Raw genomic sequence first — 142,134 nt, 5'->3', positions numbered from 1 at the left:
GCCAAATCTCTGCAGAGTCATCCAGAGCAGGTATCCTGTCAGCATGTGGCTGTGGTGGTATGCTGCCTCTGGAGTGGGAATTTCTGCTCTACTGTTAGGAACGTTGTTACACTCTATCAGAGTAGGAAGGGGAATGCTTAATTCTCCTGTAAGTGGCTCGACCACATAGCCGTTGGCCCTCCTTCCAGTGACATTGGCGGCTCCTGCACGTCGTGAGGATGTATGGCAGTGATGGCCCTTCAATGTGGAAAGCGTCGAAGAACTCAGTCTTTGCCAATGAAACATTGCTTTGATCATCTAAGATCATGTACATCCTCTTCATCTCATCACGATGACCTTCTGGATATACATTGACTAGGCATATCTTTGAACAAGACTTGCCTTTGAAGCCCTGACCACAAACTTGTGTGCACATGGTCATCACAGTTGAGCTTTATACATCATCAGACTGCTCTGACACATCCTTTGACTCCCCGCCATAGTCTTTGGAGGGGCTTTGCAGTTTAGGTCCCTTTGGAGTAGGCCCTGGATGCAGTGCGGCAAGGTGTTTCTTTATAGCAACATCACAGTTCTTAGCCATGTGTGAGACTGATGCACAGCAGCGGAAACATACACCGTTGTCCTTCAGGAACTTCTTCCTGTCGTCGAGCAGCATAGCTCTGAAGCTCTTACATTTTCTCAGTGGATGGGGTTTCTTATGTATCGGACAATGTACGTTTGGGTCCTCTGTTTGCTTTGTTCCGCTTTCTGTTGTTTCCTTGGAAACGTTGGTTTTGTGAACTGTGACTTGGCTTTTATTATTAAGGTTTCCTGTCTTTTCCTTTTTCCAGGTAGGTGCTGCGGAGCTGCAGGTGTTGAAACTCGGGTCATTTCTTGCCTTGGCCTCCCTTCTTATGAAGTCAGAGAACACTACAAATTGCGGAAATACAACTCCCTTCTCTTCCTTATACTTTGATCCAAATGTCATCCATTTCTCTTGCAGATAGAATGGCAACTTTTCCACAATGGGACCAACTCCTCTTGCTGTGTCCAGGTATGCTAACCCCTGGAGATAGCTGTCTTGTTTAGCAGCTTCAAGTTCTAGCACCAAGTCTGCCAGCTCACTAAGCCTGTGGTTGCCCCGGTTGGAAATCTTGGGAAAGTTATCCAATTTAGCAAACAACGCCTTCTCAATGGCCTCTGGAGCTCCATATCGTTCCTCCAGCCTGGTCCAAATCAGTCTAAGAGCAGCAGATGGGTGGCTGATACTAACTGCTTTCATCCTGCATGCTAACTGACTTGACCCCAGGCCTAACCATTTAATGAGAAGGTCAACTTCATCGTTGGCTGAGATATCTAAGCCCTGCAACACACTGGTGAATGTTGCCTTCCAGCTGAGGTAGTTTTCGGGTTGGTCATCAAAGCGACTCAGTCCACTTGTTACCAGCTGACTCCTTATCAGAAACTTAGCTAAATCTGATATGTTGCCGCTTACATCCTGGCTGGGCGGATGGTGTGGTGAATAGGAATTAACCCCTGGTTCTCTTTTGGGGTGAGGCTGGTTGACTCCCTGTGAGTATTGGTAATATAAGGTGTTAGGCTGTGACCCACATTGCTCTCTGTCGATCTGATGTGATACAGGAGGCTGCATGTGTTCATGATGCGATACAGGAGGCTGCATACGTGTGTGATGTGACACTGGAGGTTGCATAAATGGCTGCGATGCAGGAGGCTGAATATGGGCGTGATGCGGTCTGAGGCGTTGCTGAATCCCATCATCTGGAAGGGTGCTCGGTTGTGCTGGAGTGGAAGCATCATGCCCATGAATGTGCATGGGTTGGGCAGTTAGTTGTGGTGATTGAGGGGTTGAATCCAATTCTTCTTCTAAATGGCTTTCTGCAACATGAGTGTGCTTAATAACATTCACTGACTTTCTCTTGTGCATTCTGTTCCTTGGGTAATGACTCAAAATCTGCCAAGCTACCACAAGAGCTTCCTTCAGCAGCAGCAGCTTCCATGACGAGTGCTTTAGCGATAGCTGTGTCTGCGTCTCTCTCTTGACTAAGTGCCTCCAATTCAGCTTCTAGGTGAGCTTTCTCAATTTTTAGCTCCTTTTCTTTCCTGCTGTAGGCTGCCCTAGCCTTAGCTGCTTCAGCATCTGCCCGTGCCTGTGCAGCTGCCATGCTAATTGCTGAAGCCTGTGAGCCTTTGGTTCGGTGAGAGCCGAATACCTGGGATCTAACCTCCAAAGATTGTTCATCATTGTCCTTTTGCACTTCTTGTACAGAAAGCTCTTGCTGAATCTCTCTATCTTCATCCATCTTCTGATGAGAGGCTGCCATTTTACTGTACTGTTCTTAAAGCCAACAGCCAGCTAAACTCATCTCTTCAACAAATCCTTCAAGGAAGAGGCAGGTCTTGTAGTTAGCAAGGTTTATTGAAAAGAAGGTAAAACTGAAATAAATACAGCAAGTAAGTATAAAATAATATCTAAACAGCAGGTAAGTATCAACAAATCGGGTAAGTATTACAAAATATCTACATTAATAGGTAGGACAGGTAGGTAACTAAATGCTATACTTAGCTTAGCTTCCGTGCTAATTAGGTCTATGATAAGTCACACAAAGGAATTGCTAACAATTTAGCTGAGTCATGAACCATTTCCAGTACATTAACTGCCTTACTATTTTCACATGAATTAACTTATTTTCTCATGAAATATTCAATTAAACTATTTATCTATTCATTAACTATTTATTTCCACAGGTAAATCAACATAAATATACTTACTGGCAATACCACACCAAAGGAAAGATAAAGTTTCAGAGGAGCTGAGCTGACATGTGTCCTGCACCTTGAACAACTGAAAAATGGCTACTCCAGAAATAGGAAGTTACATCATACCAAAGTCTTAGAAATTAGAATATCAAAATAAAAGCCCTTATCAAAATATGTTCCCCGTGGCATCACATCCACACTCCAGTCCAGCGGTGGCAGTAATACACCGAAACAGTTGTCAGCCGCCATAAAAATCAGAAGGGGAGAGAGAGAGAGACCATGACACCGGCTCTAATGAAGCAGACGACTCAGATGTAGCGTTGAGTTTTCACTGTAGCAGCCCTTGGATCCCAATGAGTCCTGACAGATGCTTAAGGTTTCTTTTATTTTAGTTCGTAATAGCATCAACTTTAATCCATTTTGTCTTAGCCTTATAGCACCGTGAAAACTGTATCAAGACATACAAACAAACATCTTAGCATCTAGTTTCCACGAGTACAAACTTCTCATTATCGTGTAAGTGTAAACGATGTGTCTAGGGCCACCACCGCTGTTTCCCAAACACAAGAAATTCCAATTTTGGACACCGCTACTCTCAACCAATCAGAAAGAACAAAATCTCTTTTTTCCAGTCAAATCTGGTGGGCGTTTGAACTATTAAAGATATGGGGGGTCGGAGACGCTCGACACACCATTTGAAAGTTGAGAGCACTTCAAAGGTTTTTTTTAGTGTGTGGTGCAAAACAAATGGTCACCTTTTTACTGTGAAGAATTCCAGAACCGTTGAAAAAGCTAATAAGAACATCAGGCCTGGACAGCCACTGTACGATGCCAAGTTTAAGTACTCCTTACCCTAGGGTTAGGTGGCCGCAAGTAAGATATTTATTTTAGGGAAACAGCGGTGGTGTTCTTAGCCTCAGCCTTATGTAAAAGCAATATACACAACCACATTTCAGACATAGATATGACTTACAAACCATGACTGAAGAAACAAACATACCTCGCTCCGCTCACCAAGGAATGCAAAGAAAAATGTATGATACAATAATCTTCTGTTGTTAAAACAGGTGTCAAGATGAGTTTTTCTCGTGTAAATAAAATACAAAAAAACTTGGAGATAAAACTCACACGGCTAAGACCCAAACAAAGCAGCTTCCAATCACTCTTCTTCTTCTTCTTCTGTCGATTTATTGGCGGTTAACAATCGATGTGTATTACCGCCATCTACCGGGCTGAGGTGTGATCTCAAGGGATATTAATCGTTGAGATTAAAATGAGCTATAATCAATTCCCACGATGATAAAAGAGCGCATAACATTTACACTTTGTGTTTTTTTTTTTGTCAAACATTGGAGCTTTGTATTCATTCTGAAGGTTTATTGTTATTAATATTGAATAAAAGTAACTGGGATATATCATTGTTAATTATCATTCAAATTTTAGGTAAATTATTTTAATTTGCATCTTATAAGGATTTTATAAGGGAAATAAGGATTTTGGAAGTTGGTTATACAACCCCGATTCCAAAAAAGTTGGGACAAAGTACAAATTGTAAATAAAAACAGAATACAATAATTTACAAATCTCAAAAACTGATATTGTATTCACAATAGAACATAGACAACATATCAAATGTCGAAAGTGAGACATTTTGAAATTTCATGCCAAATATTGGCTCATTTGAAATTTCATGACAGCAACACATTTCAAAAAAGTTGGGACAGGGGCAATAAGAGGCTGGAAAAGTTAAAGGTACAAAAAAGGAACAGCTGGAGGACCAAATTGCAACTCATTAGGTCAATTGGCAATAGGTCATTAACATGACTGGGTATAAAAAGAGCATCTTGGAGTGGCAGCGGCTCTCAGAAGTAAAGATGGGAAGAGGATCACCAATCCCCCAATTCTACGCTGACAAATAGTGGAGCAATATCAGAAAGGAGTTCGACAGTGTAAAATTGCAAAGAGTTTGAACATATCATCATCTACAGTGCATAATATCATCAAAAGATTCAGAGAATCTGGAAGAATCTCTGTGCATAAGGGTCAAGGCCGGAAAACCATACTGGGTGCCCGTGATCTTTGGGCCTTTAGACGGCACTGTATCACATACAGGCATGCTTCTGTATTGGAAATCACAAAATGGGCTCAGGAATATTTCCAGAGAACATTATCTGTGAACACAATTCACCGTGCCATCCGCTGTTGCCAGCTAAAACTCTATAGTTCAAAGAAGAAGCCGTATCTAAACATGATCCAACAAGTGCAGACGTCTTCTCTGGGCCAAGGCTCATTTAAAATGGACTGTGGCAAAGTGGAAAACTGTTCTGTGGTCAGACGAATCAAAATTTGAAGTACTTTATGGAAATCAGGGAAACCGTGCCATTCGGACTAAAGAGGAGAAGGACGACCCAAGTTGTTATCAGCGCTCAGTTCAGAAGCCTGCATCTCTGAGGGTATGGGGTTGCATTAGTGCATGTGGCATGGGCTGCTTACACATCTGGAAAGACACCATCAATGCTGAAAGGTATATCCAGGTTCTAGAGCAACATATGCTCCCATCCAGACGACGTCTCTTTCAGGGAAGACCTTGCATTTTCCAACATGACAATGCCAAACCACATACTGCATCAATTACAGCATCATGGCTGCGTAGAAGAAGGGTCCAGGTACTGAACTGGCCAGCCTGCAGTCCAGATCTTTCACCCATAGAAAACATTTGGCGCATCATAAAATGGAAGATATGACAAAAAAGACCCAAGACAGTTGAGCAACTAGAATCCTACATTAGACAAGAATGGGTTAACATTCCTATCCCTAAACTTGAGCAACTTGTCTCCTCAGTCCCCAGATGTTTACAGACTGTTGTAAAGAGAAAAGGGGATGTCTCACAGTAGTAAACATGGCCTTGTCCCAACTTTTTTTAGATGTGGTGTTGTCATGAAATTTAAAATCACCTAATTTTTCTCTTTAAATGATACGTTTTCTCAGTTTAAACATTTGATATGTCATCTATGTTCTATTCTGAATAAAATATGGAATTTTGAAACTTCCACATCATTGCATTCCATTTTTATTTACAATTTGTACTTTGTCCCAACTTTTTTGGAATCGGGGTTGTACAGGTTTGATTGACTAAAGGTTATACATTTCATATCAGCAGACATTCTAACAGATATCAACATTTACTCACAACCTTAGGTCAGACATAGCACAGTTCTGATAGAGTGTTCCAAAAGATATCAATATTACGTCTCGAGCAATGTGTCTAGCTTAGACAGGCCACTTCTTGAATGCCAGAGACAGAAGAATACCTTCTTAGTCATTTTAAACAAGACAGAGGGTCACATACTAAATCCTTTACAATTATTAAGAATAAATTCTTACAATTATTTATCCTTACAAAGAAATAAACCTTACAATCCCCTCTTTGATACTAGAGATTACAACTTGTATCACACCCCAATATTTTGATCATACATATAACTCATATGCTGCGCACTAATTCTTCCCGTGGTATTCTCCACGAGGATAAACCAATTCTTCCCGTGATGACCAATCACGAGGATAAACCAATCGTCCCATGAAACCCTTCACAAGGATAAACAAATCTTCCCGTGAAACCCTTCACAAGGATATACAAATCTTCCCGTGAGACCATTCACGAGGATAAACAAATCTTCCCATGAAACACTTCACGAGGATAAATAAATCTTCCCGTGAAACACTTCACGAGGATAAACAAATCTTCCCGTGAAACTATTCATGAGGATAAACAAATCTTCCCGTGAAACCCTTCACGAGGATAAACAAATCTTCCCGTGAGACCATTCACGAGGATAAACAAATCTTCCCGTGAAACCCTTCACGAGGATAAACAAATCTTCCCGTGAAACCCTTCACAAGGATAAACAAATCTTCCCGTGAAACCATTCACGAGGATAAACAAATCTTCCCGTGAAACCCTTCACGAGGATAAACAAATCTTCCCGTGAAACCATTCACGAGGATAAACAAATATTCCCATGGAACCATTCATGAGGATAAAGAAATCTTCCCATGAAACCATTCATGAGGATAAAGAAATCTTCCCGTGAAACCCTTCACAAGGATAAACAAATAAACAAGTCATTGCAGACTGATTATAACAAAAAAAAAAAACCCACAAAATTAAATTCTATTTGCTAGTTGAGTGTCCTTTAAATACTGCGTTAGAGCTGTTACTGCTGATTGTGTGAATGGCTGACTTAATACGTTATCTATAGTTACAGATTTTCTTAATGTTCTCCCCATCTTCTCTCTTTCACTGGAATACTGTGTACAGTGTATAAGAACATGCTCAACCTTTTCTACTTTTCCACAGTATGCACAGGCCCCAGAATGATGTTTCCCTATTGTATACAACCCACTATTTAGACTTGTGTGTCCTATCCTCAGCCTCGTCAACCAAACCTCCTCCTGTCGTTTTAGTTCACCACCCCTTCTAAACACCACCTCCTTTTGTAAATTATATAGATGCCTTCCTTTCTCCTCTGTATTCCATCTCTCCTGCCACATTTTGTTGATGTTGTCTTTAATTGTTACTTTAATTTCTGCCTTGCTTAATGGGACTTCTAACTCAACCTCATTTGCTTTGATGGCCTCTTTGGCCATTTTATCCACTCTCTCATTACCCTCAACCCCCTTATGAGCTGGAACCCATGTGAACTGAATAAAAGTTTTATGTTGATTTATCTTAAATACGAGATGGTTAATTTCATCTAAGAGATCTTGTCGGGGCGGCACGGTGGTGTAGTGGTTAGCGCTGTCGCCTCACAGCAAAAAGGTCCGGGTTCGAGCCCCGTGGCCGGCGAGGGCCTTTCTGTGTGGAGTTTGCATGTTCTCCCCGTGTCCGCGTGGGTTTCCTCCGGGTGCTCCGGTTTCCCCTACAGTCCAAAGACATGCAGGTTAGGTTAACTGGTGACTCTAAATTGACCGTAGGTGTGAATGTGAGTGTGAATGGTTGTCTGTGTCTATGTGTGAGCCCTGTGATGACCTGGCGACTTGTCCAGGGTGTACCCCGCCTTTCGCCCGTAGTCAGCTGGGATAGGCTCCAGCTTGCCTGCGACCCTGTAGAACAGGATAAAGCGGCTAGAGATGATGAGATGAGATGAGATCTTGTCGGCATATAGATTTTCCACTCTGGATACTATTTAAGGAAGACATAGAATCTGAGCAAATAACTGCTTTACTAGGCTTCACCTCCTCCACCCACTGCAGGGCCAGTATAATAGCCATCATTTCTGCTGAAAAAACTGACAAGTGATCTGACGTCTTTTTCCCAATACTTATATTGTAGCTGGGGATGAATACTGCTGCTCCTGTCTTACCAGTTTCATCTTTAGAAGCATCTGTATATATCTGTGTCATGTCATCATACATTACTTCTAAATACTGCTGTACATTCTGGTAAAAACCTCTGGATTTTGCAATCTCCTTAGTTTCCAAATTTACAATAGGGAAATAAAATAACCAAGGGGGAATGATTGACCTTGTAATTGTTTTGCAAAGAGAAATGTCGCTGATCCCCAATTGATCTGCCTGCTGATTACCATCCCACCCAAAACTGCGTACGGGTCAACCATACTCCCACCATTCCCTTAGTACCTGTTTGGTTGGGTGATTATCTTCATGACCCTGTGGGTTTAGCCAGTATGATACTGATAATTTCAGTCGCCTGAGGTCCAGTGGCATCTCCCCTGCTTCCACCTGAAGTGCTGGGACTGGAGAGGTCCTGAAGGCACCACAGCATATACGGAGGGCTTTGGCTTGTATCTTGTTTAGCTCTATCAAGGAAGTCTTGGCTGCTGAATTATATGCTATACATCCATAATCCAATACTGGTCGGATTAGGGCACTATAAATTCTTTTCAAGGATGTGCTTGATGCCCCCCAGTCATTCCCTGCTAAGCATTTCAGAATATTAATTCCCTTTTTACATTTGTCTATAACCTTTTGAATGATTTTTAAAAGAAAGTTTGATATCGAACCATACACCAAGGTATCTTAAATTATCCGTTTGCTTGAGTGGCTGCCCATACAACCTGAGGTCCACTGTAGGGTTAACCCTTTTCTTTGAGAAACATATAACTTGTGTCTTTTCAACAGATAAATGAAACCCCCACTCATGTGACCATCTTTCAACCTCGTTTATAGCTATTTGCATTCTGTTCCTTAGACTATCAGAATTTCGGCCTCTCACCCACAGTGCCCCATCATCTGCATAAAGTGCTCTACTGATTCTGGAGTCAATATTGTTAAAAATATCATTAATCATTATATTAAATAGAATTGGGCTGCAGACACTACCCTGTGGGGTACCATTTTCTATAGCGTAGATATTTGAATGGCTCGCTCCAACTCTTACCTCTATAGTTCTATTCCTTAAAAAATCTCTAATCCAATTGAACATTTTACCTTCTATTCCCATTTTATTCAATTTAAGTAAAAGACCCTCTTTCCAGAGCATATCATATGCTTTTTCAATATCAAAGAATGTTGCCAAGACTGATTCCTTGTTTGCTTGAGCTTTCCTAATTTCATTTTTTAGGCAGATTATTGGATCCATAGTAGTACGGCCATTTCTAAAACCACTTTGATGTGGAGAGAAAAGACTTCTTTTTTCAATCTCGTATATTAACCTCTTAGTTATCATCCTTTCCATCAACTTACAAAGATTAGATGTTAGTGCTATAGGCCTATAGCTTTTGACCTCTGCTTTATCCTTACCTGGTTTAGCTATAGGTACCACTACTGAATGTTTCCAACTAGAGGGCAGCTTACCTTGCTCCCAAATTTTATTATATAACTTTAAAATCACACTTTTAGCCACATCAGATAATTGTTCAATCATTTTGTAACAAATTCTGTCTTTACCTGGAGACGTATTTTTAACACCCACTAATGCTCTTTTCAGTTCAAATAATGTAAAAATCTTATCAAGTGCGCCCTCACTTATATCTTTCTTTCCTAATAAGTTTCCATTATCTTCAATCATTTTTGTTCTGCGGGCGGCACGGTGGTGTAGTGGTTAGCGCTGTCGCCTCACAGCAAGAAGGTCCTGGGTTCGAGCCCCGTGGCCGGCGAGGGCCTTTCTGTGTGGAGTTTGCATGTTCTCCCCGTGTCCGCGTGGGTTTCCTCCGGGTGCTCCGGTTTCCCCCACAGTCCAAAGACATGCAGGTTAGGTTAACTGGTAACTCTAAATTGACCGTAGGTGTGAATGTGAATGGTTGTCTGTGTCTATGTGTCAGCCCTGTGATGACCTGGCGACTTGTCCAGGGTGTACCCTGCCTTTCGCCCGTAGTCAGCTGGGATAGGCTCCAGCTTGCCTGCGACCCTGTAGAACAGGATAAAGCGGCTAGAGATAATGAGATGAGATAATAACTCTTCATTTATTAAGTTTTTAGAGCTATGCACTTTAACAAAGGCCCTAGCAAGCATCTCTGCTTTTTCATCATTATTTACTGCTTCAGCATCACTATCTTTAATTACTGGTAAAGAGAAATCCCTTCTTATTCCTCCCATCTTTCTGATCATTCCCCATATCTCGGAGACCTTAACTTCTGATCCAATATTATTACAGAAACTCCTCCAGTAATTCCTCTTAGTTTCCCTTATTACTCTTTTAGCTTGAGACTGTGCCTTTTTTTTATATAGTATTAAATTATTGAAGGAATGATTTGATTTCACCATTCTAAATGCTTTATTTCTGGCTTTGACCGCTTTTTACATTCACCTGACCACCATGGCACCATTTTCTTTTCCCTTATCCCAGAAGACTCATCCAGAACCTCCTCTGCTGACTCATCTCATCTCATCTCATTATCTCTAGCCGCTTTATCCTTCTACAGGGTCGCAGGCAAGCTGGAGCCTATCCCAGCTGACTACGGGCGAAAGGCGGGGTACACCCTGGACAAGTCGCCAGGTCATCACAGGGCTGACACATAGACACAGACAACCATTCACACTCACATTCACACCTACGGTCAATTTAGTCACCAGTTAACCTAACCTGCATGTCTTTGGACTGTGGGGGAAACCGGAGCACCCGGAGGAAACCCACGCGGACACGGGGAGAACATGCAAACTCCACACAGAAAGGCCCTCGCCGGCCCCGGGGCTCGAACCCAGGACCTTCTTGCTGTGAGGCGACAGCGCTAACCACTACACCACCGTGCCGCCCTCTGCTGACTCATATAATATATTTGTGATTATGGAATTTACTAATTCAACATCATCACTTAAGTTTGACATATTCTCCATAAGTTTGCCACTTGCCTTCATGCTATATAGCCCCAATTAGCCTCTCTCATTTTCCATCTTGGGTACCAGTTTTCTTTCAAATTAACATTCTGCTCTTGTATCTTGGTCCAAATTGGGTAATGATCACTTCCTAATGGGTTATTATTAAGAACTTCCCACTGACTGACTCCTGCTAATCGTTCTGAAAGTAAGGTAAGGTCAAGTGCTGATTCTGTTCCATGTATTAGATCAAACCTAGTGCCTGTTCCATCATTTAAACAGACTAGATTGTGGTCATCCATAAACTCCTCAACAGTACTCCCATTATCATCTGTTCTTTTGCTTCCCCATAATGTGTTATAAGCATTGAAGTCTCCACATAAAATATTTCTACAATTTCCCTTCACACAAAAACTATCTAAAAATCTCTTCTAATCTTTTGGCAAGGTTTATAAAAGTTAATTATTTTAAACTTAGTTCTACCCACCCATACTTCCACTGATATTGCTTCAATTTTTTTTTTTTTTGTGCTTTGTAATTAAGTCCCTGTTGGATAAATGTGGCTACTCCCCCACCTGTTCCTAGGCTTCTATCTTTGCGTACTGCTACATATCCATAGATTATAAAGTCAAGTGATGGCTTTAACCATGTTTCTTGGATACAAATGATATTAGGTTTAACCTGCTGTTTTTCAATAAAATGTTTAAATTCTTGCCCATTTGCAATTAAACTCCTGGCATTCCACTGTAATATGGACAGTACCATTATAAAACAACACCACATGACTGCTGACTTTCAGACACTCTGGTTGCTAATACTGCATTTCCAGACTCAATGGATAATTCCCCTATATCCAGGTATTTTTCTGCTGCTCTTGTGATAATCTTTATTCTCTCTGTTCTGCTATCTGTCTGAGCTGAGCAATTGATAACTTCCACTATGAAGGCAACAAACTTTTTCTTCTCCACAATCAAAGTGTCTTCAGAAATTTTATAATTCAAAGGTTGTGCAACTCTGAGTAGGAGGTTGAGACACAGACACTGCTTTAGCATCAGATCGTACTTTGCTATCTATTTTTTTGATTGCCTCAGCATAGGTAAGTTTCTCCTTCACCCTTATGTTTTGAATCCATACTGCTCTTTTATGGGCCTCACATCCTTTATAAGCAGCGCTGTGCTCCCCTCCACAGTTACAACACTTTATTTTAGTTCCTACAGCACAATTGCCATATTCATGTCCCCCCCACACTTAGCACACCTGGCTTTAGCCCTACAGGCTGCAGCAATATGCCCAAACCTTTGGCATTTAAAACACCTTGTTGGTGGAGGAATGTATGCTCGTACTGCATAACTGACATACCCAATCTTAACTCTTTCCGGTAATCGCTCTTCGTCCAGAGTGATCATAACTGACAAACTAGGACTTGTAACTCCATCTCTTGTAATAGGCAAACGTTTCACCTTGGTTACTCTAACCCCTTTCATGTTAACTCGGATCTGTTCCTCTGTCAACTCAGTAGATACTCCAGATTTCACACCCATACACTTTCCCTTTTCCTCCCACACTTGCGGCTTTATCGCTTTCCCCAATAGTGTTTTACACTTCATTAACCCCTGCTGCTGGTCTCTATCCCTACACACAACCATCAAATTGCCATCTCTTAAAGTTTTAACTGTTTGTACTTCACCTACTAGCTTGTATACTGCCTCACTAACTTTTAAAGGATTTAGAGTACACGTGGATTGGAATCTAAGGATAACTTTTATTTCATTTCTTTTACCTTCCTCCCTCCTCTCTTCATCGGGTTCTAGTTCTTTCCTTACTTCCTCGATTGACCCTCTGCCATTCTCCTGAGTATGTATTTCTCTCATTGTAGTAGCTTGACGCTAGATCACCACCTTCATCTGCCTCCTCAATCTCCTCCATCTCACTCACTTCCTGCAAATCCTGGATCACACTTCCAGCCCCCCAAAGCTTCACCCAGCCGAAATCTCGAAGGTTTAAATGGGAAGAAGTTCCGTTCAATCACTGTTGAAGCAAGAACCTCTCCACACACACACCACCGCCACCCAAGCGGAAGTCTACTATTTCACTCCAGAAGTGTGTGTTTATTTAAAGCCAGCCTCTCCCAGCTGTGTGTGTCTCAGACCCGACACTCTACACCAGGGGTGTCAAACCTGATCCATAAAGGGCATTGTGGCTGCAGGTTTTCATTCCAGCCATGCAGCAGCACACCTGACTTGGCTCATTCAATCAACTGAACTGTCTTCACACAGTCAAATACTTGCAGCCACACCCACCCTTGATTAAAGGGTGGGTGTGTCAGTTGATTGAATAAGCCAAATCAGGGTGCTGCTGCATGGCTGGAATGAAAACCTGCAGCCACACGGCCCTTTATGGATCAGGTTTGACACCCCTGCTCTACACTCTATCCATGTCACAAACGAGTGACAAAACTAAATCTTCCAATCACTCCCACCTGCAGGCTACTTTTACAAAGATCTCCCCCTTGTGCAAACTACGGTGTCACCCACAGGACAAAATTCAATACTATGAGCACACACAATATTCAATCACAAATTCACACACAAATCAAATCAAAGCACGTACAAAAATAGAAATATTTGTGAATAAGTTAGAGAATAAATTAGACATATTTATATGTTGTTTTTCCCAGGCAAAATGACAAAACACATACAAGGACAATGGTGGTCCTTTACAACTGCTAATAAACTTTCATTTCCACGTATATCTAGCCTTCCCTTGTTTCTGACCAAGATTATCCAAGTAATCTGGTAGTAGAGCTTTTTTAGCTGTAGTTTTCTTTGGACAACAGTAACACACATCGGACATCTTCGCTTGGCTTCAGTACGTAAACAAAGTTCCCTTATCTCCCAGGTCTAGGGTAGTGACAGTTGCTAACATAAATGTTTAAGTTAGCAACCGTGCATTTAGTCAACCCAAATTTTGACTGTAGTAACAGCCATGGACCATTTTTGTTTGGATATCCATACTGCCCACTGGGATGCAATTCATGAAGATGAGATAATAATAATAATAATAATAATAATAATAATAATAATAAGCTTTTCACCCAAAAACATAAGATAACTGAACCATTGTACTTATGGTACAAAAAGATTATGCAACATATAAAATAACAGACAGATTATATAATTTATACAACATTACAACAAATTATTTAATTATTTTTTAACAGTCTGGTTTAAATTCTTGGTGATGTACACAGACATAAATGCATACAAGCACAACAAACCAATGCAAATAAAACAAAAATCCCCAATATCTTAAATATGCAAAAGAATTCCCATTTTGTATAATGAAAATTTAGGCAAATCCTGGAATGCTTCATCGTAAGTAAATTCATGGACACTGTCATCAAAACTCCTTTGCTCAATCCCTGAAAAACCTGCATATTGTTGCTAAGCTGTGGTGAATAAATCAATTAATAGTTTTAATTCTTTTTGCTAATAGTCCGAGAAAATTATTACTGTAGTGTTAAGACTTCAGAGAAATCATTTTCAGAGAAATAGATTTCAGTGGGAACCATGTAGTCAAACTAACCTCACAAATGTTATAATATGCCCATGAAAAATACTGTATGTGCAGAATAGTATTTTCTTTGGCTTTCACATCTAGGTGGCTTTCATATCTAATAGGTTGTATTCAGTCACATGACTTTTGCTTGTGGGTTTACTTCTGATGAATGAAGTGGTGGTCAGGCAAACCAATTTAGCCACCGTTATGCAAAGAGCTAGTAAAACCGTCTCCGACTATTTTTTTCAGTTTAAAGGCCAATGCACAGTCAAGATACCTTCAGAAAGTTGCCGCTTTTCAATGGGATAGATCCTTACATATTAACAAAGAAGGACTTTTCCTATGAGTTGGAAAATTATCCAACTGTTGAGTTCCCGGACATCTCAAACTACCTGGTGCTGCAGACATCACTCTACATGGCCAAACAGATGAAAGGTTGGAAGAGCATGGAGGTGTAAATCTTGTGGCTGGGTTAAAGATCTGGGGATCAAGATACTACAAAATAAATCTTGTATCGTTTATACCCAGGTAAGTATGCATGTTTGGGCTTTTTGTATGTGTCTTTGCAATGGTTGCTCGGATGCTACAAGAATTAGTATCAGGTGTAAACAAACCACAGCTGCTTCATTCGCAATCCTCCCTGCTGTTCTCTTCCAGGTACATTCACAAAGATCCACAGAAACACCAAAACATCAAGAAATAACGGAAGATGGCGAGAAAAATTATTTGCAAATCCAAATGAAATAAATCAGAGGAATTTACAAACCTTTCACGAAGTGATCACTGCAAACTTGAGCTTTCTTCGACTTGGCTCCCTTCGATTGCAGTGAAAGGTTCAAGAACCACCTTTCCCATTGTCTTTTGTTCAAATCCTTTGTTCTTTCACCCTTTTTTATTACTTCACGGGAAACCCAGAAGAAATGTTTGAGCAGTTTCATGCTTTGTTCAATTTGAACAGCCCAAAACAATGCAAGCAAAGGGCATTTTAATGACTAGCAAGGCGCCCCAGTGATAGTAATGCTTTGTGAAGAGTGAGCTTGGCAGACCACCACTTCATGTCTTCCATAACTAATTTGGTGGATGTGATGTAACATGCAACACAGCAATTCATACAGTACCTAATTATTTGCACATGGCTGTTCATGTGTGTGTGATTGGTCAGGAATTTAGTGGTGTGTGCTCTCTCTCATTGACATTAATGGAGGGTTGTTTTTCCTCTACATATTGTATTCATTTATTTTAAAAATATATAAATGTATTAGGAACACTATAGTAACACTGGGTAGGGCCCTCTTTACTTTCAAAGCAGCCTCATTTCTTCATGGCATAGATTCCACATGATGTTGGAAACATTCTTTTGAGATTCTGGTCAGTGTTGACATGATGGCATCACACAGTTCCTGCAGATTTTTCATGTGCAGGATTTTTTTTTCATGATTCATACTGCGAATCTCCCATTCTACCACATCCCAAAGGTGTTCTGATGTTTTCAGATCCAATGACTGGGAAGGCCACTGAACTCACTGTCAAGTTCATGAAAGCAGTTTGAGATGAGCTTTGCTTTGTGATATGGTGCATTATCATGGTGGAAGTAGCCAAGAGAAGATGGGTGAATTGTGTCCATGAAGGGACGCACAAGGTCAACAATACTCAAATGGGCTGTGGCATTCAAGCAATGATTGATTGTGATATTACAGAGCCAAAAAAGTTACTAAATTAAAGTGTGCCAAGAAAATATTCCCCCACACCACTTCATCACCTCACCAGCCTGGACTGCTGATCAGACCAGGCTGTTTTTCCAGTCTTCAACTGTCCAGATTTGTTGAGCCTGTGCTCACTGCAGCCTCAGCTTTCTGTTCTTCACAAAAGTGTAAGCCAACACGGTCTTCTGTTTTTGTAGCCCATCTGCCTCAAGCTTCCATTCTGAGATGCTTTTCTGCTCAACACAATTGTACAGAGTGGTTATCTGAGTTATTATAGCCTTTCTGTTACCGTAAACTAGTCTGGCCATTCTCCATTGACCTCTCTCATCAACAAGGTGTTTCTGACCACAGAACTGCCACTCACTGGATGTTTTTTTCTTTATTGCATCATTGTGAGTAAACACTAGAGATGGTTTTGCATGATAATCCCCGGAGGTCAGCAGTTACAGAAATACTCCAACCAACCTGTCTGGCACCAGTGATCATACTACGATCAAAATTACTGAGATCACATTTTTTCCCCATTCTGATGAATGATGTAAACATTACTCAAAACTGCTGGTCCACCTAATTTTATGTGCTGCACTGCTGCCATGCGATTGGCTGATTTAGATAACTGCATAAATAAGTGTACAGGTGTTCCTTGAATAAGTGTTCTGTGAGTATAGAGTTCTTTATTTAATAATGTATCAAAATTACTAACAGTGTTACAGTGTTATTTCCATGAGGCAGATTGGCATGGGTCAGCATAACAAATTAGACTTAGACAACCTTTATTGTCATTCAGTATGCAACAAGTGTACACCGAACGAAATTTTGTTGCAATTTGGCTCAGCACAGAAATAAATATGAAGTGTATTAAATTCAATTATGCAGAAGAAAAAATATTATAAATTATAATCTCGAATATTATAAAATATAAATTACCTGTATTCCTCTACTTGTGTGCTGCTTTTACCACTTTAATTTATTCAATTACCATAACTGCTTTATCCTGGTCAGATGGCTTAACTTACCAATAGTTCAACTTCATTAGAAAATATTGCGGATAGGCAAAATAAAAAATAATAACTGCAGAAGTGGAGGAGACTGATCAAGTATTGAGCAGGAGTGGGATTGATCGGAATTACAGATGTTACATTGTATTGTATTCTTTGGTTACTGTGCTGTCCTGTACTGTGTGACCCTGCACCAAAAGGAATTCCTTGTACACCCTGGACTTTGCAATTGAAAAACACTCTGATTATGATACTGAATTCCTTCAGGTGCAGGTGTGTCTTCTGTCTTACAGCAGCACCACATGCATTTAAACATCCATTGCCTGGTATTATTTCAAAAACTTTTATTTGAATTTTGAGCTGTATTAATGATAGAAAAGACACACGCAACTGGGCAGAATATGGCTGGTCTTGTGTTCCCAAGCCATATGTGCCAAGTCATACAAATCACGGAGAAGCTCTATTCTTTTTTTTTTAACGGCTATTTATATATTGCTAACAGCCGTAATTTAAAACCAATAACAATTTCTGTCATTTCTATATGAAGAGATTAGTTCCAAAACACAATAAATCCACTGTAATAAACTTAAGAAAAAAATGTACTTTCTTTACCAAAAAAGTTGCAGCATGAAAACCACTATTTTCTGTTTGAAACTTTAATATAGCACTATTATTTTTAATAACAAAAAATGCAAATACAGATATTGATTTTTTAAATTTTATTTTAAAAAACTGATTATTTTTTTCAAAAATGCAATATATCCATCACACATTCCCCCCCCCCCCCCCCCCCCCAAAATGCGATAAATCCATGATGTCGATAAAAAAATAATTTTTGTGTGTGAAATATAACTAGAAACAAAAAGTAAAGTTGATCTACAAATATGACGGCCTCTGAACTTGGATCATCTCTGATACTGGACCACAAATTTTCCCAAATTACATTGATCTTGTCATCTACAAGCCCCAATCTATTTTACACACAAAGCTCTTAGTAATGTTAATAGACCCGGCCAGATATTTACATGGAAACTTTTTTTTTTAAAAAAGGACAACATTTTTATTCTGAACAATAAATTTAGATGTTTGGACACTGTATACAGCATGTACAGTTAAATGCATAGTGAAATGCAGCTTCATACTTAAGAGAATTTGGTAAAGCATCAATCAATTTTTTATGGTTTTGCGACCACAGGGAACCGGATCATAAATGCAAGGCAATATATCTCATAAACGCTTGACCACCAGACAATGAAATTTGTATCTTTATTTACATAAGATCGATGTTTTTTTATCCAATGATGATTTTTAATTTAAAAAGTAACGTGGAATTATTTACTAACACATTTTACACTCATTGGGAGCTCCGTTTTTAGGCTGTGTGTGTGTGTGTGTGTGTGTGTGTGTGTGTGTGTGTATAGTGCTCAGCATAAATGAGTACACCCCCTTTGAAAAGTAACATTTTAAACAATATCTCAGTGAACACAAACAATTTCCAAAATGTTGAAAAGACAAAGTTTAATATAACATCTGTTTAACTTATAACGTGAAAGTAAGGTTAATAATATAATAGATTACACATTGTTCAGTTTTACTCAAATTAGGGTGGTGCAAAAATGAGTACACCCCACAACAAAAACTACTACATCTAGTACTTTGTATGGCCTCCATGATTTTTAATGACAGCACCAAGTCTTCTAGACATGGAATGAACAAGTTGGCGACATTTTGCAACATCAATCTTTTTCCATTCTTCAACAATGACTTCTTTTCGTGACTGGATGCTGGATGGACAGTGATGCTCAACTTGTCCCTCCAGAATTCCCCAAAGAAAATAATTTCTTTACACCACAAAGGTGAAGGTTACAAGATCAGCAAAGCTTTACTTATCAGTCAGAATACTGTAGCAAAATTGGGACAAAAATTTAAGAAAGATGGAACTGCAACCATCTCACAGAGACGCCCAGGTCATCCACGGAAGTTAACACCTCAACAGGAGCGTCTTCTGATGAGAAGGGTTGAATAAAATCGGCATGCAAGTTCACTGCAGTTATCTAAAGAAATAGAACACTGCAAAAAATTATATCTTAGCAAGTGAAAATATCTTGAAAATAGTTGAAACGGGGGCGGCACGGTGGTGTAGTGGTTTGCGCTGTCGCCTCACAGCAAGAAGGTCCGGGTTCGAGCCCCGTGGCCGGCGAGGGCCTTTCTGTGTGGAGTTTACATGTTCTCCCCGTGTCCGCGTGGGTTTCCTCCGGGTGCTCCGGTTTCCCCCACAGTCCAAAGACATGCAGGTTAGGTTAACTGGTGACTCTAAATTGACCGTAGGTGTGAATGTGAGCGTGAATGGTTGTCTGTGTCTATGTGTCAGCCCTGTGATGACCTGGCGACTTGTCCAGGGTGTACCCTGCCTTTCGCCCATAGTCAGCTGGGATAGGCTCCAGCTTGCCTGCAACCCTGTAGATCAGGATAAAGCGGCTAGAGATAATGAGATGAGATAGTTGAAACGATCTAGCATTTCCTATTAGAAGAATACAAGACACCAATTCTGAGATTATTAAACCTAGCTCTAGATTGAAACCAACTTACTGCAGATGCTCTGGACTCTTACAGTAATACTTTTATGGCTGAGGACTACAGTTGACTTGCTAACCTTAGGACTGCAGGTGTCATGAACAGTTTTGCACTCAAGTTTCCATCAATGAAGAGTTTATAACATCAACAAAACTGACTTCTTGTTAAAACTGTTAATATTACAGTCATGCTGTCTGTTGTTGCCCAAATGAGGATGGGTTCCCTTTTGAGTCTGGTTCCACTCGAGGTTTCTTCCTCATGTCGTCTGAGGGAGTTTTTCCTTGCCACCATCGCCACAGGCTTGCTCATTGGGGAAAGATTAGGGATAAAATTAGCTCATGTTTAAGTTGTTCAAATTGTGTAAAGCTGCTTTGCGACAATGTTTATTGTTAAAAGCGCTATACAAATAAACTTGACTTGACTTATTCTAAGATGTCTTATCAAGTAAAAACATCTGTCCATGCAGCAAAATAACTTCACTAGTATTAAGTAATTTTCTCCTGAAATTCAGTTTTCAATTTTTTGCAGTGAAAGCCAAACTGGGGTGACTATTTCCCGTGACACAATACAGCGTACACTGCAGAGGAATGGCATGCATGGATGCTGTCCACAAAAGAAGCCTCTCCTAAAGCCCAGGCACAAAAAAGCTCGCCTAGAGTTTGTCAGGGCCCATGCTGACAAAGATGAAGACTACTGGGACTCTATACTCTGGAGTGATGAGACCAAGATAAATGTTTTTGGGACTGATGGCTTCAAAACTGTATGGCATTGCAAAGGTGAGGAATACAAAGAAAAATGCATGGTGCCTACAGTGAAACATGGTGGTGGCAGTGTGCTTATTTGGGGCTGCATGAGTGCTGCTGGTGTTGGGGAGCTGCATTTCATTGATGGCATCATGAATTCACAGACGTATTGCTCTATATTGAAAGAGAAGATGCTACCATCACAATGTGCCCTTGGTCGTCGTGCACTTTTCCAACATAACAATGATCCTAAATACACATCTAAGACCACTGTTGGATTTCTGAAGAAGAACAGGGTGAAAGTGATTCAGTGGCCAAGTATGTCTCCTGATCTGAACCCAATCGAACACCTATGGGGAATTCTGAAGAGACAAGTTGAGCATCACTCTCCATCCAGCATCCAGTCACTAAAAGAGGTCATTGTTGAAGAATGGAAAAAGATTGATGTTGCAAAATGTCACCAACTTGTTCATTCCATGCCTAGAAGACTTGGTGCTGTCATTAAAAATCATGGAGGCCATACAAAGTACTAGATGTAGTAGTTTTTGTTGTGGGGTGTACTCATTTTTGCACCACCCTAATTTGAGTAAAACTGAAAAATGTGTAATCTGTTATATTATTAACCTTACTTTCATGTTATAAGTTAAACAGATGTTATATTAAACTTTGTCTTTTCAACATTTTGGAAATTGTTTGTGTTCATTGAGATATTGTTTAAAATGTTACTTTTCAAAGGGGGTGTACTCATTTACGCTGAGCTCTGCGTGTGTGTGTGTGTGTGTGTATATATATATATATATATATATATATATATATATATATATATGTGTGTATATATATATATATATATATATATATATATATATATATATACACACACACACACACACACATAGTGGATATAAAAAGTGAACACACCTCGTTAAAATGATAGGTTTTTCGGATGTAAAAAAAAAAAAGAGACCAGGATAAATAATTTCAAAATTTTTCCTACCTTGAATGTGACCTATAACCTGTACAATTCAATTGAAAAACAAATCTCTTAGGGGGAGAAACATACAACAATTAAAAACGTACAATAAGCTGGTTGCAAAAGTGTGCACATCCTTAAACTAATACTTTGTTGGAGCACCTTTTGATTTAATTACAGCATTCAGTCTTTTTGGGTACACACCTGCCATCAATTAAAATGACTCTGATTAACCTCACATAAAGTTCAGACATTTACTTAGTTGCATCCTCCAGCCAAAGCCATGGTCCGCAGAGAGCTTACAAAGCATCAAAGGGATCTCATTTTTGCAAGGTATCAGGCAGGAGAAGGGTACAAAAAAATTTCCACGGCATTAGATATACAGTATCATGAAGCACAGTGAAGATAGTCATCAAGAAGTGGAGAAAATATGGGACAACAGTGACATTACCGAGAATTGGACGTCCCTCCAAAATTGATGAAAAGACAAGACGAAAACTGGTCAGGGAGGCTACCAAGAGGCCTACAGCAACACTGAAGGAGCTGCAGGAATTTCTGGCAAGTACTGGTTGTGTACTACATGTGACAACAATCTCCCGTATTCCCATATGTCTGGACTGTGAGGTAGGGTCAAAGAAAAACATCCAGGGCTGGCAAAATTTTGCAAAAAAACATCAACTCTCCCAAAAGCATGTGGGAAAATGTGTTATGGTCTGATGAAAGGAAAGTTGAACTTTTTGGCCACACTTCCAAAAGGTATGTTTGGCACAAAAACAACACTGCGCATCACCAAAATAACACCATACCAAGGTGAAGCATCATGTTTTGGGGTTGTTTTTCTTCAGCTGGAAGAGGGGTTTAGTCAAGGTGGAGGCAATTATGAACAGTTCTAAATACCAGTCAATTTGGCCCAAAACCTTCAGGTGTCTGCTAGAAAGCTGAAAATGAAGAGGAATTTCATCTTTCAGCATGACAATGACCCCAAAAAAGTTTTGGATTGGGCCAGCCAGAAGCCAGACCTAAATCCAATTGAAAATCTGTGGGGTGACCTGAAGAGGGCTGTGCACAAGAGATGCCCTAGCAATCAGACAGATTTGGAGTGCTTTTGCAAGGAAGAGTGGGCAAATATTGCCAAGTCTAGATGAGGCAGGCTGATAGACTCCTTGCCAAAAAGACTGAATGCTGTAATTAAATCAAAAGGTGCTTCAATTATTAGTTTAAGGGTGTGCACACTTATGCAACCAGCTTATCGTACATTTTTTATTTTTTATGTTTCTCCCCCTAAGAGATTTGTTTGTTTTTCAATTGAACTGTACAGGTTATAGGTCACATTAAAGGTGGGAAAAGTTTTGAAATTATTTATCATGGTCTCATTTTTTTACATTAGAAAAACCTACCATTTTAACAGGATGTGTACACTTTTTATACCCACTGTGTGTGTGTGTGTGCTTTGCCACAGTATTCATCCCCCTTGCTGTTTGTCCTGTTTTGTTGCATTACAAGCTGGAATTAAAATGGATTTTTGGGGCGTTAGCACCATTTGATTTACACAACATGGCTACAACTTTAAAGGTGCACATTGTTTTTTTTTTTTTATTTTGACATAAACAATAATTAAGATGAAAAAACAGAAATCTGGAGTGTGCATAAGTATTCAACCCCCCCGGGTCAATACTTTATAGAGCCACCTTTCACTACAATTCCAGCTGCAAGTCTCTTGGGGTATGTCTCTATTAGCTGAGCACATCTAGCCACTGGGATTTTTGTCCATTCCCCAAGGCAAAACTGCTCCAACTCCTTCAAGTTAGATGAGTTATGTTGGTGTACAGTACAGCAATCTTCAAGTTATACCACAGATTCTCAATTGGATTGAGGTCTGGGCTTTGACTAGGCCATTCCAGGACATTTAAATATTTCCCTTTAAACCACTCCAGTGTAGCTTTAGCAGTATATTTAGGGTCATTGTCCTGCTAGACCGTAAACCTTTGTCCCAGTCTCAATCCTCTGGCTGACTCAAACAGGTTTATTATTCCATGTGTTTGGGGAGTCTGCCATATGTTGTTGGGCAAACTCCAAATGTGATTTTTTTTTAAAGCAATGACTTTTCTGGCCACTCTTCCATAAAGCCCCATTCTGTGGAGTGTATGGCTTAAAGTGGTCCTATGGACAGATACTCCCATCTCCACCGTGGCTCTCTGCAGCTCCCTCAGCATTATCGTTGGTGTCTTTGTTGCATCTCTGATTAATGCCCTCCTTGGGGCATTTTTGGTGCATCTGTGAGTTTTGGTGGGCGGCCTTCTCTTGTCAGGTTTGTAGTGGTGCCATATTCTTTCCATTTTGCTATAATGGATTTAATGGTGCTCCCTGGGATATTCAAAGTTTGGGATATTTTTTTATGACCCAACCCTGATCTATACTTCTCCACAACTTTGTCTCTGACCTGTTTGGAGTGCTCCTTGGTTTTTATGTCGCTTGCTTAGTAGTGTAGCAGAGTCAGGGTCCTTCCAGAACAGGCTGATTTATATAGACATCAAGTGACAGATCATGTCACACTTTGATTGCACACAGGTAGATCTTAATCAACTAATTATGTGACTTATGAAGTGAATTGGTTGGACCAGCTCTTATTTAGGGGTTTCATACAAAATGGGTGTGAATACTTATGCACACTCCAGATTTCTGGTTTTTCATCTTAATTATTGTTTGTGTCACAATAAAAAACAATGTGCACCTTTAAAGTTGTGGGTGGTAGAAATGGGCAACTGGACTTGCTTGAAGATTCTTGAAAACGTTTCACCTCTCGTCCAAAAGGCTTCCTCAGTTCTGTCTGACTAATAGGGAGTATCAGATATTTATCCTCTCCTGAATCAGAATCAGAATTCTGATGACCAGCTCATCTAAGGTGTCATTGAGGCATCATGTTGGTGTGGGTCACTGGAGGCTGGGTGTGAACGCCAGGACCCAGCTGTTTTCAGTGACTCACAGGAGGACAGAGAGAGTCAGATTGCCATTGATCACCCTAATGACTCGCCGTTCACACCCAGCCTCCAGTGACCCACACCAACATGATGCCTCAATGACACCTTAGATGAGCTGGTCATCAGAATTCTGATTCTGATCCAGGAGAGGATAAATATCTGATACTCCCTATTAGTCAGACAGAACTGAGGAAGCCTTTTGGACGAGAGGTGAAACGTTTTCAAGAATCTTCAAGCAAGTCCAGTTACCCATTTCTACCACCCACAGTTTACTATGACCTGGATGATTGAGAATCTTCACAGACACCTTTAAAGTTGCAGGCATGTTGTGTAAATCAAATGGTGCTAACCCCCCAAATATATATAAGTGGCAAATAACATTGGACCCCAATCTTTACTGGAATAATAATATAAAATATTAAGATAAAATGTTTGATTCCATCGAAGGTATGCATTTATTTCATTCAAAATCTCACTAAAAGACAGTGTGAGCTGTTATCACTGTTTACATATTTTAATGGTGTGCTGTGATTGGTCAAGCGGAGAAATTGCGTTTTGCAGAAAATCAGTGGTAGCGCTTTTCACATTTTGGAAAGATACAGGCTATATGATGCAGGGAAATGTAGCTATCATGTTTTGCATAAAATTGATTTTGGAACTTTGAAGAGTTCCATGATTCTTTTGGTGGTAACTTGATTTAAAAAAAAAAAAAAACGCTATCGCGTTTTGGAACCAAACTCTTCATCTGTATACACATACATACAGGGTGCTTCAAAATTTTTTAAAATCATTTCACAATCTAGTAACTTGGCCAATTCTCGTTCAATTGACCTCAAATTTTCACAGCATGTGTGGAAACAGGTCAAAATTTTATCTTTAATGTTTTTTTTTTTATTTTTAGGTATAGAAATGCAATTCACTACAAAAGAAAAGGTGTTTTGTGTGTTAGAGTGCCGTGTCTCAGGCGGCGCGCATATTGAAAATTTGTGAAATCGTTCATGGAATCCACATACCTTTGAATTTCTCATCCAAATTTTGAGGAATAAATCTTATATTGTTCAACATTATGCCTATTCAGTTTCATTTGCCTAGACTATGTAGTTTCTGGGATACTTACATTTCAAATAATATCAAATTTTTAAAAATACCCTGTGTGTGTGTGTGTGTCCACCATTGGAAACATGCTTGTTCACAGACGAGGTGGTGAGGATTTGAAAAGTCCTGTTTTCCGAAGATATCGTACTATGAGTGGTACAGACACAAGAGTGATGCTGATCCGAAATGGAGCAAAGAGTTTGTGGACAGCATAAGCTAGCACAAATGTGCTAGTGCCAGCAGCCATCTTCGACTGAACAACAGATTCAGTAAAGCCCATCTTGCAAAGGACAGCTGTCATATTGATCCCACTGAGGAGAACAAACATTAAAGCATATTAATGCATTGTTTTAAAATAATGAATTAAAGCACATTTAATGTAAGAGAATAAAAACACTAAGCAACATCAGCATTCACACATAGTAAAATATTGAATATACCTTTTTTTATTTGAAAAAGAGTTGACAAAAATTGTACATTTTTAAGTTAGGCATTGTTTTCAGACTTTAAGTGGATGTGGCTTTTTATGGCACACTTACTGCTGACAGTTTTGTGACACTGTACAGCCTGTCCTCTGTTTATATGACAGTATTTCTGTTGTCATGATTGAATGATTAGTTTTATTTATCTTAATTTACTGAGTTTGTGTTGGCTCATTTGTTTTGTTTTTTTCATATTCATTAATTAATGGCAATACAATAAAATGACTGTTTAAAAAAAACTGTTGATACTATTCATAGTACCTGAACTAGTGAACTAGCATGAAGATGTGTTTTTGACAGACACTTCAAAGTAATTTTATAAGTCACTCTGTGTCAGGGTGCTTGCAAAATGCGATATACATAATAAAAATAAACTTGCTAGTATATTCCAAATATAAACATGCAATAATCCATATAAAGTATATGATAAGTTGATGAAGTCAAGGTTTACATATTTACACACAAATTTACACACACTCAGGTGTATGTGTAGAAGACAAACATTTTTCTGAATTTACAGGATTTTCATGAATACTAGATTTCTTCTGTAAACAATAACACAATTTATACATAAATCCATTCATATCCAGCTTGATAAATGAGGCCCAATATGAGCAAACCAAGGACACAAACGTTACGTTCACACTGCAAGGCTTAATGCTCAATTCCGATTTTTTTGTGAAATCCGATTTTTTTGTGAGGTCGTTCACATTAACAAATATATGCGACTTGTATGTGATCCTCAGTATGAACGAAAAGCGATCTAAAAGTGTTCCGCATGCGCATTGCAGGATACGACGACATCACACGCAGTGAGCATGGCCAGTGTTTACGGAAGTAAAACCGCCCGGTTGCGGTATGACCCATCCAATCTAGCTTGAATAGCTGTATCCCCCCAAATGGAAATCAGCTCCCTAACCTCTGCGTCCTTCCATTGAGAAGATTCAGAACCTTCACAGCCCGAAGCGTCTCTCGCATTGATGTCATGCGCAGGGGCGCAGATACGTTTTTTGAACTGGGGGGGACAAAGCTGCCAGCAAACCAACCCCAACCCCGATATGCCTGTCAAACTTCTTGTGGGTTACCATAGCAACCAAGCTCGAGCTCGCAACCTGTGCAGTCTGCGCAGCTCAACCAACCGAATATCAGTCTTTGTTTTGTTTTATGTGAGTTGTTGCAACTATGTATACACTGCCGTGCACCTCAATAAACCGAATGGTAATTAGTCTTTTGATTTTTCCATGAGGTTTGCCTTATGCAAAGAAAGACAGCATAGACGTTTTTTCCTCCCTATAAGTGGGGGGGACCGAACGAGGTGAATTTAAATCTGGGTGGGACGAGTCCCACCCTCTATCTGCGCCCATGATTATGCGCCATGTTGTTGTAACTTTTTTTGAGAGACCCGCCGCCTACTTCAGCGCAGAATAGTGACGTTTGTGGCTTGTTGATGACGTGTAAGTCGGATGAATGCGACCTGGCGGTTCAGACTGAAGTCGCATATGAAAAGAGCGGATAGGAATCGGAATTAGGACCACATATCCAAACGGCCTGGGTCGGATTTGAAAAAATCGGATCTGTGTCGTTCATATTGTCAATAAAAGATTGGATACAGGTCACATATGGGCGAAAAGATCGGATTTGAGTCACTTCAGCCTGCAGTGTGAACGTAGCCATAGTGTCCCATTTCTCATTTTAGGCTTGCCCTCTGTGGAACCTTAATTATGCCCTTTGGTAAAACCCACAGTGAAGCAGACTCTGTAGCAGTCTTACCCAAATCCCTTGTGAGTGTTAACAAAGAACAAACACAGGGAATGATTTTGTTGAGAGCAGTGAGCAACAAGGTGCATGTAATGGCATTAACACCAATTGCTTGACTTTTTTTTAGAGAAAAAGTTTTAAATGATCATCTTTCATCATTAACATATCATTAAGCAGCATTAGGGTTAGAACATATGTGAAACAAATCCCATAAAATAATCAATTAAGCAAGAGTATAATTAAGCCTACTTGTATACAGCTAAAGCATGCAATCAGTGCATTTCTCCATGATGTATCATTTGAATTTGTCAGTGTAATTTTGGCAGCGGGGGCATGATCAAGCATCAGCTGTGGGCAGCGAAGAGATGAGTTTCACTTGTGTTTGATTCCTGGCAATTTACTTTGTGTGTTCTTTCAGAAAGAAGCCAGTGAGAGAGAGCTGAACTACCATAAAATTACATGAATATATGAGGGTCGTTCTTCGGTAACGGAATTACATTCACAGCAATGTGGTAACTTTTTTAGTGGTAGTACTCAAGATGATGGTATTAAATAAAAATTTCACACTGTATGGGGTACCTTTTGACCCTAAAAAAATCTTAGAAAATTGGCTATGTTTAACTCTGAACACAAAATCTTTTATGAGGAAAGAAAAAGCAGTAACTGAATTATGTCAGAAAAAACTGAACTTTCATTTCTTAAAATTCAAACCAAGATTTCTCTGAAGCGACATTGCTATAAGTGGGGCAATGATTTTTAAATATGGTTTCAGTACATTTTGCCTTGGAGTCCATACTTTAGCAATATCACTGAACTGACAGTTTAAGGCAATCTTAATAATATCATAATTCTGGCCTCTCCGCTGAAGAATTACCCATATAAGAAACTTAGATGGCATTTTGAGCTAAGAATGACGTCTACAGTGCCACTTTGTTGATGTGGACGGCTTTTCGTATTGTTTGACTTTCCTTATTGTTAGGTTGAATTGTTCACAAGGATATTTATGAAACTCTTGGTGCAACGGACAGGGGGATTTATATAAATTTATTATATATGATTGACATTGCAAAGCAAGCAAACAAATAATCAATTTACTTACGAGAAAACTGACAATATACATTTTTTGTTACATCTTTGTACTCTTACAGTTAACAGAAAGATGTGACCTGAGAAGTCACTCAGGTTAGGAGTCAAAAAAAAAGAATCTACCAGTTTTTGTTTGGTCATTCTCAGGCTGATCACTGTGCAAAGAGAAGCTGTAGCTGCAAATAGGAGGCTCATGGTGGGGAGCAGTGGCTTAAGGAATTGGATGCCTGCATCTTCCAGCTTACCGCAGCTGTTTTGCAGGCCCTACTAGTACCACCTGCGCTCACCATGCATACTCACTCCCTTGTTTCATGACCCCACGATATCTCAGGGATTGTAGCAGACTGCAAGGGGTTCTTGTTGCAATGTTCACTGTACTTTGCTGCCCAGATGTCTATTTTGTTCACGACGAGAAGCCCACAGTTATTTTTTAAAAATGCTATCAGTCTGTCAGTCAAATGCACCTGACAATAGCAAAATTCAAGCCCTCACCACGCACATGTTGACTGACGCAAAGAGGAAATTCTACTGCGCATGATTTTTGTGACCGCAGGCATTTACTTCCGGGCAAGACTTGGAGTTCTGACAGCTAGATTTCATCAAATAAATCAAGGTAAGATTTTCAGTCAGCTATCCTGACGATAGAAATTTTTGACGATAGAAACATTGAGAATATATTTGTGTATTCATATTTAAATTTTTCTGGAGGAAAACTATCGTAAGTTGAGAGAAATCAGAGCCACTTGCGACCCTTTCAGCCGACAGGCCATTTCAATGTGTTATTTCCCTGCGAAAGTGACAGTCGTGTCAATAGACCCTTTTCACGTGACGTCACGACAAACGCGGCCGCCATTTTGGACATGTACTGCCAGTAGTTTACCACAGCCAGCATTGAGGAACGGCAGCAAAGAAAGTTTTTACTTTCAGCAAGACTTCCATCATGCCACTATATTGTTGTGCACCTGGATGTAGTAACCATCAACAAACAAGGCAAGGTTTATCATTTTATCGGATCCCGACAGAGAAGATGGATAGCGGCCATTAACAGGAAAGATTGTCAGCCCTCGGCATACCAACGCTTGTGTAGTGACCACTTTGTTGGAGGTAAGACGAATAAAATTAGCCAGAAAAGGCATTACATTGCTGTTAACATTCTGTGGCGGCGAGTGTGTAACCAAATAGGTTAAAATAACCCATTGTAACCTCTTTGTTCTTCTGTAGTAGCTATTGTTGACTAGCTAATGTCAACAAGTAGCTGGTATGTTACTGTAGCAATGTTTACATTCAGTCATTTGGATGACTGTTAAAACCTTTCAGTCTCAAGTTTTTCCTTTACTGTATTTACTAGTTTACTGTAATTATGATCCGGCAGCTATTTACACCGGATCCAGTATAAATAGCTGCCGGAGCCAACGTCCGAGGTTCCGGAGCGCGCTCCGGCTTGCTCCCCTTCAAATTAAGCAGCGCACGCCGACTTGCTCCCGGAGTGCTCCGGCCGAGGTTCCCCTCAAATTAAGCAGCGCGTGCCGGCTTGCTCCAGGAGTGCTCCGGCCGAGGTTCCCCTCAAATTAAGCCGGAGCGCGCTCCGTAACCTCGGCCGGAGCACTCCTGGAGCAAGCTGGCGCGCGCTGCTTAATTTGAGGGGAACCTCGGCCGGAGCACTCCGGGAGCAAGCCAGCGCGCGCTGCTTAATTTGAGGGGAACCTCGGCCGGAGCACTCCGGGAACAAGCCGGCGCGCGCTGCTTAATTTGAGGGGAACCTCGGCCGGAGCACTCCGGGAGCAAGCCGGCGCGCGCTGCTTAATTTGAGGGGAACCTCGGCCGGAGCACTCCGGGAGCAAGCCGGAGTGTGCGCCGGAACCTCGGACGTTGGCGTGTATGTGTATGGCGATGGGTTTTTAACGACATAGGTATACAGATCATGTGGGCCGAAGTCAGGTAAAGACGAGGGCTTCGTGTACTTCCGTACATCAGTGAACAATCCTGGTGGAAGCAGGTAAACGTCATTCTCTAAGCCTGCTAACCTCAATTTTTGCAAATACCTCTCCCTCTGCTTGCCCTGTAAATGCCCTACGTCGCTGGATAGTGAAGGTGTTTTCTGCATCTCGCTCCTTTTTCTTTTATGTTTTTCATTTGTCGCCTTCCTCGCATTCAAACTGATTCGAGCCGAAGTCCACTACATGTCCAAAATGGCGGTCGCGTTTACGAAGGTCACGTGACTGAAAAGGGTCTATAGCTGGGGTGCCATGGTAACGGCCCGCGGGCCGGATACGGCCCGATTGGTCATCACATCCGGCCCGGTGGTTCATGAGACTTTTTTTTTTTTTAATAATAAATTAATAAAAATCGAATGTTGTGGGGGTTTTTTCGTAATGATTTTAAATCTAATGTTTCAATTTGATTCCATTTTCCATTTTCGTATAATCCATCGGTTCGTTTTTAGCTGCTCTCTGCAGCACGCGCAGGTGCAATGACCCGGATTTAATGTAGAGTAGGCTAGTTGTTGCTCGTTCACAAGCAACAACAGTCTAAAAAGAGAGAAGTTGATTCTGAGGGTCGCATCTTTCACGAAAAATGGAGAGAGAAATACTTTTTCTGGGAAGTAGGGGGAAAACCTGTTTGTCTGATTTGTTCACAACAAGTGGCTGTACCGAAGGAATACAATGTCAAAAGACATTACGAGACCCACGCCGACAAATACAGCCAATTCACCGGGCAACGCAGGACTGAAAAGCTAAATGAGCTTGCCTCAAACCTTCAAAAACAGCAAGCAGCTTTCTCAAAGTCTCGAGAGACACATGAAGGTTCGTTTTAATATCATACATCATCTTCAGTTCTCCTTTAATGTTAAATGCGGCTGTTTTCAAAGAGGGGTGTCTCAATATCTTTGTTGTACATTTTATTTCATGTTAGGGGCAGTGAAGGCGAGCTACATCATCGCGTGGGAGATCGCAAAAGTGTCCAAGCCATTTTCGGAGGGTGCATTCGTCAAGGATAAATACGCATCTGTTGGAATCTTTCTATCAGTCATTGCCACCAGAGTACCCAATTATCACGGCCTTTGCCGGTAAAATACTCTGTATGTTCGGGACAACATATTTATGTGAACAGGCATTTTCAGTAATGAATATTAATAAATCGAAACTGCGTAGTCGTCTGACCCATGGACATCTCAACGATGTCATGAAAATAGCAACTGCCCAGAGTCTGTCCCCCAATGTCGACAAGCTGGTAAAAAGTAAAAGACTTCTGGCTTCCACATGTAAAATGTAGCTGGTATTTCTCCCCCATGTAACCTTGTGCTATGTGCTTGAGGGGGAATAAACAGGATGGGTGTGTGGAAATATATGTGGGACTTGACCAGCAAAGTTAATGTGCCATCTGTAGTTTGTTTTTATTGGTATGTTCAGTCATATTTGGCTCTTTTAAACTAATGCTACTGGATATTTAGTCACTTGACCTATTGGTGGAATTATTTACCCTGGCACTTCTTCTTTCTTTTGACTTGTTTAGGCCTACTTGCCAATCGTTTTAATTGGCCTAATTAGGCCTATGCATTGACATGTTTTTGATGTGCAAGATCAATAAATCTGATCTAAGTCATTTACAGTTTACACTTGTGTTATTTGTGTCTTAGTCCATTTCTGTAGCATTTTTTTTATAAATGTAGGCTACTTGCATGCTTAGACTGTTACATTTTCAGAGGGTAAATTGCTTTTGTCTGCCATGTTATTGTGCGCCTCATTTTGAGGCTATAGCTTTACAATTCCTTTTGGGCATATAGGCCTTCAAAAATCATATAAAATAATGTCCTTTTGTTGAGTTAGTGTCTGGTCTTTTCAGGCCAAAAGTGTAATTCGGCCCCCAAGGTCCCACTTGAAAAAAATCTGGCCCCCTTACCAATTTCACCCTGGCACCCCTGGTCTATAGTCACTGTTCTGACAATTATTGTTGATATTTCAATTTTGAAAATAAATTTTATCTTTTTATTTCAATATTTTATTATTTGGTTCTAGTGATGAGGTATTTAATATTATTACTAAGTTTGTCAGATTAATAATGTAAGAAACAGTTTTGTTGCTATTGTCATCTAGAGTGTCTGTCAGAATATGATGGTAGACGTTAGTTTGTCTGTCAGATTTTGATGATAAACCGATGTGTTTCTATTGCCATTTAGCATGTCTGTCATGTCAGGCTTTTATTAATTAGTTACCAGGACTACTGTCCTAAAATTTACTGTGAATGTCCAAGACCCCAAATGCTACTAGAAAAACTTAATAGAATGATCAAAATAATCAATTCAGCAATTTAAGGAGATGGGACTTAACTGGCCTCTGTTATGGTAGAATCTGCCAGGAGAGAGCAGTGAGAAAAGACTAGTTATGTAAAACATAATGGGGTGTGGTATGGTCCTGATACTAGGCCAGGTCATGAGGGAATGCCCTGCCTCTCTAGTTATTTCCCCATAATTGCTAAGTTAATACATGGGTGGGACCATCTCTCAAAAGGGGAATGATGAGTTATCTGGCTAAATATTGGTTTACAAAGGGGTTTTCATTTTTTTTTTCCCTCACAAATTGAAGTGTCCCATCTGTGCTGTACACAATATGAGGAAAGGTCAGACTATGCCTACAGCTGCGCACCCAATGCCAGACATGCCGTTTGATTATTTGAAAATGGATTTTCATTGCGCTCTCGCCCAATAAGAAAGTATTGTCTAGTGATTGCTGATATATTGTCTAAGTGGGTTTCCAACCTCCAAACAAGATGCAGGTGCAGTAGCAAAGGCCCTGCTGACTGAAATTATTCCATGTTGGGGCATGCCAAAGAATTAGCAGTGATAAATGGTACTTTGTTAATCAGGCATTGAAACAAGTAACTGAGGTGACGGGCTTTGACCTAATACACCACTGTGCCTATCACCCGGCAAGTGCTGGTGCAGTAGAGAGGTACACTGAAGAATAAACTGGCCAACTGTTGTGAAGATATGGGCCTGAATTGGGTGAAGGCCCTCCCTATTGTGCTGTTTCATATGAGAACACGTGTGGGTGTTTATTTATAAAAAAAAAACCCTCAGCCCCTTTGAAATTTGGTTTGACAGACCCTCCAATACTGGCATGAGCTCAGGGCCTAAACCACAAACCCTAACTGTGTGTGAAGATGAAATGTTATCGTATGGATTTCCCCCCCCTTTTTCTTTTTTGTTCTCGCATCACTCAAGTAGGTGAAGGCTGCACATCAGACCGTGGTGATTGGATTGCGGTGAATGACCAGAGAAGGACTGTGGTGGTTAAGACCATCTCAGATGCTGCTGACCACGCAAACAGCTGTCAAAGTGGGGGAAAAGAGCCACCTGGATTCACACCTTGCATTGCAAGTGCATCCCATTGCCAGAGGGAACAGAGGAGGACAAAAGGGAACCATCAGCAACAAAGGAGGAAAAGACAGTCACTACGTTTACATGCACATAGAGAGAATCGAATTTCTGCCGTTGCTCGACTGAAATCGAAGTTCAAAATGCCATGTATACACCTTAATTCGGCTGAAATTGAACCGAACTTGATTTCTCGGAATCGAGCTACACGACCTAGTTTATGCGATTTCTGCCGAGCTACTTTGTGCATGTATACCCTATCGAACTAGTTGTCGAGCTACTTCCGGAAGTGACGAGACCACAAGCGGGAAACACAACAGCCTCGGTCGGCATGACAACAGTAGTAGCGAGCAGCAGAAGAGGTCAGGAGGAACAAACGAAGAAGAGAAAATGTGGATGTAGAGCTCTCTGAAGTGTGGGTGGAGCACAGAGGACGGCAGGACAAAGCTTCTGGTACTAATAGGCTTTTTATTGTCAGACTTTTCAGTTTAACAGCCTACTTTTATTCTTGAGAGAAGCACGCGCACGCGCTGTGCTCTAGTCCCGGGATGAGCTGTCCCCTCTGCTCTCCCTCTGCCTCCTTAAATAGGGTGCGGTTACTGGGAAGACACACAAACACAGGTTAATTACCGTCAGGTGTACCGTCGTTCTGCCACTCACCTTCCCTGGCTCCGCCCTCCTGTCACAGACCGGCGCTTGACCACACCCCCACTGCCACAGGCAAGCAGAAACGTGCACTTCTGGAGCAATGAGGAGACAGAGTTCATGCTCATTCAGCTTAAGGAGTTGAATATATTAAAATTCATGGATGGGAGAAAAACGCGCAATGGAGAACACGGAACTGATAACTTTGTTTACACTCTTGAATAGCTCTTCTTCATGACGACAACCGGAAGTGTACCAACACGATGGGGCGTGTAGCGCCACCTGTGGCTCGGGTGCACAATGCACCTCACACAATAGCCCGATTTCATTGTGTGCATGTAGGATTGGATTTCTCTGGCACCCTGCTGGGACCTTCAGCTCAATTACCGACAGCAGCTCGATTTGGATGTGCATGTAAACGTAGTCAGTGTTTCCCACAGACCAGGTAGCAATTTGTGGTGCTCCACTGTGCGGATGAGGGAATCGTGCACGGTGGTGTCGTGGCGGTCGGTGGAGTTGGTCATTGGGGTGTATGCAAAGTGTTTACAGCGAGTGGTGTTCAAAGACACAGTATTTTTCTTCAGAGTCACCTGCTGGGACTATTTTAAAGCTACAAGAAGCATTTGAGATTATTCAGTTCAATCTAAATTCTTTTAAGTTCTTTAAGAGAAGACAGCTAAAACAATTTTTACCAGAACCCTGCCTGGTTTCATTCCTCGACCCAACTTGGGCTTGATGTTGGTGGAAAACCTGTTTTTTTTTTTTTAATTTATGAAAATTACTCACAAATTGAAGTTAGTTTAGTTTTTACCTTAGGTTTTTTTTGTCTTTTTGGTGGCAATCTTTCAATCATTCTTTAGTTGACATTCAAGGAATAAATTGCAAGAAAACAAGCTGGAGGTTTTTATTTTAAATATTGAACTCAACACTTACCTCAACCAATACTAAAATGAAATAAATAGTATAAATGTAACAACAAAATAAGATAAAATATCATAATTAGATGCAAGAAACCACTTAAGGTAACACCAAGGCAACTAACAATGAAAAAGCATTACCCTAATTGGTCCAAAGCCTGCATGCCCCATCAGAACATTTTAATTCTGCATGGCTTCCTGAAGAAAAAAAAAAAAAACTCAAGTGCCCTATCGTAAGGGAAGTCATTGGGTTCGGGACCATTATGGAGATTCGTAAGCAGGCTGCCAGGTGTTCCCCTTGGAGCCTATTCCTGAGGTCTGTTTTAATCTATGGATTAAAAAAAAGTACATTTTCTTCATCAAAGCACTAAAAATTTCCATTACATCAAAAAATATACAAAGGAGTACTGAATTTCTATGTGCTTACCCTATTCATAGCTGAGAAATCCTGCTCGCAATTCTACTTCACCAATAAAGCTAATAAAGATGTTTCTTAAAATATTCAGACAGGGGTCGAAATTAACTTTTGAATGTACTTGCCCTCAGGACAACCAACCCCAAAAATTTACTTGCCCGCATGCATGTATCAGTTGCCCTACTTTTTTGCAGGCTGACTGGGTAAGTAATTTGCATAAAAAGCAATTTGGATGTATATTATAGAGTATGCAATAAAATATTTCAACTTGTTTTGCCATTGTTTGATTACTGATTTGATAGAAAAAGTTATAACACTCGTATGTGTTTGGTGTTTATTTCATCATGATGAACAATAAAACAACTTGGTATAACTACTAGTATCTTCTATTAAACATGTTAAACAGTCAGAAAACATCATGTCATCATGGTCAAGTGTAACTGATCAAATCAGAATTAAAAATCAGTCCAAAAAAATTGGGTCTTCTGGCCCTGGGACCTTCATGCCACCAGTGTTCTACTGCCCTTTGAATGAGCACTTCTGCGTGCTGCAATGGTGAGCCATTAAGTGCAATTTGCATGAGCATTGCCAGTGTGGGTGGGGTGAGACTTGACCTCCAATCGCTTTTAATTTTTTTTCATAACTGAAAATCCCCTCTCACAGCATGTTGTGTTCAGGGGGATTGTGAAAACAATCTCTGCCAACAAACACAGATTAGGGAATCTGTCAGCATGCTGCTCCACTACAGTTTCCCACAGCTTGAGTGCCTTTCTCTGGTGCTGGTTCAGCCTCCTAGGTCCAAATACTGTACTTTGAAATCTGTCCACTCCCTTCTGGCATTTTCAGCCTCAAATGCTAGTCTCTGAAGGGGTTGTTGAAAGTGCTCAATGAGGGAGTTAAGTTCTGGTACCTCATATCTAGCCAATTCCTGCTGGGTTGCTGGCCACTCTGACATATCAAAGATCTTACTGCTTCTCAAAATGTTGTCATTCTCAATTCTGTTGACTCTGTCTTGGGTGTAATCCATTATTCTGTTAAGTATTCTGGTTTTTGAATTTTGGAACTGCTGTAGGTCAAGGTCATGTTTGATCAAATCCACACCCTGCCACTGATTGCCATCACCAGTCTCATCCAAGATATGCTGCAGATGTGGGCCATTGTCATGCTTCAGTGCTTCCAATGATAGCATGAATGTGGCAAGTGTTTCCCCAACCATACTGACACTGCACTCATCTTTTTAGAACACAAGACTTAGCTGATTACACTCCACCAAGATATCCAACATAAAGGACATATATAATAGTTTCTTGTAATTCCCCATCTCTTGGTAATTTTTCTTGCCCTTCCCACCATTGTTGCACTGGCATCCCGTAGCTCTGCACTGTGTCCAAAGTGAAGACAAATTGTCCCCAGGATGTTGACAGGTTTCAGCATGTTTTCTTCAAGTGCCACAGCAACCTCTTTAAATTCTCTGGTTGCTTTGGGGCTGTCATGATGGTGCCTGTATATGCCTTGCAGCAATTCCTTTATGTCCTGTAAAAACTTCTCAGCTCCAATAGAGATCTTGCAGTCACGTGACCGGAAAGTACACAACCCCCATCTTGTCGGTCAAAAACACAGCTGAATACTGCTGCACTCGTGTACAGGATGGATCAATTTCAACCGACGGACTACACGGCTCATTTTTCTAATGAACAGATAACTAGATATATGTCTAAAATAAACGATCTACAGATTTGTGACCCTTATGGCTTACCGGACGGAGTTTTCACGACCGGATTTTGAACTGCCAGCGGAATACCCGGACGTGTATGATTACCTCATTAACTTTCCCTCGCTGTTCAGTGGTGAAGCACTGCGTGCTTAGAAATATCTGGACAGTTTTCTTTACAGAAATTCAGGATTTGTCAGCGACTCAGATGTGGCATCTTGTAAAGAAGAAAATAATCCTCATTGGATGGGTAAGTCACTTAAGTATTGAGTATAGCACTGACCAGCCGATTATAGAATAGAATAAGGTAATTCCAAATCGTCCGTCTTGTTTACATGGATCTGGCGTTGGAGAGGTAGAGGCTTGGCAGTGGAGGTTTGAGTGGCTGTTTTCTGAGCTTAGTCAACAGGCCGGCTCTGCCTGTAGCCTCGCTTTTGCTTCCACTCCCGGCACCGCCTCCTTCGCTTTGCTTCCAATAACAATCCACGGAGACCCCGCTGGTCTCGCCATCTCGTCCGGAATGTTTTTTTTTTTTTTTTCTCGTCCGGAATGTTGTGCATGCGATGGAAATCGCTACAAACCGTCATTTTCTGCTGGAAACCAATGTCCAGTAAGTCCATACGGTTGTAGTGGATATTGAAGTCCGGTACAGACGAACAACACGCAAAAATACACACAAAAAACACAAAAAATGTGCACAGGTAGGGAGAGCTTGTAGCCGCAGCCGTTGTAGTAGAATTGTATATAGTAGGGTTTTCCAGAAGAAAAGGTAGAAGTAAAAGCAGAAGTAGAACCAGAAGTAGAAGTAGAAGGCGGAATATGGCGTTTGACCGACACGATGGCGTCTGTCACAATCTGGATCGGCTGTGACGTCACATGCAAGTGCTCCATTGCTCCCAATAGACCACGTTCAAACATATGAGCCACACACCTATTAGCCAAGGAATGTCTCGAGTCAACTGTGCAATCAAACCATTAGCTGGCCCAATATTCACTGAGGACCCATCAGTACCTATTGCTGTTACTTTTGTTTTCCAGTCATTCAGACCCATAGATGCAAACCCAGTCTCAATGGCTTCCTTCAAGCCAGCTGCATTACAATAGATAGTTTTCACTGATGTCATGGCATTCCGGGGAACGCCCCCCAGCTGCCATCTTAGAGGGCAAACAAAACGGACCATCGCCACTACCGGCTACGTTATCTCGGACGAATTTATGAAGTTATATAGTCAGTTTTCTAAAATAAAGATCAATATCGGCAAAATCAAGCAAACAGAAGTATATAGATACATTAGACCAGGGATTCTTAACCTTTTTGACACTGAGGCCCAATTTTTTCAGTGCCGAGTGACCTGGGGCCCTAAATAATCACGGTGTAGATTTAATTGATCTCACTCATTTGTATTCAATGATAAATTAAATCCACTCACAGTTTAACAAGCTAACAAGCTAAAACATGAGTAAATTTTAATGAATAATAATGAGATGATGAAATGTGATCACCACAAAGATTTTTATTAAACCTACTGTATGTTAACTTTTGTGAATCATGGAACAAATCAAGCAAGGAAAATCTGAAGGCTTACATCAGGCTTATTAATAATGAAGACCAATATTTAGATTTAAGATTTAACAAAAAGGGACTAAGAAAATCAATCAGTAGATCAATAAAAAGATAGTGGTTAACGCACATTTAGAGCTGCCAGTCAGTGACACGATACTTCTTTTCTGTATTTGTAGTCCATTTTCTTTTCGTTTGAAGTAGTCGGTCGGCTTCCCCACCAGTGTGGGATGCTTTGTTTCGAGATGCTGCTGCAGCTTTGACGGCTTCAGCGCTTCATTGGAGAGCATGAGCCCATACTCCACACATTGGGCTCGTGGCTCCTTCTCGCTGCCCCCATTTACAAACCCGTACTTAATAAACTCTGGGTTGTACTTACGTACAATATTTGTTTTTTTGGGTGGGTTGTCATCTTTCTTTTCATCTTGTTTACGCTTTAAAAACTTATCCATGGCTGTGCTTGTTGCCGTTGTGTTACCAGCATGGATAATAGTTCCGGTTTGCAAACGTGTCATACAACGTCACAGCATAAACATTTTATTATAATGCATTATAGTCACGTTAAAATAATAATAACTAAACTATAAATGTAGTATGTTATTGCCTATGATTGAGTGTGCTGCCAACAAATTTCGATTCTGGAGTAAAAAATAATTTGTGTCTGTAAAGCTAACAAGCTACAGTCCCGCAGCCCATTGGTGCAAAACTGAAAGTTTTTTGCAGCCCTCCAGGTGGCGCTTGCAGCCCAAGTTTGGGCCGCGGCCCTATGGTTCAGAATCCCTGCATTAGACGACATCTCACGACAACGGTATGCAGCCAAACTGGCCTTGATTGGGGGAATTGACCCCTACGAAGTGGACAAAGATGCATTTTCAAGTGACTATGCAGGGCTGCCAAAGCCTGAAACTGCCAAAGCCTGCTCCAAAGCCTGAAACTGACTTCATCAAACTTTAAAGGCTGTCTGATATATACAACTTTATATATTCACAGCGCGCCTTTTGGCGGATGCCGCCTGAATCGCGCAGATCCGTTTTTTTTTTTTAGGGGGGGCGTTGGGAGTGTCTGATTGTAATTTCAAAGTAAATTCTGCATTAAAATTACTAAATAAGCAAATCCGTTACAGTCCATGAAACAGGAAGTATAAGGATGAGAAAAAAACAGTTTAAATCGGGAAGCTGCGCGCATTTGCGCAGTCCTGCACACCACTCAGGCTGCACAAATGTGCGCAGCTTCCCAATTTAAACTGTTTTTTTCTTATCCTTATACTTCCTGTTTCATGGACTGTAACGGATTTGCTTATTTAGTAATTTTAATACAGAATGTACTTTGAAATTATAATCAGACACTCCAACGCCCCCCCCCCAAAAAAAAAAAACGGATCTGAGCGATTCAGGCGGCATCCGCCAAAAGGTGTGGTGTTTGCATCCCAAACACAAATTAAATCATACAGAATAGACCTAAAGTGTTTTTCAAAAATGACCCTTGCGTGAGTGAAGTGACAAGTGTCAAATAGAAACGTGACAAACGAGCGATATTAAGTGTACATTACAATGTAAACGTACACTCAGCGGTTCCAGTTAGGCATTCTCCAGAGATTGTTCACATGATGTTTTGGTTTCCAAAAACAAACTTAAACACAACTGATTGTTTATTTAAACAACTTACCACTTATAAAATGATCGGAGCAGACTTTGCTGTGTTTGGAAGGCTGATAATCCTTGCGGTTGATTCTCGCAAGCCATAGATTTCTCCTTTGTATGCTGAGTTTGTTTGCTTGCCTTCGTGCTCCCGTAAAGTGGGAATTCCATAAAAGCTCCGCTTGACTTCATCATCTGACCTATTACGACAGCCGTGAATACAACAGGTGTGCACCATTGCTAGCTTTAAATAGTAGTAATGTAACTATAAATGTAAATAATATATAAATGAATGTAACTCGCACGCTACAATGTGTGCTCAGTGACCCGTACGGTAAGCTAGCCCTCCAAGATGGCCGCCACCAGGGAATCCCTGACTCTGAGACGTCATGTGAAAACTATCTATTCTTTGGTGGTTCTAATGTTAGAAATTTTGGTAAGTTGTTTCCCCGTTTCAAATACCTCACATAGATGATTTCTTCAATAACTCCTGAATCTGTTGATCCATCGACCATAAACGAAAATGCTGAAGAGTTACTGAGGTCTGCTATTATGTCTCGAGTCATAACCTGTGCAATGGATGAAATAAAGTTCTTGCATGCATGGTCATTCATGTATGTCTCACCAAGGGGTGTGCCATTCATTTCTTGTAATTCACAAAGCCCATTGAAATCTGTGAAAGGTCTTTCATTGAACGCTATATAGTAAGCAATGTTGAAAAGTTTCTTTACCTTGTCAATAACTTGCTGGTTAGCATTACGAAAAGCAAGGCCAAGAGGTTGAGCTCTTGGGTTCTCTCTGGCCCGGCAAGCCTGCATACATGTCTGGTGTTGCTTACTTTTGTCATGTGCTTGTACAAGATCAATACGGTAAACTTTTGTGCCCTTGTAGAATGATCCAGACTGATTGCACAACTTTGGGTTCTCCCTACAATAAGTACAATACATGGAGTCATTTTCAGGTGAATGTTTCAGCCATATGTATTCCTTTTCCCCGCTTGCTTGATAAGTCCTCTTTCGGTTTGTGGCATCATATTTTTTTATTTCTCTCAGAACTTGTCATGACTTTTTCTTTCTGCTCAAATTTGATCCGGCATGACGACAATCATCCAATAGATTGAGATGTTGATCTTGTGTATCCTCATTTGGTGGAGATGCAGTGTCTCCAGCTGAAGATGATTGCTCACCAGTTTCAACTCGCTCAGGTTGGGTGCTACCACCAGTGCAAGCAGATGGCTCATCTGCATGATCTGGAATTCCAGGAAATATGTTTAAGTTTGAATATTTAGCTTATCATGTAGTATTAACTTGTTATTTGTTGGTAATTTATTGTAAATTTGTTGTTGGTGGTAATTTATTCTTGTTATTGTTGAGAATTTATAAGATAAATATTTGTTACTGTTAACCTATCCAGCGTACCTTCACTGGTACTGCTTTTGGGTTGTTTTTTTTTTTTGTGTGATTTCTTGTCTATCAAGTACGTCAACATCCTCGCAGTTGTTTGAAGCAGCCACGTGTTTGAGACGCTTCGTTCGTTCTAGCCTACGTGACAGTGGCGCCTTGTGTGAATAATCATAATATCATGTAGCGCCATTTCGCAAATGGAAGCATCAACTACCGCAAGAAACCAAAGTCAAGGACAAACGAAAGAGATGACGGGAAAAATAAAGTTTTCGTTCTGTTTCTGTTAGGAATCACAACAACTTAATTTTTCTTGGTAAAATAGACATTCAAACACAGTTGTCCAACGGACAACTAGTGATAATTTTATTGTTGCCCGAGTATGAGAATGACTTGCCCATGTCCGTCGGTACATGCTTAATTTCAACCCCTGTCAGATTTTATGCTTCAGATAGCATCAACTAGGCATCCCCGCGAGTATAACAATTTATTTAGGCTAGTGGGAAATCCTTATTTATTGTGAATGTCAAGCCATTATTAATAACTTGCATGAATGCTGAAGCGGGATAAACGGGATAATGCAATAAGGCCAGTTCCTAGCGTCAAGCTGCTACTGTATGCATCAAAATTGGTTTATAGCCTGACTTGGGGATGTCCGTTTCCTGTAAGCCAAGAAGGCTAGGATAAAGCTCATCACGAGCACGATGTAGGCTACCTTTTTAAAATAAGGGGTCGGAAGGCAAATCAGAAAAGCTGCGTTATTTTTAATTAGCCTAACAGGACTACTTGCAGTTCGGGTATATGCGCAACGGCAGGCCTGTGTACACGCCTCTCCATCTCTCTCTCTCTCGCTCTCTCGGTGTGCGCGCTGTGAGGGAATTTTAATGAATGAACATTATTATTCTCTGTGTTTCTGTATGTTGAGCTCAAGTAACTTAATGGATGAATATTATTATTCTCTGTGTTTCTGTATGTTGAACTAAAGTGGCTTAGTTACTGAGAAGAGATGTTTTTCCACATGTTGTAATCGCTTTTCTGTGGCCTTGGTGGTAATGAGCAGGGTGCTTGAGTTCATCCTAGCTTGCATCTTCTCATAATGTAACCACCTTTCCTGACCTTGGTGGTGATAAGCAGGGTGCCTGAGTTCTCATAACTACGCATCCGCCCGCACGCCAGGTGCACGCTCTAACAAAGCTTCATAGAAAATCTTGAGCCAATCACGTGAAGATGCAAGCAGTGAGCGAATGCTTCCAGAGTATAATAGATAACAGCCACTAAAACACAACTCAGAGTGCACGTACTCTCGGCATCATCAGAAGTGATGTCTTCTTCTATTCTTCTCTTTCCTTTCCTATTTTATATATCTTTATATGATCTACTATAATAAATGACTGAAAAGACAACTGTTAAGCGCTCTGAAGTGTTTATTAGAAATTTCCATTACAATTTGGCGTCCCCTGGGTGGGCCCTATGCATCTGATCCTCGGACGACGGAACACTCCCAAGGCTACGGTGCGGAGCTGAGAACTCGGACGAGAGACCAGGCCATCAGGGCTCACCGAACCAGTAAGTGATAACTTTGCATTCTTGTGTAAAGAAATTAGTGGAAACAGTATTTAAAGAATGATACAAGAAATGGACAGGGATTTGTCCTAGTATTTAAAAAATGATATAAGAGACGGACAGAGATTGTCCCAGTCAAGGAAGACTGATATAAGAGACGGACAGAAGTTTGTCCGAGCCCAGGAGGACTGCTAAGCTGTGGTACCATCAATATGTTTGCCGAAATGGATAAACACAATTTTGAGACAATAAACCGCGAGTAGTTTATTGGGTTGTGTAAGAGAATTATCCGCCCAAGTGACGACTGGGTAACGGCTCACCTACTTGAGCGAAGGAAGTACGGGTGTGTGTCTCGACGGACTCACGTTCAGCGATTCGTAACTGGGAAAGAATTGAATCTTGCTCCCTTTGATCTGTGTGAACAACTGGCCCATCGGAGGAACGGGATAGAGAGGTTCGATCACGAAGTCGCAAAGACACACCGGTGTGCACGCAAAATATTGATGAATTAACAGAGTACTGTCCTCCTCCAAATTCTGAAACAGAGAAACAGCTTTTGTACACATGCGCGAGTTGTCTTTGAGGTTGTTGTGTTAAATGATACCTACTTTGGTTTAAGGCAAATGTCAGATAAATTGTTTACTAATAAGAAAACACCTTGTATTATTGTGTCACATTTTTGGACATAGTCCAACTTGTTCTTTTTGTGATCCTGAAAAAACTCAGCCATTGTTGTCATAACCTATTGATATAACAGTGTACAATGAGGAACAGAAACAGTAAGTTAGGGAAAGAAAAGAAAAAGCAAGTAAGCCTGAAGCTACATGTGCTATAATAAGAATTGGCTGTTCCTATGACAGCCCAAACATCCAGTTTATGAAAACCTCGTATGGCAAGGATTATTTGGCACAGTTTGATATATGGGTAATGCACTTAGAATTCCCTGAGAAGGGCAGTTTTAGTCCCAGGCAGATAGGACAGTTAGAAGAAAAGTTGAAACAGAAGGAAAAAGAAGAGTCTGCAGATAATGCTAAGTTCTTAGGGGACTGGAGGGCGTTTTCTGCATGGAAAGAAGAAACACTTAAGAGAGAGTACAAAAGAGAGAAACGACAGGCAGGGCTCTCACCCTCTTCTCAGTGTTTGAAATTTCAGATGGACCCTGACCTGGAGTCTGCCCCACCACCCCAACACACACTGCCTCCTCAGCGAGGCGGAGCATCACTCCCACAAGTGCTTCACCCACAGAAAGGGGGAGAAGTCAAGACAAAGAAAAAAAAGAAAAAAAAAACTGAGCCTCTGGAATCTCTCCCAGCCTACCAGCCGCCTCCAGCATCAGCACCTCTCAGCGCTTCTCCGACACACGAGATCCGGTCTTGCATATGGTGATGGAAAAGACACCCTCCTGGACCTGACCACGTGCTCACCAGTGGGTCCACAAGGCCATAATCTAAAGTCTGAAGTCCTTCATCTTCCAATGATGGAAGTGGCTGGAGCTGACGGCGTGCTTTTAGTCCACAGACCCTGGATGACAGCTGATATCAAGGAAAGCATGGCTTCTCTTCCCAATGTGAGAGAGGTAGGAGGAAAGAGATTTGGTAACGAACTGTTGATATTTTGCAGAGAATTCCGACCGACCACCCATGAACTTCGCTGCCTAGTCATGACCAAGATGGGTATAGATTGGAACAAAGTTTCCAAAGAGTGGCCGGAAGCTGACCAGCGAATGACTACACCAGACTGGAGCATGGCTGGCAATGGTGAGTATAGAGATACCATCACTGCTCTCTGTGCTCGTCTGGACAGTACTTTTCCGAACATAGACATTACTAAGATCATTATGTGTAAGCAAGAAGATGTGAAGTGGTGTCAGCGTTTTTCGCCCGTCTCACCGCCGTGCATGAGAAAAAAAAAAACCCACAGTGCCCTGACCAGACCCGTGAACCTGGCTGCAGTGGAGGGCACTCCTGAGTCTCACCAAGATCTAGCAGTACGCTGTGCATGCAGAAAAGCTGCTGAAAGAGAAGGAGAAGACAAAGTCAACACAAAGAGACCAAGATCTACACGCCGCCACTCTCACTCTTTTCCAGACTGTTCAGCCTGGAGAAAAAGGAACAAGAGGAGGAAGAGGTCGAAGTAGGGGCCGAGAGAGGACAACCTGGAGTGACTCGTCCTGGATAAAGGATGCAACCTGCTACAACTGCAATCAGAAGGGACACATTGCTCGAAATTGTCTCCACAGTAACAGGCAGAAGCCCCGTGAGGAGTACAGCAAAGCAGACTGATGGGCGGACTCTGGGAACGGGCCCCACACAGAGAACAGGGGAGGTAACACACACACCTGATGATGTACATACACATAGACAGGAGCATTCCCATAATGTTAAACACATTAGTAGCAGCACCTGCATGCAACAGCAAGACTACACAGAAACGCCCGATACACCAGTCCAAATAGATACACCTGAAGTTGCATTAAGTTTGTTAAAATACACAACTACTCCCTTTTCTAAACTCCCTTGTATGCCCCTCACTGTGTGTGGGCATGTGTTAGCCTTTTTAGTAGATTCTGGAGCAGCACACTCAGTGATGCAATATGGGGTACTTCCAGTAGACCCACCGCTCAGCTCAAATTCTATTCAGACGATGGGCATCTCAGGACGACCTGTAACCGAAACTTTCTCAGTCAACCTCCCGTGTAAAAGCGAGGGAGGAATAGTTACGTCCCACTCATTCCTCATCTCACATACATGTCCAGTAAATTTGTTAGCACATGATTTAATGTGCAAATTAGAAGTAAATCTCACGTCCACTCCAGATGGGCTAACTATTGAAGTAAGTGAAATGTGCAGTGTGCAGTATGGGTTTGGAAGCCCTCTGTATGTGTATGTCTGGCAGCTCTGCTCAGATCAACTCACACAAACTCCAAAACACCTTGTACAGCTCGCACACTTGAACACCTCATCAGTTGACACAGATTATATGAAAGAGGAAGATTTGCATTGTACAGCACATGTTCACCAAGGGCAAGATGTAGAGTTTGAAAAGACTTGGTTTGCAGACCCCCATGCACGTGAAAGATTGACCCTCAAACTATGTATTGGTCTAAACATTATTGCGCTGTGCAGGTCCATTTTACTCGTTGTCCAAACAGCTGCATCAATGTTCATCGCAGTGTTCTCAAACATGTTATACGCAGCCTCGTATCAGAGGACTCTGAGGTCGGCTGCTGCCAACATGATTTCTTTGACATCATTAATTCTATATCCCATGTCTCATTACCAAGGTCACGAGCCGCCCATTGGAAAGACGTGGGGAAGTGGGTCAGGAAGTGTGCAGTCGATGGCAATGAATGGTCCCAAACAGAGGACCCTAGTGTGTTGTTTTGTCAAAGGCTTGGGGTCTACAAACAAAGTCATGCTATGTGTGTCCATGTTAAGCGCAGCGTAATACTAGCCACTGATGACCAGGGTCCTGGGGACCCCAGCCATAGTGGCCTGTTTGTCTCTGTTTCCACAGGCATAACTCCAGCAGAGGTGCACCCCAAATTGGCGGGAGTTCCAAATTCCGTTTGGGCAAAGGGTAAACATGATGTGGGCCTAATAAATAATGCTGAACCAGTGGTGATCACCCCCAAATCAGATTTCAGTCCTAAACAGACCCAGTACCCACTCAAACCAGAAGCAATCGCAGGTATAAGACCAGTCTTTGATTCGTTGCTGAAGGCAGATGTAATTGTCCCTTGCCAGGACTTTCCAGTGCGCACTCCTATTTTTTCCAGTTAAGAAGGCAAGAAAACCGTCCCAGCCCGATGAATGGAGGTTTATCCAAGATCTGCAAGCAGTCAATGCTGCGGCTGTCCCGCGCGCGCCTGACGTCCCTAAAGAGCGCTCTGCAGACCACACCCACTCTGGGACTGCCTGACCCCAATAAACAATTTGTTCAAACTGTCGATGAAAAGAAGGGTTTTATGACCTCTGTTCTTTTGCAGAAACACGGGGATAGATTGAGACCTGTAGCTTACTTCTCCAGCAGGCTGGATCCAGTGGCGGCTGGACTTCCTGTTTGCCTGCATGCAGTTGCTGCAGCTGAAAAGGCGGTAACTGCTTCCAGAAATATTGTGGGGTACTCTAACCTCACCCTTTTGGTCCCACATGCTGTCTCCCTGCTTCTGTTGGAAAAAAAAAAAAAAAAAGAGACGTCACATTTGTCAGCACAGAGATGGTTGAAGTATAACACTGTCATACTTGATATGCCTAACATCACTGTGAAACATTGTTCTGTTCTGAATTCTGCCTCTCTTCTCCCTACAGAGGATGATGGAGAGCCACATGACTGTGTAGCTCTCACTAACGATTTTTGTTCCCCCAGGGCAGACTTAAAGAGCGACCCTTTGGAAAATCCAGACATGATCCTCTATGTGGATGGTTCAGCCTCCAGAGACCCAGAGACGGGAAAGAACAAAGTAGGTTTTGCCATAGTCTCAGATCACGAGGTCCTCAAGGCGTCGTGTCTGCCCTCAAATCTGTCGGCACAGGCCGCAGAGCTCTGTGCCCTTATCGAGACATGCAAATTGGCTGCAGGGTGATCTGTCAATATTTTTACGGACAGTAGGTACACGTTTGGCGTTGTGCATGATTTTGGCACTATTTGGAAACACAGAAATTTTCAGGAACTCCCATTGCACATCATAAACTGGTCTCTGAGTTGTTGGATGCTGTTCTACTCCCTAGAGCCATTGCTGTGTGTAAGTGTGCTGCCCATACTAACAATACTGATCTTGTGTCTCAAGGGAATGCCAGGGCGGACGCGGCAGCTAAGTGTGCAGCCTCGGCTTCCAGTTCACCCTCTAACCTTGCCTTTCCTCAGGTTTCTACCCCTTGTTTACAGCTAGCGGACCTTCAGAGCACTGCCACCCAGGACGAGAGATGAGTCTGGAAACAGGCAGGCTGTATCCTTGCAAACTTGGTCTGGGTTTGTCCCTCAGGCCGTCCCTGTCTACCAAAATACATGTTCCCTTTCTATGCAAAATTGGCACATGGGCTCACCCATGTGTCAAAAGGGGGGATGGTAGCAGAAGTAACAAAGAGATGGCTCACAAAGGGATTTTCAAATTATGCTGCAAAATTTTGCAAGCAAAGCTTGATATGTGCACAACATAATGCAGGTCAAGGTATCAAACTAACTCAAGCAGCACACCCAATACCAGACAAACCATTTGATCACCTCCAAATGGACTTTATTGAACTGACACCTAGTGAAGGGAAAAGGTGTTGCCTGGTAATAGTTGACATGTTTTCAAAATGGGTTGAAGTATTCCCCACAGCTAAACAAGACTCAGAGGCAGTAGTCAAAGCACTCCTGAGAGATATAATTCCTAGGTGGGGTATACCTAGCAAAATCTCAAGTGACAGTGGAACACCATTTGTTAATGCAGCCCTAAAGAAAATAGGAGCATTCCTAGGGATAGACCTGAAACAACATTGTGCCCATCATCCTGCCAGTGCGGGAGCAGTAGAGAGGGAAAATGGGTCCCTTAAAAATAAACTAAGCAAAGCTTGTGCAGAAACAGGGCTAGGATGGACAAAGGTCCTCCCTGTAGTACTCACACAAATGAGGATGCAAACTAGGCCTAAACATGGGTTAAGCCCATTCGAAATTCTGTTTGGACGAGTACCCAACACGGGGATAGGGCCAGCTCAAGGAACACTGCTGGACACCACACTGTGTGATGATGCAATGTTGAATTACTGTGCAACGTTGTCCTCTGCTTTGAAACCTATCCACAAACAGGTAAAAGAAGCACTTCCCAAACCCACTGAGGGACCTCTGCATGATCTACAACCAGGGGATTGGATCAAAGTGAAGGACTTCCGATGAACCAAGGGGAACAAGTCATGGTGGAATAGCCCATTCCAGGTCCTGCTCACGACCCCAACGGCAGTGAAGGTCACAGGCAGAGTGACGTGGATCCACGCTAGCCACTGCAGGAGGGTTCCTGAACCGGCTGAGCAGGAGGCAAAGGAAGGCCTAAGTGACCCAGACGCTGACTAAAGCTCGTGAGGAAGAAAGGCATCACTGCATGGAACAGTGCGAGTATCACATCAATCACGCACGCACCCTCAATAGGGAAGAGTATTTCAGTGTCTAGCTGATAGATAAGTCTTAGGGTTTCGAGTTTCCTCCAAGTCCCGGTGAGGTGGGACGAGGGCTGATAGGGCGTGCCCGCCCTCTGAGCACCAATACACGTCAAGAAGGGCAAGGGTTAACTCGGTAACATTACTGAGGCACTGAACAAGATGCGCAAGGTTGCTGAACAATCACAAGCAGATGAACATGGAGGAGTTGAAGACAGCTGATTGTGTTAGTTCAGTGGATGGAAGACTCTGATTCTATCCACCATACCGGTCCTGGGCTTAGTGATTGTGATGTTATGTTTGCTTCCTGTTCTCTGTCAATGTTGTATGTCTGTGTTTCAGAGGCAGCTTTGGTTACCAGATGGTGAAAATAGACTCAGACAACTTACCTGACTGGCCTCCAAACCCACACGAAGACTATAACCCACCATTCGATGACATCACACAGTTGACATGAAACTAGCCCTAACTTAAAACACTTTCATTATGATTGTTTCCTGTTCTATTATTCCTGATCTATGTATATGGCTTGCTAGCATTCATTTAAGATGTCTATGTCTTATAAAAAACAGCCTTAGCATTATCCCTGTACACTCAATGACGTGTTAAGTCGAATCTCTCTGAGAACTCTTATCACTGAAACTGTGTACAGTTCTTTTCTTTCCTTTTAGCAATTTATCCTATAGGATAAAAAGGGGGGAATGTGAGGGAATTTTAATGAATGAACATTATTATTCTCTGTGTTTCTGTATGTTGAGCTCAAGTGACTTAATGGATGAATATTATTATTCTCTGTGTTTCTGTATGTTGAACTAAAGTGGCTTAGTTACTGAGAAGAGATGTTTTTCCACATGTTGTAATTGCTTTTCTGTGGCCTTGGTGGTAATGAGCAGGGTGCTTGAGTTCATCCTAGCTTGCATCTTCTCATGATGTAACCACCTTTCCTGACCTTGGTGGTGATGAGCAGGGTGCCTGAGTTCTCATAACTACGCATCCGCCCGCACGCCAGGTGCACGCTCTAACAAAGCTTCATAGAAAATCTTGAGCCAATCACGTGAAGATGCAAGCAGTGAGCGAATGCTTCCAGAGTATAATAGATAACAGCCACTAAAACACAACTCAGAGTGCGCGTACTCTCGGCATCATCAGAAGTGATGTCTTCTTCTATTCTTCTCTTTCCTTTCCTATTTTATATATCTTTATATGATCTACTATAATAAATGACTGAAAAGACAACTGTTAAGCGCTCTGAAGTGTTTATTAGAAATTTCCATTACAGCGCGCACGTGAACAAGAAGAAAGAGCACTATGAATGAACGGAACAATACGCAACAGATTTTTTTTTTTCCCCAAAATCGTGAGTCTGATTGTGTGGTGATAGGAATCCATTGTGTGGCGCTGCACCACACAATGGTCTATGTATGGGAAACCCTGAAAGAACAGTGAGTAGGTGAGGCTAGTGGGGTGTCATGGAGTTCATTGAGGTGGGAAGAGTGCCAAGGGTGTGCCTGCACTCAGCACCAAAATGCATCAAGAATAGTGAAGTGTCACCCCAAACAGCACCCATCAGTGTTTCTTTATCTGATGCCATGATATCAATCACCCGTTACCTAGTTTTGTAAGTTGCTGGGGCATGCACCGAATTGTAGTAGGTGTTTTCCTGAGGGCAAAGCACAACCATTAGTAGGTAAAAGAACTGACATGATGCAGGTAAAGATCTAAAGTCAATTAATTCAGTGGCAATTACTAGTCTAAGTTAACCCTGTTCCTTATGGTAATAAATGGAGTGACGGCAGTAACCGAGTCGTTGACTGTCACAGAAATACAGCGTGTGCTTTGGCTGTAGAGACTGCAAAGAACTTATTAATTAGTGACTCGTGTTGGATATGCCACTCACTGCATTCAAACTGGGCCAATGTGCCACTAGATAATGAGACAGCTGGGGAGCTCAACAAGGATGAGAATAAATGCTGGGTGGGTGAGCGTATGCAATTGGTTCTTTTTATAGGACAACTATGTTGTAATTAGGGGTCGACCGATAATCGGCCTGGCCGATATATCGGGCCGATATTCTGCATTTTTAGGGTTATCAGTATCGGCCATAATTTCCACCGATATGCCGATTACATGCCTTTTTGCAGCCATTTCGTTCCTAACGCGACTGTCACTGCACGTCCTTTCCTGCACTCGCCTCTCTGAGTTCAAGAACACGGTCCCGCCCACCACAACATCTGATTTGTTTGGCACAAGAGATATAGCCAATCAACACGCGTAGCTAACCGCTGTGAACTGTTTCAAGGCGGCCGTATGGGCACTCGGGCAGAAGCAGATCCCACTTCAAGGTAAGGACACGCTGCTTTTGCAGCAATAAGTCACAAACATACAAGTTGCAAAAGCACAACATCATTATATGTTTACATTCTTCATCTACTACTCGTTAAAATTGTCCATTTGCATCTGTGTAGCCAGGCAAACTTAGCTTACGGAAGGAAGCACTTGAATTAGCCTACAACCAACTAGTCTCACTGAAACTACATGTAATGTTGTCCATAGTAAGCAGTCCCCAGCATAACGTAGGCTGCAGTCATTTTTAAATCCCCGTCTGGAAACGTTGTGAATGTGTCAGTAGTTCTACTCGAACAGTAGAATGACAGCCATACAGAGAGGTGGTCAAGGGGAGACGAAATAAAACGTAGTGTTTGTGCTCTGTAGGCTAGCGCAAGCCTACTGGCTATTTGTTATGGTGATGAGTAAACTTCATGACGTGACTCGTGCTCAAAAAGCGCATTGCACTTGTATACGTTAGGTAACTTTATAAAGCGCTATTTGAATATTTAAACACGCCAGGTGTGATATGGTGCTAGCAGGCTATGTAATACTGTAGGGAGTTTGTCAGGACGCTTGTTGTGGGCTCAGTAATTAATTGTGTCGTGGATGCACACTTGCTTGGATAAACGGTAATGAACGAAATATATCAATTAAACTCTTGACTTAAATGTTCTTATGCTACTTTACATTGCGCTGTAATGTACTCCACTAGTATTTATAATTCTTGCGCAAGTGATTCTCCTCGCTAGCGTTTCTGATTCGGAAAGCGATATACTCTTAAAGGAGCAGCCGCTCCTTTTAACCAGAGCTTTTAACATGCAGAGCAACTGTGCTTCCTTCACTACAATATAATCCTCCTAAATTGGGAATATTAGGCTTGGGCATTAAAAGCATTAGAATGTAGACAGTTACTTGTTAAGTTGTTACATAATAGGGAGTGATAGCCTACTTTATGTTTGATTTTACTTTTTAAAAAATGCTGCAGGCAGCTCCCTACACTTGATTTGTTATTTAAAAACTACTTGAAGTTGGTAAGTCTTACTTAGTTCCTAGTGTAAAAGAATCCAGAGTGTATTTTCATTTATTTTCCACTGAAAATGGTGAGCTGTAATATAGTAGGGAGTGATTTATTTTTTTATTGGTGAATATTTATTTTATTATTATTTTATTTCTCATTTTATTCTAACTAATGTTTGACTTTATTGTACAAATGCTGCTGGCATCTCCCTGCACAAAATTTCATGTTCAATTTTACAATTAAACATACATTTCATGGATATGAAGGTCTGTGTCAGTGTGTGCTATGTTTAATTTCATGTGAATTATAATGTTTACATTTATCGGTTGCACATATCGGTTATGGCGGCACGGTGGTGTAGTGGTTAGCGCTGTCGCCTCACAGCAAGAAGGTCCTGGGTTCGAGCCCCGGGGCCGGCGAGGGCCTTTCTGTGCGGAGTTTGCATGTTCTCCCCGTGTCTGCGTGGGTTTCCTCCGGGTGCTCCGGTTTCCCCCACAGTCCAAAGACATGCAGGTTAGGTTAACTGGTGACTCTAAATTGACCGTAGGTGTGAATGTGAGTGTGAATGGTTGTCTGTGTCTATGTGTCAGCCCTGTGATGACCTGGCGACTTGTCCAGGGTGTACCCCGCCTTTCGCCCGTAGTCAGCTGGGATAGGCTCCAGCTTGCCTGCGACCCTGTAGAACAGGATAAAGCGGCTAGAGATAATGAGATGAGATGAGACATATCGGTTATCGGCATCCCAATTCCATAATAATCGGTATCGGCCCTGAAAAAAACATCAGTCGATCCCTAGTCGTAATATAAATAATGTCCAAAGGTATACAGCAGATGGCTTAATCTCCAGTTGTTCTAGACCTCCTGAACCAGTGCAGCATTTTTTTTTTTTGTATCTAGTTTTGTGCCCAAGGAGACACGTGTATGTTCTGACGGTTTAACACCCCTTGGGATGTCTCAATGTAAAAGCATACATGCAATGCTCCCAGAATGACACTAGATGTCACATCAACTCTGTTAATTCTCGCTTCATACCCACTGATTATGTGGGTTTGTGGTTTGCATGCATATTCAAGAACTCCAATAGACTGGAACGGATGTTACCCATCCATGGCGTTCCTTGGCCTAATGATTGCTCAAGATAACCTGTTTCGGAAGAAAGTTCACCATATGATAAAAAGGTTAACCCCCACTAGATATAACGGGTATGTCCTTACTGACCCCTGGACACCACCTGTCGCGAATGTGGGGTGGTCATTGTTCTTGGGAGGAGGAACAACAGCGGCATTAAATAAGATTAACAGGCTGTTGTAATGGCAGCTGCTAAGGTTAGCCAACGAGACAGTCAGCCCTCATCCTCATAAATAATGAACTATAGATAGTTTTCACATGACGTCACAGAGTCGGGGATTCCCTAGTGGCGGCCATCTTGCGGGTCAAGCTTACCGTACGGGTCACTGAGCACACATTGTAACGCGCGAGTACAAAGTCTTCAAAAGAACCCAAGCAGGCTATTTAAAGCTAGCAATGGTGCACACCTGTTGTATTCACGGCTGTCGTAATAGGTCAGATGACGTCAAGCGGAGCTTTTATGGAATTCCCACTGTACGGGAGCACGAAGGCGAGCAAACAAAGAAACTCAGCATACAAAGGAGAAATCTGTGGCTTGTGAGAATCAACCGCAAGGATTATCAGCCTTCCAAACACAGCAAAGTCTGCTCTGATCATTTTATAAGTGGTAAGTTGTTTAAATAAACAATCAATTGTGTTTAAGTTTGTTTTTGGAAACCAAAACATCGTGTAAACAATCTCTTGAGAATGCCTAACTGGAACCGCTGAGTGTACGTTTACATTGTAATGTACACTTAATATCGCTCGTTTGTCACGTTTCTATTTGACACTTGTCACTTCACTCACGCAAGGGTCATTTTTGAAAAACATTTTAGGTCTATTCTGTATGCAGGGATGCAAACAGCGCACCTTTTGGTGGATGCCACCTTTTTTTTACGGCTGAATTGCGCAGATCCGATTTTTTTTTTTAGGGGGGGGCGTTGGAGTGTCTGATTATAAGTTCAAAGTAAATTCTGTATTAAAATTACTAAATAAGCAAATCCATTACAGTCCATGAAATATAGGAAGTATAAGGATGAGAAAAAAACAGTGAATCGGAAAGCTGCGCACATTTGCGCAGCTTTCCGATGCAAAGTAATATTGCACAGTATTCATAATAGTAGTAAGACAGTTTCAGTAAATAAAATACACGAGTGTGCCAAGTGATTGAAAAACTGACTATATAACTTTATAAATTCGTCCGAGATAACGTAGCCGGTAATGGCAATGGTCCTTTGTTTGCCCCACAATATGGCGGCTGGAGGGCATTCCCCGGAATGCCGTGACGTCAGTGAAAACTATCTATATGCCCTTAGGAGTGCTGTAATTCAAAACAGACTTGCACTTGACATGCTGTTGGCAGAAGGTGGTGGAGTGTGTGTGTGTGTGTGGTGGTGGTGGTGGTGGTGGTGTTGTTTTTTTTTTTTAAACTTGTTTCCATATACCAGACAACTATCAGAACATCATTGCTTATATGCAAGAAGCGGTGATGACTCCACTGTCAGTCAACAATGCTTGGTATTCATGGTTTCTCCAATGGGCTAATGGATGGGGACACTGGTTATTGATTATACTTACACCGGTAATGTGTATTGCTTTCGACGTGTCTAATTGTACTGTGCGTTCAATGTATGAGAGAAATGATACATGCTGTCATGAAGAATTACCAGATGGTGAAGATGTATCCAGAGGAGCTCATGGTTTGGCTTCAGAGGCCTTGTGAGCGCCCTTTTTCGAATATGGACGATTATGAACTATAGGTGTTTTTACTTATGCTTGTTATTGGTTAAATAGCAATGTTTGTTATTAAATGTAATGTTTATAATAGTTGTTTGAATTATATAATGTAAATCTGCATATTTTCTTCTGTTAATTTGCCACTTGTGTAGCTCTGTCTGTGTCTCAAGCTGCAGTATAACCATTTCTATTTTCCCTATAAATGACACGCCTTTTGGAAAACCTGCATAGGAGAGACAGGAAACAGCAGATTGTATGAGGGGAAAGTCTTTCTTTTTTTGTTTTCATGGTTATCAAATAATTGATAAAAGGGGGAATGTGTAGAGGATCTCATCTCATCTCATTATCTCTAGCCGCTTTATCTTTCTACAGGGTCGCAGGCAAGCTGGAGCCTATCCCAGCTGACTATGGGCGAAAGGCGGGGTACACCCTGGACAAGTCGCCAGGTCATCACAGGGCTGACACATAGACACAGACAACCATTCACCCTCACATTCACACCTACGGTCAATTTAGAGTCACCAGTTAACCTAACCTGCATGTCTTTGGACTGTGGGGGAAACCGGAACACCCGGAGGAAACCCACGCGGACACGGGGAGAACATGCAAACTCCTGTGTAGAGGATAAATCTAAAAATTAGATTTTTATGCTTTTAGTGATCTTTAGAAAAGTAAGCTTTAAAAGACACCTGTAGGGGAAGAATATAATTTTTAGAGAACTCATGTCTCTTAGATATTTGGAAGGTCAGACGCTGTATCTCAGGTTTATATAAGATGGAGAATGCTGCTTATGTTCTAGTTTCTAGGTTAGTAAAACATGCATATATGCAGAGACAGAGTTTTGTGATGGAGAGGGTGCCGAGGCTGGGCACCCTGACATTAGGCCACCCATTTTTTTATCTTTAGGTTCATGGATTTTTTCAACATATTTTTGATGATGTCGGTCGAAATAAAAATGTGTCCTTGTCCAATTTTTTTTTTTTGCATGGCAAAATTTCAATGTCTGATTAAGATGATAAAATAATTTAAATTCAAGAGACACTTTACATACGCGCGCGCACATTATTTATATATTAGTGTGTGTTCTTGTGTACAAGTTTATAACACGGACTAGCATTCCAGTACTTACTTCTCTGAAGGTATGTGGTCATATGACCGTTGAGCTCTCATGAGCACATTGAAGGCTGATACATTCGTGCTACTTGATTCGATAGGACTCTCTGCGGCACCATCCTCTTCTAATTCCACAGTCAGATACTTGCAGCCAAAATTGCGAACTAACGTTATGGCAGGCATATTCGGCATCGCGCTCGTTACATCACCACCTTCTTTCTGAGAACCAAAGATCGTTTTGATCTTTTCATTGTTTACTTTCAACGCTTGAGAGACGAAATCGCCCACGTTTTGGTTAGTGAGACATTGAAAAGACTTTTTTCTTTACCACATTTTACACTTGCGTACAGTTGAGGCGATAGCTCGGAATCCATGCTGTCAGCGTCAGCCATGGTCAGCACGAGGTTGACACTGTCGTAAAGCGGTCGTAAATACCATAAAAACATTCAAGTGAATACTCAGTCATAAATAGTTTTGTTTTCGGACTCGGCTGAAGTGGATATATACAACACACATTGTCGTTTGTATTTGCGATTCTAATACTGTTTACTTAAAGAAATATGACCTAGTACCAGGGATACAGTGCTGTTACAAGAAAAATGTGACTTTTTTTTTTTTACTTTTTTTGTATGTTTTGGCGGTTAAAATAAAAATACGCACAGACTTATTTTTCTAGCAGTAGTATTTAACTGCCGTCGGCGGATGCGTGATCCGAAAAATCTAAAATGAGTCGCCTTAAGAGATATCTGATGTGCTACTGTTATTTTGACAAGTATATAATGATGGGTGTGGGAAGGCAGGGTGCTCTTCTCCAGGTGAAAATCATTTCATTCAAGAAAGACCCCTTGCAAGAGGTATACACTGAATTCATCTTTTCAATAAATTCATATTTCTGTTTGTTTCTTCCTAACAAGCCTGGAGTTTTTATTACACTTTTTCCACCACACCCTTTACGCATTCATAAGAATATTCACATGATAACGGCATCATCACTTTCACGCTTGTTTTTGATTGGTTTCTCTTTCGCGGAGGGAACAACTCACTGTAAACGGATAAAATGTCAGCCATAGTTTAGGAGGTAAAACTTTTTGCAAGATGGCACAGTGATTTGATGTTCAGGAGGTGCTTCAGATGATTCAGGACAGTGTTTCAATTTCAGGACAGCGATATGAATCAGAACAGCGATTCTGATGAGGAATGGTGTCATTTTGAACTTCAACTCAATCCAGTCAAAGATCAACTCAAGTGCAAGTCTTTCTTCCATTTCTTGTGAGGATATTAGTTGATTTGTGTGTGGTGTAGTGCATAATCTTTGCGTGTTTCTTGAGTAAAGTGCACACCATCACTTGTTTGCTCTCCATTGTTTTCTGGCACTCTAATGATTTTGGCATGCTCTAATGTCAGTTTCAACAAATCTAAGCAGTATTTTCAGTCATATGACTTTTTTTTGTATTCAGCACAAGTTCAGCTACAATAATATATATACCGTATTTTCCAGACTATAAGTCACACTTTTTTTCATAGTTTGGCTGGGGGTGCGACTTGTACTCTGGAGCGACTTATATGTGAAATTATTAACACATTATTTTATAATTTCACATGTTCGTTATTTTCACACTGACAACCGCAAGACGGCATTCTAAGCTTGCGTACCTGCTACTTCTGTCCCACTGAATTTTAAATTTCAACATTACCGGTAACTTATAAAGACAACTGAGAAGGGCTGAAAAAAAAATGCCATCAAAAAGAAAATCATATTCTGCAGATTACAAGCTGCAAGTAGTGAAATATGCAGCCAAAAACGGTAATCGAGCAGCAGAAAGAAAGTTTGGAGTGAGCGAGAAACTTGTGAGGGATTGGAAAAAAGCAGAGGTTACTCTTACTGCAATGAAGAAAACAAAAAAAGCTAATCGCGGGCTAAAAGCTAGGTGGCCACAGCTAGAGGAACGAGTTTGCACATGGGTGCTTGAACAACATGCTGCCGGGAGAGGCTTGTCAACAGTGCAGTTGCGTCTCCACGCCCAGGTAGTTGACAAGGAGATGAATATAAATGATTTTGCGGGAGGACCTTCTTGGTGTTACCGCTTCATGCACCGCAACCGCCTCTCTATCAGAGCAAGGACAACGATGTCCCAAAAACTGCCAGCAGACTTCCAAGCCAAGGTCGACAGTTTCCGTGAGTTCGTTGAAAAGCATGTAACTGAGCACAACGTGACACCGGATCATATTATTAACATAGACGAGGTCCCCCTCACGTTTGACATTCCCATGGGCCGAAGTGTCGCAGAGAAAGGGCTAAAAAGAGTGTGTATATAGTAACAACTGGTCATGAAAAATCACACTTCACAGTGGTGCTGGCATGTTGTGGAGATGGATCAAAATTGCCACCAATGGTCATTTTCAAACGAAAAACCATGCCAAAAATCCAATCCCCCTCAGTTGCCGTCACCGTGAATGAGAAAGGGTGGATGGATCAAGAAATGATGAACTTATGGCTTACGAAGTGCTACACTAATGCCGCTTTTCCACTACCAACGCGGCTGAGTTGGGCTGAGCCGTGCCGTGCTGAGTTGGGCTGAGTCGAGCTGAGTGGGGCTGTTGGAATTGCATTTCGACTACAACCGTGCTGAACCGTGCTGGCTGGAAGTGGGTGGACACATTGGGTGGAGTTAGCGAAAGTGGGTGGACGTCACGTGATGTCATTAGGCGGCGCAAACAGTGACATCAGTGACCTTTTAAGCGGTAGTCTCACGACCCGGATAGTAAACAAACATGGAGGACATGGAGTCGTTAGTGTTGCTGGTCTTGTTGCTGTGGCTTGTTGTCACCGACAACGCCAACAGATACTGGCAAGAGCGTATAGCTGAGGCGAGGCGCATAAGGCTTCAGAAATTCTCGTAATTCGTAATTCTTCTTCTTCCGGGTTTACGGTGTTTTACAGATCCCAGCGTGCTCGCGGGGCATGTGAGGACACTCCTCCTCACCAATCAGTGCACAGGGGAGTGTCTCCTCATGCCCCTATCCCCACTCGGCTCGGTTTGGCTCGCTTCAGCCCTACTCCAAAACCGTGCGAGTTTTGGGTGCTGAGTCGTGCTGTTCTGAGGTAGTCGAAACACGAGCCGTGTCGGGCTGAAGTGAGCTGAAGCGAGCTGAAGTGAGCTGAAAAAGGGTAGCGGAAAAGGGCCATAAGCATCCGGATGGCTTCTTTAGAACGCGCAAAGCCCTGCTTGTGATGGACAGCATGCGAGCACACATCACGCCACAGTTCAAAGATAAATTAAAAGTTTTCAACTCCATACCTATCATCATCCCTGGAGGCTTAACCAAAATACTCCAGCCACTTGACATCTCTGTGAACCGGAGCTTTAAGGCAGTCTTGCGTAACCTGTGGGAGCAGTGGATGATGGATGGAGAACACAGCTTCACGGCAACCGGGAGAATGCGCCACGCAACTTTCCTGGAAGTCATTGGATGGACTGACAAAGCATGGGCTTCAGTGACAACTGAAACCATCCTGTCAGGATTCAGAAAGGCCGGAATAATTGGAACTGCAACTGACGATGAGTCTGACGAAAGCGACGCGGAAGAGGAAGCGGTACTTCGTCTACCTCCGAAGTTGGCGGATTTGTTTAGAATTGACACCGAGGATGAAGAATTCAATGGATTTAGTGATTTGGAGTGAGATTGATGGTTTGGCAAACTTGTTAGCATGTTCTTTATGCTATAGTTATCTGAATAACTGTTAATATGTTACGTTAACATACCAGACACATACTCAGTTAATTGTCTATGCGTCATGTAGCTGAATGTGTTACGTTAGCATACAGTAACCCTATTCGGCCTGTTGTTCTCTAATCCATTATTATTTTAAATTGCCTTTCAAGATGAAATGTCTGCTCTTGGTCTCAAATTTTATCAAATAAATTTCCCCAAAAAATGCGACTTATAGTCCAGTGTGACTTGTATGTTTTTTTCTTCTTTATTATGCATTTTTGGGCTGGTGCGACTTATGGCCCTTTTCCACTACCCTTTTTCAGCTCACTTCAGCTCGCTTCAGCCCGACACGGCTCGCGTTTCGACTATCTAAAAACAGCACGACTCAGCTCGCTTCAGCCCTGCTTAGCCCCCAAAACTCGCACGGTTTTGGAGTGGGGCTGAAGCGAGCCAAACCGAGCTGAGTGAGGCTAGGGGCGTGAGGAGACACTCCCCTGTGCACTGATTGGTAAGGAGGAGTGTCCTCACACGCCCCGCGAGCACGCTGGGATCTGTAAACACTGTAAACCCGGAAGAAGGAGAATTACGAATTACGAGAATTATGAAGCCTTATGCGCCTCGCCTCATCTATACGCTCTTGCCAGTATCTGTTGGCGTTGTCGGTGACAACAAGCCACAGCACCAAGACCAGCAACACTAACGACTCCATGTCCTCCATGTTTATTGTTTACTCTCCGGGTTGTGAGACTACCGCTTAAAAGCTCACTGATGTCACTGTTTGCGCCGCCTAACGACATCACCTGACGTCTACCCACTTTCGCTAACTCCACCCAATGTGTCCACCCACTTCCAGCCAGCATGGTTTAGCGCGGTTGTAGTCGAAATGCAACTCCAACAGCCCCACTCGGCTCGACTCAGCCCGACTCAGCACAGCACGGCTCAGCCGCGTTGGTAGTGGAAAAGCGGCATTATACTCCGGAGCGACTTATCGTCCAAAAAATACGGTACTAGTGCATCTCAAAAAATTAGAATACCATGAAAAAGTTCCTTTTTTTTCATAATTTAATTCAAAAAGGTAAACTTTCATATAGTCTATATTCATTACATATAAAGCGAAATATTTAAAGCCTTTTTTGTTTTAATTTTGATGATTATGGCTTATAGCTCATGAAAATCAGAAATCCAGTATCTCAAATTATTAGAATATTCCCCAAGATCAATCAAAAAAAAGGATTTCCAATACAGAAATGTCCAAATTCTGAAAAGTATATTCATTTATACACTCAATACTTGGTTGGGGCTCCTTTACCATGAATTATTGTATCAATGCGGTGTGGCATGGAGGTGATCAGTCTGTGGCACTGCTGAGGTGTTATTGAAGCCCAGGTTGCTTTGATAGTGTCTTTCAGCGTATCTGTATTTTTGGGTCAGGTGTTTCTCATCTTCCTCTTGACAATACCCCATAGATTCTCTATGGGGTTCAGGTCAGGCAAGTTGGTTGGCCAATCAAACAGTAATATTATGGTCAGCAAACCATTTGGTAGTAGTTTTGGCACTGTGGGTAGGTGCTAAGTCCTGCTGGAAAAGGAAATCAGCATCTCCAAAAAGCTCGTCAGCAGATGGAAGCATGAAGTGCTCTAAAATCTCCTGGTAGATGGCTGTGTTGACTTTGGACTTGATAAAATACAGTGGACCAACACCAGCAAATGACATGGCACCCCAAATCATCACAGACTTGGAAACTTCACACTGGGCTTCAAACACCTTGGATTCTGTGCCTCTCCACTCTTCCTCCAGACTCTAGAACCGTCATTTCCAAATTAAATGCAAAATGTACTTTCATCTGAAAAGAGGACTTTGGACCACTGAGCAACAGTCCATTTCTTTCTCTCCTTAGCCCAGATAAGACACTTCTGACATTGTCTCTGGCTCAGGAGTAGCTTGATATTAGGAATGCAAAAGTTGTATCCCCTTTCTTGAAGATGTCTGTTCGTGATGGGTCTTGATACACTGACACCAGCCTCAGTCCACTCCTTGTGAAGCTCTCCCAAGTTCTTGAATCAACTTTTCTTGACAATCCTCTCAAGACTGCGGCCATCCCTGTTGCTTGTGCACCTTTTCCAGTCACCCTTTTCAGCAATGACCTTTTGTGGCTTACCCTCCTTGTGGAGGGCATCAGTGATCATCTTCTGGACAACAGTCAAGTCAGCAGTCTTCCCCATGATTGTGGTTGTGTGTACTGAACTAGACCGAGACATACAGTGTTCATACTGTTTTACTCAAACTCGAAATGAAATATTCTAATATTTTGAGATGGGTTTTTTTGTTTTTGTACTGTATGCCATACTGATTAAAATTACAAATGCTTGAAACATTTTAGTTTGTGTAATGAGTCTATAATAACATTTTCACTTTCTTAAATAACTGATGGAAAATATTGAACTTTTTCACATTATTCTAATTTTTTGAGATGCACTAGTATATACACACATGTGTAGCATGTATGTATCTCATGATTGTACTTTTAAAAGAAATATCAGATAAATGAAGATGTTATAAAAAGCAGTTTAAGAACTCTATTGGAATGTATGAAAAAACATTGCCTTACCCACTGTGATGAACCGTTTTTATCACTTGACCTGATGGGATTAAGAGCTGGTAGTGGGAAGGGTAATCTCTCCTCACTGAATGGAATGGAATTTTTTTTTTTTTACTCTTCTCACTGAATATCTCTCACTGCCAACCCTTTATCCCAAAACAATAGGACATTTTTTGATGGCCAGTTAATTGTCCATATCAATGGAGCAGATTTAAAGTTTTTGTGCTTGATGCATTCCTAAGACTGATCAGAATCACCTCAAGTGATCAAAACGGTTCACTACAATGGGTAAATGTTTTTCAAACATTCCAACACAGTTCTAAAACTGCTTTTTACATTTGTTGTTTTTGAAAAGTACAATCATGAGACATACTACATAGATCTTATTGGAGCTGAACTTGTGCTGAAGACAAGTCATAGGAGTTTGAAAATATTACTGAGATTGTTGAAATTGAAACCATTAGAGCATACCAAAATCATTAGTGCCAGAAAATACCGTCAGATCCCAGCGTGTTAATCTGAAAGGAGGACTTTTGACCACTGAATAACAGTCCAGTTACTGAAGATGTCTGTGTGGTGGTTCTTGATGCACTGACACAGCCTCAATACACTCCTTGTGAAGCTCTCCCAAGCTCTTGAATCGAATTTTGACAATCCTCTCAAGGCTGCAGTCTTGCCTGTTGCTTGTGCTCCTTTTCCAGCCAATCTTATCAGCAATGACCTCCTGTGGCTCCTTGTGGAGGGTGTTGATCATCTTTTGGACAACTGTCAGGTCAGCAATCTTCCCCATGATTGCAATTGCATGGATGGAACTAGACTGAGAGACATGGTATTTATACGGTTTTACTCAATTACACTTTTTTTTTTAAACATTTGTTTGTGCTGGAGGCCATGATCAAAATTAAAACACAATGCTTGAAACATTTTTAGCTTGCATGTAATGAGTCGAATATATTAAATTTTCCCTTTCTTAAATAACTGATGGAAAATATTTAACTTTCATGATATTCTAATTTTGAGATGCACTAGTGTATCCTGGACCTGGCCAAGAATGTATAATATCAAAATGGTTGAAAATGTAGGCTTCATGACTTCTAAAGATTCAATTTAGTTTATTTATGTAGCACTTTTAACAAAGGACATTTTCACAGAGCATCTGTACAGAAATCCCAATATAGATTTAAACTTGTCCCTAATGGCACTGATGGTAGGCATATTAGATGCTCGCTGGTCGTGCTGTGAAAATGAGCGTCTGCATGCACAATAAGTTTCCAGATCGGTCATTGCTTAACTCTTGAATATTTTTCTATTGTGAATACTATCAATAAGCATCTCTGCTTTCCAAAGAAATTTATCTTGCTAAAAGCTGTTCAATACTTTGGGAGTAATGGCAAGTTGAAGTTGGTAGAAGAGTACACGCTCTGCTCGCGTGACATTGGGAAACTGCCGATGCTTTCGGAGTCATGAGAAAGTGGTCAGTCTCTCTTCTGATCAGTTTCCGACTGGGTTACTCGTGGATATCAATCAGAACTTTTATAGGGATGTTCTCTAGCCCTGACAGTTTCTGATGAAGTATTCAGCAAAATTTTCCATCAGCTACTTTTGATATTCACGGGAGACTTTGAATTGAGTTTTTATAGCTTTACTGACTTATTTTTTCAAATCAAATTGATTCATGTAAATATTTTAGAATATAAGTGTAGTTGTTTTGATGAAAAATATTGAGATCTTAGTGGTCGGAATGATATTTAAAAAACAAACAAACAAAAAAACAGAAGTCAGAAACACGAGAGTCAATTTCAATTCAATTAAATGGAGATGTTTCTTGGATGTGGCTCAGTTTTTTCAAGGTTCGCCTTGAAAGCTGTGAATATTCATTGAAATAATGACTTACATTCTTTCATATAAACACTAGTAGGTCCTACTTAGAAATACAAAGGCTTAGAGTACAAAGAGGGTATTCAAAATATTCTTTTATTACTTTATTTTGATAGAGAATGGTAGATGTGAATGACATTCAATGCTTATTTATGAAAATTTTATAAATGTACTTGTAATTTATTGTAATTGGGGGCCAAGCAGCGAAGCTGGCGAAGGCCCCAATGTGTTTGTAGGTTTCTTATTATTATTATTTTTCACAATTCAACTTTCTCCTTAGGGATGTCTATGGCAGCCCATAGAACCGTACGTAGGAAAATGCTCAAATTTGGCACACACATTCTAGACAGTCTCATGATTCTCCACAACAAATTTTAGGTCCCCACCCCCAACCCTCTAGCGCCACCAACAGGTCAAAATTTGAGGTACATTTCTGCTTGTAACTTTTGAACCGTACGCCCGATTGTCAAAAACTTGGTATCCCTAGAATCCTTGGGCCAAGACGAATCCAGCGCACCCTATGACGTCATGTCCACCAGAATAGAATGTCCGCCATTTTTGATTTTGTGAAAATTAATAAAATGCTTCTCCTTCTGCAAATTTAGTCGGATTTTCCCAAAAAGTGATTTGCACCCACATTCTAGACAGTCTCATGATTGCCTTCAAGAAATTTTAGGTCCCCACCCCCAACCCTCTAGCGCCACCAGCAGGTGAAAGTTTCAAGTACATTTCTGCTTGTAACTTTTAAACCGTACGTCCGATTTTCAAAAACTTGGCCATGACGAATCCAACGTCATTTGCCGCCAGGATAGTTTTCCCGCCATTTTGAATTTTGTGAAAATCAATTAAAATGCTTCTCCTTCCTCAATTTTTGACCAATTTTTTCCAGACTTGGTACATACAGTAGCATAATTGGACCATGCCGCACAAAAGTTATGCTCAGTGTTTTGAATTTCATAAGCGTTTGGCCGTGGCAGTCAATCAAAATTGGCTGCGCAGACACGAAACAGGAAGTGTGCTCATGTCTCGGCCGCCCTTTGGCGTATCTTAACGAAACTTGGTGGCATTATGCCACACCCCTCCAAAAAGGCCCACAAAACATTTGGAACAAATTGGCCGCTAGGGGGCGCTATAACTAGGGAAAATGACTTTTGGCTCATATCTCATGATGCTTTTTGGATAGAAACAAAATTCAACTATCTCTGGAATCCTTGGGTCAAGACAAATCCGTCGCACCTATACTGCTTGGCCCCCACATTGCTGCTTGCAGCTATATTTAACATTGATATTTCTCCTTCTAGGGCGGCACGGTGGTGTAGTGGTTAGCGCTGTCGCCTCACAGCAAGAAGGTCCGGGTTCGAGCTCCGGGGCCGGCGAGGGCCTTTCTGTGTGGAGTTTGCATGTTCTCCCCGCGTCCGCGTGGGTTTCCTCCGGGTGCTCCGGTTTCCCCCACAGTCCAAAGACATGCAGGTTAGGTTAACTGGTGACTCTAAATTGGTGAGGGCCATCCGTAGGTGTGAATGTGAGTGTGAATGGTTGTCTGTGTCTATGTGTCAGCCCTGTGATGACCTGGCGACTTGTCCAGGGTGTACCCCGCCTTTCGCCCGTAGTCAGCTGGGATAGGCTCCAGCTTGCCTGCGACCCTGTAGAAGGATAAAGCGGCTAGAGATAATGAGATGAGATTTCTCCTTCTTTGTGATATATAAATGAGTTAAGATCAGCTTTATATTACTCAGTCATATGGTGAAACTTCGAGTGTACTGATTTAACTTTTTTAACCAATTAGTATAATTAATACTAATGTGCATACCGTAAAATACCAAATAATAGCCGAGTTCCAATTAACCGCCGAGTTCCCTTTAACGGCCGGGTGTACGCCTGTGTTGTGACAAATAAAGGCCGGTTCCGAATACTCGCCAGGGTCTAAAAAAAAAAAAAAAAAAAGCGTCCGAACGTTCTATCTAGAATCTTGAGGCCCAGCACTTTTCTGGTTTTCTGGTGTTTAAACGATTTTGCATTGCATAGTTTTCTACCGAAACAATATGAATGAATGAATGAATGAATGAATGAATGAATGAAAAATGAAATTATTTCTATAATACTGTTTACAACATTTTGTTACGTGATAATAAACATGCCATTTCAATGTTATAATCTTGGTCTACCGTAATATTTCTTGAGGAATGCAACTCCGTAACTTTTGACAGATGTCTTAGCCAATTACGTTTGACATGGGTGTGTGGGATATCACTTACGTCATCGAATGAGGAATACCCCTTTGGGTATACCCAACGAAAGCCAGCGTGTGTGGTGACATTGAGGACTGCGGGTTTCCAAGGTTGGACTGCTGCTTCTGTTAAACGACCTAAATTGCCGAATGCATGCGTCAAAGCACACACTGAGTTTTATTAAAGACCTTATACCATTTCACTTGCCCTTACCCATTCGGATCTGGAAGACGCTTTACAAAAAAGGTGAGAGCGTTCTAACATGCATTTCAGTCTGCTCGCGGCCAATCTAATCCAAGGGGCCTTTTCAACAAGTAATCTGTCGTGCAAGTTGGGCAGAAGCACGCGTCAGGCAGGCAACATATAGGCCTACAAGTCAGTAACCTATTCAACTAACTTTCATCCGAACTTTAAGTTTTCTACGGGGTCGAGCCACCGTACCAACTCACTCGGGGAATAGGCTCATATCCGCCAAATAGGGAGACGTCTTGGAGAGAAACGTGATGCAAGATGACAGTATGTAGCCACTGCAGGTCACTTATTTTTCAGCATAAGAAAAAACCCTTTGGTTTGACACTTCGCACCCTAATTATGTTGCTTCAACGTCGCGCCCTCCGTGCAATTTCAGATTGACAGACATCGCGAAGCGCAAAGGGTGGAGGCTGCATGGGTGAGGGTGATAGCAAGTGACCATAACTTTGCAGAGTAATTAAATCACAGTGCTGCGCACAGACAATGGTGTGGTTTCTTGATTATTTTGTAAAGCATGCACTTAACTAGTCATTAACAGGAAAAGGTGTGTGATTTATCCTTTATCCACCCCGACTGTGCCATGCGAAGATGCATTCTGCGTCTTCAAAATTCCCCGAAGTCGGCACCGTGCTATCTGTAATCTAACTCTAAACAAACTGTAAGTTATACTGGTTAAAAGTAGGCCTATCTGAGAATGATTTTTTCCCCGTTTTGAGGTAGATTTTGGGGAAGGTGTTTGTGAAGAAGGAATTAATCGCCTGTTCCAAATAGCCGCCTAGTCTCTAATACGCGCCGGGTCTCTTACGTGATTGAGACAAATAATAGCCCGGGCTATTATTTGGTATTTTACGGTAATTTGTTTTTACTAATTTTTTAAACATTGTATTCAGTATACAACCATCTATGTGCCTGCCAATTAAAAAAAAAAATTATATGAGTGATTCCACGCTTATGGGTACTGAAATGGGGACATGAACTTATTTTTAAAAATTCACCTAAAACCATTTCTTTTTTTACCATCAGGTCACAAAACATGTAATCTTTAATGAATGATATGTTAAAAGATAACTTTAATTTTCTGAGATGTAATAAAAACAAATTTATATGCCAAAGTCAGAACGTAACAGAAGCGTTGTGGACATATATATTCTCAATTTTAACAATGTAGAATTACTTTTTGAAACATAGGAAAGTGATGTTTTAGCAAATATAATTAATAAACATGTGTAGTAGAATAAACATACACATTCTTTCAATAAGATTAACATGGTATATAGCTAGATTGTAATTAATTTGTAACAGATGCGAGATGGACAATCGTAACAGAAGTAATGTAACAGACATCATTTTGGAACTCATAGGCTTGACTTTGGCATATAAATATGTTTTTATTACATCTCAGAAAATTAAAGTTATCTTTTAACATATCATTCATTAAAGATTACATGTTTTGTGACCTGATGGTAAAAAAAGAAATGGTTTTAGGTGAATTTTTAAAAATAAGTTCATGTCCCCATTTCAGTACCCATAAGCGTGGAATCACTCATATAAAATATAAACAAACATTTTATTGAAAAGTGAACTTTTTTTTTTTAACCAAGTATTTATTAACTGGTTTAAACAGCCACTTTGGCCTAAGTGGTCTCTGTTTATTCTTTTTCTTTGGGGTTATGTTTCCTTGTAGAGATTAGGGAAACTAGGTTGGCTGCTCTCTCAGTTTGGTAACATGAAAAATATTCTTTAAAAAAACCACCACGAAATAATAGGATTGTGGATTAAGATCCATCCTGAAAAAAACAAACATTAAATTATATTTCAGGTCATCCACCTCTAGCTGGATTACCTGTGTCCAGTTCCAGCTTAATTTTAGTCTGTTCTCATTTACAGATGTCAAAGCATTATCTCATTTCATTATCTCTAGCCACTTTATCTTGTTCTACAGGGTCTCAGGCAAGCTGGAGCCTATCCCAGCTGACTACGGGCAAAAGGCGAGGTACACCCTGGCCAAGTCGCCAGGTCATCACAGGGCCGACACACAACCATTCACACGCACACCTACGGTCAATTTAGAGTCAACAGTTAACCTAACCTGCATGTCTTTGGACTGTGGGGGAAACCGGAGCACCCGGAGGAAACCCACACGGACACAGGGAGAACATGCAAACTCCGCACAGAAAGGCCCTCACCAGCCATGGGGCTCGAACCCGGACCTTCTTGCTGTGAGGCAACAGCGCTAACCACTATACCACCGTGCTGCCCAAAGCATTATACACTTAAAATATGTCTGGAGGAAATTTTTGTGTGTGGTTTTTTTTTTCCTTTTTTGTACTAGATTTTATTGTTAAAAATATTTTTATGAACATTTACCCAGCGCTCGAAACTAACGGTGTCCCGATGTCCCGGGGACCATAAAAAATGTCATCGGGACACAAAATTATCATATCTGGGACAATCCCGGGACAATGGAAAAAAATAGATCTAGAAAAAAAGTTCGACATTAATATTATTTACAAAGCCGTAACACATACGTAGACATTCACCTAATTTGTTAATTTTAAAACGTTAACAGCGAAAAATACATTAGTAGCTACACTTTCGATGCACCTGCATCCGTAGGCTACAGAGCAGCGCATTCTGTTCTAGAATCTTCGGCCGCATTATATGGACTTGGAATGGAATTGCTACAGCACACGCTGCGCCGACTCTTGCCAGAACAAAAATGCTGAAGTGGTTGAAGCGGACCGACCGCGGGGAAGAAACTGAAAGCCCAGACATAACGTCTCCGGGACCTTCAGGATCCAAAGTGTCATCGCCTGGTCTGCAGGCAACGCTAGCAACTGAATGAACTGAATGAACACTGTTAGACACGTTATAAAATACAACAGGAATGATGTGGATGATATTGACGGAAGATACCGTTCAACAGAATAAGTGAGTTTTCTTGGTGTCTTTCTAGTTCAGAAAGTTTAGTCAGTCAGCAGCACAACTAGGCTCGGACCTGCTGGCACTATGCTGATGTTGCTAACATTTGCACCCATGTTTCGGCAGCGAAAGTTCATAAAATGGATAACGGAAAGTTCATAAAAATGGATAACGGAAAGTTCATAAAATGGATAACGGAAAGTTCATAAAAATGGATAACGGTAATGGATAACGGAAAGTTCATAAAAATGGATAACGATCTCATCTCATTATCTCTAGCCGCTTTATCCTGTTCTACAGGGTCGCAGGCAAGCTGGAGCCTATCCCAGCTGACTACGGGCGAAAGGCGGGGTACACCCTGGACAAGTCGCCAGGTCATCACAGGGCTATGGATAACGGTAATAGTGAAAATTATAAGTTGGCCTTATAAGTGCCCACAGATATTCAAGGTATAAGTAGATGAAATTAACATAAAAGGGGTCTTATTTTCAACTAAAGTGTACTGCAGATGTAGGGAGTTGAAACATTTTCTGAATGAGCTAGTTGGCCCCTTTAAATAAACGGGTATCTATTATCAGTATCAGTGAGATCGCCAAAGTTTAATAAACTGAAAATGCAATAACTGTAATTTTGAAGTAGATGATGTATAGGACATGTGTCGCTTGTGTCTTGTGACTTATTGTAAAAATGATATAAAGGGTTCAAAATCGCATAGTTACAAATATAATAGTAACTTCATATGATAATATTAACCACTGGTTATTTCAGAGAGGAAAAAAATGGGGACACTATTGCTTCCATTCGGGACAATACAACACAGAATTCGGGACCACTGGGGGACACAAAGAAAAAAAGTTAATTTCGAGCCCTGCATTTACCTAACCTCCAACCATAACTTAAAAAAAAAAAAAGTACCCTCAAGTCCCATTTAAAAGCAGCTTAGTTCAGCTGGAAAACTGTATACCCAGCAATACTTGGTTCAAATATAAATCAATACTCTGGTCTGTATTACCATACACCTCTAACCAATATCCTGTTAGGTTTCAGTTTCTCATTAGTATACTGGAGAAGGAAAATCAATCAATCATTCAATGTAGAACTCACAAAATACACAAATGAATAAACATGCAAATAAATAAAAGCATAAATAAAGAAACCAATTATTATTTCTTCACATTTCTGCCCAACATTTGTTTGTTGTCCTGTATCGCATTGAGCATTAAAACAATTTTTAAAACAAAAACGTTGCCTTACCTAGACACGGCAATGTAGAAAATTCCAAGAGAAATTAGAGATATTCCAATGTGAAATGAAACACCAACAGCACCATATTCCTTAAAAATTTTCTTCAGCTCTTTTGTTTTGTTTTGCTTTTCCCCAGGCTCTGGTTCTTCAACTTCTTCCTGTGGGCTCTTAGAAAGCAGTACCTAATGAGGCAAAGAATAACAATTAGAAAAATAAATAATCACAGCATAGTTTATTCAACACCATGCGTTTTTTTTTTTTTTAAGTCATTGTTACAAACCGTACAGCATGCAACACAATCATTATTTTATCCCCATTAGGCAAGGGGACACTTTCATGTCATCTGAGGTGAAGTGGGGTTTGTATTTCCGTTTTTTTTTTTTTTTTTTTGGGGGGGGGACTCTGCCATGACACTCCTGGATACACTGAACTGATGGACTCTCCATCTGGGAGAGAAGACGTAAAGCCCACCCACACAGAACACTGGTCTACTTAACAGAACAATCAATTAGGATGCACTCTCTCTCAGTCCAGGAGAGAAGACATAAAGCCCGCCCACACAACACCGATTGGTCTACTGAACAAGACAGAGCAAGCATGCGCGTGCTCTCTCCCTCTCAGGGAGCTGATATCAATACACGGGACACTCCTGGAACTTTCGGGAAAGTTGGGAACAATTCAACTTGCCCCATCGGATAAGCAGATGCAGATTTGTCTTGCCCAGACTGACCACTGAGTTGTCCCGTCCAGTCAGACTACCATAAATGTCAAGCCCTGCAGACCCTCATTACAGCACTCTCCAGCCCTTCCACCACCTCCACAGTCCCCAACTCCTATGGAGATCTCCCATAATCGCCTGCAACACCCAGAGAGGGACAGGAGGCACCGTGAGGGGTTATACTTCTACTGTGGTGAACAAGGCCATCTTATAGCTAGATGCCCAGTCCATCAACTTAATCCCAGAAGGGTCTCCCCAGTAAAGAATCCAGTCCTTCCAGCCCAGTGAGTTCTGAACCTGTTCCCACACCATGCTTCCAAAAGATTCAAGTACTGTTAAAGCTTCTATACTCAACCCATGTTTTCTCTGCCTTCACAGACTCAAGGGCAAAGGGCAACTTTGTCAACTCTGAGGTCATCCTGCCCATGGAAGAGCTCCAGCAACTTGTAAACCTCAAAGCCATTGACAGCAGTCCCATTGGTGAAGGGCTCATCACTACTCACACCTTACCTCTCAAAATCCAGGTTGGAACCCTTCATGTACAATGCATCACCTTGTTTGTCACCCACACAGCATGCCATAGTTTTGGGTTCCCCTTGGCTTCAGCTCCAAGAGCCCCAAATCTCCTGACAACACAGGGAAATCCTACAATGCTCATCTTCATATTTTCAGAACTGTTTACAATTCCCACAAGTCACCTTGTCTTCCAAGGCCATGGAGAGTCCCTTGCCTAGAGGCATGGAACATATTCCCGCTTGTTATCACAAACTTAAAGGGATAGTTCGGGATTTTTGACATGAATCTATATGGTATCCCCGTCAGCAGTGTCGTGCATCCACACTGACTTACCCCCGACAGTGTTCTGTGAGCCTAGATATTGTACAGTGTTGGTCAGTGCACAAGTAGTTCCGGCAGGTTTCCTGGGGTCTGCAAAGTAACACGTTTTTCTTCTCAAAACAGCTCGTGTTCGAATGAGTGATTTATTAGCATAACAAAACCCTTGTAGTCCAAAAAGTCACACCTTGTAATTGCTTGGGGCTACTTTCTCTCAATAGCGATCAGTGCGCGCTGTCACTGTTAACAGTTGTGTGCGAGCTAGCCAACAACTTTCATTAGTTGTTTGACAGTGTTTAGCAGCAGCAAATTGCTTTCCTCCTCAGTATACAAGTGCGCTTCCATGGCAGGGAAAAAGAAACTACCACTGCTGCCTATGTAGTGCCCTATTTATACAAATAGGAGTCATTCAGGATTCAGCCATGTTTTTGCTCCGTGTCATGGCTGAATCCTGAATGACTCCTATTTGTATAAATAGGGCACTACATAGGCAGCAGTGGTAGTTTCTTTTTCCCTGCCATGGAAGCGCACTTGTATACTGAGGAGGAAAGCAATTTGCTGCTGCTAAACACTGTCGAACAACTAATGAAAGTTGTTGGCTAGCTCGCACACAACTGTTAACAGTGACAGCGCGCACTGATCGCTATTGAGAGAAAGTAGCCCCAAGCAATTACAAGGTGTGACTTTTTGGACTACAAGGGTTTTGTTATGCTAATAAATCACTCATTCGAACACGAGCTGTTTTGAGAAGAAAAACGTGTTACTTTGCAGACCCCAGGAAACCTGCCGGAACTACTTGTGCACTGACCAACACTGTACAATATCTAGGCTCACAGAACACTGTCGGGGGTAAGTCAGTGTGGATGCACGACACTGCTGACGGGGATACCATATAGATTCATGTCAAAAATCCCGAACTATCCCTTTAAATTATTCAGTAAAGGTCAGTGGCCTTTCCCCTCATCGAACTTATGATTGTGCCATAGAGCTTCCCCCAGGCATGACACCTCCTCGCAATTATATACATCCACTGTCCATCGCCGAACAAACTTCCATGGAAGAATATGTGCAAGAAGCACTGCAACAGGGGTACATCTGACCATCTACATACCCAGCCTCAGCAAGCTTCTTTTTTGTGGAAAGGAAAAGGGGGGTCTTCACCCATGCACCGATTAAAAAAGTCTACACCAGATCACAGTAAAGTATCCTTATCCACTTCCCCTAGTACCCTCAGCATTAGAACAGTTGAGGTCAGCTCAAGTTTTCACCAAATTGGACCGAAGAAGTGCATATACTTTGGTAAAAATTAATGAGGGAGACAAGTGGAAGATGGGCGGCACGGTGGTGTAGTGGTTAGTGCTGTCGCCTCACAGCAAGAAGGTCCAGGTTCGAGCCTCGTGGCCGGCGAGGGCCTTTCTGTGCAGAGTTTGCATGTTCTCCCCGTGTCTGCATGGGTTTCCTCCGGGTGCTCTGGTTTCCCCCACAGTCCAAAAGACATGGGCATGCAGATTAGGTTAACTGGTGACTCTAAATTGACCGTAGGTGTGAGTGCGAATGGTTGTCTGTGTGTGTCAGCCCTGTGATGACCTGGCGACTTGTCCAGGGTGTACCCTGCCTTTCGCCCATAGTCAGCTGGGATAGGCTCCAGCTTGCCTGCGACCCTGTAGAACAGGATAAAGTGGCTAGAGATGATGAGATGAGATGAGTGGAAGACAGCTTTTAGTACAACATCTGGGCACTTTGAACACTGTAATGCCATATGGATTTTCTTACGCTCCCAGTGTCTTCCAATGCCTCATAAACAACGTCCTCAGAGACATGCTAGGACATTATGTGATAGCATACATTGATGACATCCTGATTTACTCCCCAGATAAAAACACCCACCACACAAGCATGTCCCATCAGTGTTCACTCGGCTCCTAAAGAACCACCTATATGTCAAAGCGGAGAAACATGAATTTCACGTCACCTAGATCCTGGCCCTTGATTACATCATAAGCGCAGTGGGTGTAACCATGGACACCAGTAAAGTCTCTGCAGTCACCTCTTGTCCCACACCCACTACACTGAAAGAACTGCAACACTTCTTGGGGTTCACCGATTTCTATCGCTGCTTCATCAGAGGTTTCAGCATGATCACCTCAACTCTCACAGCCCTGCTTAAAAAAGGTCCATGACCTCTCCAATGGAACTGAGCCACCAAACAAGCCTTTAAGCAGTCTAAGGTAACCTTCATGTCAGCCCCCATTCTCAGGCACCCAGATCCAACCAAACCCTTCACAGTGGAGTCGATGCTTCAGAAACAGGAATGGGAGGAGTATTATCTCAGTGTTTTGGGGAGAAACCCAAGTTACACCCCATAGACTTTTCCTCAAGGAAACTCACTCTAACCAAGCAAAACTAGGACATGGGGAATCGAGAACTTCGAGCCATTAAACTAGCTCTAAGTGGAAACATTAGCTTGAAGGCACCACACATTCATTCGCAATCCTCACAGACCACAAAAACCTTGAGTACCTGAAAACAACGAAACGACTGAATCCCCGTCAGGTAAGGTGAGCACTCTTCTTCACCCAGTTCCAGTTCACTGTTTCATATCATCCAGGCTGCAGAAACACTAAGATTGATGCCATCTCCAGAATCCACACTGTCTCGAGCAACAGTCCAGAGCCCACTCCAATCCTGCCACCTGAGTGTTTCGTGCATGCCATTACATGGAAGGTGGACAAGGAGATAGCACAGCACAGGCCCAGCCTCACAGTCCTCCTGAGGCCCGTCTTCCTGGTCTCATGTATGTACCTCCCCAAGTTTGAGGTCAACTCATCACCTGGGCTCACGCATCCCTGGCCACAGGACACCTTAGCAGTCAACGTACCTATCCGCTTGTCTGAAGCAAGTCTCTGTCAGTAATAATGCTGAAAACCTGAATTTGGAGCAGCATCCAAACATGGTCGCTCCGGATTACATTTTCCAAGCGCTACAGCATCCCTTATCTCCCAAATACTAGGAAGTGCACCTGTTTCCCATTACCTCAGTAATCACCCCTCTACATACAGTGATGCTTGAAAGTTTGTGAACCCTTTAGAATTGTCTATATTTCTGCATAAATATGACCTAAAATATGATCAGATTTTCACACAAGCCCTAAAAGTAGATAAAGAGAACCCAGTTAAACAAATGAGACAAATATTATACTTGGTCATTTATTTATTGAGGAAAGTGATGCAAACATATCTGTGAGTGGCAAAAGTATGTGAACCTTTGCTTTCAGTATCTGATGTGACCCCCTTGTGCGGCAATAACTGCAACTAAACATTTCCAGTAATGGTTGATCAGTCCTGCACACCGGCTTGGAGGAATTTTAACCAATTCCTCCATACAGAACAGCTTCAACTCTGGGATGTTGGTGGGTTTCCTCACATGAACTGCTCGCTTCAGGTCCTTTCACAACATTTCAATTGGATTAAGATTAGGACTTTGACTTGGCCATTCCAAAACATTAACTTTTTATTCTTCTTTAACCATTCTTTGGTAGAACGACTTGCATGCTTAGGGTCGTTGTCCTGCTGCATGACCCACCTTCTCTTCAGCTTCAGTTCATGGACAGATGTCCTGATATTTTTGTTTAGAATTCACTGATCCATCAATGATGGTCCAGATGCAGCAAAATGGGCCCCAAACCATGATACTACCACCACCATGTTTCACAGATGGGAAAAGGTTCTTATGCTGGAATGCAGTGTTTGGAAAAAGGAAAAACAATGCTTTTCATTAAAAAAAGTTATATTAAAAAGTTCTATTTTGGTCTCCTCCATCCACAAAACATTTTTCCAATAGCCTTCTGGCTTGTCCATGTGATCTTTAGCAAACTGCAGATGAGCAGCAATGTTCTTTTTGGAGCACAGTGGCTTTCTCCTTGCAACCCTGCCATGCACACCATTGTTGTTCAGTGTTCTCCTGATGGTGGACTCATGAACATGAACATTAGCCAATGTGAGAGAGGCCTTCAGTTGCTTAGAAGTTACCCTGGGGTCCTTTGTGACCTTGCCAACTATTACATGCCTTGCTCTTGGAGTGATCTTTGTTGGTCAACCACTCCTGGGGAGGGTAACAATGGTCTTTAATTTCCTCCATTTGTACACAATCTGTCTAATTGTGGATTAGTGGAGTTCTAACTCTAAAGAGATGATTTTGTAACCTTTTCCAGCCTGATGAGCATCAACAAGGCTTTTTCTGAGGTCCTCAGAAATCTCCTTTGTTGGTGCCATGATACAAGTCAAGTTTATTTGCATAGCGCTTTTAACAATAAACATTGTTGCAAAGCAGCCTTACAGAATTTGAACAACTTAAAATATGAACTAATTTAATGAGCACACCTGTGGCGATGGTGGCAAGGAAAAACTCCCTCAGACGACATGAAGAAACCTTGAGAGGAACCAGACTGAAAAGGGAACCCATCCCCATCCAGGCAACAACAGACATGACTATAACAGTCCTAACATAAAGTCAGCTTCGTTGATACTATAAACCCCCCACCGACGGAAACCCGAGTGCAAAACCATTCACGACAACCGTAGTCCCAAAGTCAGCAAGTCAACTAGTCCCCAGCCACAAAAGCACCACTGCAAGAGTCCAGAGCATCCTCCAGGCGTGACCCCCAACTGTCCACATGGGGCCGCCCTCCACAGGAGCGATGCGATGAGATTCCAATCAGACGCAGGGCACCAGGATGGAACAGGCAGGTCCGAGGAGCAGAAGAGGTCAGCATCTCGATCCCAGGACCGATGTGTAACTCAGAGGGACAGATTGGGGGGAGAAGGGAGAAAAAACACAGGTTGTTAGGCATGCCCAATGTCACCTGAATAAGTAGGAACAGTATACACATTGCACTGAGTACAAGCAAGGACTCCGGCAACTAACTATGACAGCATAACTAAAAGGGGAGAGCCAGAAGGTAACACAGGCATAAGGGAACCCCGGGACATAAAGCAGCCAGCCACTACACAATCAACAAACTCGAGTGAGCAAGCGAGTGGGGACTGACAGCATCCATACATCCCAGTTTACTAAAACACTATGTCTGAGGACCCTCCAGATCTACTCCTTTACCTCATAAACACCATTAACAAAAGGCTTGACTAAACATGTTTTCAACCTAGACTTAAACACAGACTGTGTCCGATTCCCGAACACTACTTGGAAGGCTGTTCCATAACCGTGGGGCTTTGTAAGAAAAGGCTCTGCCCCCTTACTATACAAGCTACCAGCAGATAGCCTGCACTTTTTGATCCAAGTAGGTGTGGTGGGTCATAGAGGAACAGAAGTTCACTCAGGTACTGTGGCGCGAGACCATTCAGTGTTTTAAAGGTCAATAGTAGTATTTTATAATCAATACGAAATTTGATTGGGAACCAATGCAGTATGGATAAGACAGGGGTGATGTGGTCATATTTTCTAGTTCTAGTAAGGACTCTTGCTGCTGCATTTTGAACTAACTGGAGCTTGTTTATGCACTTATTGGAACATCCAGACAGTAAGGCATTACAATAATCCAACCTGGAGGTAACGAAAGCATGAACTAGTTTTTCCACGTCATGTAGGGACATTAAATTTCTTATCTTAACAAGATTTCTGAGATGAAAGAAAGCTATCCGGGTAATGTTATCAATGTGAGTTTCAAATGAAAGACTGGGGTCAATAAATCACTCCGAGGTCTTTTACTGCTGCACATGAAGAAACAGAAAGGCCATCCAGAGTTACTGTGTAATCAGAAAACTTACTTCTAGCTGCATGTGGTCCTAGTATAAGTACTTCAGTCTTGTCAGAGTTAAGCAGAAGGAAATTAGTAAGCATCCAGTGTCTAATGTCCTTTACACATTCCTCAATTTTATTAAGCTGGTGTCTCTCTTCAGGTTTTGCAGAAACATACAACTGTGTGTCATCAGCATAACAGTGGAAACTAATACGTTTACAAATAACATTACCCAGAGGTAACATATACATACATATATATAGAAAAAAATGGTCGACCTAAGACAGAACCTTGTGGAACACCAAACTTTACCTCAGTATGTCTAGAAATCTCACCATTTATATCAACATTACTGATAGCGATCAGTTAAACAGTACCCCCAGGATTTCGCGGGCCTTTTTTGTGATTGTTGCGGGCTAAAATGTCTGATGTTGCGGGGGGGGGGGGGGGGGGGGGGGGGGGGGGGGGGTTCCAAAAAATTACAATGAAAGTTGCGGTGTTTTTTAGGTTTTTGTTGCAATTACATTGCGGGAGGAAGTGAAAGTTGTGAGAAATTGTTGCGATTTTCTCTTTTTGTGATTAAAATTGAGTGATATGTTAAATATTAAGTTATTACTGAAAAAATATTGATTAAAAAAACAAAGACACTGCTGGTCCTATAAACAACTTTAACAATATAAAAGATTACCAGGCCTACAAAAATGAAGAAAAATAGGCTTTACTTATCCAAATGCACCTGTTGGTTCAAAAGTTAAAGTTCATAGAACCTCACAGCACAACATGAAGTTACCTTAAAATATAATATAAATGCCTCAGCTTTCATGTAAGAAAAAAAAATATTAATACTAGTACTGTGTGCAGGCAGTCTCTCCTGAAGACTAAATTAAACAATTATAAACTAATAAAATAAATGGCTCAGGCTTCATAGAAGAAAAAAAAACAATTTGAACAGAATCTCACAGTATGATGCTGAAGCTGCCTAAACAATGGAAAATAAAATACCATTTTGGCAAAAATGTTGGCATCCATTAATTTCTTGTATTAAGTAAAAAAATAAAGTGCACACAGTCCTTCACTGTAAACATAACACACTTTCAGTAACAGAATTTAAGCCTATATAAACACTGACTCGCACATCATGCAATGTTGCCAGATACTGCTGACGTTTTCCAGCCCAAAATATGTTCAAAACCCGCCAAAATGCACTTAAAACCATCCAATTAGGCAGGAAACCGCCCAATCTGGCAACACTGCGCACATGCTGCTTCTCTTGAACGTATATACGGAAGTAAGGCGGAAGGTAGTTTGTTGACGTCACCTCAAGACGACGCCAACGATTGGTCAAATTTGCGGGAAAGTTGCGGTGATTGGATATAATTGCAACACCGCCCTGAATTCGCGTTGAAGTTGCAAATTGCAACATCGCGAAATCCTGGAGGGTCTGGTTAAATAAGACCTGAGCCAGGAGAGGGCCGTTCCCTTAACTCCCACATTTTCTAGTCTATCCAGAAGAATGGAATGATCAATGGTATCAAATGCTGCACTAAGGTCAAGCAACACAAGCAGCGAGACACAGCCGTGATCAGACGCCAACAGTAGGTCATTTACTACTTTAACCAAAGCTGTCTCTGTTCTATGACGAGGTCTAAATCCTGACTGATACATTTCATGGACGTTATTCCTATGTAAATGGGTCAATGACATGACGCCTATATTTTCTGTCCAACTGCAATTTCTTCAGTTAAAAAGTGTTTAAATTTCATAATAATTTACCACATATATGTAGTACATGTGACCTCCATGGAACTAAATCTTTTTTTCAGAAATAATTAGTTAGCATGCAATTTTTTTGTCCTCAAAGTGTTAAAAAGTCATGTGGTGCGACCGTCCGACCTTAACTGCTGATTTTTAAACTTTTTAAAAATTACTCTAAATCTAATCAAATTTATTGTCTTTCTTTTTTGGCATATTTTCTGAAGTGTTTTGTAGTCCCACATGAAATTTCAGCTTTCTTGAATATATATTTCCCCCATAATATACAAACAAATAATGTCCGAGCCTGTCTATTTTCCAAATATCATGTGGTGCGACCGTCAAGAAATGACCATTTTGGGACTTTTATTTTAAATCCAAGTGAAAGACATGAAGTTGCATCATTCATCAATAGGCAAAGGACACATGGAATCAACAGGCAGGTCTGTAACCCTCTTTCATACATTTCTAAAAGTAATGATTTTAAGTGCTGTGATGCTGTTGCCATATTTGGATGTCATGTGGTATGACCCCAAAAAGAAAACTATAATAAAGTTTTATTTACAAATGTATATTCTGATAATATAGTTCAGGGTGACCTTCTGTCAGAAACCAGCTAGTTTCATTACAGTGGCTAATGCTAGGTCTGTAAATTTTCACTGAATCTAGAAAACATCATTTGGTGCGACCAATATCATGTGGTGCGACCATTGCAGGATACTTTCAATTACTTGTATACATTGAAGAGTTACATTTACTGTGCTTCAAAAGTTATTTTCATGATTAATACAAACAAAGAATTGATTGTAAAATATGTTTTTCCCATTTTTGAGTATTTTTTGTGTATTTCAGGAACAATGAGTTATAATTCATATTTCATAGTATAATTAGAAAAAACATAAAAAGTAAGTGAGATCTTGTCACTGTGATAACATATATTTCCTATTTTATATATATATTTATATATTTTAACTGTTTTTAATGTTTTTTTTCAATCAGATGCCACTGTCCAGCAAAATAAAGACTGCCCGCCATAGGGAGCAGGTCAACTCTGACCCAGCAGTATTAGACCTCACCTTTGATCTATGATCTATGCTTTGATCTATGGAGAGCATTCCACCAGCTCTCCTTAATGTAGCTGTAGCTCCCGACCCATCCGGAAATGTGAATCTAGCGGACCCAATATTGAATGACGATTTTAGTCCACCAGTAGTGTCCACACCAGTGAGAGATGAAAGAAGGGATAAGTCAGGCCAGAAACTTTGCAAAAAAATTGCAGCGGGAGAAGATAATGCTTAAAAAGCAATTCTTGCATCTCAGGAAAAAGTTGATGGAAATGCAAAAAATGAAAAAAGTAGAAAGCGTGAGATGAGAATGATGGAAATGCAAAGGAAAGTGAGAAGTGGAAAGGTCAAACAAAAGGGTCAGAAGAGACTGTCAGCTGAGAGAAAGCAAGCTGTTATACAGTTTTTGTTGAGAGATGAAAACAGTTGCCTTCTACCTGGGAAAAAAGACACAATCACGAAAAATAAACAAAGAGTACAAAGAAGAGTCCTGACAAAGCCTCTCAAAGAGCTCCACACACAGTATCAAACAGAGGTAGAACAGCACCTGTCCATGTCTTACAGACAGTTTACCCGACACAGGCCCTTTTACATTACAGAGCCAAAGTTACGGGACCGAGATACATGTGCATGTTCAGAACATGAGAACATCCGACTGTTGGCGAACAAACTAGCGAAGACAGGGCTGCTGAAGACAACCAGTGCCTCGGAGTTAGTGAGAATGATTGTGTGTGACCCCAAAAACAAAGCATGTATGGATCGTGTGTGTCCCGAATGCTGCTTTGATGAAATCGTCTTCCCGAAGACAGACAACTGTGAGACTACATCCTGGGAACAATGGGAGCGGGTGACATCAACTAATGGAGACAAAAACTTTGCACATGTTGTAGACTTGTTGTGCACTGTTGTGAATGAGAAAAAGTGAAAACTGAAATGACAATGTTGTGAAAAGTAGACATGAAAAAGAAAAAAAGATTAAATTTTCATTTTTACTGAGTGTTAAAAGGCAATAAAATTTGATTTAATCATACATGTTGCCTGCACTTTATCTGTTACTAATTTACTGCTATTTGTTTTGCCAATATGAGGATTTCCTGTCATTTGGTGCGACCATGCATCATATGGCACGACCAAAAATAGCAGTAATTTTCTCAAAATAAGAATATGGCATTTCACTTCTATGGCTGGAATTTTAATAACTGACAAAGTTTACTTGGGTGGATGTTGCTCTTCAGGTATTTTTTCTTCATTTTGTACATTTTATAAGGAAAAGTCTTGTTTTAATTAGACACAAGCAGGTGACTGCCATATTGGACATCAAAAGAAAATAACAATATGCATTAAAAGTCAAAATAAATGTCAATGGGTTGTTTCTATACACATCATACTACTCAGAACTTAGATTAATATCCAATCCATGTTTTGGAAAATAAAACAATTTTAAGGTTATTCTCGGTCGCACCACATGACATTTTTTAAGGTTGTAGCCAATTCATGTACATAAAAAAACACTAAAAATGCCCAATATGAATATCAAAAATAGATTTATGCATACCTGACATTGTAAATATTTGAACATTCTCAATAGAAATTAATATTTTTTATATTTTAAAATTTGCAAGTTGAAAATCCTTATCCATCATTGACCCAAATATAAGCATAACTGCTGTGCCACAACTTTTTCAAGGATCTTGGAGATAAAGGGGAGGTTTGATATTGGCCGATAATTGGACAGCTGACAGGGATCAAGGTCAGGTTTTTTAATCAGGGGTTTGATAACTGCTAGTTTAAAGGATTTGGGTACATAGCCAATCGTAAGAGAAGAATTTATTATTTTTAGAAGCGGTTCAATTACTTCATGTATTATCTGTTTGAATAGACGTGTAGGTAAGGGATCTAGTACACAAGTTGAGGCTTTTGATGCCGAGATTAATGAAAGTGATTCAGTTTCTTTTAGGGGAGTAAAACATTCTAATTAATGATCTGATACAGTTATATTGTTAACTACAGGGTCACTTACATTGTCTGACCTTAAATTAGTAGTTTGAATTTTTTGTCGGATATTCTCAATTTTGTCATTAAAAAAATTCATGAAATTGTTGCTACTACATACTACAGGTGTGCATGTGTCTATAATGGACTTATTCCTGGTTAATTTTGCTACAGTATTAAATAGGAATCTAGGATTATTTTTGTTATCTTCTATTAGGGAGGAGAGATATGTTGATCTAGCAGCACTAAGAGCTTTTCTATACTTCAGGAAGCTCTCCTTCCACGCTAATTTGAACACTACCAATTTTGTTTGATGCCATTTACGTTCCAATTTTTGAGTGGTCTGTTTTAATGTGCGAGTGTCATCATTATACCAGGGTGCTATTTTTTTGTCTCTGACCATTTTCCTTTTAAGAGGAGCTACACTGTCTAAGGTATGGCGGAATGTTGACTAAAGGCCTCTGCATGCTCTTGCGACAAGGCTTTCGCAGATAGCTTTTCGCAGACAGTTGTAATTTATTGTTGAGCGGGGGAATAGGCGTGCGCGATGTTATTCACCGGCACAACGCGGGGGGGGGGCGAAGTCGCTAGGAGTAGTTGGTGGGTGTGGTTAGTGGAGTGTTTATCCTCCGGTTACTTATAATGACTAGAACTTTTTTTTTTATAATGACTAGAACTGGAGTCGTATAGGTGTACGTACTTCCTCACTTCCTCAATCAACCGCTCTTCATGCTGCTCCATCTTCGCTCGTGTTTTTAAAAATGCCGGTTGTGAAAACAAAAACCGGGAAAGTAGGGAAGCGGAAGTGCGTGTACAGTGGGTAGAGTGGACCAATCAGAGCCCTCTTGTCTGCGGCGCTGTCTGCGAGGCTTCTGCGGTGGTCACAATTTTTGGGAGGTGCGCGCAGAGCGTCTGCGAAGGTGGGGGGGCTACGCAGACACTGTCTGCGACACCGTCTGCGAGGACTGGGTTGTCAGCATAAATTGGCCTTAAGCATTCAGTTGCCTGATCAAGTTCTGCAGGGGCTGACAGTGACCCAATCAAAGTTGATAACTCTGGGAGATCATTTATAAAGCTCTGTGCAGTAGTTGACGTGAATGTACGTTTAATACAGTAACATGGTGAGGTGCATATATTATTACTCAGAGATAGTTTGAATGAGATGAGATAATGATCTGAGAATTTCAGACAGTGGAAGTATGACTACATTTTCTACGTTTAACCCAAATGTTAGTGTTAGATTGAGGGTGTCACCACAATTATGGGTAGGTCCTAGGACATTCTGATTAATCCCTACTGAGTCTAAAATGGACACAAACGCTCTTTTCAAAGGGTCTTTTGGGTTATCGAAGTGAATATTAAAATCTCCGACAACTAAAGCTTTGTCTCAGAATATAACCAGGTCTGAGAAAATCTGCAAATTCAGAAAGAAACTCAGAATATGGCCCTGGGGGCCTGTAAATAATAAGTAATGGAATTAACTGGGTAGACTTATTTTTCGAGGTAACATACATTGAGTATGAAGAACTTCAAATGTATTAAATTTATAACCAGGTTTTTGTGTTACACCTAGATAATCATTATAAATAACCGCAATGCCTCCTCCTCTGCCAGTTAGACGAGGCTGGTGTATATAACGATATCCAGGAGGACTCGTTTCATTTAATGCTATATATTCATTTGGCTTAATCCATGTTTCAGTTAAACAAAGTACATTAAACTCCTGATCAGTAACGAGTTCATTAATCATTAGCATTTTAGATGTAAGAGATCTAATATTTAATAGCGCCACCTTTAGATCAAAGGTGTTGGCAGCAGCTGTACAGTCATTATGATCTAATTTTATATTGATTAGGTTACTGGAACAAACTCTCTGAATATTTCTACCTTTTTGTTTAGCTTGGGGAACAGACACAGTCTCGATGTAGTGGACCCTGAGTGACGACTCTGTGCAGCTAGCAGACAGTCTGTTTAGCCTGTTCGTCTGCTCCCTGGCCTTCCACAAACATATGCTGTGAAGATCAGACTTTGATAGATCCCTTTTTTTTAAATAAAACAGGGTACCCACTCACACCTGATTGTCATCCCATTGATTGAAAACACCTGACTCTAATTTCACCTTCAAATTAACTGCTAATCCTAGAGGTTCACATACTACTGCCACTCAGATATGTAATGTTGGATCATTTTCCTCAATAAATAAATGAACAAGTATAATATTTTTGCCTCATTTGTTTGACTTGGTACTTTTTAATCTACTTTTAGGACTTGTGTGAAAATCTGATGTTTTAGGTCATATTTATGCAGAAACAAATTCTAAAGGGTTCACAAACTTTCAAGCACCACTGTAAGCTCAGCAAACACTCACTCTAGTTGCAAAGTATCGTTCTGTGTTCTCGTGCCTGACTGTACCAAGCCTTATTTACTCTTACCAACCTCCGGTGACTTTGACCCTGCTTCTCATTGTTACTTTGACTCTTATCTCACCTGACCTCTGAAATACTGTTTGGACATCGACCAACCCTAGCCTGACCCTGACTACGTCTTCAGTTTGCCTACTTGGTTTCCAGTTTGCGATGGACCCACTCTCCCCTGCATCTGCAAGTGCCTGCACCCTGATAATATGCAATAAAACTTTACATGATTTCACACTTTTAAGCTAATAATGGCTAATCAGGTGGCTGCACTTCTCATCTCATAATCTCTAGCCGCTTTATCCTTCTACAGGGTCGCAGGCAAGCTGGAGCCCATCCCAGCTGACTACGGGCGAAAGGCGGGGTACACCCTGGACAAGTCGCCAGGTCATCACAGGGCCGACACATAGACACAGACAACCATTCACACTCACACCTACGGTCAATTTAGAATCAGCAGTTAACCTAACCTGCATGTCTTTGGACTGTGGGGGAAACCGGAGCACCCGGACAACATGCAAACTCCGCACAGAAAGGCCCTCGCCGGCCACGGGGCTCGAACCCGGACCTTCTTGCTGTGAGGCGACAGCACTAACCACTACACCACCGGTGGCTGCACTTGTATGCGTTATTATAAGTGGGGCTTATACTATCAATATCGATCATGTTTAAATACTGTACCAGTACCCTTTAAAGGATCTACTGCTTGTGTCTTGGTGCCAGATACCACAACACACTTTCAGAGGTCTTGTGGAATCCATACTTCAAAGGGTCAGAGCAGTTTTGGTGGCACAAAGGGGACATAGACAATATTAGGCAGGTGTTTTAATGTTATGGTTGATCGGTGTATGGAAGGAAGGAAATAAATAAATAAACAGATAAACAGCTGAAACATTTTCCCAGTTTTACTTTCAACAAGCTTTTATAATTTGGCTTACTTTTACTCACACATTATTTTTATATTACCATAATTGCCAACCCCCAGAGAATGAAAAGTGGCAGATCAGATTTCGAGACATAGTTAGCCCTTCTTAAGTCCAGGGGCATGTTCCCCCAGAAAATTTGGGAGGGGAAAGTGCAAAATGGTGCATTCTCCTGCATTTTGAGTGCCATAATTGAAGAAAATTGATTGAGAAATCAGACCAACATACTTCACAGAATGCATGCTTCTCACCTTTGATCATACAATGACCAAATTGCCTTGAACTTCTTGTCACAGCAAATCTTTTTTTTTTCTTTTCAGTTTTCATTGTTGGCGGCACGGTGGTGTAGTGGTTAGCGCTGTCGCCTCACAGCAAGAAGGTCCGGGTTCGAGCCCCGTGGCCGGCGAGGGCCTTTCTGTGTGGAGTTTGCATGTTCTCCCCGTGCCCGTGTGGGTTTCCTCCGGGTGCTCCGGTTTCCCCCACAGTCCAAAGACATGCAGGTTAGGTTAACTGGTGACTCTAAATTGACCGTGAGTGTGAATGGTTGTCTGTGTCTATGTGTCAGCCCTGTGATGACCTGGCGACTTGTCCAGGGTGTACCCCGCCTTTCGCCCGTAGTCAGCTGGGATAGGCTCCAGCTTGCCTGCGACCCTGTAGAACAGGATAAAGCGGCTAGAGATAATGAGATGAGATGAGTTTTCATTGTCCATGCTCACCAGAGCATGTTTGGTTTTTACAAATACTGGCACAATTTGTTGTAATCTGTGACCTCATTTGCCAATTGGCTGAACCATTCTGAGAACTAATGCGATAGACGGACAATTTAAATTTAAGATCATTATCGTTCCATTTCACAGGCTCTCATCTTCACTTAATATGACTATTTGATGCTATATACTTGTATCTCCTGTGTCGAAAATAGATGAAGTGAGATCAGAAAAGCAAATCCGACAGTGTTCACAGATTTATTTTGTAATGCAGTATTTTTTTTAGGACTAAAATCGGTAGGCAGTATTCACCTGTCAAAATCGGTAGATTACCGTGTGAATCAGTATGGCTGGCAAGTATGTATTACTATTACGCATGTTACCTTAATTATTGTACTTTTGATTTAATTTAGACACTTCGTTATATATTAAGTATACCTTAATAAATAACTTAAGTGTATAATTACTATTTTCTTCTTTATCACTGCTATTATTTACTTTTTTTGCCATTTTCCTATTTTATTTTTAACTTACGTTTCTTTCTTTATGCTGTTAAGCACTCTGGGCTGTATAATGACTTTATTATTATTATTATTATTAGTTCCAGTACCACCACCACCATGTTGTATAATATTTATAAATAAGGGAGCTGAATTTGAATAAACATCGACTTCTTTTTGAAAACATTTCAGGGTATGTTTGCTATCTGGGGTAGTCTTGTTAGACTAAACTCTAACAAGCGTTCCTAATCTTATGTAGCTTATATCAGCACGAAGACAGAGCGGGCGTTGACCATTATCTCCCAGGCCAGCACCGAACGGTTTGACCAGCTAAGAATACTTGGCAATATACGAACAAAATCGAAATAAAGCAGACAAAGAAATAAAGTGTAACCATCTGTGTCACTTGATGACAAGTGGACAACTAATAATTTTCGTTTGGTGACAAACAGTTTACCTTTTGGACGTCTGGGGCTGATTCCCTCTTCATCCAATTTTCTTGTTTCTGTTTCGAAGCGTTGGATAAAGTACTTGACAGAGGTTTGTCCGTGGAGGAAAGAACGATACACGTTTCGGTGCAAATACAAAATAAGCTTTTCGGTGAATTTAGTCGGTCATTCGTATTACGATCCTTGCTCCTCCATGAAAAAGGCAAAATGAAGTCAAGCCTTGAAACCGATTTGCAGGCCGTGCAAGCATGAGGCACGCGTATGTTGTTTTTCACAGAGTTATCCTGCAACATTCCACTAGGTAGCCGTAAAACACACACACTATTTACGGCTCTGTCACGGAGTTGGGAGCAGGAAATAATGCGAGAGTTATGCAACGTTCCTATGGCGTCCTGTGGTATACTTCTTGCGACCTGCACTGAACCCGCGAAGTTATAATAATTAAATGATGAAGCAATAAAAGACCTTACTCCTCTACGTAAAAACATTGTCTCTTTCTACACCTTACGGCGACTGACCAGCGCTTTGTGAGAGAACTTGTCTCAGGTGAAGATAACAAAAACTACCAGTCATGCTATTACACACACACACACAAAAAAAATAAATGCACTCAAGCTCATCCCACAGGATGGGGACACGCCTCTATCCAGTAAAGTGTTCTGAGCTGAGACAGCAACAAGACAGAAAGAGCACGGCGAATGTAAACCGACTGTGCTCGCCCCCTGTTTTTTGAGAACCGTAGGAGGTTCTTAGCTGTTCGGGGGCGGGTTTAAACTAAGAATGGGTGATACCAGCTTTTTTTTTTTTTAAAGTTATAATACCAAGCAAGAGCAAGATTATCCAGATACTTTAAAATCATCTTGTATAAAAATGTCGAATTTCCGGCCATGCCATAAGATGATTTAAGTAAACATAAAAGTGTCCCCATACACACAAAAACATCTTCGTGATGTTTGCAAGACGTTACTTTTTTCTTTTGGAAGGCGTCTTATTTAGGGTTTTTGCTCATCTTCTTTGGACGTCTCTGGTGAATATTTCAGTGATATCTAGAAAAAGCATTCGAGACGTTCATGAATTACACATGATGTAAATCCGATCTTTTAAAAATGTGTATACGGTGTTCATTGACAGTACGTCTGGTTTACATTGGCCAACATACAGTGCGTTTACATGCACATCCAAATCGAGCTATTGTCGGTAATCGAGCTAAGGGTCCCAGCAAGGGTGCCAGAGAAATCCAATCCTACATGCACACAAGGAAATCGAGCTATTGTGTGAGGTACATTGTGCACCCAAGCCACAGTGGCGCTACACGCCCCATCGTGTTGGTACACTTCCGGTTGTCATCATGAAGAAGAGCTATTCAAGAGTATAAACAAAGTTATCAGTTCCGTGTTCACAAGAAGAACGACGACGAGGACAGCAACCAGGGCTTAATTTGAGCCGGAACATGACAGAACAAGATCCGTAACCTCCGTTGTCGGATCCGGCAGCTATTTTCATTTCATTCGGTGTTCCGGCAACTATTTAAATGGATCAGATCACCTCCGTGACCATCACAAAGGGAAAAAAAATCAAACAATAAATTAAATAAGTAAATAATTTGTTTAGTGTTCGGTTTTGATTTTGATATCTGTTGTTGATTTCTCTCCTATGACATCCACAAAATCTATGCGAAAGGGGAAGAGGGAGAGACATGGGGTGTATACTTCCGCTCAATAGAACACCGGGTTTTTTGTAGCCGTTAGCTTGCGCTGTGGAAAAAATGGCAAAAAAATCAAGAAAGCTTACTAAAATTTTTAAAATGAATTCTCCAACTTGTTTTGTAAACCCTTTATTTCTTAAGTATTACTTGAATTGATTGCACTTATGTTTGCTGGAACTGCTTTTAAATTATTGTCTTTTTTGGGCTTTTTCCACCTTTATTGGATAGGACAGTGTAGAGACAGGAAATGAGGAGAAAAACAGGGAGGGCTCGGAAAATGACCGCAGGCTGGAATCCAATCCAGGTCCCCGGATTTATGGTATGGCGCCTTATCCACCTGAGCCACGAAGTCCCGCTGGCACTGCTTTTAAATACCCTACTTAAATCCTTAAAATGAGTCATTTAACTCATGTCTTGTGTGATCTGATCTCCAATGGTGAAATAAACCGGTTGTGATATAAGTACAGTCTGTTATTTTAGAAGATAAATTTAATATATAATTTAATATATAGCCTAATAAAAAATATTTTATAACATAATATCACGACATATTACTGTCTGTAACTGTTTGTCACTAAAGCGTTTTCTAAGATCATAATGTCTGATATTATTTTTTTTTTACACACACAATAGGCGTGTGTGTGTAAAGTTATAGTAAACCACCCTCCGCCTTTTTTTTTTTTTTGAGTCGCCGGACCCACCCACCTCCTGCGTTCCGGGACCTCCCACTTCACAAATTAAGCACTGACAGCAACATCGATATATATATATATATATATATATATATATATATATATATATATATATATATATATATATATATATATATCAGGGTTTTGAACCGGTTCAAGGAACGAAAACGAAAACCGGGAACTTTTTCTATTTCACATGGAACAGAAACGAAACCAGAAACTTTATTATTTTTTATGTTCCGGTACAGAAACGCTTATTAAAAATAATGGTAACTGGTTAATACCGGTTTTTATTTCGTTCCTCAAAGTTTCTGTAGCCTACAAATAAAAAAGTCATTCTTCTCCTGTGCAAGTTTCTATGACCCGCTGGGGTTCACTTCCTGTGTGACGTTTGCTGACTGAATGGAGAGAGCGGGAAGGTGGACTACTATCACGTCTCCATGTGATAATAAGTGAGTAAGTGCATTACTGAGTGTCTGAGCAAAGAAGAGCCTGAACGTTGCAACCTCCCTATTGGCTGTTTGTAAAAATGTATCAATTGTTGCCCTTCCCACAGGAATCATCGTGGGCTCGAGAGACGAGACCTGACGAGTTAGTTCGTTGGTAGCAGAACAAAATGACTGGACACAAATCAGGTTTTAAGGAAAGAAAATAAACGGAGGGTCGAAAATACAAAAAAGGAGGCAGAAAATGCAAAACGAGTTTTAAGGTAGGACAAATGGTTACTTTTTAAGGCAGCCCGCCGTGGCTGCAGGCTTTCAGTTGTGTCATTGAATGGTTACTTTTCTGAGGCAGCCCACTGTGGCTGCCTGCAGGCTTATTTATTATAGCCCATTTAGTTAAAATAGTTGATATAAAATGTTTATAGTTATGTGATGGTTGTCATGATTTAGACTGGTGTTTTTTGTTTTTTTTGTTTTTTTTTTGGGGGGGGGGGGGGGTTTGCGCGATGCTGCACCCGGGTCCAGATTAGGGCAGAACCGGCCCTGGCTACATTTCAGGTGTAGTTTGTTTTATGTATGTATGTACTTGCATAGATGTGTACTTGGTCTTCCAATATGGCACCTAACAAAATCTCGCGGCGCGGTGACGTCATGCGGTAGCCCTCCATAGGGCCTGACTAGACTTTGGTAACACACTAAACGAATTATCTTTCATTTTTGGCACTTTTTCTGTTTGTGTAGATGGGAAGACATACTGAGAATCCAAATCACCAACATTTGAAATAATAATTGTTTTGAATTATTTCTTGTCTTATTTAATGAAGGTTGTAATAGAATTAGCCTACATTTGGCTTAAGCTGGATGAGACAGAGACATAATTTTATAGCCATTTGTTAAACAGCTGACAGGGAACGTAATTAACCGTTCCGGGAATGAAATTTTTTTGTTCTAACCGGTTCGGGAACATCTATTTAATGGTGGAACCCAAAACCAGAAACGTTAAAATTCCGTTTCTGTTCGGAATGAACCAATAGGAAAAAAATTCTGGTTCAAAGCCCTGATATATATATATATATATATATATATATATATATATATATATATATATATATATATTCAACTCCTTAAGCTGAATGAGCATGAACTCTATCTCCTCATTGTGGTCTCATCACTCGTCACTTCCGGAAGGGGCAGTGCTGAAGTAAGTAGCTCGACTATGTAGCTCGATAGGATTTACATGCACTAAGTAGCTCGGCTACAATCGCTTAATCTAGGTCACGTAGCTCGATTACGAGAAATCCAGTTCGGTTCGATTTCAGCCGAGCTAAGGTGTTTCCATGGCATTTAGAACTTCGATTTCAGTCGAGCTACGGCAGAAATTCGATTTTCTCTATGTGCATGTAAACGCACTGACTGTTTACATAGATCACCATTTTATTTTAATTTGACTATCGCTTGAAAGAAAACTGTTGTGTTAATGAGTGATTGCTGCCCCCTACTGTTCAGGAGATTCACGTGTGGTACCTTGGACATGCTTGAGCACGTTTGAGGCTACGTTTACATTAGACAGTATCTGTCTCATTTTCTTCGCGGATGCACTGTCCGTTTACATTAAACCCCCTGGAAAAGCCAGGAAACGGGAATCCGCCAGCGTCCACGTATTCAATCCAGATCGTGTCAGCTCCGGTGCTGTGTAAACATTCAGAATACGCGAATACGCTGTGCTGAGCTCTAGCTGGCGTCTCATTGGACAACGTCACTGTGACATCCACCTTCCTGATTCGCTGCCGTTGGTCATGTGACGCGACTGCTGAAAAACGGCGCGGACTTCCGCCTTGTATCACGTATTGTATCATGTATTTCATTAAAGAGTATAAAAGTATGAAAATACTGCAAATACTGATGCAAATACTGCCCATTGTGTAGTTATGATTGTCTTTAGGCTTGCCATCCTTCCACTTGCAAGTGGTAAGTGATGTGCGCTGGGATCAGACACACAGCGGCTCAGTCCCGAATCGTGGCTTGTGCACTTCACTCGCGCGCTGTGTGAGCTGCACAGGGCCGGAGTGCGCACCCTCCAGAGGGCACTCGCTGTTCAGGGCGGAGTGATTTGGAGCGCAGGATGCCTGCGGAGCCGAGCGTATCCGCGTATTGGTGTTGCTGTGTGCACGGCTAACGGTTTTAGTGTAAACGCGAATCGTTTTAAGAACATTAATCTGATGATTCGACGTAATGTAAACATAGCCTGAGTCAACCTGGAGACCATCCATGTTAACGGTTGTCGTCGTCATTCTTTTTAGTTATTAGTCTGCACCTAATAAATCAAAGCAGTCACTGCTATGGAGCAGCCTAAAGACGTCAGCGGGGTGAGATGTTTCTTAGGCATGGTCAACCACCTCGGCAAATACATACCTCAGCTAGCCGAGAAGACACAGCCATTGCGAGACCTTCTGAGAGAAAAAAATGTGTGGACATGGGGACAACCCCAGCAACAGGCATTTGACAGCATCAAAGGAGAGTAATCTGTGATTGGTTGAAGAGAGCAACTGGACTTGCTTGACGATTCTTGAAAACGTTTCGCCTCTCCTCCGAAAGGCATCCTCAGTTCTGTCTGACTACTAGGGAGTATCCAGTATTTATCCTCTCATGGATCATCATAGAATCCAAATCAGAATGCTGATGGCTGCATTGTAGGTGGCTGATGTCATAGACACCCACCTCTGTTCAATGATGGTCGTTCCAGGTTGACAAAAATGAACAATCCTCTCTGGCTAAGATGTCTGCCAGTTTTCTGGAAGTCCTCTCATACTCCCACACCAGTCGAAGGGATCTCATCCCAAAGTGCATAGAAACATATCTGTGAAGAAACTCAGTTGTCCAGGTACATAGTAATCTGTGATTGGTTGAAGAGAGCAACTGGACTTGCTTGACGATTCTTGAAAACGTTTCGCCTCTCCTCCGAAAGGCATCCTCAGTTCTGTCTGACTACTATGAGTATGAGCAGGAGTATGAGAGGACTTCCAGAAAACTGGCAGACATCTTAGCCAGAGAGGATCATTCATTTTTGTCAACCTGGAACGACCATCATTGAACAGAGGTGGGTGTCTATGACATCAGCCACCTACAATGCAGCCATCAGCATTCTGATTCGGATTCTATGATGATCCATGAGAGGATAAATACTGGATACTCCCTAGTAGTCAGACAGAACTGAGGATGCCTTTCGGAGGAGAGGCGAAACGTTTTCAAGAATTGTCAAGCAAGTCCAGTTGCTCTCTTCAACCAATCACAGATTACTATGTACCTGGACGACTGAGTTTCTTCACAGATATGTTTCTAAATCAAAGGAGAGCTCAGCAGTCCACCCATCATGGCCCTGTACAACACACAGGCATATGCAGTTGTGTCCACCAACTCATCCTCATGTGCACTGGGAGCTGTCCTACTACAGAAGCAAGAAGACCACACACTGAAACCAGTCGCGTACGCTTCATGTGTGCTTAGTGACACAGAAAGTAGATACGCCCAGATAGAAAAAGAGGCCCTTGCCGTCACATGGGCATGTGAACGCTTCTCAGACTTTCTGGTCGGTATAGACTTCCATATAGAAACTGACCACAAACCACTCATTCCTATGTTAGGATTAAAAGACTTAGACGAACTCCCCCTGCGCATTCAAAGGCTGCGCATGAGACTGATGCGCTACTGATACACAATCGCACATGTTCCTGGAAAATACATGGCCACTGCAGACGTCCTGTCAAGAGCTCCCCAGGATGGACAGCCGGACACTCCCCTGGAAACACAGCTGAACCTGTATGTTGACATGATCCTGTCCAGTCTTCCAGCCACAGAGAAAAGACTAAACGACATAAAAGAACATCAGGACAGAGACAAGATAATACAAGAGGTGAAAAAGTACTGTCAGGAAGGATGGCCTGAGAAATACAGAATGGATGCAAGGACTTGTCAATATGCACCATTTGCAGCAGAACTAACAGTAGAGAAAGGCCTACTACTGAAAAATAAAAGACTGGTCATACCCAAGACATTACAGAAGGACATATTGGAGAAGCTGCATGTGGGCCATCTTGGCATAGTCAAGTGCCAGGACCAGGCCAGACAATCTGTCTGGTGGCCAGGTTTAAGCAACCAACTCAAGAACCTGGTAGAAACATGTGACACCTGCGCATGCGAGAGAGTCCACCTTAAAGAGCCACTGATCCCTTCCGACATCCCAGAGAGACCATGGGAGGTCGTTGGAGCCGACCTGTTTGAGTGGAACCAGCATCAGTAGCTCCTAGTGGTAGATTATCTTTCACATTACATTGAGATAGCCAAACTGTCCAGCACTACGTCAGCAGCAGTCATAGAGCATCTCAAGAGTATCTTTGCTAGACACAGGATTCCAACAACAGTAAGGTCAGACAATGGTCCTCAGTTTTCGTCTGATCTTTTCCATCAGTTTGCAAAAGAATGGTCATTTAAACACATCACTTCAAGCCCGAGACTTCCTCAAGGTAATGGGGAAGTGGAAAGAGCAGTGAGAACCATCAAAAATATGCTGAAGAAGAGTCCGATCCATATCTAGCACGCATGACCTACTGCGCGACCCCTCTATTCAATGGTCACAGTCCAGCTGAACTACTGATGGGAAGGTGCCTTAGAACCACACTGCCTGTCGTACCATCTTCTCTCAGACCCAGATGGACTAATCTACAACAACTCAGACAAAAGGAACAAGAAGGCAAAAAGAGACAACAGCGTGACTTCAACAGGCGACATAGAGCACACCACCTGCCTTGGCTCAACACTGGCGACCAGGTCTGGGTGTCAGACACAAAGGAAAGAGGGACAGTGTTGAAAGTGCCCCACACACCTAGGTCTTACCTGGTCGAGACCCCCAGTGGAGTTCTCCGCCGCAATCAACAACATCTTGTGAACACACCTGCAGCTCCAGCAGAGCCTGGGGACTCACCTGATACTCCACCAGACACTGCTGCCGCGGAACCTCAGCTTGCACCGCACAGTTCTGCTGAACAGGAGCCCTTGCAGCCCAGCAGTCCAGAGCAGCAGAAAAGATACCCAGCAAGAGAAAGAAGAGCCCCAGCGCACCTGAAGAACTTTGTTACTAGTTAGGAACTGAGTGGTCCAAGGGTCAGAATAAAACCCTCGCTCAGATTGAAGGCTGGGCAGTCTACCCCACCTTCATAGTTAGGTTTGGTAAGAGAGAAAAAAAGAAAAAAGAACAGATGTGAAATGAGAAAGTGTTCTATGTGAAGAAAAAATGTTCCATATAAAGAAATATGTCACTAAGAGTTTATCTTAGTAAGACGTAATTTCTGTTGAGTCTCTAGTTATAAGAATAGTCATATACATTGAAGTTATGGAAAATATTGAGTTGACAGTAAAACTTTAATGACAGTAATGACTGTAATTACAGAACTAAGAAAGGGGGATGTTGTGTTAATGAGTGATTGCTGCCCCCTACTGTTCAGGAGAGTCACGTGTAGCACCTTGGACATGCTTGAGCACGTTTGAGTAAACCTGGAGACCATCCATGTTAACGGTTGTCGTCGTCATTCTTTTTAGTTATTAGTCTGCACCTAATAACATAACAAAAACTGCACTAATAAATGAAAAAAGTTCATAATATTAAAATGATCAGTGATATATTTTCCAACTAGCCTAGTCAATCAAATTTAATGAGAAAACAGTTGGCCCAATTAAACCCAGACAGCAAAATTTGTCTGGCCCACTTCTGGACCAGACCCTTGCTTCAGTTCTGACCCATTTATGATTGTTATGTAAAATGACTCTTATTGTTTATTTTAGCTCAAAACTGTCCCAGACAATGTAAACGTGATCTGCCTGAATGGCAGCTGAGTGTCTGCTTGGTCCCTGGCCCAAAACTAGCCTGCACACTGTAAAACGTCTTATTGATTCTTTTGGCCCAGATGTGGCTCACACAATGTAAAACTTATCTTTCTGAATGTTATGTTGCTTCCAAATATCTCTATAGAGATCTTGCAGTCACGTGACCGGAAAGTACACTGCCGCCATCTTGTCGGTAAAAAACACAGCTGAATACTGCTGCACTCGTGTACAGAATGGATCAATTTCAACCGACGGACTACACGGCTCATTTTTCTAATGAACAGATAACTAGATATATGTCTAAAATAAACGATCTACAGATTAGTGACCCTTATGGCTTACCGGACGTAGTTTTCACGACCGTGTCAGTGGATTTTGAACTGCCAGCGGAATACCCAGACGTGTATAATTACCTCATAAACTTTTCCTCGCTGTTCAGTGGTGAAGCACTGCGTGCTTATAAATCTCTGGACAGTTATCTTTACAGAAATTCAGGATTTGTCAGCGACTCAGATGTGGCATCTTGTAAACAAGAAAATAACAATCCTCATTGGACGGGTAAGTCACTTAAGTATTGAGTATAGCACTGACCAGCCGAATAGAATAAGGTAATTCCAGCTGTAATTCCAAATCATCTGTCTTGTTTACCATGGATCTGGCGTTGGAGAGATAGAGGCTTAGCAGTGGAGGTTTGAGTGGCTGTTTTCTGAGCTTAGTCAACAGGCCGGCTCTGCAGCCTCGCTTTTGCTTCCTCTCCCGGCGCCGCCTCCTTCGCTTTGCTTCCGATAACAATCCACGGAGACCCCGCTGGTCTCACTATCTCGTCCAAAATGTTGTGCATGCGATGGAAATCGCTACAAACTGTCATTTTCTGCTGGAAACCAATGTGCAGTAAGTCCATACGGTTGTAGTGGATATTGAAGTCCGGTACAGACAAACAACACACAAAAATACACACAAAAAACATAAACGTGCACAGGTAGGGAGAGCTTGTAGCCGCAGCCGTTATAGTAAAATTGTATATAGTAGGGTTTTCCAGAAGAAAAGGTAGAACTAGAAGCAGAAGTAGAACCAGAAGTAGAAGTAGAAGGCGGAAATATGGCATTTGACCGACAAGATGGTGTCTGTCACAATCTGGATCGGCTGTGACATCACATGCAAGTGCTCCATATGCAAACAATTCTACACTTCAGATAGAGCAACATGGACACACTTGTGGCTGGTTCACTCACTTCTTCTGGTCATGTTTTATTAAATGTGCATTCCAACCAGTAGTACAGAACATCAGCGCCACCTGTTGGTAACAGTTAATATGGTGCAAACTTTGGCTTATACATAACATCTCCCCACTAAGCTATGTTGTCCATCAACACATGGGTATTTCTTTTGTACAATGAAGGTTGCTATTCTTTTACACAACAATAAGGTTTTTTTTTTTACAACAACACAATACTCAAAATGGACAGCGATCTTAATCTCATCTCATCTCATTATCTCTAGCCGCTTTATCCTTCTACAGGGTCGCAGGCAAGCTGGAGCCTATCCCAGCTGACTACGGGCAAAAGGCGGGGTACACCCTGGACAAGTCGCCAGGTCATCACAGGGCTGACACATAGACACAGACAACCATTCACACTCACACCTACGGTCAATTTAGAGTCACCAGTTAACCTAACCTGCATGTCTTTGGACTGTGGGGGAAACCGGAGCACCCCCACGCGGACACGGGGAGAATATGCAAACTCCACACAGAAAGGCCCTCGCCGGCCCCGGGGCTTGAACCCAGGACCTTCTTGCTGTGAGGCAACAGCGCTAACCACTACACCACCGTGCCGCCCGATCTTAATCTTAATTCTGTCAAATCAACTTGTATGCTGCAGACAATGTCTCAGAACCAGACAATCTTGTATTCTTTCAACTAGGCAAAATGTTCACTCATCACGGTAGCAAACTGGTGGTTTGGTAATCCTCACGAGATAATGTCTCACAGTCTCTGTCACTTGTGTAAGTCCAGTCTACGGTGGTTCAGTGGACTGCTTTGTTTTTGATGGTTTAATGGTGTCAGAGACTCGATCATGCTTTTGCTCTTAGTGAGGTGCACTAGGTGGAAGTGTGGTGCAACTCTCATTCGGTAACACTGGAGGACTGTCACAAAGGTTCACAGCAGTCTGCTGACACTGTGAAGGATCCAGACGCGTCAGCATTTGATCCACATGGTGCTTCCATGTGCCTTGTGTTCCCACATTTACTTTGTATGACACAGGTCCAGTCTTTTCCATGACAACACCCTGTGTCCACTTCTCCTCCCCCTTTCTATAGTCACACACAAGGACTGACTCTCCAACATCAAACTGTCTGTCCTTAGAGCATAGTTGGTGGTGTTGCCATTGAGCATCCTGTGACCTTTGCACTGCTTCAGTCACGCTGGGTTTCAGGAAATCCAGCCGTGAACGCAGCCTGTGTCCAAGGAACAGCATTGCTAGTGTTTCTTGGGTTGTCGCATGGGGAGTGTTCCTGTATGTCAACAGAAAAGTATCAAGGCATTGTTGCACCTGTGCTGTACCTTTCGAGGACTTTAAAGCTTGTTTAAACATTTGCACAAAGCGTTCCGTCAAGCCATTGGTGGAAGGATGGTACAGCGCGGCACGAATGTGTTGGACTCCAATGGACTTCAGAAATGCACTGAATTCTTCAGAGCAAAACTGGGTTCCATTGTTGCTCACAAGGATGTGGGGAATGCCATAGCAACTAAACAGTCCTCTGAGCACTTGAATGGTCTTAGTAGATATGGTGCTGTCCATGATATGTACCTCAGGCCACTTTGAATGAGCATCCACAGCGACTAGGTACATGTGTCCTTCAAATGGACCAGCAAAGTCCACATGTATCCTTTCCCAAAGACTGGAGGGCCACATCCACAGGTGTAGAGGTGCTAGCCCAGGGTCTTTTTGTACCCTCTGACAGGAGTGACAGGATTTAGCCTGGAGCTCGATTTGAGAATCAATGCCGGGCCATCAAACATAACTGCGTGCCAGGCTCTTCATCCTCACTACACCTGGGTGTGCAGTGTGAAGTTCTTTGAGCACCCGGGGCGCAGTTTGGGTGGCACAATGACTCTCACACCCTACATGAGGCATCCCTGTTGTATAGTGAGATCTTGCCGGCGCAGCAGGTAGGGCGACAGCTCTTCACCAGCATCCTTTGCAGCTGGAAAATGACCAGTTGAGGTCATTTCCAGGACACATGACAAGATGGGATCAGATATGGTGTCACGTCTGATCTCGGTGTTACTAACTGGTAAGGTGTCCAACTGCAAGGTGTAGAATACATCTACTGCACTCAACTTCTCCTTTTGGGTGTGTGTGAGTGGTAGCCTTGACAGTCCATCGGCATTTGCATAATGCACCTTTTCGATATTGAATGGTGTAATCGTGTGCAGACAGGAGTAGCGCCCAATGCTGCATTTGGGCTGCAGCCATGGACAGGGTACTTTTCACTGGACTCAGGATGGAGGTCAGCGGGTGATGGTCAGTGAGTAGGGTGAACTTGTTACCATAGAGATACTGGTGAAACTTACGTACTCCAAAGACAATTGCCAATGCCTCCCTCTCGATGCGATGCTTCACCGTATGGCATGGGAGCAGTGCTCTCGCATGTCATGCCTAACAGAGAAGAAAGACCCATCGCCTATGCATCACGCACACTCAGCTCTGCTTTGCTGAGCATGCGTGATGCATAGGCGATGGGTCTTTCTTCGCTGTTAGGCATGACATGCAAGAGCACTGCTTCCATGCCATACGGTGAAGCATCGCATGCGAGGTGGAGCAGCAGCTCTGTATTGTAGTGGGTGAGTACTTCCTGTGATACAAGGAGTGCTTTAGCTTTCTGAAATGCTGACTCACAGGTTGAGGTCCATTGCCATTTCTTTTCTTTAATGAGCAGTTCATTGAGTGGTCTTAGAACAGTGGCCAGGTTTGGAATGAAACGTCCATAGTAGTTCAGCATTCCTAGAAATGAACGTAGCTGACTAACATCACCTGGTGCTGGGGCTTCCACAATGGCACGTACCTTCTCTGGTGATTTGTGGAGCCCAGCTGCATCGATGATGTGGCCTAAATATTCCAGACTCCTGGAAAAACAGGCACTTCTCTTGCTTGAGATGCAGGCCCTGATCTTCTAGCCTGCCCAAGACTGCATCCAGAGTTTTGAGGCGAGACTGCTCATCAGGACCACCGACAAGAATGTCGTCCAGGTAGCAATGAGTGTATGGCAGTCTGCAAAGCACTTTGTCCATAGCCCTTTGGAATAAAGCAGGCAATGACGCTACGCCAAATGGTAAGTGGGTGAAACGAAACAGTCCTTTCTGTGTTGTGATAGTCAACAGCTCTTTTGATTGTTCTTCCATCTCCATCTGTAGATAAGCATTTGATAAGTCCAACTTACTGAAGCGTTGACCTCCTGCTAGAGATGCAAAGAGGTCCTCAATGCGTGGAATTGGGTACTTATCCACACAGAGGGCTGGGTTGAGAGTGACCTTGAAATCCCCACACAGCCTCACTGCATTATCTCGTTTAATCACTGGCACTACGGGTATACCCCAATCACTGTGCTCTGCAGGCGATATCACTCCCAGTTCTGTCAGAAGTTTTAACTCGGCCTCCACTCGTGGTCGCAGGGCATAGGGCACATTGCGTGGAGGACAGAATTTTGGAACACTGTTGGGTTTAAGTGTCAACGTGGCTTTAATCCCTTTCATTGTTCCAAGCCCTTTAGAAAAAACAGCTGAGTGTCTCTTTAACACAGCCTCCAAGGTGTCTTTCTCTTTGCTCAATGGCATACACAGTCTTTAAATCTCTCCAGTTTAATTTAATAGCTCTCAGCCACTCTCTACTAAAAAGTGGTGGTGCATCTATTTTTACAACGTACAAGGGTAACTCAGCACACTGCTTGTTCAACTTTACCTGCACCTTTATGACCCCTTCAGGTGTGAAAGGTTCTCCTGTGTATGTCCTTAGCATGACATCAGTGGGTTGTAAAGGCAGCTGGCTGAGCGTGCTTTTGTACTGTTCCCAAGGAATCAAAGACACAGCGGTCCCTGTATCCAATTCCATCTCCATCTTCTTTCCATTTAATATAGGCAGCACAGAGATTCGTGAATATTTCCCCTTTTCAGACAATGCACAGTCCCAAACCAGAGTCAGTATCAGATTTAGTTTCCTTGCTTTCACTTTCATTTACTCTTGCATCCACATGATGAATTCTCTTCTTTTTGCTTTTAACACTGTGTTTGATTGCATTACCTTTCTGCTCAGATTTTTCTTCCTTGTGTTTCCATCTGTCTTGGTTGCTTTGGCCCTTGCTCATGCACATCCTTTTTGTGTGACCTACCCTCTTGCACCAGTGATATTCACAATCTTTATACCAGCAGTCTTCCTCACTATGGTTTGTCTTCCCACAGCGGCAACACTTGTCCTTTTGTGAAAACACAGCATTTAACTCTGTAATACTACTGTAATAATACTGTGTCTGCAGGGAACTACTTAACTGCTGCACGTCGCGCACTGCTGTCTCTGCTGACACAGCATAATCCACAGCTTTCTTAAACATGAGATCTTTCTCAGTCAACAGGTGCTTTTAGACAGTTTCACACTTTAATCCACAAACAAATCTGTCTCTTAGTGCATCTTCCAAATATGCACCAATTTCACAATGTTCAGAGAGTTTCTTTAGCACAGCAACGTACTGCACAACTATTTCTCCTTCCCCCTGATTTCGCTTGTGGAACCAGAGCCTGTCTGCTATCACGAACGGCTTCAGTGCGAAATGGTCATTCAGGACATCCACAACACCCGTCAAAATCCACATCCACAGTAGTGCTAGGAGCAATCAAATTACGAAGCAGTCCATAAGTCTTAGGACCCATCACACTAAACAATACAGCTAGCTTCTTTCCTTCCTGAATGTCATTTGCCTTGATGTAATGATCAAAACATTCAATATACGTCATCCATTGCTCACTTGCCTCATCAAAAGCATCCATATGTCCCATTATTCCAGCCATGATGCATCTGCTTCCGATGACTTGCACTGTACCAGAAGATTCGTCAGATGAAGACTAACTCATCCCTTCTTAGCAGCCAACTTGTTAGCACATTAGCTATCTAGTATCCTGCACAGCATGGTCATTCTTTTCAGTTAAAAAAAAAAAACTTCCCCAGCATTGTCCGCCACTTGCAGATGATATGAAAAGTCTTCAGAACTACACAACTCGTCACCAATTTATGTTACGTTGCTTCCAAATATCTCTATATGCAAACAATTCTACACTTCAGATAGAGCGACATGGACATACTTGTGGCTGGTTCACTCACTTCTTCTGGTCATGTTTATTACATGTGCATTCCAAACAGTAGTACAGAACATCAGCGCCACCTGCTGGTAACAGTTAATACTGTGCAAACTTTGGCTTATGCATAACACTGAAAGTTAGCTCAGTGTTTGCTTGGTGCCCAGACCAGATGTGGCCCATAAAGTGTAAAATGTGCTTGAAAATAAACAGAAATTAAAAACCCATAATCTGTTTAAAAATATCAGTCAAGTTTCAAGTCAAGTTTATTTGTATAACAATTTAACAACAGACCCTGTCACAAAGCAGTTCTACAGAAAATTAAGGACTTTAAACATACGAGATTTTTTTATCCCTAATAAGTTTATTTATCCTGAATAAATGTATTTACTGATTGATTTATAAGTTATTTTTCATTAACAATAACAAAAACAACCGAACAGCAAATACTTAATAATAACAACGATGAAACATTTTTAAAGAAGAAGAAGAAGCCTTTATCTGTCACATGCACAGTCAAACACAGTGAACGTCATCTTCTGCATTTAACCCATCTGAAGCAGTGAACACACACACGCACATGCAGAGCAGTGGGCAGCTATACTACAGTGCCCAGGGAGTGGTTGGGGGTGAGGTGCCTTGCTCAAGGGCACTTCAGCCCAAGGACGCCACATGTTAACCTAACCTAACCGCATGTCTTTGGACTGTGAGGGAAACCAGAGCACTCGAAGGAAACCCATGCAGACACAGGGAGAACATTCAAACTCCACACAGAAAGGCCCCCGTCAGCCGCTGTGCTCAAACCCAGAACCTTTTAGCTGTGAGATGACAGTTCTAACAACTATACCACGATGCCACCCAATAAACAAATAATAAACAAATATAACTGCTAGCGACAATAAAGGGCCCTCACACGTGAGGCCACCCTATCCCGATTTACAATATCAATTCAAAAGATATCCTAGAACATATGCTGGTGTAAAGTTCCATGTGTTTTCAGCCACTGTAAGCCCTTCAAAAAAATGCAGGAAAATTTGAAAGTCCCACATTCTATTTAGTATTGGGCGCCATAACATTCTCGTTTGAGGTATCCACTATTCCTTCACAATTTATCACAATTAATTGCAATTTATATTGCAATTTTGTTCATAAAGGGGCACTCCACACACCTACTAAATTTGACACGGATGTGTGAAACAATATACTGGGCAGGAGTCTCAATTACATATGGGGGCACTATGGAGTCCCATGGACAGAGCTGGGGTTAAAGCCCCTATTGCTGACTAGCGGTGCGCATGATTGACGTGTACATGAAATTTTCTGAGTTTTCAAATATTTCCAAGGTGTCAAATCAGTATTTTTGCACTAGGGGGTGCTATGTACAGTAGTTAATGAAGGCCACCTAGACTGATTTACCATATCAACTCAAATTATATCATAAGACAAATATATGTGCAAAGTTCGATGAGTTTGTATGGTGAGCCCCTCAAGACAACACAGGAAAGTGTAAAAATCCCACATTCTATCCAGAATGGCTGACTTCCTGTTGGGAAGAGTCAAATACAACCAAGTGAACTTTGTCCTGTATCACAAGAGTATCGACCACAGAGGAAGAGTACATCAAAATGTAACACTTGTTTTGGCAATGGACTCATTGCTCATTTACTATATCATCACAAATGGTATCATAGAACAAATGTATGTGCAAAGTTTCATGAGATTTTAGTCATGGTAAGCCTGTCATGCTCCACCCTGGACATCTGCTCCTGAGCTTGTGGATCTCCCATGTCAGCTGTGATCTGGATCCAGGATGGGAATTCCATCCTGCCTGCTTCCCCGTTCAGTGAGCGTTCTCCTGCATTCACTTCCTGATCATCACCGCTGCCTTTTTAAATGCCGTTCTTAGCCACAGACAGTGCCAGAACGTCTCGTATGCAGACTCTAGCCATTTTTTTGCCTCGAGAGTTTTTTTCATGTTTTTTCCCTCAAGTGTTTTTCATGTCTTTGCCTGCCTCATTTCTTAAGTCAAGTTTCATGTTTTCTTTTTATATCTGGACTATTTTCGTTATTGTTAATCAAGATTTGTTTACATTTTTGCCATGCCCTTTTCTGGATTAAACCCACTATGCTTCTTGGATTACTGTCTGTGTGCGTGTTCTGCTTTTGGGTCCTAATTCACCACACCTCCAGCAACCCTAACAGTACGTTCTGGCCAGCATGAATCCAGCAGAATTCGCCCATCTGAGAACAGCCATCCAACAACAAGGGACTCTCCTCGGGACCCATCAACAAGACATAAAACAAGTCAATCAGAACCTCGCCACCTTGTCCAACTCACTAAACCGCCTCACTACACAGATGCAGCATTATCAAGCCGTGCCTACCCCTGCCCAGCCATCTACGACTCCAGCTCCTGCCACCGCCTTTCTCCTCGAGCCGAGACTCCCAGCGCCTCAGCCCAATGATGAAGAACCAGGTACTTGCAGATCTTTCTTGTCTCAATGCTCATTAATCCTAGAGCTGCAACCTCTGGCCTTCCCCACAGAACGCTCCCTGGTAGCATATACCATCACGCTCCTCACCAGCAAGGCCAGGGAGTGGGGAACAGTGGTCTGGGACACCGATGCACATTTCTGCTCCAACTTCAAAGATTTCTCTGAGGAGATGAGGCGAACTTTCGACCGCTCTTTGTCCATCTGGGAGGTGGCTAGAGAACTCATGGAGCTGTGGCAGGGGTCCCGGTCTACCTCAGACTACACCATCGAGTTCCAGACGTTGGCGGCATCATGCGGTTGAAACAAGACCGCCCAGGTTGATGCGTTCCTGCATGGCTTGTCCAATGCCATTAAGGACAAGTTGGTATTGTGGTGCTGTTGGACCTCTCCAGCCTCATGGACCTCGCCAGCTGTATCGATGCCCATATCTAGCAACGGAGGAGAAAGAAGACTCGCCCCAGCTTCACCTCCTCTCCATCTCCTGCCTTGTCTGTCGAACCCATGCAGGTAGACCGGGTTCGGGTGTCAGCTGAAGAACAACAGCACTGGCGGAGCACAGGGGCCTGCTTCTACTACGGTCAGCTGGGACACATCTGCCAAACCTGCCTGTGAAAAGGATAAGCCCATCAGTGAATCGAGGGGTCCTGGTGGGTAACACTCGAAACCAGCCCCCCCCGCTGATCGACTGTTACTCCCTGTCATCATTATCCTCGACAACCAGCATCACCACCTCCAGGCCCTCATAAATTCAGGGGCGGACAGGAACCTGATCTGCTCCACCACCGCCAAGTGTCTGGGAATCCCACTACTCACTCTCGGTGTTCCTCTCACCATCCTGACATTCAATGGCACTGGCTTGACCACCATCACCCACCTCACCGCTCTGCTCACCCTGAGGATTTCCAGTAATCATTCTGAAACCATTCGACTTCATGTCATGAACGACCCCCACATACCCATCGTTCTAGGATTACCTTGGTTAATGCAGCATAACCCCCACCTAAACTGGGCCGACAACTCCATCTTAGGCTGGAGCCAGTCCTGCCTAGCTTCCTGCCTGAACTCCGCTCTGCCTCCCACCAAGCCACCACAGCCTTCAGCCAGCGAGTTTCCCGACCTCTCTCACGTGCCTCCGGAATACCTGGACCTAAAGCTTGTCTTCAGTAAGACCCAAGCAATGTCCCTCCTGCTTCACAGACCCTATGACTGTGGAATCGACCTCCTGCCCGGGATGGTGCCACCCAAAGGACGATTCTACTCTCTCCCATTGAAAGGCAAGCCATGGAGAAGTACATTTCTGAGTCCTTGGCAGCTGGGACCATCCACCCTTCCTCCTCCCCAGCAGGGGCAGGATTCTTCTTCATGGAGAAAAAAGACAAGTCGCTCCGCCCCTGCATTGATTATCGAGGTCTCAATGCCATCACGGTCAAGAACTGCTACCCACTACCGCTCATGACCACGGCCTTTGAACTACTCCAGGGAGCCAAAGTATTTACCAAGCTGGATCTACATAATGCTTACCATCTCATCAGGGGGGGAGACGAGTGGAAGATGGCTTTTAACACCGGCACAGGTCACTATGAGTACCTTGCAGTCCCCTTCGGCCTGACCAACACTCCCGCAGTCTTCCAGGCACTCGTGAATGACATCTTAAGGGACTATCTGAACATCTTTGTTTTTGTGTACCTGGATGACATCCTGATCTTCTCCCGCTCTCTGAAAGAACATTGGGGTCACATCCAGCAGGTCCTCCAGCCCCATTAAAGAATAAGCTGTTTGTCAAGGCGGAAAAAAGCAAGTTCCACCAGAGCTCCGTCTCGTTTCGGGGGTTCATCATCTCCCCAGCAAGGAACCAGATGGACCCCCTCAAGCTTCAGGCAGTTGCTGACTGGCCCACCCCATTCTTGCGGCAAGAGCTCCAGCGTTTCCTAGGATTCTCTAATTTCTATAGGCGCTTCATCCGTGACTTCAGCACTGTGGCTGGACCTCTCACAGCATTGACCTCGATCAAGAGCCCGTTCAAGTGGGGGGAGGAAGCAGAGAAAGCCTTCTCCATGCTCAAATGCAAGTTGACCACAGCACCCATCCTCACCATACCCGACCCGGCCAAGCAGTTCATTGTGGAGGTTGACTCTTCCGAGTCCAGGGTCGGAGCCATTCTCTCCCAGAGGGCCAATGACAACAAGGTCCACCCCTGCTCCTTCTTCTCTTGTCGGCTGTCCCCTGCTGAGCGGAACTACGACATCGGCAACAGAGAGCTGTTGGCCATCAAGCTGGCCTTGGAGGAGTGGAGACACTGGCTTGAGGGGTCGGATCTCCCCTTCATTGTCTGGACTGACCACAAAAATCTAGAATACCTCAAGTCCGCCAAACATCTCAACTCATGTCAAGCCTGATGGTCTCTCTTCTTCTCCCAATTCCGGTTCATGCTCTCCTACCACCCAGGCTCCCCTGTCCAGGATATTCTCTTCCCCACCAGGAGGAGTCTAGAATGCCCGAAACCATCCTCCCTCCAAGCTGTCTGGTGGGGGCCGTCCTACTTGAGGTAGAGACATTAGTGCAGAAGGCCCTGGAGCAGGACCCCGGGGCTGGTAACTCTAGCAATATACCACATAACCATCTGTTTGTTCCCTGTTCTGTTTGAGCCCAGGTGCTGCAGTGGGGTCATGGCTCCAAGTTGGCTTGTCACCCAGGAGCTGCTTGAACCCTGGCACTCATTCAACAACACTTCTGGTGGCCATTGATCAAGGAAGATGTCCAGGAGTTTGTGGCAGCCTGCAACACGTGTGCCCAGAACAAGACAGCCAATCGACCCCCTGCCGGCTTGCTGAGACCCCTCCCAACTCCTTGTCAACCCTGGTCACACATTGCCCTGGACTTCGTCACAGGACTCCCCAACTCAGGTGGCAACACATGCATTCTCACAGTCATTGACTGCTTCTCTAAGTCGGTCCACTTCATCCCTCTGCCCAAGCTTCCCACAGCTAAAGAAACTGCCAAACTACTCATCCTCCACATCTTCCACATACACGGACTCCCCTCTTACATCGTCTCCAACTGGGCTCCTCAATTCACTGCGCAGTTCTGGAGGGCCTTCTGCAAACTCATTGGGGCCACCTGTAGTCGCTCATCAGGATTCCACCCTCAAACCAATGGCCAGGCGGAACGGGCAAATCAAGACTTGGAAGCGGCACTCAGGTGCATGGCATCCATGAATGCCGGTTCTTGGAGTAAGTACCTACCTTGGGTTGAATATGCTCACAACACTCTGCCTTCATCTGCTACAGGTGTCTTGCCCTTCCAGTGCTCCCTAGGCTACTACCAACCACCACTCTTCCCCAACCAAGAGGAGGAGGTTGTTGTACCCTCAGCCCAGACCTTCATATGCCGCTGCAGGAGAACGTGGGCATTGGCCTGGAAAAGACTCCTATGCTCCACCCTAGCATCCAAGATGCAGGCCGACAAACGCTGCTCTAAGGTGCCCACCTACCGGGTGGGGCAGCGAGTCATGCTTTCCACATGCCATCTGCCTCTCAGAACCGTCTCCCACAAGCTGGCTCCCAGATATGTAGGACCCTTCAGGTCGTGTCTTGAGAGACTGTGCCGAGGAGCTCACAGATGTCTTTACAGACATCTTCAACATCTCGTTGAGCAAGGCTGTTGTCCCCATATGCCTCAAAGCCACCACCATCATCCCGGTCCCAAAGAAGCCGTCTCCCTCCTGCTTCAATGACTACCACCCTGTCGCACTCACTCCCATCCTCATGAAGTGCTTTGAGCGTCTAGTCATGCGGCATATCAAGTCTGCCCTCCCCCCCTGACCTGGACCCTTTCCAGTTTGCATGTCAGTCCAACCGTTCGACCGATGATGCCATCTCCACTGCCCTCCACTCAGCCCTCACCCACCTGAAGACAAAAAACTTGTATGTCAGAATGTTGTTCATAGACTTTAGTTCAGCATTCAACACAATCATTCCTCAGCAGCTCCTTCATAAACTGGACCAGCTGGGACTCAACACCTCCCTGTGCAACTGGCTGTTGGACTTCCTGACAGGGAGACCACAGGTTGTACGGGTTGGCAGCAACTCCTCCAGCACCATCACATTAAACACGGGGGCCCCCCAAGGATGTGGGCTGAGCCCCCTCCTCTTCACTCTGCTGACCCACGACTGCACACCAACATTCAGCTCAAATCTCTTCATTAAGTTTGCGGATGACATGACTGTGGTGGGTCTCATCAACAATGGCGATGAGACAATCTACAGGAGTGAGGTGAGCCACTTGGCCATGTGGTGCAAGGACAACAATCTCCACCTGAATGTGGAGAAGACAAAGGAGATTGTTGTGGACTTCAGGAGAGTGCACACCCAGCATGCTCCACTATCTATCGACGGTGCTGCAGTGAAGAGGGTGAGCAGCACCAAGTTTCTGGGTGTGCACATCTCTGAAGACCTGTCCTCGAGCAACAACACCACATCACTGGCCAAAAAAGCCCAACAGCGTCTGTACTTCCTCTGCAAACTGAGGAGAGCAAGAGTCCCGGCCCCCATCATGCACACATTCTACAGAGGCACCATCGAGAACATCCTGACCAGCTGCATCACCGTGTGGTACGGCGCCTGCACCGTGTCCTGCTGCAAGACTCTGCAGCGCATCGTGAGAGCAACTGAGAGGATCATTGGTGTCTCTCTCCCTTCTCTTATGGATATCTATAACTCCCACCTCACCCGCAAAGCCAGCAGGATTGCAGGTGATCCCACCCACCCATCTCACAGCCTCTTCAGTCTGCTGCCATCGGGGAGGAGACTGCAGAGTCTCTGGGCCAAAACCAGCAGGCTCAAGGACCGTTTCTTTCACCAGGCGGTCAGGAGGCTCAACTCCCTCCCTGTTCTGCCCCTCCTCCCCCCTCTGCCCCTGCCGCAGATTCTGCCCGCACGCCCCCCTGTCCCCCCTTCAGCATCTGACATGTCACCCTCACAGTTTCCCCCCCCAACACACACACACTCTCAACGTTCATTAACACACTGAACTCAGGGACTGCACATTTCACTTTACCTTGCTCATTTGCACTATTCCGCACTACCTCACCTTAACAGCTATTAGTTTATTGTTTATACTGCTTATTTCATGTTTACCTGCTATACCTCAAGTGTCCTTGACTGTTTATTTGCTCCAATTTGTGTGCATGTGTGTGTGTGTGTACATATATTATATATAGAGTGTTTAGTCTATGTCTAGTTCTTATCTAGAGTGTTTATACAGTTTATATTGTTTATTTCAATTATTCTATTTTTATTTATTGCATTGCCTGTTTGCACTGTGGGTCAGAGAGGACTGAAACTTCATCTGTGCTGTATGTCGAGCATGTATAGCATATTTGACAATAAAGTTGACTTGACTTGACCCTTCTTCGTCAGTAAGGTAATCAATCCATGTTCCGTCAAACTGACATTACCACTCACCATGCGACGCGTTCACCCCACATTCCACATATCACATTTGAAACCTCTGGTCTCCAGTTCTTTGTCCCCAGCCTCCAAACCCCCTATGGACCCTTTTCACGTGACGTCACGACAAACGCGGCCGCCATTTTGGACGTGTACTACCAGTAGTTTACCACAGTCAACATTGAGGAATGGCAGCAAAGAAAGTTTTTACTTTCAGCAAGACTTCCATCATGCCACTATATTGTTGTGCACCTGGATGTAGTAACCATCAACAAACAAGGCAAGGTTTATCATTTTATCGGATCCCAACGGAGAAGATGGATAGCGGCCATTAACAGATTGGCAGCCCTCGGCATACCAACGCTTGTGTAGTGGCCACTTTGTTGGAGGTAAGACGAATAAAATTAGCCAGAAAAGGCATTACATTGCTGTTAACATTCTGTGGCGGCGAGTGTGTAACCAAATAGGCTAAAATAACCCATTGTAACCTCTTTGTTCTTCTGTAGTAGCTATTGTTGACTAGCTAATGTCAACAAGTAGCTGGTATGTTACTGTAGCAATGTTTACGTTCAGTCATTTGGATGACTGTTAAAACCTTTCAGTCTCAAGTTTTTCCTTTACTGTATTTACTAGTTTACTGTAATTATGATCCGGCAGCTATTTACACCGGATCCAGTATAAATAGCTGCCGGAGCCAACGTCCGAGGTTCCGGAGCGCGCGCCGGCTTGCTCTCCCTCAAATTAAGCAGCGCGCGCCGGCTTGCTCCCGGAGTGCTCCGGCCGAGGTTCCCCTCAAATTAAGCAGCGCACTCCGGCTTGCTCCGGAGCAAGCCGGAGTGCGCTCCGGAACCTCGGCCGGAGCACTCCTGGAGCAAGCCGGAGCGCGCTCCGGAACCTCGGCCAGAGCACTCCGGGAGCAAGCCGGAGTGCGCTCCGGAACCTCGGACGTTGGCGTGTATGTGTATGGCGATGGGTTTTTAACGACATAGGTATACAGATCATGTGGGCCGAAGTCAGGTAAAGACAAGGGCTTCGTGTACTTCCGTACGTCAGTGAACAATCCTGGTGGAAGCAGGTAAACGTCGTTCTCTAAGCCTGCTAACCTCAATTTTTGCAAAGACCTCTCCCTCTGCTCGCCCTGTAAATGCCCTACGTCTCTGGATAGTGAAGGTGTTTTCTGCATCTCGCTCCTTTTTCTTTTATGTTTTTCGTTTGTCGCCTTCCTCGCATTCAAACTGATTCAAGCTGAAGTCCACTACATGTCCAAAATGGCGGTCGCGTTTACGAAGGTCACGTGACTGAAAAGGGTCCATACCTATAGCCTATACTGTCAAAAAGCTGCTGAAGGTATGGCGGCGAGGCAGAGGACTTCAGTACCTGGTGGACTGGGAAGATTACAGTCCCGAGGAGAGAAGTTGGGTCCCCTCCAGGTTCATCTTAGACCCAACCCTCATCACTGACTTCCACTGGCAACACCCTGGTGCTCTTCCTAAAGCGCCTGGAGGCGCTCATTGAAGGAGGGGGGTACTGTCACGCTCCGCCCCAGACATCTGCTCCTGAGCTTGCGGATCTCCCACGTCAGCTCCGATCTGGATCCGGGATGGGAATTCCATCCTGCCTGCTTATTCAGCAAGCGCTCACCTGCATTCACTTCCTGATCATCACCGCTGCCTTTTTAAACACCATTCTCAGCCACAGACAGTGACAGAACATCTCGTATGTAGACTCTAGCAGTTTTTTGCCTCGAGAGTTTTTTTCATGTTTTTTCCCTCAAGTGTTTTTCATGTCTTTGCCTGCCTCATTTCTTAAGTCAAATTCCATGTTTTCTTTTTATACCTGGGCTATTTTCATTATTGTTTCTTAATCAAGTTTTGTTTACATTTGTGGCAGATCACAGAATCCAGGGACACATGTCTGCCCGGGGGCATTTTGAGTTATTGACAGATTCAGAAAGTACAGTTTCTAAGCTTTCCAATGATGCCTTCCATGTGGAGATCTGACAATATTTGAAGAATGTGTGGCCTTTTGAAAGTGTATACTTCTTAAAACAGAAAAGGGAGAAAATCGCCCTCAAAATTTTCCATCTCAGCTACTCTGGGTGTAGGGCGGGCACATAATGGTGCTCATTTGCATGACATTAAGGAAAGCCCTACCCCCTACTAGCTAGCACGATACTACTTTCATGTAAACAAATCACCACGTCAATTTTCCTTCCATGCAAAGTATGCCCAACACAATTATGAAGTACAAAAATAAGTCCTAAAGTATACTTTAACATTTTGTGGTTGAAAAATTGCTCACACCATAAGAAAGAAAGATAGCACGATGATGACACAACTAACACAAGACTAGTTTCATGTAAAGCCTCAGTTACAACCGGCCGTATGGTATGTGCTCCTACGGCCGGTCTACATGCAAAAAACGCAAGAAACTCACAGAGAGTGCGCGTGTGAAAAGCACGAGAGCGCGCGTGTGATGTGCTGATTTTCGAGCCGTAGACTGGCCGCAGAGGTTCTTTGTCATGTCAAACAAACTCTACGGGCGCTTACGTTTTTTTCAGGTTGCAAGACAAACTTATGGCCAACGCGCGTCTTTCTCCATGAACAACAAAAAAAAAAAGCAGCGATTTGGGAAACGCCAAAAATCACACGGCCCAAAAATCGTACGTCCGGTTGTGACCTAGGCTTAACCAAACCACAACACTCTCCGTTACATGCAAAAATAACCACACAGCCTTAGATTAATAAACTTACCCCATCAGAAAGAGAAATGGCACCTTGCACACACCAATGCCTCCGATGGAATGTAGTCCTAGAACGGTCCATGTATCATCCAATCATTCAAGTATTCCATTCAATCTGAAAAACGAGGTTGTGGTTTTTTTTTGCTAGAAATGGTCATCTCCGATGTAAATACCGTGTGTCTGTTTGCTTTGCGGTGTGTTGGCTCCTCTGCGCTCTGTTTAGTAACTCATTCCATAGTGAAATCACACGCCTGTATGCAGTTAAGTAGCCATGCGCTCAGCTTGGATCATACAGCTGATTCGCAGAAAAAAACAAAAGACTTAAATCATCATGTGAATGGCCCATATGGTAATTTACCCCCCCCCAGCAGGCTACAGTCCTGACAAAAACGAGACAATTTGCAACAAAAAATGTATGCTTTTCCAACAAAACAATCTATTATCTGAAATACTGATTGCATTCTTCAAGATCTCAACTTGCACATGATGGAAAAAACAAAAATCACAAATTTCGAAAAAAAATGCTTCTTTTGCGATTATCTCGGATTCGTTTCGGCCGACATGTGTCCCTGGATTCAGGGAGGGGTCACATTTTTGCCATGCCCTTTTCTGGATTAAACCCACTATGCTTCTTGGATTACTGTCTGTGTGCGCGTTCTGCTTTTGGGTCCTAATTCACCACACCTCCAGCAACCCTAACAAAGCTCCTCAAAACAGCAGGGGAAAAATTCAAACTCCCACATTCCATCCAGCATGGCTGACTTCCTGTTGGGCAGAGTCAAACACAACCAAGTGAAATTTGTCCTGTATCACATGTAGGTATCATGCCGCCATCTTGTGTCTAAGAACTACAACTCCCAGCCCACTTCCGCGTTGACTACGTCACGCCTGGGCGGGATCACTTACATCACCTCCATGAGATTCAAAAGTGCTTGGAATACACCATTTTGTGTCTCTGGTGTCTGGACTCAGCGGAGAACAGACCATAGAGGGACGCTCACCATCGGACCGTCCGAAACCACGACTCTTTCATGCAAGAAACACGTTTTAGAACGTTCTCCTCCTTCTGGTCTACTCTTGATCACGGTAGACTCCGGAAACACGCGCGCTTTAACTCAAGTGAGTTATAAACCGGTTCTTTTAGTACATACTAGACTGCAACCAAATAGGCAGTTTATTGGTGTTGGGAGCAGCTGGACCGTCCTAACCCTGTCTGATCAGAACTTTCTTCTCACGAACTACGAAGATCTTCAAAGAAAACTTCAGAGCAACTGCTCTCTCACTTCTCCTCTCTCACGGAAGCGCAAACTTCTCCAGCAGCCTGCCATTTCCATAGAAGAGACTCTGCTTTCTACAGAAGACGAAAGCTTTGCAGTAAGAACAGGCACTGGGCAAAAGTTTAAGTCTTAGGAATTAGTTATTCACTTAATGTGAAGTTATATGAAGTTAAATGAAGTGTATACACTGAATTTTGGTTCTCTATCATTTGTTTGTTGATTTAAAATTGGTTAATCCATAAGTTTGTGCATGGCTCTCTCTCTCCTATTCTTTTACTAATATCCTCAATCTCCTTAACACACATTTTGACCTTATTAAGATTTCAGGGGGTTTGATAATGTTATGAGTGTGGAATTTCTTTGTTACTTAGAAAACACGTGCTCACTAAATCATGAGGATTCCCCTCCTCCAAGATTGCAGATAAGACACCCTGGTTCATCCTTGCACAGACATTCCAAGCTTCACTTCCCCCACGCACACACATACCAAGATTGCAGATAACAAAATTCCTGTGTCCCACATAGCAACAAGCTAGACCTAACACACCTTTCTTTGTTTAACTCCACGAGGTGGTCTTTGGGCCTTAAGAGCCAACCCTCTCAAGAAAGACCCAAGGTGTCTCTCTCTCTCTCCCTCTCTTTCACACACACACACACACACACACACACACACACACACACACACACACACATTCACATACACACACCTCACTGTATATATTCCAACTGATTTATCCATTTTTGATCTTTGTATAATAAATTCATTTATTATCAAAGCTGTGTGTGTATTCATCTGCTGTTTCGATATTCTGAAGTGGCCCAATCGCAAAGAATTCAAAGGTGTAGACAATTTATGTAATTATGGTAAGTGATCAATATACCATAATTTAGCTGTTTGGTAATTTAACCAGGATTAATGGTATGATTCACTAAATGATTCACTGATTCACTAAATGATTCACTGATTCGATCCACTGAATGATTCACTTCAAACGATTCAAATGAGACTGATTCTATGGTATGATTCAATTCAAATGAGTCAAATTAAACGATTCAATAGGATTGATTCATTTTAATTATTAACCTTCAAATTTAATGAGACTGATTTCATGTAATTATTAAAGATTGATCACTTATCCAGTCCTAAATACACAAACTCATTAATTACACCTACATAATTGGTGCCCCGTGTGAGGCGATTGGTTTGTCGACTTCTTGAGTATTGTTACAGCAGATTCTATCCCCAGGTGTGTTAAAACAGGAGTGTGATAACCATATCACAAATTCTAACAACCTATTGATAACTTAGGATAAGAGAACATCTCCAAACAAATAAACCTTGTTAATTGATTAATTACATAGTTAATATTAATTAATCCTAATTGATTAATAATTAACTGATTGGTTAATTACCCAATACCCAATCTAAGTAAAATGGCATCCCCTCATGCCTCAGAGACTGAAGACAACGGCCAAGACATGTCTCTTTTTGAGGTCATCGCAGACCTCATTCACCGCTCTGACTCCGATAGGGCAACCATTAGGGGCATGAGTAGGCATGAGTGCCAAGGTAACATAATCAACTCAATAGCACAAATGAGAGATCCAAAGAGAACAACAATCAGTGTCCAAGATGCACTAGGTAAACTATTCTTGTTACACTTCCAAGGTGCTGATCAAGAGATCAGATCCCTCCATGGAGAAGTTGATAGACTGACCTCCAGCAATGCCGAGCTGACAGCCGAGGTCAATGATCTATCTAGGGAGCATAGCCTCTTGAAGGACTCCCTCGATGAGTGCGCCGAAAGGCTAGAGAAAGCCGAGAAAGGTGCCGGAAGGGCTGCCAAGGAGCAGAACCCCAAAGAAGGGCGCGAGGGGCGTGAAAGACCCTCAACAATGCACCGAAGCTCAGAGCAGGAAGCGGCGTCTGAACCGGACACCGTGGATTATCTGGCCAAGCACCAGACATCCCGCCGAACTCCATCAACTCGCTACACGACCCCGTCGTCGCTTAGCCAAGATGGAGCCATCCTGCGCTCATCCCAAGCCCAGGCCCGTAGCACACCCAGGTCAGTGTGCTACAGTTTCCCTGATCCATCTTCAGATGAATCAGACAATGCATCTCATGCGAAACGGGAGCGATTCCAGAGTAGCTCAGACAGTGAGTACTCAGGAGAGCGAAGGAGGTCGCACAAGGACGTGCACCAAACCCTCCACATACGGCAAATTGACCTACTTGCCCAAGATATCGAGCGATTCGATCCCGATAATAAAAGAACATAAATTATTATTTACGAGAAATCGACCAATGCCTAATAGACCTACCAAAAGCCACAATGCGAGAAAAACTCAAACTGATCTGGAAGACCTCCAATAGTAGCGTCCGTGCCTTTTTAGAGACACTACCACCAAACGTTCACGATAGTTACTCGAAACTTCGCAATTACATGAGAGAAGAATATGCTCCGTACATGGATGAAACCTCTGTGACATTGTGTGCTATACAAATCAAACAAAAATGGTCTGAGGCACCTCGTGAATATTATAGACGGCTACGTACTGCCTATTTCCAGGGTAGTAGCGCACCAGGCTTGGAAGAAGATAGAGGCTTCAAATCCCTTTTCTTACATAACCTCCACCCAAGTGTGCAGACTCAAGTCACACTGATGTGTCAGCAAAATTGCTACTCGATGAAGGAAACTAGGCAGCTAGCCCAAATGACCTGGGAGACCATTGTCAAAACCGTAAACGGAAACGATGATGAACCCAGAGTCCTTAGCCTCCAGGGTGAGGACAAGCCCCCGCTAACCTTAGAAGGAGGTGAAGCACCGAAAGGGGGGCCAACCTGGAAAAATCCCGGTCCAGCCCGTTCCTTGCCGAACCATCACCAAGGTGAGTGGGAGGATCGGCAAGGTAAGGCCAGGAGAGACCGATGGCAAGGTCATAGTGACTATGGCAACCGCCCATCATGTAAAAAGGATCATAAGGAACAAAGCGGTTGGCGGCAAGACCGTCATCCCCGCTCTGGCCAGAGGTGGCAGGAGCGTTCCAACCGTAACACTAAACGTAAAGGTAGCCGACACAGTGACTCGGACCAACCTGATGAGTCCCACTCAGAACTGGACTCTTTGAAGGCCTGCTTGGCTGAATTTAGGAAACTGTTACAACAACAGTCAAATTCCTCAACCGATAAAACCAAAGAGCCCAAGAAAAATGACACAAGCTACCCACTGGCATGACTAGGCCAGGAACCACGAGTAGATCTCGTGAAAGGGGGAGGAGATCCCTCTGAAACAGCAGACGAGGGTCAGGATGTAGGGCCCCCCTCAGTGGTGAAGGCAACCACACAAAACGCACCTCTCACGTGCGCTCCAGTCTTCACCACCATCTCTGACACACGGCTCTCACAAGGCGACCCAATCCCAACCAAGCCCTGCAATATAAACTTAGTCAGCTTTACACAAATCAAAATCCCACAGTCGTTGGATCCCACAAAACATGCACAAACTCGTTGCAATGAGATTAGTGTGAACACTGATCAACCAAGTGCCACGCGAGATCAAATTTCTGATGAACTTCAGTTCATGTCTTTGCACACCGAGTCCGGTGTCGAAACACCCAACATCGCGACTCCCCCTAGTGGCCACAATTCTTTGAAATACCTCCCTCTATCCATCGACTCAGACACAGACACCCATTTCACTGCTGGTGTAATGGCTGCGCTGTGGAACATGTTAGGCATTGAGGCGAAATTCCATATCGCGTACCACCCTCAATTCTACTGGTCAGGTTGAACGAGCCATTCAAACCATTGTGAGCATGCTGCAGAAGTATGTCACCCCCCATGGTAAAATTTGGGATGTGAAACTTCCCTTGGTGCTAGGGGCCATCAGGTCCACCCCTCATCGCACCACTGGAATCACACTCTTTGGGATGATGACTGGGCGAGAGACGGTTCTTCCCCTGCATCTCCTATACAACCCAGAGGACATGAGCGTCGCCACTGCATACACCGCACATCAACATGTCACCGACCTACGACGCCACCTACAGTCAACCTTTACAGGTGCCCAAAAGAATCTCAATTCGAGTGTAGGACACAAAGCCTACTATGCCCGAATCTCAGAGAAGTTCCTACCATCCTGGTTGAGACCTTTCGATCGTGGGAAAACCGGTCCCCGTCGTGTATCACATTAGGACACCCCGACCTAATCAAACACTCTCATATCGATGGGTCCATAATAATCGAAGCAAACTTTTTGAACAGTCCTCACTCCAAAAGGGGGTGGAGGATAGCTAGGCCCATCCTGTCTACTTAGCTTGTAGGCATCACTTATCTTTAAGCGTACACTAACACTCCCGATCACATTTATCAACCCAATAAAAAAAAAAAACCTTCTGTATGTTACAGAATGGACTCCCTCAGAATCCTGTGCATCCTCCTCACCCTACAACTGAGTCAGTCAAGTGAGGTGGTGGAGCCTGGCCCCCCAGCTGGCATCGTCCTGCAGGAGGCTTCTGGGCTCCTTCTTACAAACTGTCGCATCCACACTCAATGGGTATACGCCCGGCTAGACCCATGGGCTGTATACCGCAAACACCTCAAGTCACTGATACCTTCGATCGACGATAACGGACCAAATGGCGAGATATCTAATATAGTCGTATACGCTAGACACACCACTACCCATATGCTAGAACAGTTACAAAAATTCATAGTCACCGAGGAAGAACTGAGTGGCAAAACACGTCAGAAAAGGTTCCTTGGGGGTTTAATTATCGGTGCATCTGCCATTGGATCCTTGTTTTCTATTGGTCTCTCTGCAGCCAACACAGTCAGTTTGAATACGTTGAAAAGAGAAGTTAGCATTCTGCAAAAGGAAATGCCAGAGATCCGAGAGAAACTGCTTATCCAACAAGAACAGCTGCAGGGCTTAGGCAAATCCCTGCAGGGAATTATATTAACCGTTAACATGCATACTGATCTAATCTATAGCACTATACAGACCGTAGACAGATTGGCCGAAATAATCAAGAACAAGATCAAATATGTCAGAGTAGTAAGGGATTTAATGCAAGACCTGCTTGGAGAAGTAGGTGACTCAATCAGTTCCCTGAGTAGTGGCAAGGTCCCATCGTATCTCACACCCCTTAGCTTGGTGGAGAATATACTACAATCCACCACTACTACTAACATGCATTCCTCGCAAATACACCTGGCATATAGTCTCGGCAGTGCTATCCCCATTTTTGTGAGTCCACAAGATTTTGAGATAGGTTTCATACTAAATCTACCCATCATTGAGAGAAACAACATATATAGACTCAAGTCTGTCCTCAACGTAGGTTTCTGGAAAGACAATGTCCGTATACACATACAAACACCACCCATGGTAGCATACCATGACGACAACCCCTCTGTCTACTTTATTCCCAACCTAGAGATGTGCACCTCCACTAAAGACATCCACTGGGTCTGCCCATGCAACCCATTTCTTAGAGACACTATAGATCACCTGTGCAGTCTGAGGGCGAAAGCGCCCGAACAAAAGTGTGTAGGCCAAATGTCCGCAAAGGATGAGGATATGGAAACTAGAGTAGAAAGAGCTGGTAGTCGGTGGGTTGTTAACACTCCAAAAACTGAAATCTTGATGTCATACAACCAGCACAACACAGCCACAAGAATGAAAATCCCAAACCAAACGGTGTTCCTTAGTGTACCACAGGGAGCCACCATTCACATAGGTGACATCACCCTACACCATCTTGGTACTATTCGGAGATTGAGATGATAGATGCCTTCGAAGGGTATGATCTTGAGATCAGTAACACCCTCCAACAGCAATTGCTGGTTGAAGGGACCAAAATGGTGAAATTTAGTGTAGATCAGAATGGAATTTCGACCATAGTCTCCCAAAACCGGGTCAGAGGGTCACTTGACCTTGAATCTGCCCCAAGTCTGATTGTTTTGGGACTTATTCTCAGTGGCTGGGTCTTTTCCGCTGGGATTGCATGCATGCTACACAAACGAATAGCGACGCTATACGCCAAGCTGGATAAAGGGGTCTGCGTTCCTGACAGCTTCGGCCATAGTAGCACACGCTTTCTGGCCAAACCACCTGTTGCTGTTACCGTGCCAGAAGATTAGGTTAACCCCTAACCACTAACACTTCTTTTCTCTACTCCACTTCCTCTCTTTCCTTGTTTTATTATTTTCTTTGAGTAGGAAATGAAGTATATGTGTAGTGTTCACTGAAATGAAGTATATATGTAGTCTTCACTGGAAAAATATGTAACGCTCACTGTTTGAACTTTGAGGTAACCCTAATCTAGTTAGATAGTGATTATCTGCCCAAGTGCCTATGGTGATTGTATGCTCAAATGCCTCTACCTCCAACTGTCTCATTGGAACTCACAAGTTTACACAGTCTTCACAGGACACCATGAACTGTACTGAACAAGTCTACCTTAAGGACTATGGACACGGCGATGATACGGTACGGTGCTCTCAGTACTACGACTCCGTCATACCCCTGAGACCAAAAGGGGGAATGTAGGTATCATGCCACCATCCTGTGTCTAAGAACTACAACTCCCAGCCCACTTCCACGTTGACTACGTCACGCCTGGGCGGGATCACTTACATCACCTCCATGAGATTCAAAAGTGCTTGGAATACACCATTTTGTGTCTCTGGTGTCTGGACTCAGCGGAGAACAGACCATAGAGGGACGCTCACCATCGGACCGTCCGAAACCACGACTCTTTCATGCAAGAAACACGTTTTAGAATGTTCTCCTCCTTCTGGTCTACTCTTGATCACGGTAGACTCCGGAAACACGCGCGCTTTAACTCAAGTGAGTTATAAACCGGTTCTTTTAGTACGTACTAGACTGCAACCAAATAGGCAGTTTATTGGTGTTGGGAGCGGCTGGACTGTCCTAACCCTGTCTGATCAGAACTTTCTTCTCATGAGCTACGAAGATCTTCAAAGAAAACTTCAGAGCAACTGCTCTCTCACTTCTCCTCTCTCACCGAAGCGCAAACTTCTCCAGCAGCCTGCCATTTCCACGGAAGAGACTCTGCTTTCTACAGAAGACAAAAGCTTTGCAGTAAGAACAGGCACTGGGCAAAAGTTTAAGTCTTAGGAATTAGTTATTCACTTAATTTGAAGTTATGTGAAGTTAAATGAAGTGTATACACTGAATTTTGGTTCTCTATCATTTGTTTGTTGATTTAAAATTGGTTAATCCATAAGTTTGTGCATGGCTCTCTCTCTCTCTCTCTCTCTCTTATTCTTTTACTAATATCCTCAATCTCCTTAACACACATTTTGACCTTATTAAGATTTCAGGGGGTTTGATAATGTTATGAGTGTGGAATTTCTTTGTTACTTAGAAAACACGTGCTCACTAAATCATGAGGATTCCCCTCCTCCAAGATTGCAGATAAGACACCCTGGTTTGTCCTTGCACGGACATTCCAAGCTTCACTTCCCCCACGCGCACACATACCAAGATTGCAGATAACAAAATTCCTGTGTCCCACATAGCAACAAGCTAGACCTAACACACCTTTCTTTGTTTAACTCCACGAGGTGGTCTTTGGGCCTTAAGAGCCAACCCTCTCAAGAGAGACCCAAGGTGTCTCTCTCTCTCTCCCTCTCTTTCTCACACACACACACACACACACACACACACATACACACACCTCACTGTATATATTCCAACTGATTTATCCATTTTTGATCTTTGTATAATAAATTCATTTATTATCAAAGCTGTGTGTGTATTCATCTGCTGTTTCGATATTCTGAAGTGGCCCAATCGCAAAGAATTCAAAGGTGTAGACAATTTATGTAATTATGGTAAGTGATCAATATACCATAATTTAGCTGTTTGGTAATTTAACCAGGATTAATGGTATGATTCACTAAATGATTCACTGATTCACTAAATGATTCACTGATTCGATCCACTGAATGATTCACTTCAAACGATTCAAATGAGACTGATTCTATGGTATGATTCAATTCAAATGAGTCAAATTAAACGATTCAATAGGATTGATTCATTTTAATTATTAACCTTCAAATTTAATGAGACTGATTTCATGTAATTATTAAAGATTGATCACTTATCCAATCCTAAATACACAAAATCATTAATTACACCTACACACAAGAGTATCGACCACACCAAATGTGGATTTCTTCCGAACCATGATTTCACAAACTGTGAAGTCTGAGCCATATCAGGCAATGCATGGAGAATTTATGACTCACTTCCTGTTTGCGTGGTGTAACTTATTGATTCACTATTTCAGAATCTTGTGATATATCACAAATACCTTCACAATTTAAGATCAGCAACATCTTGACATGGTGAATTCCAAATATGGCATGGATCCAACAAACCACCAAGGAGGAGTTCGTTAAAATGAAACACGTCAAAACACACAAAACCAAAAATGTCTCACTTCCTGTTGAGTATGGCTGATGCAATGTAGAGGCAATTTTGTTTGGTTCAGGGCATCACACACACACAGACCAAATTTGACATGGCTAGGTGAAAGTATATACCGGGCAGGAGCCTCCATGACATATGGGGGCACTATAGAGTCCCCCGGACACACATGGGGTCAAACCCCTATGGCTGAGTTTCAGTGCGCATGACTGACGTGTGTGCCAAATTTCATGAGTTTTCGAATATGTACAAGGTGTCAAATCTGTACTTTTGAACTAGGAGGAACTAGTTAATGAAGCCCATCTAGACTGATTTACCATACCACCTCAAAGTGTATCATAGGACAAATGTATTTGCAAAATTTCACGAGTTTTTAGCTATCGTAAGCCCCTCAAAACAGCATGTGAAAATTTCTAAATCCCACATTCCATCCAACATGGCTGACGTCCTGTTGGGCAGAGTCAAATACAACTAAGTGAACTTTGTCCTGTAGCACAAGAGTATCGATCACACCAAATCTCATGCCAATCTGAGTAACTTCATCTCAACCATAGCTTGTTCTCTGGGGCACTATAGAGCTCCGGGACAATGCCCAGTCCCTTGCTCAGTGTAACTTTGTGATTTTACGCACATTTGATCAGTGTGCCAAAATTCATGAGATTTTGAGCATTGGAAGTGCCTCAAAAATCAGTTTTTCCACAGAGAAAAAAAAATAATAATGAAAGGGAAAAAAAGAATAACTATAGCTGCTAGCGGTGATAAAGGGCCCTCACATTCGAGGCCAAGCCTCTATCCATGACTAGAAGTGGCCAGGACTGATGTGTGTACCAAATTTCATGAGTCGAAATTTTTAGGCAATGGAATCATTACTATCCAGGCCCAAATGGTAGCAGTATACCACAGGATCAAATTGGGCATGAGGATTTCATCAGAACCATAATGTCCTATAATCTGTGAATTTTTAGACATACAGTACCTTGCCAAAGTATTCATCCCCCTTGCTGTTTGTCCTGTTTTGTTGCATTACTAGCAGGAATTAAAATGGATTTTGGGGGGTTAGTGTTACACCCCTGTAAAGGGGAATAACAAATGAGAAACACAGACATGATGTTGCTTCAGTCACGTCCAGTGTTGTAATGGACTTTTTCACAAATACACAATTTTCTCAGCATTGTTTTTCCATTGATTTTCCTTTTCATCTGTCTCATTCTTGTTCCATGTTTGTCACTGTTTTGTACATCGGGGGGGGGGGGGGGGGGGCTCTCAAGAGGTCGTATAGAGGGGCAGCTATTTGAGAGAAATTCCGAATGTACTGGCAGTAATAACTGAGGAGACCCATGATGGCTCTTAATTCTCCTACAGTGGTTGATTGCTTGTCTTTTAAGGCTCTGACAGCTATGGTGTCTGCAGGGTCAATTTTACTGCCCTCTGATGAAACAACCCACCCAAGATAGCGAACCTCTCATTGAAACATCTTGCATTTGGCCGGCTTCAACTTTATGCCATACTCTCTCAATTGCTGCAGCGCAGTCCTGACATTTTCAACTTGACTTTCAATTGACTGACTGAACACAAGTATATCCTCAAGATATGGAATACAAATCTGATCTCAAATCCCCTCCAGACACTCTTCCATGCATCGCTGGAAGGCAGCCGGTGCATCATCAGGCCAAAGGGAATTCGGATCCATTCATATAAGCCCCAGGGGGTTACGAAAACAGTGAGGGGCTGACTCTTTTCCGACATGAACCCCTGGTGGTAGGCTTTCCCCTGGTCCAACAGCGAAAACCAGGAGTGGCCACCCAGGCTGTCCATAATGTCCTGCACCCTGGGAATGGGCTGACGGTCTGGTACAGTTTTGTGATTTAACTCATGGTAATCTATACACAGATGTAAGCTTCCATCTTTTTTTTCCTACGCACACAACTGGGGACACATAGGGTGAGTTCCATTTGTGCATCCAACCTTGTGCCATGAGGTTATGTAAGTAGTTCTTCATCTCTTGGTAGAGTGGTTTTGGCACAGAGATGTAAGTTTTGGCCACAGGCTCAGTGTCTTTCAGTGAAATGGAGAGCCTCAGATTCTCAATACAGCCAATGTCGTCATCAGAAGTAGAGAAAGAGCCTGACTCTTCTCTTAACATTCGTTGAACCATTTCTCTTTCAGATGGGCTGAGATGGCTCACATTGACTGGGGGATCCCATTCACCACAAGAGGTTTGTTCTTTCTTTACTCCTCCACTGTTACTGGAGGAGAGGCGCAGAATCATTCGAAGATTGTCGGTGGATAAACTGCATGAACTTGCTGCACTGTCCCAACAACAGTCCTGCCAGTGAGCACCATGTCATGGTCTGTTGGATTTTGCACATCCACAATTATGAATGGTTTTGCCACTTTTTTCAGTGTTACAAGAGTATCAGTGAATTCAAGGCCCTCTGGCCACTGTGGATCAACATTCAGCTCAAAAATCAGTGTTGTCTCATCGTGTAAAGGTGCTGTCAGAACACGGCAGTCTACTTTTACAGATGTGTGTTTGGGGACATGCACTCGCTCTCTGGTCGTCTTGACTACATATTCATGTGACTGCTGTTCAGCAGTAACTTGCTCTACAAAACCCTTAGCATAATCCTTTTCAAAGCCAGGAAAAGCTGCTTGAACAGTTTTAATTAGCTGGTGTTTATCAGTGGTGTTGTTCTGCTGTAGCTCAGTATCAACAATCAGTCCAATAACATTTGAGCCAATAATAGGTCGTACAAGACTGGCACCTTTGATCACCAGAGTGGGAACAATGACCTCTGTTGTGAGGACTCCATCTGCAGCTAATCTAAATGTCACCTCTATCCATCCGACGTATGGCATGTCTACCCCATTAGCAGCAATGAGGTTTAAAGTGTCATTAGTGTCAATGATTTCAGAAATGTCTCTCAATGTTACATGTGGTAAGTGCTCTGTTTTCCAGTGTTCACTCACTACAGTCACTTGTGAGCCGGAGTCCCATAAGGCTCTAACCTGATGGTCTTGGATATGGCAGTCAATAAGATATTTCTTTCCAACTAGAGGAGCAACTTTGATTTGTTTTCTCTTTCGTGCTGTGGCTCAGACTGTATTACATGAGTTTGTTAAACATTGATTCCTGTGGATGACCCAGTGTTCATGTTGACATGCTTTGGAACAGTATAACACACCTTTGCATGATGCACATTGTCTCAGCCTCACATTACTTCCATGTGCACCACAGTGTACACAAAGTTGGGGTGCTGTTGATGAAGCAGTCACTCCCTGCCCTGCTGGGGTAACCCTTGCCCATTTAAAGCGCTCCCTCTGGATTGACTTGACCTGCCCATTCTGCAACCGGCTGCGAAGTGTTCATTACTGCCGCATCTGAAGCAGTGAATGCAGTCTTCGACATTTTCCTGCTCACAAGCATAACATCTCCTTCTACGGTGTGGTGCAGGTGTGGGGAGAGGGCGTTGTTTGGCAAACCATTGGTTGAATTGAAGATAGCCATGTTGTGCTGCATGGGCTGGAGCAGACCAGTGTCTCTGTGGTGGGCCGTGGTGGACTGGTGCTAGATGGTGAGGAGTGCAGTCTGGTGGTAACGCTGGGTCTGGGTACTGCCTGGGTGGGTAAGAGGGCTGCTGCGTAGACTCTTTGATGGAAGCCACTTCAGCTTTAAGGTCCTCTAAGAGAGACATGTTAGCTTTCATCTCCTGCAGTTCTGAGAGAATATCAGTTTGATTCTTACCGTGACCCAGCTGGTTCATTTTCTCCTTCTTTTCAGCAGGAGTGTGATCAGACTGAGCAGAGTGAACGGCTACAGGTTGCTGTGGTGTTGTCATTTTCCTTTTGTCTTGCCTCTCACTTTCACAAGCACACGCTGTATTCAATTTTTCAAACAGGAATTCATCAGAAACACCAGCTTGTTCCAGATATGGCTGGAGATCTCATTTGATATTATCATTCTGCAGGCCAGTCATCACTGAGTGAAGAAACATGCTCTGTACTAGCACTGGATCATATCTTAGGCCTGACTCTTGGGAGGCAAACAGAATCTTCTGCCTTAGATCTAGAGCACGGATGAGGAAGTTTTGAAGTGTCTCCTTTATGCCCTGAACTTCAGATAACAGCTGTTTGTATAATTCTGTGGCGCTCTTTTCTTGATAATGACAATGGAGTATCCTTCTGAGTGTTGGTAGTTTGAGGCCACTTTTCCCCTCTAAGTAACTGCATAACTGCATTCCTGTAACAATGGCTCTTATGATGGCATCAACAATCTCAGTCTCAGGAAAGCCCTTAAGGAGGCCATGCTCAATCTGCCGTGCTAAGCTGGAAAATGTAAGGTGGTCTTTTTGTCCTGGTTCTCCAATTTGTCCTGATATTTTAAATTCTTTGTGCCAGAGGGGAGAGGTCTGACCTGGACCTGAGACTGGCGTTGTGTGGATGACTGTGGTGACCTGGGCCTTGTCTTGTCCATTTTTCTCTTCATTTGGTGTTGCTTGAAGTTTAGCTGAGTGCTCAATCATAGCTACCTCAGCATGGAGCTCAGTTACCTTGTCATTTACGAGGAGGAGCTCTGATATTCCCCCACCTTCAAGTTCCTGTAACTCCTCCCTTTGCAGGTGATTACTTATCATTGTGATTAATGATGCCCTGTTCTTTCCTGCCACATGGTGCCTCCAGAAAATGTTACATCCCTGTAAAGGGGAATAACAAATGAGAAACACAGACATGATGTTGCTTCAGTCACCTCCAGTGTTGTAATGGACTTTTTCCACAAATACACAATTTTCTCAACATTACATTGCTGTCAAATCAGCAACTGTTATAACAACTGTTATCTCAAAAGATTGCTCAGTTAGAAAAAAATAAAGTATTGTACTGGAAACATTAAAATATCTTTACAATGGTTTAAATCAGAATTGTCAAACTGTACATTTAAATGGGCAGCAACTGTATGGTAATATAAACTCACGTTTTCATCTGCTTCAGTTCAAATATAAATGAAAATATACCACATCTGTCATGTATAGTAGTCATAACCAAACTTGTATCTTGCAAAATGGAAGCTATTATCATCACTCTTTTACCCATACAGATAAAAAGAATAACAGTGCTTAACATTTATCATCAAGTATTCTCATTAAATGTCAAACATTGCACACAAACGGCACAACTTCACCCCTGAAACAACATTGTCGCGCCACACAATGCAGCAAGCAAGGAAGCTACGGCGAGTGTAACATTCAAGTAAAACAAAACTTATTAGCTCTCAAAGTTACTGCAAACTCCAGTATCTTGCTTCCTACTTATCTCTTAAGACACAGTAAACATAGAAACACATCACAAAACCGATTATGTTCACTTTTCTTACCTGTAAAGGGGAATAATAAATGAGAAACACAGACACAATGTTGCTTCAGTCACGTCCAGTGTTGTAATGGACGAGTGAAAACACCGTTTTCCCCTCTACCATCTGAGCTCAGACGTAAGCAATCAAAAACCGAACACCAAAGGTGATTTGAGGATTAGCTTTCAAGAAATAACTTAGAAGAAGAAGTGGCACTTTAGGAAACAATATAAAACATTAATCAGAGCTTTTCCGAAATAAGATAAGTTATTAATTATGTTTTAAACACAGAGTATCCCTTGTAGCTCACTCTATGCTTGTTAGTCTAGAAGACCAGAGTAGCAGATAACAGATCACTCGATCAGTAGATCACAATGAATTTCACCTTAATCAGCTTTTTTAACCTTTATAATTACTTGTGATGTTTTGTTTTTAACCATGTACTTTTCATGAATTAAAACATTCTTTTGCTTACTGTTTTTAAAGCATTTTAGCATTTTTAACAGCACTTTTTTAACTATTACATAAGCACCATTTGATTTACACAACATGCCTACAAATTTAAAGGTGCACATTGTTCTTTTATTGTGACACAAACAATAATTAAGAAGAAAAAACAGAAATCTGGAGCGTGCATAAGTATTCAAACCCGAAAGTCAATACTTTATAGAGCCACTTTTTGCTACAATTATAGCTGCAAGTCTCTTAGGGTATGTCTCTATTAGCTTAGCACATCGAGCCACTGGGATTTTTGCCCATTCCTTGAGGCAAAACTGTTCTAACTCCAAGTTAGATGGGTTGCGTTGGTGTACAGCAATCTTCAAGTTATGCCACAGAATCTCAATTGGATTGAGGTCTGGGCTTTGAATAGGTCATTCCAAGACATTTAAATGTTTCCTTTTAAACCACTCCACTGTAGGTTTAGCAGTATGTTTAGGGTCATTGTCCCACTAGACCATGAATCTTTGTCCCAGTCTGAAACCTCTGGCTGACTCAAACAGGTTTTCTTCCAGAATTGCCCTGTATTTAGTGCCATCCATCTTTCCTTTAGTCCGGACCAGCTTTCCTGTCCCTGCAGATGAAAAACATCCCCACAGCATGATGCTGCTACCACCATGCTTCATTGTACGGATGGTGTTCTCAGGGTGTCGGGTTTGTGCCATACGTGGCATTTCCCATGATGGCCAAAAAGTTAAATTTTTGTCTCATTTGATCAAAAAATCTTATTCCATGTTGTGGCAGCGGGGGCATGGTCAAGCATCGGTCTGTGACTGGAGGGCGGAGTCAGGGAAGGTAAGTGGCAGAATCACTGCACCTGATGTCAATTAATGTGTTTGTGTGTCTTCCCCAGTGACCGCACCCTATTTAAGGAGAGAGAGCGAGAGCAGAGGGAGCTCTCTCCCCAACCAGAGGGCTGATGTGTGTGCGTGTGTCTGAGTGTCTGGGAGAGTGTAAACGCTGAAAAGTGTGACAATAAAAAGAGTTTTGTGAACTCAGTTCAGGCCTGCCGTCCTTCTGTGCTCCACCCACCCATACGAACTGTCACAGTGGTGCTGAAACCCGGGAATGAGCACAGAAGAGAACAGCCCCATGGAGTCCTCCCCCTTCACAGACCTGATCCACGCCCTCACCACGGCCCAACAGAGCCAGCACCAGGTGCTGCTCGCCCTCCGAAAGGAGCAAGAACAACGGTTCGAGGCCCTGGTGCTGGCGCAACAGGAAGATCGTCGGGCGTTCCGGCACCTCCTTGCGTCGGTGGGGTCCACCAACTCCATCGCCACGGGCCCTTCCCCCCTCACCCTCACGAAGATGAGCCCGCAGGATGACCCCAAGGCCTTCCTCATGCTCTTTGAGCAGGTAGCAGAGACCTCGGGGTGGCCGGTGGAACAGCGCGCAGTGTGCCTCCTCCCCCTGCTAACGGGAGAGGCGCAGCTGGCCGCGCTACAGCTCCCCGCTGACCGCCAGCTGGCCTATGCGGACCTTCGCCGGGCCATCCTCCAGCGTGTGGGGTGCACCCCCGAGCAACAACGTCAGCGCTTCCGCGCTTTGCGCTTGGAGGAAGTCGGCCGGCCGTTCGCGTTTGGCCAGCAACTCCGGGACGCCTGCTGGCAGTGGTTGAGGGCCGACAACTGCGATGCCGAGGGACTCATCGACCAGGTGGTACTGGAGCAGTTCGCTGCGCGTTTACCAGCAGGAACTGCAGAGTGGGTCCAGTGCCACTGCCCGGCGTCGCTGGATCAGGCAATAGAGCTGGCAGAGGGCCATTTGGCAGCTGTCCCAATGGCTGGACAGCAGACAACCTCAGCTCTCCTCTCCTCTCTCTCTCTCTCTCTCTCTCTCTCTCTCTTTCTCTCCCCCTCCTCCTGTGTCTCCTCCTTGCCCCATTCTCCCACCGTGGAGGCGGGGGCCGGCGCCACCTCAGCCGGCCTGCCACACCCGCAGTGCCCTCCCGTTTCTCCCTTCTGTGCCTGTCTCTCACCCCCCTCAGGTGAGTGAGCCTCAGAGCACTAGTGCAGAGAGGAAGCCCGGGCCAGTTTGCTGGCGCTGCGGGGAGCTGGGCCACCTCCAACAGCAGTGCTCAGTGATGGAGGTGGGCATGGTGGTTCGGATCCCCGACGTGCCAGGAGCCACCCTCGATCGGGTCAGAGCGTATCGCATACCGGTGAGTATCCAAGGGGATACATATCAGGCGTTGGTGGATTCTGGTTGTAATCAGACCTCAATCCACCAAAGCCTGGTGCAAGACGAGGCATTGGGGGGAGCACAATTGGTGAAGGTGTTGTGTGTGCACGGGGATGTTCACAACTACCCTCTAGTGTTGGTCCACATTCTTTTTCAAGGGGAAAAATTTATAGTGAAGGCGGCGGTTAATCCTCGCCTTACCCACTCGATAATTTTAGGGACTGATTGGCCGGGATTTGGAGAGTTAATGAGTCATCTAGTGAAGAGTGGGTCCTGCCATAGTTTAACAGGGGGAGGTCCTGGTGTCGCTTTGGCAGGAGCAGCTGTCACAGAGCCGTCTATGTCATCTCTGTGTCAGAGTGAGGAGCCACCGGCTCCTCTTCTCTCTATTGGGGAATCCCTCGTGGATTTCCCATTAGAGCAGTCACGAGATGAGACTCTGCGGCATGCGTTTGACCAAGTGAGAGTAATCGATGGTCAAATGCTCTAGCCAACCGCCACCCCATCCTTCCCCTACTTCGGGATTATGAAGGATAGATTATACCGAGTGACGCAGGACACTCAAACTAAAGAGTGAGTCACGCAGCTTTTGATTCCGAAGAGTCGCCGGGAATTAGTATTCCAGGCGGCTCACTTTAATCCCATGGCTGGACACTTAGGGCAGGATAAAACACTAGCCCGAATAATGGCCCGGTTCTATTGGCCAGGGATTCGCGGCGATGTCCGTAGGTGGTGGACGGCGTGCCACGAATGCCAATTAGTAAATCCAGCGGCCATTCCAAAAGCGCCTTTGCGCCCTCTGCTGTTAATCGAGACCCCGTTCGAAAGAATTGGGATCGATCTCGTCAGGCCATTAGATCGGTCAACACGAGGGTACCGCTTTATATTAGTTCTGGTGGACTATGCAACACGATACCCGGAAGCGGTGCATCTTCGCAATATCTCAGCACGCAGTATTGCGGAGGCACTCTTCCGCATTATCTCCTGAGTTGGAATCCCGAAAGAGATTCTGACTGACCAAGGCACCTCGTTTATGTCACGTACACTGAACGAACTGTATGGGTTGTTGGGTATTAAGCCGATCTGCAACAGCGTTTATCACCCACAAATGGACGGTTTAGTTGAACAGTTCAATCGCACCCTCAAGAATATAATTAAAAAATTCGTAAGTGAAGACGCACATAATTTGGACAAATGGCTCGAACCCTTGCTTTTTGCAGTGCGAGAGGTCCCCCAAGCCTCCACTGGGTTCTCCCCATTTGAATTGTTATATGGGCATAAGCTGTGCAGCTTTCTAGATGTGCTGCGGGAAAATTGGGAGGAGGGATCTTCACCAAATAAAAATGAAATCCAATAAGTTATTGACCTGCGTGCAAAACTCCACACACTCACACACCTAACTCAGGAGAATTTGCGGCAGGCCCAAGAATGACAAACCCGCCTGTACGACAAGGGTACGTGCCTTAGGGAGTTCGCACCGGGAGATAAGGTACTTGTACTGTTGCCCACATCGAGCTCCAAATTAGTTGCCAAGTGGCAAGGACCCTTTGAGGTCACACGGCGAGTCGGGGACGTTGACTATGAGGTGAGGTGAACGGATAGGGGTGGGGCGCTACAGATTTACCACCTCAATCTGCTCAAACTCTGGAATGAGGAGGTCCCCATGGCGTTGGTGTTGGTGGTTCCGGAGAAGGTGGAGCTGGGGTCAGAGGTTCAAAAGGGAACATTGGCATCACGTACCTCTCTGGTCCCCTGTGGAGACCACCTCTCCCCGACCCAACTCACAGAGGTTGCCCAGTTGCAGACCATGTTTTTGGACGTGTTCTCGCCCCTGCCCGGCCGCACCAACCTCATTGAGCACCACATTGAGACGCCCCCAGGGGTGGTAGTGTGTAGTCGCCCTTATAGGCTACCCGAACACAAGAAAAAAGTGGTTCGGGAAGAACTCGAGGCCATGCTCAAAATGGGCATCGTCGAGGAGTCCCACAGTGACTGGAGCAGCCCGGTGGTCTTGGTACCCAAGGCCGACGGGTCGGTCCGGTTCTGTGTAGACTATAGAATAGTCAACGCGGTGTCTAAATTCGACGCGTACCCAATGCCTCGTATTGATGAGTTGATCGATTGACTAGGCACGGCTCACTTTTACTCGACACTGGATTTAACAAAGGGTTATTGGCAGATCCCCTTGACTCCACTATCCCGGGAAAAAACGGCCTTTTCCACACCGTTCGGCTTAAACCAATTTGTCACACTTCCTTTTGGGCTGTTTGGGCACCCGCTATGTTTCAGCGGCTGATGGATAGGGTCCTCTGCCCCCACGCCACCTATGCGGCCGCCTACCTCGACGACATTATTATCTATAGTAATGACTGGCCACGGCACCTTGAACATCTGAGGGCCATCCTTAGGTCGCTGAGGTGAGCGGGTCTCACAGCTAACCTGAAGAAGTGTGCGATTGGGTGGGTGGAAGTATGGTATCAGGGCTTCCACTTGGGCAATGGTCAGGTGCGTCCCCAAATTAACAAGACAGCAGCAATTGCGGCCTGCCCGAGGCCCAAGACCAAAAAGAGGGTGAGACAGTTCCTGGGGCTGACTGGCTATTATTGTAGGTTTATACCTAATTATTCGGACGTCACCAGCCCGCTGACTGATCTGACTAAAAAGGGGGCACCAGATCCGGTCCAGTGGACGGAGCAATGCCAGCGGGCTTTTTCTGAGGTAAAGGCTGCACTGTGTGGGGGGCCACTTTTACACTCCCCTGACTTTTCTCTCCCCTTTATGTTGCAGACGGATGTGTCGGACAGAGGGCTGGGGGCTGTTTTGTCCCAGGAGGTGGAGGGGGAGGATCGCCCAGTACTGTATATCAGCCGGAAGCTGTTGGTGTGTGAGGGGCGCTACAGCACCATTGAGAAAGAGTGCCTGGTGATCAAGTGGGCGGTCCTCGCCCTCCGTTACTACCTGCTGGGATGCCCTTTCACCCTCTGTTCAGACCACACGCCCCTCCAGTGGCTCCACCACATGAAGGATGCCAACACGCGGATCACCCGTTGGTATCTGGCACTCCAACCCTTTAACTTCAAGGTGATCCACAGGCCGGGGGCGCAGATGGTCAAGGGGGGGGGGAGTCGGCTGCAGGCCGGACAGCCGCCCGGCCTGAGTCGGGCGGTGGGGGTATGTGGCAGCGGGGGCATGGACCGCGCCCTATTTAAGGAGAGAGAGCGAGAGCAGAGGGAGCTCTCTCCCCAACCAGATGGCTGATGTGTGTGTGTGTGTGTGTCTGAGTGTGTGGGAGAGTGTAAACGTTGAAAAGTGTGACAATAAAAAGAGTTTTGTGAACTCAGTTCTGGCCTGCCGTACTTCTGTGCTCCACCCACCCATACGAACTGTCACATGTGTTTGGGGAGTCTGCCACATGCTGTTTAAGCAATGACTTTTTTCTAGCCACTCTTCTATAAAGCCCCACTCTGTGGAAAGTATGGCTTAAAGTGGACAGATACTCCCATCTCCACTGTGGCTCTTTGCAGCTCCCTCAGCATTATCGTTGGTGTTTTTGTTGCATCTCTGATTAATGCCCTCCTTGCCCGATCTGTGAGTTTTGGTGGGCAGCTTTCTCTTGTCAGGTTTGTAGTGGTGCCATATTCTTTCCATTTTGCTATAATGGATTTAATGGTGCTCCCTGGGATATTCAAAGTATGGGATATTTTTTAGGACCCAACCCTGATATATACAGTGGTGCTTGAAAGTTTGTGAACCCTTTTAAATTTTCTATATTTCTGCATAAATATGACCTAAAACAAAATCAGATTTTCACACAAGTCCTAAAAGGAACCCAGTTAAACAAATGAGACAAAAAATATTATACCTGGTTGTTTATTTATTGAGGATAATGATCCAATATTAAATACCTGTGAGTGGCAAAAGTATGTGAACCTTTAGGTTTAGCAGTTAATTTGAAGGTGAAATTTGAGTCAGGTGTTTTCAACCAATGGGATGTCAATCAGGTGTGAGTGGGCACCCTGTTTTATTTAAAGAACAGGTATCTATCAAAGTCTGATCTTCACAACACATGTTTGTGGAAGTGTATCATGGCACAAACAAAGCAGATTTCTGAGGACCTCAGAAAAAGCGTTGTTGATGCTCATCAGGCTGGAAAAGGTTACAAAACCATCTCTAAAGAGTTTGGACTCCACCAATCCACAGTTAGACAGGTTGTGTACAAATGAAGGAAGTTTAAGACCATTGTTACCCTCCCCAGGAGTGGTCAACCAACAAAGATCAAGATCAAGGCGTGTAATCGTCAGCGAGGTCACAAAGGACCCCAGGGTAACTTCTAAGCAACTGAAGGCCTCTCTCACATTGGCTAATGTTCATGAGTCCACCATCAGGAGAACACTGAACAACAATGGTGTGCATGGCAGGGTTGCAAGGAGAAAGCTACTGCTGTCCAAAAAGAACATTGCTGCTCATCTGCAGTTTGCAAAAGATCATGTGGACAAGCCAGAAGGCTATTGGAAAAATGTTTTGTGGATGGATGAGATCAAAATAGAACTTTTTGGTTTAAATGAAAAGCGTTATGTTTGGAGAGAGGAAAACACTGCATTCCAGCAAAAGAACCTTATCCCATCTATGAAACATGGTGGTGGTGGTAGTATCGTGGTTTGGGCCTGTTTTGCTGCATCTGGGCCAGGACTGCTTGCCATCATTGATGGAACAATGAATTCTGAATTATAACAGCGAATTCTAAAAGAAAATGTCAGGACATCTGTCCATAAACTGAATCTCAAGAGAAGGTGGGTCATGCAGCAAGACAATAACCCTAAGCACACAAGTCGTTCTACCAACAAACGTTCAACCAATTCTTCGACAAAGAAGAATAAAGTTAATGTTTTGGAATGGCCAAGTCAAAGTCCTGACCTTAATCCAATCGAAATGTTATGGAAGGACCTGAAGTGAGCAGTTCATGTGAGGAAACCAACCAAAATCCCAGAGTTGAAACTCTTCTGTATGGAGGAATTGGTTAAAGTTCCTCCAAGCTGGTGTGCAGGACTGATCAACAGTTACCGGAAACGTTTAGTTGCAGTTATTGCTGCACAAGGGGGTCATACTAGATACTGAAAGCAAAGGTTCACATACTTTTGCCACTCAGAGAGATGTAATATTGGATCATTTTCCTCAATAAATAAATGGCCAAATATAATATTTTTGTCTTGTTGGTTTAAATGAGTTCTCTTTATCTACTTTTAGAACTTGTGTGAAAATCTGATGTTGTTTTAGGTCATATTTATGCAGAAATATAGAAAATTCAAAAGGGTTCACAAAATTTCAAGCACCACTGTATATACACCAGCCTCTTCTAACTGGCAGAGGAGAAAGCATTGCGGTTATTTATAATGATTATCTAGGTGTAACACAAAAATCTGGTGATAAATTTAATACATTTGAAGTTCTTCATACTAATATAATGTATGTAGCCTTGAAAAATAAGTCTACCCAGTTAATTCCATTACTTATTATTTACAGGCCCCCAGGGCCATATTCTGAGTTTCTTTCTGAATTTGCAGATTTTATTTCAGATCTGGTTATTTCCTTAGACAAAGCTTTAGTTGTCGGAGATTTTAAAATTCACTTCGATAACCCAGAAGACCCTTTGAAAACAGCGTTTGTGTCCATTTTAGATTCAGTAGGGGTTAATCAGAATGTCATCGGACCGACCCATAATGGTGATCACACTCTCAATCTAATACTAACATTCAGGTTAAACATAGAATATACAGTCACACTTCCACAGTCTGAAGTTATCTCAGATCATTATCTCATCTCCTTCAAAATATGTCTGAGTAATAATATATGCAGGGACGGCACAGTGGTGTAGTGGTTAGCGCTGTCGCCTCACAGCAAGAAGGTCCGGGTTCGAGCCCCGTGGCCGGCGAGGGCCTTTCTGTGTGGAGTTTGCATGTTCTCTTCCGTGTGGGTTTCCTCCGGGTGCAACGGTTTCCCCCACAGTCCAAAGACATGCAGGTTAGGTTAACTGGTGACACTCTAAATTGACCGTAGGTGTGAATGTGAGTGTGAATGGTTGTCTGTGTCTATGTGTCAGCCCTGTGATGACCTGGCGACTTGTCCAGGGTGTACCCCGCCTTTCGCCCGTAGTCAGCTGGGATAGGCTCCAGCTTGCCTGCGACCCTGTAGAACAGGATAAAGTGGCTAGAGATAATGAGATGAGATGAGAATAATATATGCACCTCACCACACTACTGTATTAAATGTACATTCACGTCAACTACTGCACAGAACTTTATAAATGATCTCCCAGAGTTATCAACTTTGGTTGGGTCACTGTCAGCCCCTGCAGAACTTGATCAGGCAACTGAATGCTTAGTCAACATTCCGCCATACCTTAGATAATGTAGCTCCTTTTAAAAGGAAAATGGTCAGAGACAAAAAAAATAGCACCCTGGTATAATGATGACACTCGCACATTAAAACAGACCACTCAAAAATTGGAACGTAAATGGTGTCAAACAAAATTGGGAGTGTTCAATTTAGCATGGAAGGAGAGCTTCCTGAAGTATAGAAAAGCTCTTAGTGCTGCTAGATCAACATATCTCTCCTCCCTAATAGAAGATAACAAAAATAATCCTAGATTCCTATTAATACTGTAGCAAAATTAACCAATCCAGTATTCTTGGAACTTGTGTCCACACCTATCACCTTCCCCTACACCAAAATCAAGAAATTCACTGGTTACTGAAAATATGTCCAAAATAGTTCTATGTCACCTGGTACATAAGAATAATATTCATGGGGGCACCCGAGAGCAGCTAATGGAGTAGGACGCATATTTAGTAGCTCTGTGGCCGTTACAGGTTGGAATACTTGACCCTTGAAATACACAACAACACAAGGACACGAGCTCAAACTATATATTTCTTTATTCAATTGACAATATCTAAAAACAAACAAAAAAAACCACTACTGAAAACTTAACACTAATAAAAAAAAACAATAAGAACAAAAAAAACCTATCACATTTAATTAAGTGGCACCAGTTTAAAAAAGTTAGAACAAAAAAATCAAAATTAACTAATGGTCGATCTGCCCTATGAAACCAATTCATATGGGCTAAGCAGCAAGTGCAAATTGCAAGTAAAATCCATTGGCAACACACTACACACAAGCATGCAAAAGCCTAAGCAGCAAAGGCAACTTGGAAAAGAAACAGTACAAGCAACATGCGAACGAGATGGATGCCACACCACTACAAAAAACCCCCCCACTCGATATGCACAAATTACAAACATATAGACACCAAGTGCAATAATACAATTACACATCACAATCATAAGAGCAGATCAAACCACTGCAATAGAAGCCCACAGGCTGACCAAATTAACAAGTAGGAGATACTATAATCCAAGGACAAGCCCAGTGAACACTGATAATAGTAAAACTTATGCATTCATTTTCACACCAATTTCAAAGGTCCACACACCACACAAAAAAAGCCACTACAAACGGAACACCACACTATAATTCGTCAGTGGACTAGGCTTATCACTTAGGGTAATACTCCTACTCAAACAATTAAAAGAATTGCCACTATAAAACCTCAACAAAGTACAGATAGAAAAAGGAAAGAAAACTACACTTAACACTCATTGAGAAGAAAAGGACGGCTCCAAGAGCCCATCACAGTCCACATTTACTCACGGCCCCACCCACAGTCTCCTTCGGCAGTCCAAGGGAAGGCATTGCACTGAACGCGCAGGTCGCTTGACTACGCCTACGCGCCCTCTCAGTAACGTTGGCTGCTGCGTCCAGACTTTATAAGATGAATTGAGTGCGTTAAAGAATCATCTGCCGGATGCCCGTCACAGAAGTATCCACTTCTTCCGGGGCTGCGAAGTGCAGGAGGGGGAAAACACAATCAGCACCAGTCAACTACAGTGGTAAGAGAAACCATACTCTCACACGCGCACAGTAAAAGCACAATTACTTCCCTTTAGTAAGAGGGTCGAGTGTGTTGTATACTCGCTCTAGCAGGTTGCAACTGGGGTGAAAAAAGGGCTTGGCTTGGCTCCTTCCTCTTCTCTTCTCAGACATCAGTAGTCAGGTGCGCCCCAGTGAATCTTCAGAGCTTCCTTTTAAAGAGGCTTCCCACCAATCCCTGCTGACGGCTGATCAACACCGATATCGGGAACACCTGAAGAGAAAATATACCACAAGCACAACACCAACACACCCCACAAACATTCACAGGCTGCCCCGCCTCCCCATTGTCTCATGTATAACATTTCCCCTGTTACAATTATTCCCCCCCACATTAATAGTGCTCGTCCTGAGCACTGCCATCATGCATGCATAATATGTCCATGCAGTGTCCATGCAATGTCCATTAGGCAACAATCCCCCCCACACAATTACCCTACATGTCCCAAATAACCTACCAAGTCAAACCTTCAAGGTCTATAATGTGCTGCTGGTTGGCCCCGATTTTGGTGGACTGGGTACCGCCGTGGGACATCTGTGGCAGTCCGTGGTGCTGGGGTTGGCCCATGATCAGTAAGTTCGTTCAGGGGGGCTACTAAGTCATTTTCTGCCTGCACAGGCAGCTGGATTGGGCCAGGGGCTTCATGAGGTGAGGGGACTGGAACAGCATCAGAGGGTAGGGCTGCAGTGCTGGCATGTGGCAGTGCAGCCGATGTCAAAGGGGCTGCGTTTAGTCCTTGTCGGAGGGGCATGGTTGCCTGGTGAAGAATCGTTGGGACACAGGGCCAGCTTGGTCCCAATTGTGAAGACCCACCTCAGTTTGGGCCCAGCCGGGTGTGATCTGTTGGTGGATCGACGGGGCAAGATCTCAAGTTGTTACGATGAATTGTCTGAACTGGGCCATCTTTACCCTCAGGTCATATCACGAACATTGGTTGGTCTCGATAAGGCTGAGAGACCACCACAAAAGGCAAGGGAAGCCACTGGGGGGCCAGTTTACCTTGGGCTCGACGCCAAAAATTCCTCACCAGCACCCTCTCCC

General features: G+C 43.0%; 1 protein-coding gene across 6 annotated transcripts; it reads right to left on the bottom strand.

The window, feature by feature from the left end:
* Positions 1-24,792: 24,792 nt before the first annotated feature.
* Positions 24,793-104,666, bottom strand: fam210b (family with sequence similarity 210 member B). Of its 6 annotated transcripts, none has more exons than XM_060919108.1 (5): positions 89,593-90,270; positions 72,486-72,658; positions 48,224-48,370; positions 34,854-34,952; positions 25,883-25,964 (listed from the first exon to the last, which is right to left on the bottom strand). In XM_060919108.1, exons 1-4 carry the CDS (start codon positions 90,070-90,072, stop codon positions 34,856-34,858), a joined length of 897 nt encoding a protein of 298 aa, XP_060775091.1. In that variant the 5' UTR covers positions 90,073-90,270; the 3' UTR covers positions 25,883-25,964; positions 34,854-34,855. The 6 variants fall into 6 exon arrangements, 5 of the variants coding, with proteins under 5 accessions (XP_060775094.1, XP_060775090.1, XP_060775092.1 ...); XR_009654516.1 differs by lacking the exon at positions 34,854-34,952 and adding an exon at positions 36,057-36,243 and having other exon boundaries at positions 25,884-25,964; XM_060919111.1 differs by lacking the exons at positions 34,854-34,952; positions 89,593-90,270 and adding an exon at positions 104,324-104,666 and having other exon boundaries at positions 24,793-25,964.
* Between the last annotated feature and the right edge of the window lie 37,468 nt (positions 104,667-142,134).

This window comes from Neoarius graeffei, chromosome 4 (assembly GCF_027579695.1).
Source record: "Neoarius graeffei isolate fNeoGra1 chromosome 4, fNeoGra1.pri, whole genome shotgun sequence".
NCBI lineage: Eukaryota > Metazoa > Chordata > Actinopteri > Siluriformes > Ariidae > Neoarius > Neoarius graeffei.
Note: the sequence above shows the minus strand (reverse complement) of the source record. Positions and strands in the feature narration are given on the sequence as shown.

Bases quoted from the DNA above. Each gene is read 5' to 3' on its own strand.
- fam210b (XM_060919107.1), bottom strand. From the start codon at position 90,072: ATGTTTTTACGTAGAGGAGTAAGGTCTTTTATTGCTTCATCATTTAAT. The intron at 72,659-89,592 runs GTAAACTGTTTG...TTGCCTCATTAG, and splicing joins CAGCCCCAGACGTCCAAAAG to GTACTGCTTTCTAAGAGCCC. The intron at 48,371-72,485 runs GTAAGGCAACGT...TTTTTCCAACAG, and splicing joins TTCTACATTGCCGTGTCTAG to AAGCAGGGAGACAGCATGTG.